The sequence below is a fragment of the Oncorhynchus nerka genome, linkage group LG27, assembly GCF_034236695.1.
Source record: "Oncorhynchus nerka isolate Pitt River linkage group LG27, Oner_Uvic_2.0, whole genome shotgun sequence".
In the NCBI taxonomy this organism is placed as follows: Eukaryota; Metazoa; Chordata; class Actinopteri; order Salmoniformes; family Salmonidae; genus Oncorhynchus; species Oncorhynchus nerka.
The window spans coordinates 107277733-107401527 of record NC_088422.1 but is presented as its reverse complement, the minus strand read 5'-3'; the positions used below and the strand labels follow the sequence as shown (position 1 = coordinate 107401527).

General features: G+C 45.3%; 7 protein-coding genes and 1 long non-coding RNA gene across 8 annotated transcripts in view; 1 reads left to right on the top strand and 7 right to left on the bottom strand.

Moving 5' to 3' along the window:
* Nucleotides 1-38174: 38174 nt before the first annotated feature.
* On the bottom strand, nt 38175-38834 carry LOC135565237 (uncharacterized). The gene is made up of 2 exons (XR_010461406.1): nt 38792-38834; nt 38175-38632 (listed from the first exon to the last, which is right to left on the bottom strand). It is a non-coding gene; the product is annotated as an uncharacterized LOC135565237 (long non-coding RNA).
* Nucleotides 38835-39711: 877 nt separating this feature from the next.
* LOC135565173 (pyruvate dehydrogenase phosphatase regulatory subunit, mitochondrial-like) lies at nt 39712-40249 on the bottom strand (the record flags this gene model as incomplete). Its single annotated transcript, XM_065011236.1, has 1 exon — nt 39712-40249. A coding segment is annotated over one exon (276 nt), but the record flags the coding sequence as incomplete, so codon positions are not given.
* A 1160-nt stretch (nt 40250-41409) lies between these two features.
* On the bottom strand, nt 41410-57182 carry LOC135565172 (pyruvate dehydrogenase phosphatase regulatory subunit, mitochondrial-like). The gene is made up of 6 exons (XM_065011235.1): nt 57097-57182; nt 54624-54736; nt 54436-54530; nt 54255-54344; nt 42613-42795; nt 41410-41436 (listed from the first exon to the last, which is right to left on the bottom strand). The coding sequence occupies exons 1-6, from the start codon at nt 57180-57182 to the stop codon at nt 41410-41412; spliced, it is 594 nt and encodes a 197-aa protein (XP_064867307.1).
* A 1154-nt stretch (nt 57183-58336) lies between these two features.
* On the bottom strand, nt 58337-59032 carry LOC135559529 (pyruvate dehydrogenase phosphatase regulatory subunit, mitochondrial-like). Its single transcript, XM_065012514.1, has 2 exons — nt 58960-59032; nt 58337-58695 (listed from the first exon to the last, which is right to left on the bottom strand). Exons 1-2 carry the CDS (start codon nt 59009-59011, stop codon nt 58490-58492), a joined length of 258 nt encoding a protein of 85 aa, XP_064868586.1. The 5' UTR covers nt 59012-59032; the 3' UTR covers nt 58337-58489.
* Nucleotides 59033-60116: 1084 nt separating this feature from the next.
* Nucleotides 60117-62640, bottom strand: LOC135565454 (pyruvate dehydrogenase phosphatase regulatory subunit, mitochondrial-like). Its single transcript, XM_065012513.1, has 2 exons — nt 62453-62640; nt 60117-60258 (listed from the first exon to the last, which is right to left on the bottom strand). Exons 1-2 carry the CDS (start codon nt 62638-62640, stop codon nt 60132-60134), a joined length of 315 nt encoding a protein of 104 aa, XP_064868585.1. The 3' UTR covers nt 60117-60131.
* Nucleotides 62641-64805: 2165 nt separating this feature from the next.
* LOC135565170 (pyruvate dehydrogenase phosphatase regulatory subunit, mitochondrial-like) lies at nt 64806-96551 on the bottom strand. The gene is made up of 9 exons (XM_065011234.1): nt 96416-96551; nt 94683-94970; nt 93320-93453; nt 90748-90829; nt 90029-90192; nt 87289-87410; nt 84384-84501; nt 65065-65214; nt 64806-64849 (listed from the first exon to the last, which is right to left on the bottom strand). Exons 2-9 carry the CDS (start codon nt 94955-94957, stop codon nt 64806-64808), a joined length of 1089 nt encoding a protein of 362 aa, XP_064867306.1. The 5' UTR covers nt 94958-94970; nt 96416-96551.
* Nucleotides 96552-104617: 8066 nt separating this feature from the next.
* Nucleotides 104618-117064, top strand: LOC135565169 (proline-rich protein HaeIII subfamily 1-like). The gene is made up of 2 exons (XM_065011233.1): nt 104618-105427; nt 116921-117064. Exons 1-2 carry the CDS (start codon nt 104618-104620, stop codon nt 117062-117064), a joined length of 954 nt encoding a protein of 317 aa, XP_064867305.1.
* A 4196-nt stretch (nt 117065-121260) lies between these two features.
* The window catches only part of LOC135565168 (Golgi apparatus protein 1-like), a 7282-nt gene continuing 4747 nt past the window's right edge, over nt 121261-123795 (bottom strand). Inside the window, exon 4 of the mRNA XM_065011232.1 lies at nt 121261-122219. Coding sequence (XP_064867304.1) covers nt 122052-122219 — 168 coding nt within the window. The 3' untranslated portion in view covers nt 121261-122051. The remainder of the gene's footprint in view (nt 122220-123795) is intronic.

Genomic DNA, 123795 nt, shown 5'->3' with positions numbered 1-123795 from the left:
CTGTGTTAACCAGCAGCAGACCACCCTGTATCCCACTATGTTAACCAGCAGCAGACCACCCTGTATCCCACTGTGTTAACCAGCAGCAGACCACCCTGTATCCCACTGCTGGCTTTAACCAGCAGCAGACCACCCTGTATCCCACTGTGTTAACCAGCAGCAGACCACCCTGTATCCCACTGTGTTAACCAGCAGCAGACCACCCTGTATCCCACTGTGTTAACCAGCAGCAGACCACCCTGTATCCCACTGTGTTAACCAGCAGCAGACCACCTGTATCCCATTGTTAGGCAGCAGCAGACCACCCTGTATCCCACTATGTTAACCAGCAGCAGACCACCCTGTATCCCACTGTGTTAACCAGCAGCAGACCACCCTGTATCCCACTGTGCAGCAGACCACCCTAACCAGCAGCAGACCACCCTGTATCCCACTATGTTAACCAGCAGCAGACCACCCTGTATCCCACTGTGTTAACCAGCAGCAGACCACCCTGTATCCCACTGTGTTAACCAGCAGCAGACCACCCTGTATCCCACTATGTTAACCAGCAGCAGACCACCCTGTATCCCACTGTGTTAACCAGCAGCAGACACCCTGCCCAGACCAGCAGCCTGTATCCCACTGTGTTAACCAGCAGCAGACCACCCTGTATCCCACTGTGTTAACCAGCAGCAGACCACCCTGTATCCCACTGTGTTAACCAGCAGCAGACCACCCTGTATCCCACTGTGTTAACCAGCAGCAGACCACCCTGTATCCCACTGTGTTAACCAGCAGCAGACCACCCTGTATCCCACTGTGTTAACCAGCAGCAGACCACCCTGTATCCCACTGTGTTAACCAGCAGCAGACCACCCTGTATCCCACTGTGTTAACCAGCAGCAGACCACCCTGTATCCCACTGTGTTAACCAGACAGTATCCCACTGTGTTAACCACCCTGTATCCTGTGTTAACCAGCAGCAGACCACCCTGTATCCCACTATGTTAACAGCAGCAGACCACCCTGTATCCCACTGTGTTAACCAGCAGCAGACCACCCTGTATCCCACTGTGTTAACCAGCAGCAGACCACCCTGTATCCCACTGTGTTAACCAGCAGCAGACCACCCTGTATCCCACTGTGTTAACCAGCAGCAGACCACCCTGCATCCCATCCCAGCAGACCACCCTGTGTTAACAGCAGCAGTATCCCAGACCAGCAGCAGACCACCCTGTATCCCACTGTGTTAACCAGCAGCAGACCACCCTGTATCCCACTTTAACCAGCAGCAGACCACCCTGTATCCCACTATGTTAGGCAGCAGCAGACCACCCTGTATCCCACTGCTGGCTTAAGCAGCAGGGTTGGTCCTGACCACCTGGATCCCACTGTGTTAACCAGCAGCAGACCACCTCTGGTCTATCCCAATACCCCAGGTCATTGCTTTAAACTTGAATGTGTTCTCAGTCAATTTACCATCTGGTTTTGAATCTGTCAGAATCTTGTAGAGATGAGGAAAAGACGTTTGACCCTGATGCATCCCACTGTGTGCAGTCCAGCAGCAAGGGTCTGACCATGGGAGGATTGGAGGTTGTGTCCATCACAGACCACCCTGTATCCCACAATGGTTGTCCAGCAGCAGACCAATATGAATCCCGTACTATGTTAACCAGCAGCAGACCACCCTGTAACCCACTTAATGTTGTTATATGAAGACATTTTTTTACTGGTATCCCAAGCATTTTGAAAATACAGCATGAAGAAATGTATCCCACTTGTTAACCAGACACAGATTCATCCCTGTGAAAAACATCCAATGTTAATCCAGCAGTCTGGGGAACTGGCCCTGAATGCATGTATCAGCACATCTAGTAACAGATAGAACATGATTCATCGATGTTTATTAAATCCATACACCCAAACCCCTGTACAACATGTGTTATAAATACTAGGCTTCCATCGGGAGAGAACCTGGTCAGATCAGTCCATCGGGAGAGAACCTGGTCAGATCAGTCCATCGGGAGAGAACCTGGTCAGATCAGTCCATCAGACCACCCTGAGAACCTGGTCAGAGACCAGTCCATCGGGAGAGAACCTGGTCAGATCAGTCCATCGGGAGAGAACCTGGTCAGATCAGTCCATCGGGAGAGAACCTGGTCAGATCAGTCCATCGGGGAGAACCTGGTCAGATCAGTCCATCGGGAGAGAACCTGGTCAGATCAGTCCAGGGAGAGAACCTGGTCAGATCAGTCCATCTGGTCTAGAAACCTGGTCAGATCAGTCCATCGGGAGAGAACCTGGTCAGATCATTCCATTAAAACCTGGTCAGATCAGTTCATCAGAGAACCTGGTCAGATCAGTCCATCTGGTTAGAACCTGGTCAGATCAGTCTGGGGAGAGAATCTGTCAGATCAGTCTTGTAGAGAACCTGAGATCAGTCCAGCGGAAGAACCTGGTCAGATCAGTCCATCGGGTGAGAACCTGGTCAGATCAGTCCATCAGAGGGTCAGATCAGTCCATCGGGAGAGAACCTGGTCAGATCAGTCCATCGGGAGAGAACCTGGTCAGATCAGTCCATCGGGAGAGAACCTGGTCAGATCAGTCCATCGGGAGAGAACCTGGTCAGATCAGTCCATCGGGGAGAGAACCTGGTCAGATCAGTCCATCGGAGAGAACCTGGTCAGATCAGTCCATCGGTCCTGGTCAGATCAGTCCATCGGGAGAGAACCTGGTCAGATCAGTCCATCGGGAAGAACCTGGTCAGATCAGTCCATGGAGAGAACCTGGTCAGATCAGTCCATCGGGAGAGAACCTGGTCAGATCAGTCCATCAAGTTTGTCACTATAACTAACATGAGGTGACCAACCAAAACATGCAGTTTTACAGAAACTCTGTTCATCAACTAGTCAAACGTTGCTAACCTGGTTCCTTCAAGGTGTACTGATAGGAGGGTCAAACGGGAACCTGGTTCCATCAATGCACTGTAGGTGTCAGCGTTGAACCTGGTTTCATCAAGGTAACAGATAGAAAACGTGACCATGCTCTTCCTGGTTCCATCAAGGTGTATGATAGGAGGGGTTAAACGTTACAGACCATGACTTCCTGGTTCCATCAAGGTGTACTGAGGAGGGGTCAAACGAGAACCTGGTTCAGATCAGTCCATCGGGAGGGGTCAAACGTTACAGACCATGCTGACTTCCTGGTTCCATCAAGGTGTACTGATGGGGTCAAACGTTACAGACCATGCTGACTTCCTGGTTCCATCAAGGTGTACTGAACCTGGTCAGACCATGTTCCATCAAGGTGTCCTGATAGGAGGGGTCAAACGTTACAGACCATGCTGACTTCCTGGTTCCATCAAGGTGTACTGATAGGAGGGGTCAAACGTTCAGACCATGTCTTCCATCAAGGTGTACTGATAGGAGGGGTCAAACGTCAGACCATGCTGACTTCCTGGTTCCATCAAGACTGAAGGAGGGGTCCTGGTCAGACCATGCTGAGGTTCCATCAAGGTGTAGAGAACCTGGTTCCATCAGTCCATCGGAGGGGTCAAACGTTAAGACCATGCTGACTTCCATCAGTGTCCTGATAGGAGGGAAACGTTACTGGACCATGCTGACTTCCTGGTTCCATCAAGGTGTACTGAGAAGGGGGTCAGACCATGCAGGTTCCATCAAGGTGACTGATAAGGGGTCAAATCAGACCATGCTGACTTCCTGAGAACCATCAAGGTGTAGATCAGGGGTCCAACATTACAGACCATGCTGACTTCCTGGTTTCATCAGGTGTACTGATAGGAGGGGTCAAACGGTCAGACCATGCTGACTTCCTGGTTCCATCAAGGTGTACTGATAGGAGGGGTCAACCGTTACAGACCATGCTGACTTCCATCAAGGTGTAGATAGGGGGTCAAACGTTACAGACCATGCTGACTTCCTGGTTCCATCAAGGTGTACATAGGAGGGGTCAAAGACAGACCATGCTGACTTCAGATCAAGGTGTACTGATAGGAGGGGTCAGAACCTGGTTCAGATCAAGGTGTACCATAGGAGGGGTCAAACGAACCATGCTGACTTCCTGGTTCCATCAAGGTGTACTGATAGGCGGGGTGAAACGTTGGACCATGCTGACTTCCTGGTTCCATCAAGGTGTTCTGATAGGAGAACGTTCAGACCATGCTGACTTCCATCAAGGTGTCCTGATAGGAGGGGTCAAACGTTACAGAACCATGCTGACTTCCTGGTTCCATCAAGGTGTACTGATAGGAGGGAAACGGTACAGACCATGCTGAGGTTCCATCAAGGTGTACTGATAACCTGGTCAGATCAGACCATGCTGACTTCCTGGTTGCATCAAGGTGTACTGATAGGAGGGGTCAACCTGGTCAGACCATGCTGACTTCCTGGTTCCATCAAGGTGAGAGAAGGGGTCAAACGTTACAGACCATGCTGACTTCCTGGTTCCATCAAGGTGTACTGATAGGAGGGAGAAGACCATGGTCAGATCAGTTCCATCAAGGTGTACTGAGAGGGGTCAACCGGTCAGACCATGCTGACCATCAAGGTGTACTGATAGGGGGTCAAACGTCTGACTTCCTGGTTCCATCAAGGTAACTGATAGGAGGGTCAACCAACAGACCATGCACTTCCTGGTTCCATCAAGGTGTACTGATAGAGGGTCAACGATCTGTCCATCAGACCTGGTCAGATCAGACTTCCTGGTTCCATCAAGGTGTACTGATAGGAGGGGTCAAACGTTGCTAACCTGATTCCATCAAGGTGTACCGATAGGAGGGGTCAAACGTTACAGACCATGCTGACTTCCTGGTTCCATCAAGGTGTACTGATAGGCGGGGTGAAACGTTACAGACCATGCTGACTTCCTGGTTCCATCAAGGTGTTCTGATAGGAGGGGTCAAACGTTACAGACCATGCTGACTTCCATCAAGGTGTCCTGATAGGAGGGGTCAAACGTTACAGACCATGCTGACTTCCTGGTTCCATCAAGGTGTACTGATAGGAGGGGTCAAACGTTACAGACCATGCTGACTTCCTGGTTCCATCAAGGTGTACTGATAGGAGGGGTCAAACGTTACAGACCATGCTGACTTCCTGGTTGCATCAAGGTGTACTGATAGGAGGGGTCAAACGTTACAGACCATGCTGACTTCCTGGTTCCATCAAGGTGTTCTGATAGGAGGGGTCAAACGTTACAGACCATGCTGACTTCCTGGTTCCATCAAGGTGTACTGATAGGAGGGGTCGAACATTACAGACCATGCTGACTTCCTGGTTCCATCAAGGTGTACTGATAGGAGGGGTCAAACGTTACAGACCATGCTGACTTCCTGGTTGCATCAAGGTGTACTGATAGGAGGGGTCAAACGTTACAGACCATGCTGACTTCCTGGTTCCATCAAGGTGTTCTGATAGGAGGGGTCAAACGTTACAGACCATGCTGACTTCCATCAAGGTGTCCTGATAGGAGGGGTCAAACGTTACAGACCATGCTGACTTCCTGGTTCCATCAAGGTGTACTGATAGGAGGGGTCAAACGTTACAGACCATGCTGACTTCCTGGTTCCATCAAGGTGTACTGATAGGAGGGGTCAAACGTTACAGACCATGCTGACTTCCATCAAGGTGTACTGATAGGGGGGGTCAAACGTTACAGACCATGCTGACTTCCTGGTTCCATCAAGGTGTACTGATAGGAGGGGTCAAACGTTACCTGGTTCCAGACCATGCTGACTTCCCTGGTTCCATCAAGGTGTACTGATAGGCGGGGTGAAACGTTACAGACCATGCTGACTTCCTGGTTCCATCAAGGTGTACTGATAGGAGGGGTCAAACGTTACAGACCATGCTGACTTCCTGGTTCCATCAAGGTGTTCTGATAGGAGGGGTCAAACGTTACAGACCATGCTGACTTCCATCAAGGTGTCCTGATAGGAGGGGTCAAACGTTACAGACCATGCTGACTTCCTGGTTCCATCAAGGTGTACTGATAGGAGGGGTCAAACGTTACAGACCATGCTGACTTCCTGGTTCCATCAAGGTGTTCTGATAGGAGGGGTCAAACGTTACAGACCATGCTGACTTCCTGGTTCCATCAAGGTGTGCTGATAGGAGGGGTCGAACATTACAGACCATGCTGACTTCCTGGTTCCATCAAGGTGTACTGATAGGAGGGGTCAAACGTTACAGACCATGCTGACTTCCTGGTTCCATCAAGGTGTACTGATAGGAGGGGTCAAACGTTACAGACCATGCTGACTTCCTGGTTGCATCAAGGTGTACTGATAGGAGGGGTCAAACGTTACAGACCATGCTGACTTCCTGGTTCCATCAAGGTGTTCTGATAGGAGGGGTCAAACGTTACAGACCATGCTGACTTCCATCAAGGTGTCCTGATAGGAGGGGTCAAACGTTACAGACCATGCTGACTTCCTGGTTCCATCAAGGTGTACTGATAGGAGGGGTCAAACGTTACAGACCATGCTGACTTCCTGGTTCCATCAAGGTGTACTGATAGGAGGGGTCAAACGTTACAGACCATGCTGACTTCCTGGTTGCATCAAGGTGTACTGATAGGAGGGGTCAAACGTTACAGACCATGCTGACTTCCTGGTTCCATCAAGGTGTACTGATAGGAGGGGTCAAACGTACAGACCATGCTGACTTCCTGGTTCCATCAAGGTGTACTGATAGGAGGGGTCAAACGTTACAGACCATGCTGACTTCCTGGTTCCATCAAGGTGTACTGATAGGAGGGGTCAAACGTTACAGACCATGCTGACTTCCTGGTTCCATCAAGGTGTACTGATAGGAGGGGTCAAACGTTATAGACCATGCTGACTTCCATCAAGGTGTCCTGATAGGAGGGGTCAAACGTTACAGACCATGCTGACTTCCTGGTTCCATCAAGGTGTACTGATAGGGGTCAAACGGGTCAAATCAAGGTGTACAGACCATGCTGACTTCCTGGTTCCATCAAGGTGTACTGATAGGAGGGGTCAAACGTTACAGACCATGCTGACTTCCATCAAGGTGTACTGATAGGAGGGGTCAAACGTTACAGACCATGCTGACTTCCTGGTTCCATCAAGGTGTACTGATAGGAGGGGTCAAACGTTACAGACCATGCTGACTTCCTGGTTCCATCAAGGTGTACTGATAGGAGGGGTCAAACGTTGCTAACCTGGTTCCATCAAGGTGTACTGATAGGAGGGGTCAAACGTTACAGACCATGCTGACTTCCTGGTTCCATCAAGGTGTACTGATAGGAGGGGTCAAACGTTACAGACCATGCTGACTTCCTGGTTCCATCAAGGTGTACTGATAGGAGGGGTCAAACGTTACAGACCATGCTGACTTCCTGGTTCCATCAAGGTGTACTGATAGGAGGGGTCAAACGTTACAGACCATGCTGACTTCCATCAAGGTGTCCTGATAGGAGGGGTCAAACGTTACAGACCATGCTGACTTCCTGGTTCCATCAAGGTGTACTGATAGGAGGGGTCAAACGTTACAGACCATGCTGACTTCCTGGTTCCATCAAGGTGTACTGATAGGAGGGGTCAAACGTTACAGACCATGCTGACTTCCATCAAGGTGTACTGATAGGAGGGGTCAAACGTTACAGACCATGCTGACTTCCTGGTTCCATCAAGGTGTACTGATAGGAGGGGTCAAACGTTACAGACCATGCTGACTTCCTGGTTCCATCAAGGTGTACTGATAGGTGTTATAGACCATGACTTCCATCAAGGTGTCCTGATAGGGGGGTCAAACGTTACAGACCATGCTGACTTCCTGGTTCCATCAAGGTGTACTGATAGGAGGGGTCAAACGTTACAGACCATGCTGACTTCCTGGTTCCATCAAGGTGTACTGATGAGGTGTCAAACGTGATGGTTCCATCAAGGTGTGACTTCCAGATAGGAGGGGTCAAACGTTACAGACCATGCTGACTTCCTGGTTCCATCAAGGTGTACTGATAGGAGGGGTCAAACGTTACAGACCATGCTGACTTCCTGGTTCCATCAAGGTGTACTGATAGGAGGGGTCAAACGTTACAGACCATGCTGACTTCCTGGTTCCATCAAGGTGTTCTGATAGGAGGGGTCAAACGTTACAGACCATGCTGACTTCCATCAAGGTGTCCTGATAGGAGGGGTCAAACGTTACAGACCATGCTGACTTCCTGGTTCCATCAAGGTGTACTGATAGGAGGGGTCAAACGTTACAGACCATGCTGACTTCCTGGTTCCATCAAGGTGTACTGATAGGAGGGGTCAAACGTTACAGACCATGCTGACTTCCTGGTTCCATCAAGGTGTACTGATAGGAGGGGTCGAACATTACAGACCATGCTGACTTCCTGGTTCCATCAAGGTGTACTGATAGGAGGGGTCAAACGTTACAGACCATGCTGACTTCCTGGTTCCATCAAGGTGTACTGATAGGAGGGGTCAAACGTTACAGACCATGCTGACTTCCTGGTTCCATCAAGGTGTACTGATAGGAGGGGTCAAACGTTACAGACCATGCTGACTTCCTGGTTCCATCAAGGTGTTCTGATAGGAGGGGTCAAACGTTACAGACCATGCTGACTTCCATCAAGGTGTCCTGATAGGAGGGGTCAAACGTTACAGACCATGCTGACTTCCTGGTTCCATCAAGGTGTACTGATAGGAGGGGTCAAACGTTACAGACCATGCTGACTTCCTGGTTCCATCAAGGTGTACTGATAGGAGGGGTCAAACGTTACAGACCATGCTGACTTCCTGGTTCCATCAAGGTGTACTGATAGGAGGGGTCAAACGTTACAGACCATGCTGACTTCCTGGTTCCATCAAGGTGTACTGATAGGAGGGGTCAAACGTTACAGACCATGCTGACTTCCTGGTTCCATCAAGGTGTACTGATAGGAGGGGTCAAACGTTACAGACCATGCTGACTTCCTGGTTCCATCAAGGTGTACTGATAGGAGGGGTCAAACGTTACAGACCATGCTGACTTCCTGGTTCCATCAAGGTGTACTGATAGGAGGGGTCAAACGTTACAGACCATGCTGACTTCCATCAAGGTGTCCTGATAGGAGGGGTCAAACGTTACAGACCATGCTGACTTCCTGGTTCCATCAAGGTGTACTGATAGGAGGGGTCAAACGTTACAGACCATGCTGACTTCCTGGTTCCATCAAGGTGTACTGATAGGAGGGGTCAAACGTTACAGACCATGCTGACTTCCATCAAGGTGTACTGATAGGAGGGGTCAAACGTTACAGACCATGCTGACTTCCATCAAGGTGTACTGATAGGAGGGGTCAAACGTTACAGACCATGCTGACTTCCTGGTTCCATCAAGGTGTACTGATAGGAGGGGTCAAACGTTACAGACCATGCTGACTTCCTGGTTCCATCAAGGTGTACTGATAGGAGGGGTCAAACGTTATAGACCATGGACTTCCATCAAGGTGTACTGATAGGAGGGGTCAAACGTTACAGACCATGCTGACTTCCTGGTTCCATCAAGGTGTTCTGATAGGAGGGGTCAAACGTTACAGACCATGCTGACTTCCATCAAGGTGTCCTGATAGGAGGGGTCAAACGTTACAGACCATGCTGACTTCCTGGTTCCATCAAGGTGTACTGATAGGAGGGGTCAAACGTTACAGACCATGCTGACTTCCATCAAGGTGTACTGATAGGAGGGGTCAAACGTTACAGACCATGCTGACTTCCTGGTTGCATCAAGGTGTACTGATAGGAGGGGTCAAATGTTACAGATCATGCTGACTTCCTGGTTCCATCAAGGTGTACTGATAGGAGGGGTCAAACGTTATAGACCATGCTGACTTCCATCAAGGTGTCCTGATAGGAGGGGTCAAACGTTACAGACCATGCTGACTTCCTGGTTCCATCAAGGTGTACTGATAGGAGGGGTCAAACGTTACAGATCATGCTGACTTCCTGGTTCCATCAAGGTGTACTGATGAGGTGTCAAACGTTGCTAACCTGGTTCCATCAAGGTGTACCGATAGGAGGGGTTAAACGTTACAGACCATGCTGACTTCCTGGTTCCATCAAGGTGTACTGATAGGAGGGGTCAAACGTTATAGACCATGCTGACTTCCTGGTTCCATCAAGGTGTTCTGATAGGAGGGGTCAAACATTACAGTCCATGCTGACTTCCTGGTTCCATCAAGGTGTACTGATAGGAGGGGTCAAACGTTACAGACCATGCTGACTTCCTGGTTCCATCAAGGTGTACTGATAGGAGGGGTCGAACATTACAGACCATGCTGACTTCCTGGTTCCATCAAGGTGTACTGATAGGAGGGGTCAAACGTTACAGACCATGCTGACTTCCTGGTTCCATCAAGTTGTACTGATAGGAGGGGTCAAACGTTACAGACCATGCTGACTTCCTGGTTCCATCAAGGTGTACTGATAGGAGGGGTCAAACGTTACAGACCATGCTGACTTCCTGGTTCCATCAAGGTGTTCTGCTATGAGGAGTCAAACAGAACATCTCTCCTACTGTACAGTAGGTAACAGAACATCTCTGCTACTGTAGTCTAGTGTCTGTACAGTAGGTAACATCTCTGCTACTGTAGTCTAGTGTCTGTACAGTAGGTAACATCTCTGCTACTGTAGCCTAGTGTCTGTACAGTAGGTAACAGAACATCTCTGCTACTGTAGCCTAGTGTCTGTACAGTAGGTAACAGAACATCTCTGCTACTGTAGTCTAGTGTCTGTAAAGTAGGTAACATCTCTGCTACTGTAGTCTAGTGTCTGTACAGTAAGTAACAGAACATCTCTGCTACTGTAGTCTAGTGTCTGTACAGTAGGTAACATCTCTGCTACTGTAGTCTGGTGTCTGTACAGTAGGTAACATCTCTGCTACTGTAGCCTAGTGTCTGTACAGTAGGTAACATCTCTGCTACTGTAGTCTAGTGTCTGTACAGTAGGTAACATCTCTGCTACTGTAGCCTAGTGTCTGTGAGCTGCAGGTAACAGAACATCTCTACTACTGTAGCCTAGTGTCTACAGTAGGTAACATCTCTGCTACTGTAGTCTGGTGTCTGTGAGCTGCAGGTAACAGAACATCTCTGCTACTGTAGTCTAGTGTCTGAGCTGCGGGTAACAGAACATCTCTGCTACTGTAGCCTAGTGTCTGTACAGTAGGTAACATCTCTGCTACTGTAGTCTAGTGTCTGTACAGTAGGTAACATCTCTGCTACTGTAGTCTAGTGTCTGTACAGTAGGTAACATCTCTGCTACTGTAGCCTAGTGTCTGAGCTGCAGGTAAGAATGTTGAGGAGGAGGAGTGGTCCTAATGAAACTAGATGACATCATCAATCATCTGAAAGTCAAACCAGCCAGCACATTCAACGTAGTGATTATAGTGGGGGCTGATATTATATTCAACGTAGTGATTATAGTGGGGGCTGATATTATATTCAACATAGTGGTTATAGTGGGGGCTGATATTATATTCAACATAGTGGTTATAGTGGGGGCTGATATTATATTCAACATAGTGGGGGCTGATATTATATTCAACATAGTGATTATAGTGGGGGCTGATATTATATTCAACATAGTGGGGGCTGATATTATATTCAACATAGTGATTATAGTGGGGGCTGATATTATATTCAACATAGTGGTTATAGTGGGGGCTGATATTATATTCAACATAGTGGGGGCTGATATTATATTCAACAGTACTTCCGGGTTGGAGCGAGCGGTCGCATCTGCACTCGGTCCGCAGGTAGTATTACATTTCATTATAGTACAACGGTTTGATTTGTCTAATCTTATCAATTTCTTCTTAGCTAGCTACACAGCCGTCTTTGTATCATAGATAATTGCGTAATTATCGTATTTCGTCGTCCTAACGCAGTCTACACTGCCCTGCAGCTAGCCAGCTAGCTAACGTCCACCGTTAGCTAGTCCACCGTCTACCGATTAGCAGCACAACTATTACACTCAACTGAACGACTTGATTAGTGTAGTGTTAGCTAGCTACATAGTTGTCTTTGCAGTCTTCGTACCCAAGATAATTGTGTAGTTTAGAGTGTGTAGTTTTATGTCGTCCTTAACATAGGAGACTCTGCTAGCTAGCCAACAGCTAGCCAACGTCTACCGAACAGAACTTCTGCACTCAACAATCCGGTCGCATTTCGCTTCGCTCCACAGGTAGTATCACATTTTTCATTTCATTTCATTACAGTACAACGGCTTGATTTGTTTGATCGTAGCTAGCTACATAGCTAGCTACACAGCCGTCTTTGTATCAAAGATAATTGTGTAGTCTAGAGCGATTTCCTAGGTTAGTTAGCCAGCTATTGTCGTTCTTTTAACGCAACGTAACGTAATCAACACTGCTAGCTAGCCAGCTAGCCCCGAATAGCAGCACAGTAGAAACTATTACACTCAACGGAACGACTTGATTAGTGTAGTGTCAACAACGCAGCCAATGCCAACTAGCCTACTTAGTCAACAACGCAGCCTCTGCCAGCTAGCCTACTTCAGCAGTACTGTATCATTTTAATCATTTTAGTCAATAAGATTCTTGCTACGTAAGCTTAACTCTCTGAACACTCGTGACGTGTAGTCCACTTGTCATTCCAATCTCCTTTGCATTAGCGTAGCCTCTGTGTAGCCTGTCAACTATGTGTCTGTCTATCCCTGTTCTCTCCTCTCTGCACAGACCATACAAACGCTCCACACCGCGTGGCCGCGGCCACCCTAATCTGGTGGTCCCAGCGCGCACGACCCACGTGGAGTTCCAGGTCTCCGGTAGCCTCTGGAACTGCCGATCTGCGGCCAACAAGGCAGAGTTCATCTCCGCCTATGTCTCCCTCCAGTCCCTCGACTTCTTGGCACTGACGGAAACATGGATCACCACAGACAACACTGCTACTCCTACTGCTCTCTCTTCGTCTGCCCACGTGTTCTCGCACACCCCGAGAGCTTCTGGTCAGCGGGGTGGTGGCACCGGGATCCTCATCTCTCCCAAGTGGTCATTCTCTCTTTCTCCCCTTACCCATCTGTCTATCGCCTCCTTTGAATTCCATGCTGTCACAGTTACCAGCCCTTTCAAGCTTAACATCCTTATCATTTATCGCCCTCCAGGTTCCTCGGAGAGTTCATCAATGAGCTTGATGCCTTGATAAGCTCCTTTCCTGAGGACGGCTCACCTCTCACAGTTCTGGGCGACTTTAACCTCCCCACGCCTACCTTTGACTCATTCCTCTCTGCCTCCTTCTTTCCACTCCTCTCCTCTTTGATCTCACCCTCTCACCTTCCCCCTACTCACAAGGCAGGAAATACGCTCGACCTCATCTTTACTAGATGCTGTTCTTCCACTAACCTCGTTGCAACTCCCCTCCAAGTCTCCGACCACTACCTTGTATCCTTTTCCCTCTCGCTCTCATCCAACACTTCCCACACTGCCCCTACTGGATGGTATCGCGCCGTCCCAACCTTCGCTCTCTCTCCCCGCTACTCTCTCCTCTTCCATCCTATCATCTCTTCCCTCTGCTCAAACCTTCTCCAACCTATCTCCTGATTCTGCCTCCTCAACCCTCCTCTCCTCCCTTTCTGCATCCTTTGACTCTCTATGTCCCCTATCCTCCAGGCCGGCTCGGTCCTCCCTCCCGCTCCGTGGCTCGACGACTCATTGCGAGCTCACAGAACAGGGCTCCGGGCAGCCGAGCGGAAATGGAGGAAAACTCGCCTCCCTGCGGACCTGACATCCTTTCACTCCCTCCTCTCTACATTTTCCTCTTCTCTCTCTGCTGCTAAAGCCACTTTCTACCACTCTAAATTCCAAGCATCTGCCTCTAACCCTAGGAAGCTCTTTGCAACCTTCTCCTCCCTCCTGAATCCTCCTCCCCCTCCCCCTCCTCCCTCTCTGCAGATGACTTCGTCAACCATTTTGAAAAGAAGGTCGACGACATCCGATCCTCGTTTGCTAAGTCAAACGACACCGCTGGTTCTGCTCACACTGCCCTACCCTGTGCTCTGACCTCTTTCTCCCCTCTCTCTCCAGATGAAATCTCGCGTCTTGTGACGGCCGGCCGCCCTACAACCTGCCCGCTTGACCCTATCCCCTCCTCTCTTCTCCAGACCATTTCCGGAGACCTCCTCCCTTACCTCACCTCGCTCATCAACTCATCCCTGACCGCTGGCTACGTCCCTTCCGTCTTCAAGAGAGCGAGAGTTGCACCCCTTCTGAAAAAACCTACACTCGATCCCTCCGATGTCAACAACTACAGACCAGTATCCCTTCTTTCTTTTCTCTCCAAAACTCTTGAACGTGCCGTCCTTGGTCAGCTCTCCCGCTATCTCTCTCAGAATGACCTTCTTGATCCAAATCAGTCAGGTTTCAAGACTAGTCATTCAACTGAGACTGCTCTTCTCTGTATCACGGAGGCGCTCCGCACTGCTAAAGCTAACTCTCTCTCCTCTGCTCTCATCCTTCTAGACCTATCGGCTGCCTTCGATACTGTGAACCATCAGATCCTCCTCTCCACCCTCTCCGAGTTGGGCATCTCCGGCGCGGCCCACGCTGGATTGCGTCCTACCTGACAGGTCGCTCCTACCAGGTGGCGTGGCGAGAATCCGTCTCCACACCACGTGCTCTCACCACTGGTGTCCCCCAGGGCTCTGTTCTAGGCCCTCTCCTATTCTCGCTATACACCAAGTCACTTGGCTCTGTCATAACCTCACATGGTCTCTCCTATCATTGCTATGCAGACGACACACAATTAATCTTCTCCTTTCCCCCTTCTGATGACCAGGTGGCGAATCGCATCTCTGCATGTCTGGCAGACATATCCGTGTGGGTGACGGATCACCACCTCAAGCTGAACCTCGGCAAGACGGAACTGCTCTTCCTCCCGGGGAAGGACTGCCCGTTCCATGATCTCGCCATCACGGTTGACAACTCCATTGTGTCCTCCTCCCAGAGCGCTAAGAACCTTGGCGTGATCCTGGACAACACCCTGTCGTTCTCAACTAACATCAAGGCGGTGGCCCGTTCCTGTAGGTTCATGCTCTACAACATCCGCAGAGTACGACCCTGCCTCACACAGGAAGCGGCGCAGGTCCTAATCCAGGCACTTGTCATCTCCCGTCTGGATTACTGCAACTCGCTGTTGGCTGGGCTCCCTGCCTGTGCCATTAAACCCCTACAACTCATCCAGAACGCCGCAGCCCGTCTGGTGTTCAACCTTCCCAAGTTCTCTCACGTCACCCCGCTCCTCCGCTCCCTCCACTGGCTTCCAGTTGAAGCTCGCATCCGCTACAAGACCATGGTGCTTGCCTACGGAGCTGTGAGGGGAACGGCACCTCAGTACCTCCAGGCTCTGATCAGGCCCTACACCCAAACAAGGGCACTGCGTTCATCCACCTCTGGCCTGCTCGCCTCCCTACCACTGAGGAAGTACAGTTCCCGCTCAGCCCAGTCAAAACTGTTCGCTGCTCTGGCCCCCCAATGGTGGAACAAACTCCCTCACGACGCCAGGACAGCGGAGTCAATCACCACCTTCCGGAGACACCTGAAACCCCACCTCTTTAAGGAATACCTAGGATAGGATAAAGTAATCCCTCTCACCCCCCCTCCCCCTGAAAAGATTTAGATGCACTACTGTTCCACTGGAGGTCATAAGGTGAATGCACCAATTTGTAAGTCGCTCTGGATAAGAGCGTCTGCTAAATGACTTAAATGTAACATAGTGATTATAGTGGGGGCTGATATTATATTCAACATAGTGGTTATAGTGGGGGCTGATATTATATTCAACATAGTGATTATAGTGGGGGCTGATATTATATTCAACATAGTGGGGGCTGATATTATATTCAACATAGTGATTATAGTGGGGCTGATATTATATTCAACATAGTGGTTATAGTGGGGCTGATATTATATTCAACATAGTGGGGGCTGATATTATATTCAACATAGTGGTTATAGTGGGGGCTGATATTATATTCAACATAGTGGTTATAGTGGGGGCTGATATTATATTCAACATAGTGATTATAGTGGGGGCTGATATTATATTCAACATAGTGGTTATAGTGGGGGCTGATATTATATTCAACATAGTGGTTATAGTGGGGGCTGATATTATATTCAACATAGTGGTTATAGTGGGGGCTGATATTATATTCAACATAGTGGTTATAGTGGGGGCTGATATTATATTCAACATAGTGATTATAGTGGGGGCTGATATTATATTCAACATAGTGGTTATAGTGGGGGCTGATATTATATTCAACATAGTGGGGCTGATATTATATTCAACATAGTGGGGGCTGATATTATATTCAACATAGTGGGGGCTGATATTATATTCAACATAGTGGTTATAGTGGGGCTGATATTATATTCAACATAGTGATTATAGTGGGGGCTGATATTATATTCAACATAGTGGGGCTGATATTATATTCAACATAGTGGTTATAGTGGGGGCTGATATTATATTCAACATAGTGATTATAGTGGGGCTGATATTATATTCAACATAGTGGTTATAGTGGGGGCTGATATTATATTCAACATAGTGGTTATAGTGGGGGCTGATATTATATTCAACATAGTGATTATAGTGGGGGCTGATATTATATTCAACATAGTGGTTATAGTGGGGGCTGATATTATATTCAACATAGTGATTATAGTGGGGGCTGATATTATATTCAACATAGTGATTATAGTGGGGGCTGATATTATATTCAACATAGTGATTATAGTGGGGGCTGATATTATATTCAACATAGTGATTATAGTGGGGGATAGAGCTCTATTATCATGTTATCCAACTGGTCTGACTGGCCATAGAGCTCTATTATCATGTTATCCAACTGGTCTGACTGGCCATAGAGCTCTATTACCATGTTATCCAACTGGTCTGCCTGGCCAAAGAGCTCTATTATCATGTTATCCAACTGGTCTGCCTGGCCATAGAGCTCTATTATCATGTTATCCAACTGGTCTGCCTGGCCAAAGAGCTCTATTACCATGTTATCCAACTGGTCTGACTGGCCATAGAGCTCTATTATCATGTTATCCAACTGGTCTGGCTGGCCATAGAGCTCTATTATCATGTTATCCAACTGGTCTGACTGGCCATAGAGCTCTTATAGGGGGCACTATATGGATAGCTGCCTGGCCATAGAGCTCTTATAGGGGGCCACTATACGGATAGCTGCCTGGCCATAGAGCTCTTATAGGGGGGCACTATACGGATAGCTTCTTAGTCAGATGTTTTATATCTGCTCGAAGGACAACTTGTCATCAATCCAGACTCCCAGGTACTTATATTGAGAAACAAGCTCAGTGTGGGCTCACACTTGTCATCAAGCCAGACTCCCAGGTACTGATATTGAGAAACAAGCTCAGTGTGGGCTCACACTTGTCATCAATCCAGACTCCCAGGTACTGATATTGAGAAACAAGCTCAGTGTGGGCTCAGAGTGGCAGCACATATGCAGATTTCCTTGCTTTTGGAAAACTTCCTGTTAACAACGTTAAATTAAAAATGTGGGCTACTGAGACAGCAATAAGAGGTGATGCACACTTCAGCACGACCAGGCTCCAAATCAAATCAAATTTTATTTGTCACATACACATGGTTAGCAGATGTTAATGCGAGGGTAGCGAAATGCTTGTGCTTCTAGTTCCGACAATGCAGTGATAACCAACAAGTAATCTAACTAACAATTCCAAAACTACTGTCTTATACACAGTGTAAGGGGATTAAGGATATATGAATGAGTGATGGTACAGAGCGGCATAGGCAAGATACAGTAGATGGTATCGAGTACAGTATATACATATGAGATGAGTATGTAAACAAAGTGGCATAGTTAAAGTGGCTAGTGATACATGTATTACATAAGGATGCAGTCGATGATCTAGAGTACAGTATATACGTATGCATATGAGATGAATAATGTAGGGTAAGTAACATTATATAAGGTAGCATTGTTTAAAGTGGCTAGTGATATATTTACATCATTTCCCATCAATTCCCATTATTAAAGTGGCTGGAGTTGAGTCAGTGTCAGTGTCAGTGTGTTGGCAGCAGCCACTCAATGTTAGTGGTGGCTGTTTAACAGTCTGATGGCCTTGAGATAGAAGCTGTTTTTCAGTCTCTCGGTCCCAGCTTTGATGCACCTGTACTGACCTCGCCTTCTGGATGATAGCGGGGTGAACAGGCAGTGGCTCGGGTGGTTGATGTCCTTGATGATCTTTATGGCCTTCCTGTAACATCGGGTGGTGTAGGTGTCCTGGAGGGCAGGTAGTTTGCCCCCGGTGATGCGTTGTGCAGACCTCACTACCCTCTGGAGAGCCTTACGGTTGAGGGCGGAGCAGTTGCCGTACCAGGCGGTGATACAGCCCGCCAGGATGCTCTCGATTGTGCATCTGTAGAAGTTTGTGAGTGCTTTTGGTGACAAGCCAAATTTCTTCAGCCTCCTGAGGTTGAAGAGGCGCTGCTGCGCCTTCTTCACAATGCTGTCTGTGTGAGTGGACCAATTCAGTTTGTCTGTGATGTGTATGCCGAGGAACTTAAAACTTGCTACCCTCTCCACTACTGTTCCATCGATGTGAATAGGGGGGTGTTCCCTCTGCTGTTTCCTGAAGTCCACAATCATCTCCTTAGTTTTGTTGACGTTGAGTGTGAGGTTATTTTCCTGACACCACACTCCGAGGGCCCTCACCTCCTCCCTGTAGGCCGTCTCGTCGTTGTTGGTAATCAAGCCTACCACTGTTGTGTCGTCCGCAAACTTGATGATTGAGTTGGAGGCGTGCGTGGCCACGCAGTCGTGGGTGAACAGGGAGTACAGGAGAGGGCTCAGAACGCACCCTTGTGGGGTCCCAGTGTTGGGGATCAGCGGGGAGGAGATGTTGTTGCCTACCCTCACCACCTGGGAGCGGCCCGTCAGGAAGTCCAGTACCCAGTTGCACAGGGCGGGGTCGAGACCCAGGGTCTCGAGCTTGATGATGAGTTTGGAGGGTACTATGGTGTTGAATGCCGAGCTGTAGTCGATGAACAGCATTCTCACATAGGTATTCCTCTTGTCCAGATGGGTTAGGGCAGTGTGCAGTGTGGTTGAGATTGCATCGTCTGTGGACCTATTTGGGCGGTAAGCAAATTGGAGTGGGTCTAGGGTGTCAGGTAGGGTGGAGATGATATGGTCCTTGACTAGTCTCTCAAAGCACTTCATGATGACGGAAGTGAGTGCTACGGGGCGGTAGTCATTTAGCTCAGTTACCTTAGCTTTCTTGGGAACAGGAACAATGGTGGCCCTCTTGAAGCATGTGGGAACAGCAGACTGGTATAGGGATTGATTGAATATGTCCGTAAACACACCGGCCAGCTGGTCTGCGCATGCTCTGAGGGCGCGGCTGGGGATGCCGTCTGGGCCTGTAGCCTTGCGAGGGTTAACACGTTTAAATGTCTCACTCACCTCGGCTGCAGTGAAGGAGAGACCGCATGTTTTCGTTGCAGGTCGTGTAAGTGGCACTGTATTGTCCTCAAAGCGGGCAAAAATGTTATTTAGTCTGCCTGGGAGCAAGACATCCTGGTCCGTGACTGGGCTGGATTTCTTCTTGTAGTCCGTGATTGACTGTAGACCCTGCCACATGCCTCTTGTGTCTGAGCCGTTGAATTGAGATTCTACTTTGTCTCTGTACTGACGCTTAGCTTGTTTGATAGCCTTGCGGAGGGAATAGCTGCACTGTTTGTATTCGGTCATGTTACCAGACACCTTGCCCTGATTAAAAGCAGTGGTTCGCGCTTTCAGTTTCACGCGAATGCTGCCATCAATCCACGGTTTCTGGTTAGGGAATGTTTTAATCGTTGCTATGGGAACTACATCTTCAACGCACGTTCTAATGAACTCGCACACCGAATCAGCGTATTCGTCAATATTGTTATCTGACGCAATACGAAACATATCCCAGTCCACGTGATGGAAGCAGTCTTGGAGTGTAGAGTCAGCTTGGTCGGACCAGCGTTGGACAGACCTCAGCGTGGGAGCCTCTTGTTTTAGTTTCTGTCTGTAGGCAGGGATCAACAAAATGGAGTCGTGGTCAGCTTTTCCGAAAGGGGGGCGGGGCAGGGCCTTATATGCGTCGCAGAAGTTAGAGTAACAATGATCCAAGGTTTTTCCACCCCTGGTTGCGCAATCGATATGCTGATAAAATTTAGGGAGTCTTGTTTTCAGATTAGCCTTGTTAAAATCCCCAGCTACAATGAATGCAGCCTCCGGATAAATGGTTTCCAGTTTGCAAAGAGTTAAATAAAGTTTGTTCAGAGCCATCGATGGGTCTGCTTGGGGGGGGATATATACGGCTGTGATTATAATCGAAGAGAATTCTCTTGGTAGATAATGCGGTCTACATTTGATTGTGAGGAATTCTCAATCAGGTGAACAGAAGGATTTGAGTTCCTGTATGTTTCTTTCATCACACCATGTCTCGTTAGCCATAAGGCATACGCCCCCACCCCTCTTCTTACCAGAAAGGTGTTTGTTTCTGTCGGCGCGATGCGTGGAGAAACCCGTTGGCTGCACCGCCTCGGATAGCGTCTCTCCAGTGAGCCATGTTTCCGTGAAGCAAAGAACGTTACAGTCTCTGATGTCCCTCTGGAATGCTACCCTTGCTCGGATTTCATCAACCTTGTTGTCAAGAGACTGGACATTGGCAAGAAGAATGCTAGGGAGTGGTGCACGGTGTGCCCGTCTCCGGAGTCTGACCAGAAGACCGCCTCGTTTCCCTCTTTTTCGGAGTCGTTTTTCTGGGTCACCCCTGGGGATTTTATCATGTCTAACGTTAACAAAGCATCCAGGACTTCTTTATCAGTGAATTTCAAAAAAAGGAAAACTCCTGAGCAGCATTTTCACTATCATTCAATAGATTTCTACCAAGCTGCCTTTGAAATACATTCTGATATAAAGGCTGCAGAGATAATGGTGATTTAAACCCATTAATGATATCCATGTTGTCAGTAATAGGGCCAGGGAATCTAAATTAATTAATTTATTGAGGGAGAGAAGAGATACATCCCTTCAGGGATGTAACAGCTTCCCAAAATGTAGCTGAGTTCCCTGTACATTCAGATAGTGTATTAGCATAATAATATAATGTTTTTTACACGGATTTCTCAACTGCCTGAAAGACTGCCAGTCTGGGAATCTAGCTTTGGCCCAGGCAGCATCTCTATTGTGCATGACTTCAGGTAGCTCTGGACTGAACCAAGGGCAAGACCTACTTTTAATTCTATTAATTCTAAGGGAACATGTTTATCTACAAAACAATGTAAAACATGAGACGTGGTTCAGAGCCCACTGTGGGTCAGGTACAGAAGCAATACAATCAAAGTCACCAAAATAAAGGTCACAAATAAAAGGCCAGTTCATTTAAATGTTTAAAATGTCTCTCGTTGATAAAATGAGGCTTGGATCGAGGCATCTGGATATCCCTGACACATACAATGGGACAGCGGTCACTAATATCCAAAGCAAATACCCCAGAATATTTCTCTGGAGTATTTGTAAATATGAGGTCAATCAAAGTCGATTTCATAGAGTCCTTTAAGTTTGGACAAGTGGGCTTTGTAAACAGCTGGGTCAAATGTAGATTAGTACGACAGTCATGTAGACAGTCAGCTTCCAGCATCCATGCAAGATTAAAATCTCCAGCGATCAACACCTCTGGGGTAATAAAAATGGCAATTAAATCAGGGAGTTTGTTTAGTACACACTTCTTGGCGGAAGGTGGACGGTAAGATTCCTATAACTGTTATTCTTGACTTTGAACACAACTGAAGACTTAAAGCCAACAATTATAATAGTTTAGGACTGGAGGTGGCCTTTAACAGAGACACAGAAAGAAGATTCCTTGTGTAAATAGCAACACCACCACCGTTGCCTTTCCTACCAACCCTAAACACATTATAACCATCCATAGAAACACCACCACCGTTGCTACCAGCTCTAAACACATTGTAACCATCCATAGAAACACCACCACCATTGCCTTTCCTACCAGCCCTAAACACATTGTAACCATCCATAGAAACACCACCACCATTGCCTTTCCTACCAGCCCTAAACACATTGTAACCATCCATAGAAACAGCACCACCGTTGCCTTTCCTACCAGCCCTAAACACATTGTAACCATCCATAGAAACACCACCACCGTTACCTTTCCTACCAGCCCTAAACACATTGTAACCATCCATAGAAACACCACCACTGTTGCCTTTCCTACCAGCCCTAAACACATTCTAACCATCCATAGCAACATCAGAGTCCAGGGTTTTATCAGTTCACTCGGTCTCAGATACAATACAAAATATCAGAAGCCCAGATCTTGACATTTTTTAGGTAAACTACAAATATTAAGATGTAAAAATGTCAAACCATTTCTGCATTTAAAATCATAGAGTTTCAATACTTTGAGATTTCAGAACAACAGATCATATCTGTTAGGAAAATAAAACAAAGTAGAAATAGCAAAAACGTTTCTCTGGTTAGCACCATTATGTCACCACCTTCAGATACAACATGTAGAACTCTCATAGAGACTAAAGAACGTTTCTCTGGTTAGCACCATTATATCACCACCTTCAGATACAACATGTAGAACTCTCATAGAGACTAAAGAACGTTTCTCTGGTTAGCACCATTATGTCACCACCTTCAGATACAACATGTAGAACTCTCATAGAGACTAAAGAACGTTTCTCTGGTTAGCACCATTATGTCACCACCTTCAGATACATGTAGAACTCTCATAGAGACTAAAGAACGTTTCTCTGGTTAGCACCATTATGTCACCACCTTCAGATACATGTAGAACTCTCATAGAGACTAAAGAACGTTTCTCTGGTTAGCACCATTATGTCACCACCTTCAGATACATGTAGAACTCTCATAGAGACTAAAGAACGTTTCTCTGGTTAGCACCATTATGTCACCACCTTCAGATACAACATGTAGAACTCTCATAGAGACTAAAGAACGTTTCTCTGGTTAGCACCATTATGTCACCACCTTCAGATACATGTAGAACTCTCATAGAGACTAAAGAACGTTTCTCTGGTTAGCACCATTATGTCACCACCTTCAGATACATGTAGAACTCTCATAGAGACTAAAGAACGTTTCTCTGGTTAGCACCATTATGTCACCACCTTCAGATACATGTAGAACTCTCATAGAGACTAAAGAACGTTTCTCTGGTTAGCACCATTATGTCACCACCTTCAGATACATGTAGAACTCTCATAGAGACTAAAGAACGTTTCTCTGGTTAGCACCATTATGTCACCACCTTCAGATACATGTAGAACTCTCATAGAGACTAAAGAACGTTTCTCTGGTTAGCACCATTATGTCACCACCTTCAGATACAACATGTACAACTCTCATAGAGACTAAAGAACGTTTCTCTGGTTAGCACCATTATGTCACCACCTTCAGATACATGTACAACTCTCATAGAGACTAAAGAACGTTTCTCCTGTTAGCACCATTATGTCACCACCTTCAGATACATGTAGAACTCTCATAGAGACTAAAGAACGTTTCTCTGGTTAGCACCATTATGTCACCACCTTCAGATACATGTACAACTCTCATAGAGACTAAAGAACGTTTCTCTGGTTAGCACCATTATATCACCACCTTCAGATACAACATGTACAACTCTCATAGAGACTAAAGAACGTTTCTCTGGTTAGCACCATTATGTCACCACCTTCAGATACAACATGTACAACTCTCATAGAGACTAAAGAACGTTTCTCTGGTTAGCACCATTATGTCACCACCTTCAGATACATGTAGAACTCTCATAGAGACTAAAGAACGTTTCTCTGGTTAGCACCATTATGTCACCACCTTCAGATACAACATGTAGAACTCTCATAGAGACTAAAGAACGTTTCTCTGGTTAGCACCATTATATCACCACCTTCAGATACAACATGTACAACTCTCATAGAGACTAAAGAACGTTTCTCTGGTTAGCACCATTATATCACCACCTTCAGATACAACATGTACAACTCTCATAGAGACTAAAGAACGTTTCTCTGGTTAGCACCATTATATCACCACCTTCAGATACAACATGTACAACTCTCATAGAGACTAAAGAACGTTTCTCTGGTTAGCACCATTATATCACCACCTTCAGATACAACATGTACAACTCTCATAGAGACTAAAGAACGTTTCTCTGGTTAGCACCATTATATCACCACCTTCAGATACAACATGTACAACTCTCATAGAGACTAAAGAACGTTTCTCTGGTTAGCACCATTATATCACCACCTTCAGATACAACATGTAGAACTCTCATAGAGACTAAAGAACGTTTCTCTGGTTAGCACCATTATATCACCACCTTCAGATACAACATGTAGAACTCTCATAGAGACTAAAGAACGTTTCTCTGGTTAGCACCATTATGTCACCACCTTCAGATACAACATGTAGAACTCTCATAGAGACTAAAGAACGTTTCTCTGGTTAGCACCACCTTCAGATACAACATGTAGAACTCTCATAGAGACTAAAGAACGTTTCTCTGGTTAGCACCATTATATCACCACCTTCAGATACATGTAGAACTCTCATAGAGACTAAAGAACATTTCTCTGGTTAGCACCACCTTCAGATACAACATGTAGAACTCTCATAGAGACTAAAGAACGTTTCTCTGGTTAGCACCACCTTCAGATACAACATGTAGAACTCTCATAGAGACTAAAGAACGTTTCTCTGGTTAGCACCATTATGTCACCACCTTCAGATACAACATGTAGAACTCTCATAGAGACTAAAGAACGTTTCTCTGGTTAGCACCACCTTCAGATACAACATGTACAACTCTCATAGAGACTAAAGAACGTTTCTCTGGTTAGCACCATTATGTCACCACCTTCAGATACAACATGTAGAACTCTCATAGAGACTAAAGAACGTTTCTCTGGTTAGCACCATTATATCACCACCTTCAGATACAACATGTAGAACTCTCATAGAGACTAAAGAACGTTTCTCTGGTTAGCACCATTATATCACCACCTTCAGATACAACATGTACAACTCTCATAGAGACTAAAGAACGTTTCTCTGGTTAGCACCACCTTCAGATACAACATGTAGAACTCTCATAGAGACTAAACAACGTTTCTCTGGTTAGCACCACCTTCAGATACAACATGTAGAACTCTCATAGAGACTAAAGAACGTTTCTCTGGTTAGCACCATTATATTACCACCTTCAGATACAACATGTAGAACTCTCATAGAGACTAAAGAACGTTTCTCTGGTTAGCACCATTATAGCACCACCTTCAGATACAACATGTACAACTCTCATAGAGACTAAAGAACGTTTCTCTGGTTAGCACCATTATATCACCACCTTCAGATACAACATGTAGAACTCTCATAGAGACTAAAGAACGTTTCTCTGGTTAGCACCACCTTCAGATACAACATGTACAACTCTCATAGAGACTAAAGAACATTTCTCTGGTTAGCACCATTATATCACCACCTTCAGATACAACATGTAGAACTCTCATAGAGACTAAAGAACGTTTCTCTGGTTAGCACCATTATATCACCACCTTCAGATACAACATGTACAACTCTCATAGAGACTAAAGAACGTTTCTCTGGTTAACACCATTATATCACCACCTTCAGATACAACATGTAGAACTCTCATAGAGACTAAAGAACATTTCTCTGGTTAGCACCATTATATCACCACCTTCAGATACAACATGTAGAACTCTCATAGAGACTAAAGAACGTTTCTCTGGTTAGCACCACCTTCAGATACATGTAGAACTCTCATAGAGACTAAAGAACGTTTCTCTGGTTAGCACCACCTTCAGATACAACATGTAGAACTCTCATAGAGACTAAAGAACGTTTCTCTGGTTAACACCACCTTCAGATACAACATGTACAACTCTCATAGAGACTAAAGAACGTTTCTCTGGTTAGCACCACCTTCAGATACAACATGTAGAACTCTCATAGAGACTAAAGAATGTTTCTCTGGTTAGCACCACCTTCAGATACAACATGTAGAACTCTCATAGAGACTAAAGAACGTTTCTCTGGTTAGCACCATTATATCACCACCTTCAGATACAACATGTAGAACTCTCATAGAGACTAAAGAACGTTTCTCTGGTTAGCACCATTATATCACCACCTTCAGATACAACATGTACAACTCTCATAGAGACTAAAGAACGTTTCTCTGGTTAGCACCACCTTCAGATACAACATGTAGAACTCTCATAGAGACTAAAGAACGTTTCTCTGGTTAGCACCATTATATCACCACCTTCAGATACATGTAGAACTCTCATAGAGACTAAAGAACGTTTCTCTGGTTAGCACCACCTTCAGATACAACATGTAGAACTCTCATAGAGACTAAAGAACGTTTCTCTGGTTAACACCACCTTCAGATACAACATGTAGAACTCTCATAGAGACTAAAGAACGTTTCTCTGGTTAGCACCACCTTCAGATACAACATGTAGAACTCTCATAGAGACTAAAGAACGTTTCTCTGGTTAGCACCATTATATCACCACCTTCAGATACAACATGTAGAACTCTCACAGTGACCAATGAGGAGATGGTAAACATGACATCCATGTCCTGATAATATTGTCCTCGCATCAGTTCAGTTGACCAAGAACCTTTCCAGTGTTTGATGACAACAGCCGGGAGCCATTTTCACCCAGGTGAATTCCGTCTTCCAGAACGTAGCCTATTCCAGAAGGAGTCAGACTTGTCGACGAAGGACAGACGCATTAACCACTGGGGAAGAGACCAAAAGACGGCTAAAACACTCAGTCCCCACAACGACGAGGAGATGGAATTGGGGCCAGAGACAATGAAACGTCCTGCTAACTTCTGTGCATTCTCCAAGAGTCTCTTAGCTTTACAGAGTTCACACACATAATATCATTAGACCCAATATGCAACACAACTGTTTTCAGAGCAGGAATCTGTTTCTTGATGGTGGGCATGAATTCTGATAACTTCGGGTTAGGGTGTAATACCTCCAGGAAAACAAAGGTACGGGTATTTATGACTTCCACCAATCTAACCACGGAGCTTCCCGTAATAATGGTTGATGGCTGCTGTCCACATCGAGCCGGAGCCCTCAACACAACCTGGCTGCTGTCCACATCGAGCCGGAGCCCTCAACACAACCTGGCTGCTGTCCATATCGAGCCAGAGCCCTCAACACAACCTGGCTGCTGTCCATATCGAGCCCTCAACACAACCTGGCTGCTGTCCATATCGAGCCCTCAACACAACCTGGCTGCTGTCCATATCGAGCCCTCAACACAACCTGGCTGCTGTCCATATCGAGCCCTCAACACAACCTGGCTGCTGTCCATATCGAGCCGGAGCCCTCAACACAACCTCAGTAACGTCTTAAATCTAAATTACGGATTGCCTCTTATTGTCGTCCCCTTATGCCATAGTTTGGCAGTGGTAGGTGTTGGGACTCTGCTGATAACCAGGTGTAACAGTGGTAAGGTGTTGGGACTCTGCTGATAACCAGGTGTAACAGTGGTAAGGTGTTGGGACTCTGCTGATAGCCAGGTGTAACAGTGGTAAGGTGTTGGGACTCTGCTGATAGCCAGGTGTAACAGTGGTAAGGTGTTGGGACTCTGCTGATAACCAGGTGTAACAGTGGTAAGGTGTTGGGACTCTGCTGATAACCAGGTGTAACAGTGGTAAGGTGTTGGGACTCTGCTGATAGCCAGGTGTAACAGTGGTAAGGTGTTGGGACTCTGCTGATAACCAGGTGTAACAGTGGTAAGGTGTTGGGACTCTGCTGATAGCCAGGTGTAACAGTGGTAAGGTCTTGGGACTCTGCTGATAACCAGGTGTAACAGTGGTAAGGTGTTGGGACTCTGCTGATAACCAGGTGTAACAGTGGTAAGGTGTTGGGACTCTGCTGTTGGGACTCTGCTGATAACCAGGTGTAACAGTGGTAAGGTGTTGGGACTCTGCTGATAGCCAGGTGTAACAGTGGTAAGGTGTTGGGACTCTGCTGATAGCCAGGTGTAACAGTGGTAAGGTGTTGGGACTCTGCTGATAACCAGGTGTAACAGTGGTGTTAAGGTGTTGAGGTGTTGGGACTCTGCTGTTAACCAGGTGTAACAGTGGTAAGGTGTTGGGACTCGACAGGTGAAATGTTACCGTAATACAGTGGGGCAAAAAAGTATTTAGTCAGCCACCAATTGTGCAAGTTCTCCCACTTAAAAAGATGAGGCCTGTAATTTTCATCATAGATACACTTCAATTATGACAGACAAAATGAGAAGAAAAATCCAGAAAATCACATTGTAGGGTTTTTAATGAATTTATTTGCAAATTATGATGGAAAATAAGTATTTGGTCACCTACAAACAGGCAAGATTTCTGGCTCTCACAGACCTGTAACTTCTTCAAGAGGCTCCTCTGTCCTCCACTCGTTACCTGTATTAATGGCACCTGTTTGAACTTGTTATCAGTATAAAAGACACCTCTCCACAACCTCCAACAGTCACACTCCAAACTCCACTATGGCCAAGACCAAAGAGCTGTCAAAGGACACCAGAAACAAAATTGTAGACCTGCACCAGGCTGGTAAGACTGAATCTGCAATAGGTAAGCAGCTTGGTTTGAAGAAATCAACTGTGGGAGCAATTATTAGGAAATGGAAGACATACAAGACTACTGATAATCTCCCTCGATCTGGGGCTCCACGCAAGATCTCACCCAGTGGGGTCAAAATGATCACAAGAACGGTGAGCAAAAATCCCAGAACCACACGGGGGGACCTAGTGAATGACCTGCAGAGAGCTGGGACCAAAGTAACAAAGCCTACCATCAGTAACACACTACGCCGCCAGGGCCTCAAATCCTGCAGTGCCAGACGTGTCCCCCTGCTTAAGCCAGTACATGTCCAGGCCCGTCTGAAATTTGCTAGAGAGCATTTGGATGATCCAGAAGAAGACTGGGAGAATGTCATATGGTCAGATGAAACCAAAATATAACTTTTTGGTAAAAACTCAACTCGTCGTGTTTGGAGGACAAAGAATGCTGAGTTGCATCCAAAGAACACCATACCTACTGTGAAGCATGGGGGTGGAAACATCATGCTTTGGGGCTGTTTTTCTGCAAAGGGACCAGGATGACTGATGCATGTAAAGGAAAGAATGAATGGGGCCATGTATCGTGAGATTTTGAGTGAAAACCTCCTTCAATCAGCAAGGGCATTGAAGATGAAACATGGCTGGGTCTTTCAGCATGACAATGATCCCAAACATACCGCCCGGGCAATGAAGGAGTGGCTTTGTAAGAATCATTTCAAGGTCCTGGAGTGGCCTAGCCAGTCTCCAGATCTCAAACCCATAGAAAATCTTTGGAGGGAGTTGAAAGTCTGTGTTGCCCAGCAACAGCCCCAAAACATCACTGCTCTAGAGGAGATCTGCATGTGTCTCATTTACATTACATTTAAGTCATTTAGCAGACGCTCTTATCCAGAGCGACTTACAAATTGGTGCATTCACCTTATGACATCCGGTGGAACAGTAGTGCATCTAAATCTTTTAAGGGGGGTGAGAGGGATTACTTTATCCTATCCTAGGTATTCCTTAAAGAGGTGGGGTTTCAGGTGTCTCCGGAAGGTGGTGATTGACTCAGCCACCTGTTTGTGTCTCAGCCACCAGGTCTCAACCCAGAGGGGTTTAAAGGGGGTTTGTGTCTCAGCCGCCAGATTACAACCCAGAGGGGGCTTAAAGGGGGTTTGTCTCAGCCACCAGATCTCAACCCAGAGGGGGCTTAAAGGGGGTTTGTGTCTCAGTCACCAGATCTCAACCCAGAGGGGGTTTAAAGGGGGTTTGTGTCTCAGTAACCAGATCTCAACCCAGAGGGGGTTTGTGTCTCAGCCACCAGATCTCAACCTAGAGGGGGTTTAAAGGGGGTTTGTGTCTCAGTCACCAGATCTCAACCCAAAGGGGTTTGTGTCTCAGTCACCAGATCTCAACCCAGAGGGGGTTTGTGTCTCAGTCACCAGATCTCAACCCAGAGGGGGTTTAAAGGGGGTTTGTGTCTCAGTCACCAGATCTCAACCCAGAGGGGGTTTAAAGGGGGTTGGTGTCTCAGCCACCAGATCTCAACCCAGAGGGGGTTTGTGTCTCAGCCACCAGATCTCAACCCAGAGGGGGCTTAAAGGGGGTTTGTGTCTCAGCCACCAGATCTCAACCCAGAGGGGGTTTGTGTCTCAGCCACCAGATCTCAACCCAGAGGGGGCTTAAAGGGGGTTTGTCTCAGCCACCAGATCTCATCCCAGAGGGGGTTTAAAGGGGGTTTGTGTCTCAGTCACCAGATCTCAACCCAGAGGGGGTTTAAAGGGGGTTTGTGTCTCAGCCACCAGATCTCAACCCAGAGGGGGTTTAAAGGGGGTTTGTGTCTCAGCCACCAGATCTCAACCCAGAGGGGGTTTAAAGGGGGTTTGTGTCTCAGTCACCAGATCTCAACCCAGAGGGGTTTAAAGGGGTTTGTGTCTCAGCCACCAGATCTCAACCCAGAGGGGGTTTAAAGGGGTTGGTGTCTCAGTCACCAGATCTCAACCCAGAGGGGGTTTAAAGGGGTTTGTGTCTCAGCCACCAGATCTCAACCCAGAGGGGGTTTAAAGGGGGTTGGTGTCTCAGTCACCAGATCTCAACCCAGAGGGGGTTTAAAGGGGGTTTGTGTCTCAGCCACCAGATCTCAACCCAGAGGGGGTTTAAAGGGGGTTTGTGTCTCAGTCACCAGATCTCAACCCAGAGGGGGTTTAAAGGGGGTTTGTGTCTCAGTCACCAGATCTCAACCCAGAGGGGGTTTAAAGGGGGTTTGTGTCTCAGTCACCAGATCTCAACCCAGAGGGGTTTAAAGGGGTTTGTGTCTCAGTCACCAGATCTCAACCCAGAGGGGGTTTAAAGGGGTTTGTGTCTCAGCCACCAGATCTCAACCCAGAGGGGGTTTAAAGGGGTTTGTGTCTCAGTCACCAGATCTCAACCCAGAGGGGGTTTAAAGGGGGTTTGTGTCTCAGTCACCAGATCTCAACCCAGAGGGGGTTTAAAGGGGGTTTGTGTCTCAGTCACCAGATCTCAACCCAGAGGGGGTTTAAAGGGGGTTTGTGTCTCAGTCACCAGATCTCAACCCAGAGGGGGTTTAAAGGGGGTTGGTATCTCAGCCACCAGATCTCAACCCACAGGGGGTTTAAAGGGGGTTGGTATCTCAGCCACCAGATCTTAAGCCATATGAACTTTTATGGTAAATTCTGGAGCGGCGTCTCCTATATTGTGTTTTAGTTACTTGTATCGCTCTCTACTCAGAGCAGGTGAGTCTCCTGTATTGTGTTAGTTACCGGTATCTCTCTCCCCTCCTCAGAGCAGGTGAGTCTCCTGTATTGTGTCAGTTACCTGTATGTCTCTCCCCTCCTCAGAGCAGGTGAGTCTCCTGTATTGTGTCAGTTACCTGTATCTCTCTCCCCTCCTCAGAGCAGGTGAGTCTCCTGTATTGTGTTTTAGTTACTGGTATCTCCTCACTCCTCAGAGCAGGTGAGTCTCCTGTATTGTGTCAGTTACCTGTGTCTCTCTCCACTCCTCAGAGCAGGTGAGTCTCCTGTATTGTGTTAGTTACCTGTATCTCTCTCCCCTCAGAGCAGGTGAGTCTCCTGTATTGTGTCAGTTACCTGTATCTCTCTCCCCTCCTCAGAGCAGGTGAGTCTCCTGTATTGTGTCAGTTACCTGTATCTCTCTCCCCTCCTCAGAGCAGGTGAGTCTCCTGTATTGTGTCAGTTACCTGTATCTCTCTCCCCTCCTCAGAGCAGGTGAGTCTCCTGTATTGTGTGTCAGTTACCTGTATCTCTCTCCCCTCCTCAGAGCAGGTGAGTCTCCTGTATTGTGTGTCAGTTACCTGTATCTCTCTCCCCTCCTCAGAGCAGGTGAGTCTCCTGTATTGTGTCAGTTACCTGTATCTCTCTCTCCCCTCCTCAGAGCAGGTGAGTCTCCAGTATTGTGTGTCAGTTACTGGTATCTCTCTCCCCTCCTCAGAGCAGGTGAGTCTCCTGTATTGTGTTAGTTACCTGTATCTCTCTTCCCTCCTCAGAGCAGGTGAGTCTCCTGTATTGTGTTAGTTACCTGTATCTCTCTCCCCTCCTCAGAGCAGGTGAGTCTCCTGTATTGTGTCAGTTACCTGTATCGCTCTCTACTCAGAGCAGGTGAGTCTCCTGTATTGTGTTAGTTACCTGTATCTCTCTCCCCTCCTCAGAGCAGGTGAGTCTCCTGTATTGTGTCAGTTACCTGTATCTCTCTCCCCTCCTCAGAGCAGGTGAGTCTCCTGTATTGTGTCAGTTACCTGTATCTCTCTCTCCTCAGAGCAGGTGAGTCTCCTGTATTGTGTCAGTTACCTGTATCTCTCTCCCTCCTCAGAGCAGGTGAGTCTCCTGTATTGTGTCAGTTACCTGTATCTCTCTCCCCCTCAGAGCAGGTGAGTCTCCTGTATTGTGTCAGTTACCTGTATCTCTCTCCCCTCCTCAGAGCAGGTGAGTCTCCTGTATTGTGTCAGTTACTGGTATCTCTCTCCCCTCAGAGCAGGTGAGTCTCCTGTATTGTGTTAGTTACCTGTATCTCTCTCCCCTCAGAGCAGGTGAGTCTCCTGTATTGTGTGTCAGTTACCTGTATCTCTCTCCCCTCCTCAGAGCAGGTGAGTCTCCTGTATTGTGTTAGTTACCTGTATCTCTCTCCCCTCCTCAGAGCAGGTGAGTCTCCTGTATTGTGTTAGTTACCTGTATCTCTCTCCCCTCCTCAGAGCAGGTGAGTCTCCTGTATTGTGTGTCAGTTACCTGTATCTCTCTCCCCTCCTCAGAGCAGGTGAGTCTCCTGTATTGTGTGTCAGTTACCTGTATCTCTCTCCCCTCCTCAGAGCAGGTGAGTCTCCTGTATTGTGTCAGTTACCTGTATCTCTCTCCCCTCCTCAGAGCAGGTGAGTCTCCTGTATTGTGTCAGTTACTGGTATCTCTCTCCCCTCAGAGCAGGTGAGTCTCCTGTATTGTGTTAGTTACCTGTATCTCTCTCCCTCCTCAGAGCAGGTGAGTCTCCTGTATTGTGTTAGTTACCTGTATCTCTCTCCCCTCCTCAGAGCAGGTGAGTCTCCTGTATTGTGTGTCAGTTACCTGTATCTCTCTCCCCTCCTCAGAGCAGGTGAGTCTCCTGTATTGTGTTAGTTACCTGTATCTCTCTCCCCTCCTCAGAGCAGGTGAGTCTCCTGTATTGTGTTAGTTACCTGTATCTCTCTCCCCTCCTCAGAGCAGGTGAGTCTCCTGTATTGTGTGTCAGTTACCTGTATCTCTCTCCACTCCTCAGAGCAGGTGAGTCTCCTGTATTGTGTCAGTTACCTGTATCTCTCTCCCCTCCTCAGAGCAGGTGAGTCTCCTGTATTGTGTTAGTTACCTGTATCTCTCTCCCCTCCTCAGAGCAGGTGAGTCTCCTGTATTGTGTTAGTTACCTGTATCTCTCTCCCCTCCTCAGAGCAGGTGAGTCTCCTGTATTGTGATCAAACAGACGTCTGACCTCAGGGAGCCCATCCAACCATTTAAATATGACCCAGGAGGATAACGAGGCTATAAACCATTTAAATATGACCCAGGAGGATAACGAGGGTTTAAACCATTTAAATATGACCCAGAAGGATAACGAGGCTATAAACCATTTAAATATGACCCAGGAGGATAACGAGGCTATAAACCATTTAAATATGACCCAGAAGGATAACGAGGCTATAAACCGTTTAAATATGACCCAGAAGGATAACGAGGCTATAAACCGTTTAAATATGACCCAGAAGGATAACGAGGCTATAAACCATTTAAATATGACCCAGAAGGATAACGAGGCTATAAACCATTTAAATATGACCCAGAAGGATAACGGGGGAATAAACCATTTAAATATGACCCAGAAGGATAACGAGGGTTTAAACCATTTAAATATGACCCAGAAGGATAACGAGGCTATAAACCGTTTAAATATGACCCAGAAGGATAACGAGGCTATAAACCATTTAAATATGACCCAGAAGGATAACGGGGGAATAAACCATTTAAATATGACCCAGAAGGATAATGAGGGTATAAACATAACCCAGAAGGATAACGAGGCTATAAACCATTTAAATATGACCCAGAAGGATAACGAGGGTATAAACCATTTAAATATGACCGAGAAGGATAACGAGGGTTTAAACCGTTTAAATATGACCCAGAAGGATAACGAGGCTATAAACCATTTAAATATGACCCAGAAGGATAACGAGGGTTTAAACCATTTAAATATGACCCAGAAGGATAACGAGGCTATAAACCATTTAAATATGACCCAGAAGGATAAAGAGGGTTTAAACCATTTAAATAAGACCCAGAAGGATAACGAGGGTTTAAACTATTTAAATAAGACCCAGAAGTTTAAAATATGACCCAGAAGGATAACGAGGGTTTAAACCATTTAAATGACCCAGAAGGATAACGAGGGTTTAAACCATTTAAATAAGACCCAGAAGTTTAAAATATGACCCAGAAGGATAACGAGGGTTTAAACCATTTAAATGACCCAGAAGGATAACGAGGGTTTAAACCATTTAAATGACCCAGAAGGATAACGAGGGTTTAAACCGTTTAAATATGACCCAGAAGGATAACGAGGGTTTAAACCGTTTAAATATGACCCAGAAGGATAACGAGGCTATAAACCATTTAAATATGACCCAGAAGGATAACGAGGGTATAAACCATTTAAATATGACCGAGAAGGATAACGAGGGTTTAAACCGTTTAAATATGACCCAGAAGGATAACGAGGCTATAAACCATTTAAATATGACCCAGAAGGGTAACGAGGGTTTAAAATATGACCCAGAAGGATAACGAGGGTTTAAACCATTTAAATAAGACCCAGAAGTTTAAAATATGACCCAGAAGGATAACGAGGTTTTAAACCATTTAAATATGACCCAGAAGGATAACGAGGGTTTAAATATGACCCAGAAGGATAACGAGGGTTTAAACCATTTAAATATGACCCAGAAGGATAACGAGGCTATAAACCATTTAAATATGACCCAGAAGGATAACGAGGGTTTAAACCATTTAAATATGACCCAGAAGGATAACGAGGGTTTAAACCATTTAAATATGACCCAGAAGGATAACGAGGCTATAAACCATTTAAATATGACCAGAAGGATAACGAGGCTATAAACCATTTACATATGACCCAGAAGGATAACGAGGCTATAAACCATTTAAATATGACCAGAAGGATAACGAGGCTATAAACCATTTAAATATGACCAGAAGGATAACGAGGCTATAAACCATTTACATATGACCCAGAAGGATAACGAGGCTATAAACCATTTAAATATGACCCAGAAGGATAACGAGGGTTTAAACCATTTAAATAAGACCCAGAAGGATAACGAGGGTTTAAACCATTTAAATAAGACCCAGAAGGAAACCATTTAAATAAGACCCAGAAGGATAACGAGGCTTTAAACCATTTAAATAAGACCCAGATGTTTAAAATATGACCCAGAAGGATAACGAGGGTTTAAACCAGAAGTTTAAATAAGACCCAGAAGGATTTAAATATGACCCAGAAGGATAACGAGGGTATAAACCATTTAAATATGACCCAGAAGGATAACGAGGGTTTAAACCATTTAAATAAGACCCAGAAGGATAACGAGGGTTTAAACCATTTAAATAAGACCCAGAAGGATAACGGGGGAATAAACCATTTAAATATGACCCAGAAGGATAACGAGGGTTTAAACCATTTAAATATGGCGCAGGGGAGGGGGGCGCAGTGGGGGAAGGGGCGCAGGGGAGAAGGGGCGCAGGGGGAGAAGGGGCGCAGGGGGATAAGGGCGCAGGGGGGAAGGGCGCAGGGGGAAGGGGCGCAGGGGGAAGGGGCGCAGGGGGGAAGGGCGCAGGGGGAAGGGCGCAGGGGAGGGGGGGCCAGGGGGGAAGGGGCGCAGGGGAGGGGGGCGCAGTGGGGGAAGGGGCGCGCAGGGGGAAGGGGCGCAGGGGGGGGAAGGGGCGCAGGGGGAAGGGCGCAGGGGGAATGGCGAAGGGGGAAGGGGACGCAGGGGGAAGGGGCGCAGGGGGAGGACCAGGCTAGAGGATGAAGACAGGACAAAACAGATGTGGGACCAGGCTAGAGGATGAAGACAGGACAAAACAGATGTGGGACCAGGCTAGAGGATGAAGACAGGACAAAACAGATGTGGGACCAGGCTAGAGGATGAAGACAGGACAAAACAGATGTGGGACCAGGCTAGAGGATGAAGACAGGACAAAACAGATGTGGGACCAGGCTAGAGGATGAAGACAGGACAAACAGATGTGGGACCAGGCTAGAGGATGAAGACAGGACAAAACAGATGTGGGACCAGGCTAGAGGATGAAGACAGGACAAACAGATGTGGGACCAGGCTAGAGGATGAAGACAGGACAAACAGATGTGGGACCAGGCTAGAGGATGAAGACAGGACAAAACAGATGTGGGACCAGGCTAGAGGATGAAGACAGGACAAACAGATGTGGGACCAGGCTAGAGGATGAAGACAGGACAAACAGATGTGGGACCAGGCTAGAGGATGAAGACAGGACAAAACAGATGTGGGACCAGGCTAGAGGATGAAGACAGGACAAAACAGATGTGGGACCAGGCTAGAGGATGAAGACAGGACAAACAGATGTGGGACCAGGCTAGAGGATGAAGACAGGACAAACAGATGTGGGACCAGGCTAGAGGATGAAGACAGGACAAAACAGATGTGGGACCAGGCTAGAGGATGAAGACAGGACAAAACAGATGTGGGACCAGGCTAGAGGATGAAGACAGGACAAAACAGATGTGGGACCAGGCTAGAGGATGAAGACAGGACAAAACAGATGTGGGACCAGGCTAGAGGATGAAGACAGGACAAAACAGATGTGGGACCAGGCTAGAGGATGAAGACAGGACAAAACAGATGTGGGACCAGGCTAGAGGATGAAGACAGGACAAAACAGATGTGGGACCAGGCTAGAGGATGAAGACAGGACAAAACAGATGTGGGACCAGGCTAGAGGATGAAGACAGGACAAAACAGATGTGGGACCAGGCTAGAGGATGAAGACAGGACAAAACAGATGTGGGACCAGGCTAGAGGATGAAGACAGGACAAAACAGATGTGGGACCAGGCTAGAGGATGAAGACAGGACAAAACAGATGTGGGACCAGGCTAGAGGATGAAGACAGGACAAAACAGATGTGGGACCAGGCTAGAGGATGAAGACAGGACAAAACAGATGTGGGACCAGGCTAGAGGATGAAGACAGGACAAAACAGATGTGGGACCAGGCTAGAGGATGAAGACAGGACAAAACAGATGTGGACCAGGCTAGAGGATGAAGACAGGACAAAACAGATGTGGGACCAGGCTAGAGGATGAAGACAGGACAAAACAGATGTGGGACCAGGCTAGAGGATGAAGACAGGACAAACAGATGTGGGACCAGGCTAGAGGATGAAGACAGGACAAAACAGATGTGGGACCAGGCTAGAGGATGAAGACAGGACAAAACAGATGTGGGACCAGGCTAGAGGATGAAGACAGGACAAAACAGATGTGGGACCAGGCTAGAGGATGAAGACAGGACAAACAGATGTGGGACCAGGCTAGAGGATGAAGACAGGACAAAACAGATGTGGGACCAGGCTAGAGGATGAAGACAGGACAAACAGATGTGGGACCAGGCTAGAGGATGAAGACAGGACAAAACAGATGTGGGACCAGGCTAGAGGATGAAGACAGGACAAAACAGATGTGGGACCAGGCTAGAGGATGAAGACAGGACAAAACAGATGTGGGACCAGGCTAGAGGATGAAGACAGGACAAAACAGATGTGGGACCAGGCTAGAGGATGAAGACAGGACAAAACAGATGTGGGACCAGGCTAGAGGATGAAGACAGGACAAAACAGATGTGGGACCATATCATAGCAGGATAGTTTTATTCTGTACAAAGTGTTTCAGTCTGATAAACATGGTACAACTCATCAAATCTGTGCTACTTATTTACACCTTCACTCGTATACAAAAATACCTTTATTTGGAACATTTCTACTTTCTCTACACAGACACCCATCCAGAGGGAGATCGATAGGAAATCACCCACCAACCACGAGGCCTCCCATTGGACAGCGCGTTTCCACCAATAAGAGGGAATTTAACATGGCTGTTCCCTTCTCCATCACGGCCACCCCCCCTCATATAACCACTACTGTCCTCCCCACCGTACTCACTCAGACCGCACGACTTTAAGAGGTTCAGATATACAGTTAATATATGGTTATCACGTGATATGTAGAGGGAGGGACGCACTGAGAGGCAGTCCTGACAGACAGACAACTCTGGACCAGGGGGGGGGCCAGTCCAGACAGACAACTCTGGACCTGGGGGCAGTCCTGACAGACAACTCTGGACCTGGGGGCAGTCCTGACAGACAACTCTGGACCTGGGGGGGCCAGTCCAGACAGACAACTCTGGACCTGGGGGGCAGTCCAGACAGACAACTCTGGACCTGGGGGCAGTCCAGACAGACAACTCTGGACCTGGGGGGGGCAGTCCTGACAGACAACTCTGGACCTGGGGGGCCAGTCCAGACAGACAACTCTGGACCTGGGGGCCAGTCCAGACAGACAACTCTGGACCTGGGGGCAGTCCTGACAGACAACTCTGGACCTGGGGGGGGCAGTCCAGACAGACAACTCTGGACCTGGGGGGCAGTCCAGACAGACAACTCTGGACCTGGGGGGCAGTCCTGACAGACAACTCTGGACCTGGGGGCCAGTCCAGACAGACAGACAACTCTGGACCTGGGGGCCACTCTGGACCTGGGGGCAGTCCAGACAGACAACTCTGGACCTGGGGGGGCAGTCCAGACAGACAACTCTGGACCTGGGGGGCAGTCCTGACAGACAGACAACTCTGGACCTGGGGGGGCAGTCCTGACAGACAGACAACTCTGGACCTGGGGGAGGGGGGGCAGTCCTGACAGACAACTCTGGACCTGGGGGCCAGTCCTGACAGACAGACAACTCTGGACCTGGGGGCCAGTCCTGACAGACAGACAACTCTGACCTGGGGGCCAGTCCTGACAGACAGACAACTCTGGACCTGGGGGCCAGTCCTGACAGACAGACAACTCTGGACCTGGGGGTCAGTCCTGACAGACAACTCTGGACCTGGGGGGCAGTCCTGACAGACAGACAACTCTGGACCTGGGGGTCCTGACAGACAGACAACTCTGGACCTGGGGGCAGTCCTGACTGACAGACAACTCTGGACCTGGGGGCAGTCCTGACTGACAGACAACTCTGGACCTGGGGGGGGGCAGTCCTGACTGACAGACAACTCTGGACCTGGGGGCCAGTCCTGACAGACAGACAACTCTGGACCTGGGGGCAGTCCTGACAGACAGACAACTCTGGACCTGGGGGCCAGTCCTGACAGACAGACAACTCTGGACCTGGGGGAGGCAGTCCTGACAGACAGACAACTCTGGAGTTTTTGGTATCTTGTAGATATTGCACTATGAAAGAGAAGGGGAGAGAGGGATGGGGGCAGGGGATTGATTGTGCGTTAAATGGTACTCCCTTCAGCGTGGGAGCGAGAGGCAGAGAACAGATCGGCACCAGAAGGGTGGAGCGAGAGAAAGGTTAAAGGGTCATGTCTGGAGGAGTTCACCCTTCACTCAGACCCCTCTTCTTAGATCCTACATTCCTTCCTCCTCCTCATTTGCCCTGAAAGTTACTGAGCTCCATCTCATCTTTGCGTCGTCTCTGCTGGGCGAACAGAGAGCTGAAGGGGTACAGCTTGGCCTTGGCTGGGTATCTCTGTCCTGCTATATCCACCTCGTAATCTCCCCTGTTGATGAAGTCTGGGGTCACCGCGGCAGGGGAGCCGTCCAGGGAGGGCGGCGAGACAAAGCCCAGACACACGTGTCTCTCCAGGGTGTAGGAGTAGGCAGAGGAGGTGGTGGTACCACACAGCTCCCCATTCCTGAAGAGACAGAGAGAAAGAGAAGAGAGAGAGACAGAGAGACAGAGAAAGAGAGACAGAGACAGAGAGAGAGAGAGAGAGAGAGAGAGACAGAGACAGAGAGACAGAAAGAGAGAGAGAGAAAGAGAGAGACAGAGAGAAAGACAGAGCGACAGAGAAAGAGACAGAGAAAGAGAGATAGACGAGATGACAGAGAGAGAGAAAGAGAGAGAGAGACAGAGACAGAGAGAGAGAGACAGAGACAGAGAGACAGAGACAGAGAAAGAGAAAGAGAGAGAAAGAGAGAGAAGAAAGACAGAGGTGAAAATAAAATAGAGAAAGAGACAGAGAAAGAGAGATAGACGAGATGACAGAGAGGCAGAAAGAGAGAGGCGACAGAGGGTTCAGAGAGACAGAGAGAAAGAGGGCAGTTTAGGGGTTCAGAGAGAGTTTAGACAGAGGCTAGGGCAGTTTAGACAGAGAGGGCAGTTTAGGGGTTCAGAGGCTAGAGGCAGAGGGAGAGAGAAGAGAGAGGAGACAGAGAGCATTAGATGGTGAAAATAAAATTTATGGATCCTGTAACTAGGGCAGTTTGGGGTAGCCTCTTTATCCAGACTGGCAGTTTAGTAAGGCAGTTTAGGGGTTCAGAGGCTAGGCTTTAGGGGTTCAGTTTTAGGGGTTCAGAGGCTAGGGCAGTTTAGGGGTTCAGAGGCTAGGGCAGTTTAGGGGTTCAGAGGCTAGGCAGTTTAGGGGTTCAGAGGCTAGGGCAGTTTAGGGGTTCAGAGGCTAGGGCAGTTTAGGGGTTCAGAGGCTAGGGCAGTTTAGGGGTTCAGAGGCTAGGGCAGTTTAGGGGTTCAGAGGCTAGGGCAGTTTAGGGGTTCAGAGGCTAGGGCAGTTTAGGGGTTCAGAGGCTAGGCAGTTTAGGGGTTCAGAGGCTAGGGCAGTTTAGGGGTTCAGAGGCTAACCTGGGCAGTTTAGGGGTTCAAGGCCCAGCTTATGTTCAGTCATGTTTAGGGGTTCAGAGGCTTGTCTAACCTAGGGCAGTTGGGTTCAGAGGCTACCAGTTTAGGGGTTCCTAGGGCAGTTTAGTCCAGCTCTGGGCAGTTTAGGGGTCCTCCAGGACCAACATGATGAAGGGGTTCAGAGGCTAGGCTCACCCTCCTGACGCTGATTTAGGGGTTCAGAGACGCTAACCTGACTCCAGGAAGTCTATGTCCTGGAGGAGGGGACAGAGACGAGGAGGAGGGGACAGGTCCAGCTCTGTGTCAGATCCTCCAGGACCAACATGAGAGGAGGAGGAGGAGGGACAGAGAGGAGGAGGAGGAGGGGACAGAGAGAGGAGGAGGGGACAGAGAGAGGAGGAGGAGACAGAGAGAGGAGGAGGAGGGGACAGAGAGAGGAGGAGGAGGGGACAGAGAGGAGGAGGAGGGGACAGAGAGAGGAGGAGGGGGGACAGAGAGAGGAGGAGGAGGGGACAGAGAGAGGAGGAGGAGGGGACAGAGAGAGGAGGAGGAGGGGACAGAGAGAGGAGGAGGAGGGGACAGAGAGAGGAGGAGGGGGGACAGAGAGAGGAGGAGGAGGGGACAGAGAGAGGAGGAGGAGGGGACAGAGAGAGGATGAGGGGGGACAGAGAGAGGAGGAGGAGGGGACAGAGAGAGGAGGAGGGGGTACAGAGAGAGGAGGAGGGGGTACAGAGAGAGGAGGAGGAGGGGACAGAGAGAGGAGGGGACAGAGAGAGGAGGGGACAGAGAGAGGAGGAGGGGACAGAGAGAGGAGGATGGGGTACAGAGAGAGGAGGAGGGGACAGAGAGAGGAGGGGGTACAGAGAGAGGAGGAGGGGACAGAGAGAGGAGGGGGTACAGAGAGAGGAGGGGGTACAGAGAGAGGAGGAGGAGGAGGGGACAGAGAGAGGAGGAGGGGACAGAGAGAGTAGGAGGGGTACAGAGAGAGTAGGAGGGGTACAGAGAGAGGAGGAGGAGGGGACAGAGAGGAGGATGGGGTACAGAGAGAGGAGGAGGAGGGGACAGAGAGAGGAGGAGGAGGGGACAGAGAGAGGAGGAGGAGGGGACAGAGAGAGGAGGATGGGGTATAGAGAGAGGAGGAGGGGACAGAGAGAGGAGAATGGGGTATAGAGAGAGAGGAGGAGGGGACAGAGAGAGGAGGAGGGGGTACAGAGAGAGGAGGAGGAGGGGACAGAGAGAGGAGGAGGGGGTACAGAGAGAGGAGGAGGAGGGGACAGAGAGAGGAGGAGGGGGTACAGAGAGAGGAGGAGGGGACAGAGAGAGGAGGAGGAGGGGATAAGACCAAACATCAACCAGACCTCATCAGTAACACAGTACAGGACTAAGGACCTGTTCAGACCCAACTAAATATTGGGGTCCGTGGGTCGTACCGTGTCAAACTTGACCCTGAACTCCCGTCCACACTCCAGGGGAGTGGTGAAAGGATCCAGGTCCTGACCCCAGAAGGCAAAGAACTTCTCTATTCGGAGAGAACGCAGGGCGTAGTACCCAGCGTTACGGATCCCATACTTCTGGCCCACTGACATCACCTCGTTGTAGACATGGAGCGCATACTGGAGGAGACGAGGAGAGAGAGAGAGGGGAGAGGGGGAGAGAGGGAGAGAGAGAGAGGGGAGAGGGGGAGAGAGGGAGAGAGAGAGAGAGGGGGGGAGAGGGGGAGGGGGCGGGGGGAGAGGGGGAGGGAGAGAGACACAGAGAGACAGAGACACAGAGAGACAGAGACACAGAGACACAGAGAGACAGAGACACAGAGAGACACAGAGAGACAGAGAGAGAGAGAGAGAGAGAGAGACACAGAGACACAGAGAGACAGAGACACAGAGAGACAGAGACACAGAGAGACAGAGAGACAGAGGGGGGAGAGAGAGAGGGGGGAGAGAGAGAGGAGGGGGAGAGAGAGAGAAAGAGACAGAGAGAGAGAGGGCGTATCAATAACACTGTGTGATAACAAAATGTCCCATCAAACACACATCTTATTTTACTGATGAAGCACATACAGTATGTGATTGTGTTCAGACAAACCAGTAGTGTATATAGACTAGTATTATATAACTAGTAGTATATAACTAGTAGTATATAACTAGTAGTATATAACCAGTAGTATATATAACTAGTAGTATATAACTAGTAGTATATAACTAGTAGTATATAACCAGTAGTATATATAGACTAGTAGTATATAACCAGTAGTATATAACCAGTAGTATATATAGACTAGTATTATATAACTAGTAGTATATAACTAGTAGTATATAACCAGTAGTATATATAGACTAGTAGTATATAACCAGTAGTATATATAGACTAGTAGTATATAACTAGTAGTATATAACCAGTAGTATATATAGACTAGTATTATATAACTAGTAGTATATATAGACTAGTAGTATATAACTAGTAGTATATAACCAGTAGTATATATAGACTAGTAGTATATAGACTAGTAGTATATAACTAGTAGTATATAACTAGTAGTATATAACCAGTAGTGTATATAGACTAGTAGTATATAACCAGTAGTATATAACCAGTAGTATATATAGACTAGTATTATATAACTAGTAGTATATAACCAGTAGTATATATAGACTAGTATTATATAACTAGTAGTATATAACCAGTAGTATATATAGACTAGTATTATATAACTAGTAGTATATATAGACTAGTAGTATATAACCAGTAGTATATAACTAGTAGTGTATATAGACTAGTAGTATATAACCAGTAGTATATAACTAGTAGTATATATATATATAGACTAGTAGTAGTATAGATAACTAGTAGTATATAACCAGTAGTATATAACTAGTAGTATATAACCAGTAGTGTATATAGACTAGTATTATATAACTAGTAGTATATAACTAGTAGTATATATAGACTAGTAGTATATAACTAGTAGTATATAACTAGTAGTATATATAGACTAGTAGTATATAACCAGTAGTATATAACTAGTAGTGTATATAGACTAGTAGTATATAACCAGTAGTATATAACTAGTAGTATATAACCTAGTAGTGTATATAGACTAGTAGTATATAACCAGTAGTATATATAGACTAGTATTATATAACTAGTAGTATATAACCAGTAGTATATATAGACTAGTATTATATAACTAGTAGTATATAACTAGTAGTATATATAACTAGTAGTATATAACTAGTAGTATATATAGACTAGTAGTATATAACTAGTAGTATATAACTAGTAGTATATAACCAGTAGTATATAACTAGTAGTGTAACCAGTATATATAGACTAGTAGTATATAACCAGTAGTATATAACTAGTAGTATATATAGACTAGTAGTTATATAACTAGTAGTATATAACTAGTAGTATATAACTAGTATATATAACTAGTAGTATATAACTAGTAGTATATAACCAGTAGTATATAACTAGTAGTATATATAGACTAGTAGTATATAACCAGTAGTATATAACTAGTAGTATATATAACTAGTAGTATATATAGACTAGTAGTATATAACCAGTAGTATATAACTAGTAGTATATATAGACTAGTATATATAACCAGTAGTATATAACTAGTAGTATATAACTAGTAGTTATATAACCAGTAGTATATAACTAGTAGTATATATAGACTAGTAGTATATATAGACTAGTAGTATATAACCAGTAGTATATATAGACTAGTATTATATAACCAGTAGTATATAACCAGTAGTATATAGACTAGTATTATATAACCAGTAGTATATAGACTAGTAGTATATAACCAGTAGTATATATAGACTAGTATTATATAACTAGTAGTATATAACCAGTAGTATATATAGACTAGTATTATATAACTAGTAGTATATAACTAGTAGTATATATAGACTAGTAGTATATAACCAGTAGTATATAACTAGTAGTATATATAGACTAGTAGTATATAACCAGTAGTATATAACTAGTAGTATATATAGACTAGTAGTATATAACTAGTAGTATATAACTAGTAGTATATAGACTAGTAGTATATATAGACTAGTAGTATATATAACTAGTATATAACTAGTAGTATATATACTAGTAGTATATAACTAGTAGTATATAACTAGTAGTATATAACTAGTAGTATATATAGACTACTAGTATATATAGACTAGTAGTACATAACTAGTAGTATATAACCAGTAGTATATAGACTAGTAGTATATAACCAGTAGTATATAACCAGTAGTATATATAGACTAGTATTATATAACTAGTAGTATATAACCAGTAGTATATATAGACTAGTATTATATAACTAGTAGTATATAACTAGTAGTATATATAGACTAGTAGTATATAACCAGTAGTATATAACTAGTAGTGTATATAGACTAGTAGACTAACCAGTAGTATATAACCAGTAGTATATAACTAGTAGTATATATAGATATAACTAGTAGTATATATAGACTAGTAGTATATAACTAGTAGTATATAACTAGTAGTATATATAGACTAGTAGTATATAACTAGTAGTATATAACTAGTAGTATATATAGACTAGTAGTATATAACCAGTAGTATATAACTAGTAGTATATAACCAGTAGTATATAACCAGTAGTATATATAGACTAGTAGTATATAACCAGTAGTATATAACCAGTAGTATATATAGACTAGTAGTATATAACCAGTAGTATATAACCAGTAGTATATATAGACTAGTATTATATAACCAGTAGTATATAACCAGTAGTATATAACCAGTAGTATATAGACTAGTATTATATAACCAGTAGTATATAACCAGTAGTATATAGACTAGTAGTATATAACCAGTAGTGTATATAGACTAGTATTATATAACCAGTAGTATATAACCAGTAGTATATATAGACTAGTATTATATAACCAGTAGTATATAACCAGTAGTATATAACCAGTAGTATATAGACTAGTATTATATAACTAGTAGTATATAACCAGTAGTATATAGACTAGTATTATATAACTAGTAGTATATAACCAGTAGTATATATAGACTAGTAGTATATAACTAGTAGTATATAACCAGTAGTGTATAACCAGTAGTATATATAGACTAGTAGTATATAACCAGTAGTATATATATACTAGTAGTATATAGACTAGTAGTATATAACTAGTAGTATATAACCAGTAGTATATAACTAGTAGTATATATATATAGACTAGTATTATATAACTAGTAGTATATAACCAGTAGTGTATAACCAGTAGTGTATATAGACTAGTAGTGTATAACCAGTAGTGTATAACCAGTAGTGTATAACCAGTAGTATATATAGACTAGTAGTATATAACCAGTAGTATATAACCAGTAGTATATAACTAGTAGTATATAACCAGTAGTATATATAGACCAGTAGTATATAACCAGTAGTGTATAACTAGTAGTATATAACCAGTAGTATATAGACTAGTAGAATATAGACTAGTAGTATATAACCAGTAGTATATATAGACTAGTAGTATATAACCAGTAGTATATATAGACTAGTAGTATATAGACTAGTAGTATATAACCAGTAGTATATAACCAGTAGTGTATAACCAGTAGTGTATATAGACTAGTATTATATAACTAGTAGTATATAACCAGTAGTATATAACCAGTAGTGTATATAGACTAGTAGTATATAACTAGTAGTATATAACCAGTAGTGTATAACCAGTAGTATATATAGACTAGTAGTATATAACCAGTAGTATATAGACTAGTAGTATATAACTAGTAGTATATAACCAGTAGTGTATAACCAGTAGTATATATAGACTAGTAGTATATAACCAGTAGTATATATAGACTAGTAGTATATAGACTAGTAGTATATAACTAGTAGTATATAACCAGTAGTATATAGACTAGTATTATATAACCAGTAGTATATAACCAGTACTAGTAGTATATATAACTAGTAGTATATAACCAGTAGTGTATAACCAGTAGTATATATAGACTAGTAGTATATAGACTAGTAGTATATAACCTAGTAGTATATAACCAGTAGTATATAACTAGTAGTATATAACCAGTAGTATATAACCAGTAGTATATAACTAGTAGTATATATAGACTAGTATTATATAACTAGTAGTATATAACCAGTAGTGTATAACCAGTAGTGTATATAGACTAGTAGTATATAACCAGTAGTATAACCAGTAGTGTATAACCAGTAGTGTATATAACTAGTAGTATATAACCAGTAGTATATAACCAGTAGTATATAACCAGTAGTATATAGACTAGTAGTATATAACCAGTAGTATATAACCAGTAGTATATATAGACTAGTATTATATAACTAGTAGTATATAACCAGTAGTATATATAGACTAGTATTATATAACTAGTAGTATATAACCAGTAGACTAGTAGTATATAACCAGTAGTATATAACCAGTAGTGTATATACCACTAGTATATATAACTAGTAGTATATAACCAGTAGTATATATAGACTAGTAGTATATATAGACTAGTAGTATATAACTAGTAGTATATAACCAGTAGTAGTATATAACTAGTAGTATATAACTAGTAGTATATATAGACTAGTAGTATATATAGACTAGTAGTATATAACTAGTAGTATATAACCAGTAGTATATAACCAGTAGTATATAAGACTAGTAGTATATATACTAGTAGTATATAACCAGTAGTATATAACCAGTAGTATATATAGACTAGTAGTATATAACCAGTAGTATATAACCAGTAGTATATATAGACTAGTAGTATATAACCAGTAGTATATATATAGACCAGTAGTATATAACCAGTAGTATATAACTAGTAGTAGTATAACCAGTAGTATATAGACTAGTAGTATATAACCAGTAGTATATAACTAGTAGTATATAACCAGTAGTATATATAGACTAGTAGTATATATAGACTATAACCAGTATTATATAACCAGTAGTATATAACTAGTAGTATATATAACTAGTAGTATATAACCAGTAGTATATAACCAGTAGTGTATATAGACTAGTAGTATATAACCAGTAGTATATAACTAGTAGTATATAACTAGTAGTATATAACCAGTATATATAACCAGTAGTATATAACTAGTAGTATATAACTAGTAGTATATAGACTAGTAGTATATAACTAGTAGTATATAACTAGTAGTGTATAACCACTAGTATATATAACTAGTAGTATATAACTAGTAGTATATATAGACTAGTAGTATATATAGACTAGTAGTATATAACTAGTAGTATATAACCAGTAGTATATAGACTAGTAGTATATAACTAGTAGTATATAACCAGTAGTATATATAGACTAGTATTATATAACTAGTAGTATATAACCAGTAGTATATATAGACTAGTAGTATATAACTAGTAGTATATAACTAGTAGTATATAACCAGTAGTATATATAGACTAGTAGTATATAACCAGTAGTATATATAGACTAGTAGTATATAGACTAGTAGTATATAACTAGTAGTATATAACCAGTAGTATATAGTAGTATATAACTAGTAGTATATAGTAGTATATAACTAGTAGTATATAACCAGTAGACTAGTAGTATATATAGACTAGTAGTATATAACCAGTAGTATATAACCAGTAGTGTATAACCAGTAGTATAGACTAGTAGTATATAACCAGTAGTATATAACTATATATATAACCAGTAGTATATAACCAGTAGTATAACCAGTAGTATATATAGACTAGTAGTATATAACCAGTAGTATATATAGACCAGTAGTATATAACCAGACTAGTAGTATATAACCAGTAGTATATAGACTAGTAGATATATAGACTAGTAGTATATAACCAGTAGTATATAAGACTAGTAGTATATAACCAGTAGTATATAACCAGTAGTATATATAGACTAGTAGTATATAACCAGTAGTATATAACCAGTAGTGTATAACCAGTAGTGTATATAGACTAGTATTATATAACTAGTAGAATATAACCAGTAGTGTATATAGACTAGTAGTATATAACCAGTAGTATATAACCTAGTAGTATATAACCAGTAGTGTATAACTAGTAGTATATATAACTAGTAGTATATAACCAGTAGTATATAGACTAGTATTATATAACTAGTAGTATATAACCAGTAGTGTATATAGACTAGTAGTATATAACCAGTAGTGTATAACCAGTAGTATATATAGACTAGTAGTATATAGACTAGTAGTATATAACCAGTAGTATATAACCAGTAGTGTATAACCAGTAGTATATAACTAGTAGTATATAACCAGTAGTATATAACCAGTAGTGTATATAGACTAGTAGTATATAACCAGTAGTATATATAGACTAGTAGTATATAACCAGTAGTATATATAGACTAGTAGTATATAACTAGTAGTATATAACTAGTAGTATATAACCAGTAGTATATAGAACTAGTAGTATATAACCAGTAGTATATAGACTAGTAGTATATAACCAGTAGTATATAACCAGTAGTATATATAGACTAGTATTATATAACTAGTAGTATATAACCAGTAGTATATATAGACTAGTATTATATAACTAGTAGTATATATAGACTAGTAGTATATAACCAGTAGTATATAACTAGTAGTGTATATAGACTAGTAGTATATAACCAGTAGTATATAACTAGTAGTATATATAGACTAGTAGTATATATAGACTAGTAGTATATAACTAGTAGTATATAACTAGTAGTATATATAGACTAGTAGTATATAACTAGTAGTATATAACTAGTAGTATATATAGACTAGTAGTATATAACCAGTAGTATATAACTAGTAGTATATAACCAGTAGTATATATATAGACTAGTAGTATATAACCAGTAGTATATATAGACTAGTAGTATATATAGACTAGTAGTATATAACCAGTAGTATATAACCAGTAGTATATATAGACTAGTATTATATAACCAGTAGTATATAACCAGTAGTATATAGACTAGTATTATATAACCAGTAGTATATAACTAGTAGTATATAACCAGTAGTATATATAGACTAGTATTATATAACTAGTAGTATATATAGACTAGTAGTATATAACCAGTAGTATATAACTAGTAGTATATAGACTAGTAGTATATAACCAGTAGTATATAGACTAGTAGTATATAACCAGTAGTATATAGACTAGTAGTATATAACCAGTAGTATATATAGACTAGTAGTATATAACCAGTAGTATATAACCAGTAGTGTATAACCAGTAGTATATATAGACTAGTAGTATATAACCAGTAGTATATATAGACTAGTAGTATATAGACTAGTAGGATATAACCAGTAGTATATAACTAGTAGTATATAACCAGTACTATATAACCAGTAGTATATAGACTAGTAGTATATAACCAGTAGTATATAGACTAGTAGTATATAGACTAGTAGTATATAACCAGTAGTATATAACCAGTAGTATATAGACTAGTAGTATATAACCAGTAGTATATAGACTAGTAGTATATAACCAGTAGTATATAGACTAGTAGTGTATATATAGACTAGTAGTATATAACCAGTAGTGTATATAGACTAGTAGTATATAACTAGTAGTATATAACCAGTAGTATATAGACTAGTAGTAGTAGTAGTATATAGACTAGTAGTATATAACCAGTAGTATATAGACTAGTAGTATATAACCAGTAGTATATAACTAGTAGTATATAACCAGTAGTATATAGACTAGTAGTATATAACCAGTAGTTTATAGACTAGTAGTATATAACCAGTAGTATATATATAGACTAGTAGTATATAACCAGTAGTATATAGACTAGTAGTATATAACCAGTAGTGTATATAGACTAGTAGTATATAACCAGTAGTATATAGACTAGTAGTATATAACTAGTAGTATATAACCAGTAGTGTATATAGACTAGTAGTATATAACCAGTAGTATATAACCAGTAGTTTATAACCAGTAGTATATAACTAGTAGTATATAACCAGTAGTATATAACCAGTAGTATATAACCAGTAGTATATAACCAGTAGTATATAACCAGTAGTATATAGACTAGTAGTATATAACCAGTAGTATATAGACTAGTAGTATATAACCAGTAGTTTATAGACCAGTAGTATATAACCAGTAGTATATAGACTAGTAGTATATAACCAGTAGTATATAACCAGTAGTATATAGACTAGTAGTATATAACTAGTAGTATATAACTAGTAGTATATAACCAGTAGTATATAGACTAGTAGTATATAACCAGTAGTATATATAGACTAGTAGTATATAACTAGTAGTATATAACCAGTAGTATATAGACTAGTAGTATATAACCAGTAGTGTATATAGACTAGTAGTATATAACCAGTAGTATATAGACTAGTAGTATATAACCAGTAGTATATAACTAGTAGTATATAACCAGTAGTATATAGACTAGTAGTATATAACTAGTAGTATATATAGACTAGTAGTATATAACTAGTAGTATATAACTAGTAGTATATAACCAGTAGTTTATAGACTAGTAGTATATAACAAGTAGTATATAACCAGTAGTATATAGACTAGTAGTATATAACCAGTAGTATATATAGTAGTATATAACCAGTAGTATATAACTAGTAGTATATAACCAGTAGTATATAGACTAGTAGTATATAACCAGTAGTATATAGACTAGTAGTATATAACCAGTAGTGTATATAGACTAGTAGTATATAACCAGTAGTATATATAGACTAGTAGTATATAACCAGTAGTATATAACCAGTAGTATATAACCAGTAGTATATAGACTAGTAGTATATAACCAGTAATATATAACCAGTAGTGTATATAGACTAGTAGTATATAACTAGTAGTATATAACCAGTAGTATATAACCAGTAGTATATAACCAGTAGTGTATATAGTATATAACTAGTAGTATATAACCAGTAGTATATAACCAGTAGTATATATAGACTAGTAGTATATAACCAGTAGTATATAGACTAGTCATAGTATATATAACCAGTAGTATATATAACTAGCCATATATAACCAGTAGTATATAACTAGTAGTATATATATAAACTAGTAGTATATAACCAGTAGTATATAGACTAGTAGTATATAACCAGTAGTGTATAGTAGACTAGTAGTATATAACTAGTAGTATATAACCAGTAGTATATAACCAGTAGTATATAACCAGTAGTATAGACTAGTAGTATATAACCAGTAGTATATAGTAGACTAGTAGTATATAACCAGTAGGATATAACCAGTAGTGTATAACTAGTAGTATATAACCAGTAGTATATAACCAGTAGTGTATATAGACTAGTAGTATATAACTAGTAGTATATAACCAGTAGTATATAACTAGTAGTATATAGACTAGTAGTATATAACCAGTAGTATATAACTAGTAGTATATAACCAGTAGTATATAGTATAGTGTGTATAACCTCTATAGGTATGTAAATATGAAGCTCTCCTGTATAGTACATAACCAGTAGTGTATATAGTCTAGTAGTATATAGTACTAGTAGTATATAACCAGTAGTATATAGTAGTGTGTATCTCACCTCTAGGTATGTATATGAACCAGTAGTATATAACTAGTAGTATATAGTACTAGTAGTATATAACCAGTAGTATATAACCAGTAGTATATAACCAGTAGTATATAACCAGTAGTATATACTAGTAGTATATAACCAGTAGTATATAACTAGTAGTATATAACCAGTTGTATATAACTAGTAGTGTATAACTAGTAGTATATAACTAGTAGTATATAACCAGTAGTATAGAGTATATAACTAGTAGTATATAGTATAGTAGTATATCACCTCTATAGGTATGTAAAAAGCATGAAGCCCGGCTCTCCTGTATAGTATATAACCAGTAGTATATAGTAGTATATAACTAGTAGTATATAACCAGTAGTATATAACCAGTAGTATATAGTAGTATATAACTAGTAGTATATAACCAGTAGTATATAACCAGTAGTATATAACCAGTAGTATATAACCAGATAGTATATATAGTCTATGTAGTATATAACCAGTAGTGTATAGTATATAACCAGTTGTATATAACTAGTAGTATATAACTAGTAGTATATAGACTAGTAGTATATAACCAGTAGTATATAGTAGTATATAACTAGTAGTATATAGTATAGTGTGTATCTCACCTCTATAGGTATGTAAAGCATGAAGCCCGGCTCTCCTGTATAGTACATAACCAGTAGTGTATAGTAGTCTAGTAGTATATAACCAGTAGTATATAGACTAGTAGTATATAACCAGTAGTATATAGTAGTATATAACCAGTAGTATATAGTATAGTGTGTATCTCACCTCTATAGGTATGTAAAGCATGAAGCCCGGCTCTCCTGTATAGTATATAACCAGTAGTATATAACTAGTAGTGTATAGTAGTCTAGTAGTATATAACTAGTAGTATATAGTATAGTGTGTATCTCACCTCTATAGGTATGTAAAGCATGAAGCCCGGCTCTCCTGTATAGTACATAACCAGTAGTATATAGTAGTATATAACTAGTAGTATATAGCCAGTAGTATATAACTAGTGTGTATATAACCAGTATATATAGTAGTATATAACCAGTATAGTATATAACTAGTATATATATAAACAGTAGTATATAGCCAGTAGTCTAGTAGTATATAACCAGTAGTATATAGTAGTATATAACTAGTAGTATATAACTAGTAGTATATAGTATAGTGTATATCTCACCTCTATAGGTATGTAAAGCATGAAGCCCGGCTCTCCTGTATAGTACATAACCAGTAGTATATAGTAGTATATAACTAGTAGTATATAGCCAGTAGTATATAACTAGTAGTATATAACCAGTAGTATATAGTAGTATATAACCAGTAGTATATAACTAGTAGTATATAACCAGTAGTATATAGTAGTCTAGTAGTATATAACCAGTAGTATATAGTAGTATATAACTAGTAGTATATAACCAGTAGTATATAGTATAGTGTATATCTCACCTCTATAGGTATGTAAAGCATGAAGCCCGGCTCTCCTGTATGGGTCATACTCATTACTCGGATCCCATTGGCGTAGCCCACACTCATTTCCTGTTGACACACACCACAGGTCAGGACAACCTTCGGCCTTGTGATGAGCCACTTCACGGTAAACATGACCGGGCGAAAGCCGGTTCCTCACCTTACAGAAGAGGGACGGGAAGTGTTCGGGAGTCATGGAGACATACGATAGTTCCCCTAGGACGTCCATCGCCCGCGGACCAATAAGATTCAGCGCTGTAGAAGGGAGGCCGGGGGTGAGGGTTCAGAACAGAAATGCATTGTGGGGAACTGAGGGGGAAGATCAGGTTCTGCAGCGATAGTTCTCACCAGTGTACTTCCAGCTGACGTCCTCTAGGTGGAGCTGTGGGCCGTCAGGCATGTGCTTCTTCAACCACGACCAGCAGTGGACCTGCTGATCTGTAGGAGAGATGATGAAGAAGCTACAGAGACAGAGAGAGATGGAGAGAAAGGGAGAGAGAGAGAGAGAGGGAGAAAGAGACAGACAGAGAGAGAGAGAAAGATGGAGAGAAAGGGAGAGATGGCAGAGAGAGAGAGAAAGATGGAGAGAAAAAGATGGAGAGAAAGGAGAGATGGCGAGAGAGAGAGAGAAGAGAGCCAGACAGAGAGAGAGAGAAAAGAGAGAGATGGAGAGAAAGAGAAAGAGACAGAGATGGAGAGAGAGAGAAAGGGAGAGAGGAAAACATTTAGATGAGGAACTAACCCGGCGCTCCTATGTGACGCTCGTCCCTCAACAGACAGTGGAGACGAATGTGGAGCTGTCTGACATAAGACAAGGTGGTTCAGTCTCTATCCTGTTCATTTAGAGGACATTCACACGAGTTAGCCCCCAGGTGGAGTTATCCCCCAGGTGGAGTTAGCCCCCAGGTGGAGTTAGGCCCCCAGGTGGAGTTAGCCCCCAGGTGGAGTTAGCCCCCAGGTGGAGTTAGGTGGAGTTAGCCCCCAGGTGGAGTTAGCCCCCAGGTGGAGTTTGCCCCCAGGTGGAGTTTGCCCCCAGGTGGAGTTAGCCCCCAGGTGGAGTTAGCCCCCAGGTGGAGTTATCCCCAGGTGGAGTTAGCCCCCAGGTGGAGTTAGCCCCCAGGTGGAGTTAGCCCCCAGGTGGAGTTAGCCCCCAGGTGGAGTTAGCCCCCAGGTGGAGTTTGCCCCCAGGTGGAGTTATGAACAGCTGGCTAAGCTCTCACCTGTTCTTCTGGACTCTGACCACGCTGCAGTGGTTCTTCTTAATGGCTAAACTCTCACCTGTTCTTCTTAATGGCTAAACTCTCACCTGTTCTTCTTAATGGCTAAACTCTCACCTGTTCTTCTTAATGGCTAAACTCTCACCTGGTGGAGTTTGCTTCTTATTGGCTAAACTCTCACCCCTTAATGGCTAAACTCTCACCTGTTCTTCTTAATGGCTTACTCCCCTGTTCTTCTTAATGCTACCCCACCTGTTCTTCTTAATGGCTAAACTCTCACCTGTTAGCCCCTTAATGGCTAAACTCTCCCAGTTCTTCTTAATGGCTAAACTCTCACCTGTTCTTCTTATTGGCTAAACTCTCACCTGTTCTTCTTAATGGCTAAACTCTCACCTGTTCTTCTTAATGGCTAAACTCTCACCTGTTCTTCTTAATGGCTACCTCTCACCTGTTCTTCTTAATGGCTACACTCTCACCTGTTCTTCTTAATGGCTACCTCTCACCTGTTCTTCTTAATGGCTAACTCTCACCTGTTCTTCTAATGGCTAAACTCTCACCTGTTCTTCTTAATGGCTAAACTCTCACCTGTTCTTCTAATGGCTAAACTCTCACCTGTTCTTCTAATGGTTAAACTCTCTCCTGTTCTTATTAATGGTTAAACTCTCACCTGTTCTTCTAATGGCTAAATCTCACCTGTTCTTCTAATGGCTAAACTCTCACCTGTTCTTCTAATGGCTAAACTCTCACCTGTTCTTCTTAATGGCTAAACTCTCACCTGTTCTTCTAATGGCTAAACTCTCACCTGTTCTTCTTAATGGCTAAACTCTCACCTGTTCTTCTTAATGGCTAAACTCTCACCTGTTCTTCTTAATGGCTAAACTCTCACCTGTTCTTCTTATTGGCTAAACTCTCACCTGTTCTTCTTAATGGCTAAACTCTCACCTGTTCTTCTTAATGGCTAAACTCTCACCTGTTCTTCTTAATGGCTAAACTCTCACCTGTTCTTCTTATTGGCTAAACTCTCACCTGTTCTTCTTAATGGCTAAACTCTCACCTGTTCTTCTTAATGGCTAAACTCTCACCTGTTCTTCTTAATGGCTAAACTCTCACCTGTTCTTCTTAATGGCTACACTCTCACCTGTTCTTCTTAATGGCTACACTCTCACCTGTTCTTCTTAATGGCTACACTCTCACCTGTTCTTCTTAATGGCTACACTCTCACCTGTTCTTCTAATGGCTAAACTCTCACCTGTTCTTCTTAATGGCTAAACTCTCACCTGTTCTTCTAATGGCTAAACTCTCACCTGTTCTTCTAATGGTTAAACTCTCTCCTGTTCTTATTAATGGTTAAACTCTCACCTGTTCTTCTAATGGCCAAACTCTCACCTGTTCTTCTAATGGCTAAACTCTCACCTGTTCTTCTAATGGCTAAACTCTCACCTGTTCTTCTTAATGGCTAAACTCTCACCTGTTCTTCTAATGGCTAAGCTCACCTGTTCTTCTTAATGGCTAAACTCTCACCTGTTCTTCTTAATGGCTAAGCTCTCACCTGTTCTTCTAATGGCTAAACTCTCACCTGTTCTTCTTAATGGCTAAGCTCTCACCTGTTCTTCTTGACTCTGACCACGCTGCAGTGGTTCTCATATCCGCCCCTCTCGTTCAGCATTATAGCTGTGACCCACTGGCACATCGAGGTCATTGGCACACAGGTGCTGCAGCAACGCCAACGCCTGGTCATCTGGAGATAATGGCACAGAAAGAAAGCTGTGACCGAGGTGGTCTAACCATGGAGATAATGTCATTCACATTATAGCTGTGACCGAGGTGGTCTAACCATGGAGATAATGTCATTCACATTATAGCTGTGACCGAGGGTGGTCTAGTCAGAGATAATGTCATTCACATTATAGCTGTGACCTAGGGTGGTCTAGTCAGAGATAATGTCATTCACATTATAGCTGTGACCTAGGGTGGTCTAGTCAGAGATAATGTCATTCACATTATAGCTGTGACCTAGGGTGGTCTAACCATGGAGATAATGTCATTCACATTATAGCTGTGACCGAGGTGGTCTAGTCAGAGATAATGTCATTCACATTATAGCTGTGACCGAGGTGGTCTAACCATGGAGATAATGTCATTCACATTATAGCTGTGACCGAGGTGGTCTAACCATGGAGATAATGTCATTCACATTATAGCTGTGACCTAGGGTGGTCTAACCATGGAGATAATGTCATTCACATTATAGCTGTGACCGAGGTGGTCTAACCATGGAGATAATGTCATTCACATTATAGCTGTGACCTAGGGTGGTCTAACCATGGAGATAATGTCATTCACATTATAGCTGTGACCGAGGGTGGTCTAACCATGGAGATAATGTCATTCACATTATAGCTGTGACCGAGGGTGGTCTAACCATGGAGATAATGTCATTCACATTATAGCTGTGACCTAGGTGGTCTAGTCAGAGATAATGTCATTCACATTATAGCTGTGACCTAGGGTGGTCCAGCCAGAGATAATTCATTCACATTATAGCTGTGACCGAGGGGGTCTAGTCAGAGATAATGTCATTCACCTTATAGCTTCCCTCTCCTTTCCAGCCATAGAGATAACATTCCTTTTTCTATTTCATCTGTAGGAGGGGTCAGATGATATCTCACTTCCCCTCCTCTCCCTTCCCTCTCCTTTCCAGGGGTCAGCCACCTACAGCTTCCATCATAAGAGGAAGTTGATACCTCACTTCCCCTCCTCTCCCTCTCCTTTCCAGGGGTCAGCCACCTACAGCTTCCATCATAGGAGGAAGTTGATACCTCACTTCCCCCTCCTCTCCTCTCCTTTCCAGGGTCAGCCACCTACAGCTTCCATCATAGGAGGAAGTTGATACCTCACTTCCCCTCCTCTACCTCTCCTCTCCAGGGGTCAGCCACCTACAGCTTCCATCATAGGAGGAAGTTGATACCTCACTTCCCCTCCTCTCCTTTCCAGGGGTCAGCCACCTACAGCTTCCATCATAGGAGGAAGTTGATACCTCACTTCCTCTCCCTCTCCTTTCTCACTCACAGTGAGCTCAAACTTGGTGAAGGAGGACATGTCGATGACACAGACGGCCTCCTTGCAGCATTTCACCTCCGCCCCCACGATGTCAAACCAGTCAGGCTTATAGAACGTCTTACTGGCATCCAGGGACAGCAGGTCTGAGAACAGATGATAGAACTGGTTAACTAAACAGACAGACACAGAGCTAAGAGACAGCAGGTCTGAGAACAGATGATAGAACTGTTTAACTAAACAGACAGACACAGAGCTAAGAGACAGCAGGTCTGAGAACAGAGGAACATGGTTTAGCTCTGATAGACAGAAGCATTGGGAAATTGTGGTGTGTGTGTGTGTGTGTGTGGTGTGGGGTGGGGTGTGTGTGGGGTGTGTGTGTGGTGTGGGGTGTGTGTGGTCTGCCTCACCCTTCCCTGCAGGGATGAAGTACTTGGCCCTCTCAAAGCCGTGTTTCTCCATCCATCTGGCTCCCTGTGGTGTCGTGTGGTGGTGTGGTGGGTGTGGTCTGCCTCACCTTCCCTGCAGGGATGAAGTACGGCCCTCTCAAAGCCGTGTTTCCCATCCATCTGGCTCCCTGGGTGTCGAGGGTCGTACAGGGGGTGAGAAGTCCTCAGCTGCCGGCCCGTCTGGAGAGAGGGAACCTTTAGGTTATACAGCAGGGCTGGTGAGGGCGACACCGAGAGAGAGAGAGAGACAGAGACAACCGAGAGAGACAGACAGACAGAAACCGAGAGAGAAGACAGAAAGAAAGAAACCGAGAGAGAGGACAGACAGAAGACACAGAGAGGGGACAGACAGACAGACACAGAGAGAGAGACAGTCGGGCAGACACAGAGAGGGGACAGTCGGGCAGACACAGAGAGAGAGGGACAGTCGGGCAGACACAGAGAGAGGGGACAGTCGGGCAGAGAGAGGGACAGTCGGGCAGAGAGAGAGGGACAGTCGGGCAGAGAGGGGGACAGTCGGGCAGAGGGGGACAGTCGGGCAGAGAGAGGGACAGTCGGGCAGAGAGGGGGACAGTCGGGCAGAGAGAGAGGGACAGTCGGGCAGAGAGAGGGGGACAGTCGGGCAGAGAGAGAGGACAGTCGGGCAGAGAGAGAGGGACAGTCGGGCAGAGAGAGGGACAGTCGGGCAGAGAGAGGGACAGTCGGGCAGAGAGAGAGGGGGACAGTCGGGCAGAGAGAGGGGACAGTCAGGCAGAGAGAGAGGGACAGTCAGGCAGAGAGAGGGGACAGTCAGGCAGAGAGAGGGACAGTCAGGCAGAGAGAGGGGACAGTCAGGCAGAGAGAGAGGGACAGTCAGGCAGAGAGAGGGACAGTCAGGCAGAGAGAGGGACAGTCAGGCAGAGAGAGGGGACAGTCAGGCAGAGAGAGGGGACAGTCAGGCAGAGAGAGGGACAGTCAGGCAGAGAGAGGGACAGTCAGGCAGAGAGAGAGGGACAGTCAGGCAGAGAGAGGGACAGTCAGGCAGAGAGAGAGGGGACAGTCAGGCAGAGAGAGAGGGACAGTCAGGCAGAGAGAGGGACAGTCAGGCAGACATTACTAACAGGGAGTGTGATTGTGTTTGCTCTGGTCAGGACTCACGCATGACCTCCATGACCCTGTGTCGGAGGAAGGTTCGGCTGCTCTGAAGGTTGCCGGCGTTTTATGTCCAGGGGCCAGGCGTTAGCCGTGGGGTAACCATGCGTCATCCACTCTGCCAGGTACCTGACGACAGAACACACTGCTTTAACCTGACCTCTAACCTCTAACCCTGACAGACAGGACAGGACCGTGGGGGTAACCTCGTCAACCTGACAGGTACCTGGACAGTGGTTTAACCTCCTCTAACCTGACAGACAGGACAGTGTAACCTCTAACCCTGACAGACAGGACAGTGGTAACCTCTAACCTGACAGACAGGACAGTGGTAACCTCTAACCTCTAACCTCTGACAGACAGGACAGTGGTAACCTCTAACCTGACTAGACCTGACAGTGGTAACCTCAGGGACAGTGTTAACCTCTAACCTCTATACGACGTGAAGTGGAACCTGACCACCCGACAACCCTGACCACCCGAGACAGGACAGTGTGACCACCCGACGTGAAGTGGAGACCTGACCACCCGACACCGGGAGACCTGACCACCCTCAGTCTACCATACTACTCCCAGTCTACCATACTACACCTCAGTCTGACCACCCCCGACTACTCCTTCTACCATACTACTCAGACTGACCACCACTACTCAGTCTACCATACTACTCAGTCTACCGTACTACTCAGTCTACCGTACTACTCAGTCTACCATACTCAATCTACCATACTACTCAGTCTACCATACTACTCAGTCTACCATACTACTCCTTCTACCATACTACTCAGTCTACCATACTACTCAGTCTACCATACTACTCCTTCTACCATACTACTCAGTCTACCATACTACTCAGTCTACCATACTACTCCTTCTACCATACTACTCAGTCTACCATACTACTCAGTCTACCATACTACTCAGTCTACCATACTCAGTCTACCATACTACTCCGTCTACCATACTCAGTCTCCATACTAGTCTACCATACTACTCCGTCTACCATACTCAATCTACCATACTACTCCGTCTACCATACTACTCCGTCTACCATACTACTCAGTCTACCATACTACTCAGTCTACCATACATACTACTCAGTCTACCATACTCAGTCTACCAGTCTACCACCATACTCAGTCTACCATACTACTCCGTCTACCATACTACTCCTTCTACCATACTCCTTCTACCATACTACTCCGTCTACCATACTACTCCGTCTACCATACTACTCCGTCTACCATACTCAGTCTACCATACTCAGTCTACCATACTCAGTCTACCATACTCAGTCTACCATACTCAGTCTACCATACTCAGTCTACCATACTCAGTCTACCATACTACTCCTTCTACCATACTACTCCTTCTACCACACCTCAGTCTACCATACTACTGTATGTACTGGAAATGTCCTGTCGTTCTCACTCTCAACCCTAAAGTAGATGTACTGGAAATGTCTACCATACTACTCTCAACCCTAAACTAGATGTACCAAACGTCAGTCTTCTCATCTCAGTCTAAAGTCATGTCTGGAAATGTCCTGTCGTTCTCCTTCTACCATACTACTAGATGTACTGGAAATGTCCTGTCTTCTCACACACTCAACCCAAAGTAGATGTACTGGAAATGTCCTGTCGTTCTCACTCTCAACCCTAAAGTAGATGTACTGGAAACGTCCTGTCGTTCTCACTCTCAACCCTAAAGTAGATGTACTGGAAATGTCCTGTCGTTCTCACTCTCAACCCTAAAGTAGATGTACTGGAAATGTCCTGTCGTTCTCACTCTCAACCCTAAAGTCTGGATAAGACGTCTGCTAAATGTTCTCACTCTCAACCCTAAAGTAGATGTACTGGAAATGTCCTGTCGTTCTCACTCTCAACCCTAAAGTAGATGTACTGGAAATGTCCTGTCGTTCTCACTCTCAACCCTAAAGTAGATGTACTGGAAATGTCCTGTCGTTCTCACGTTCAACCCTAAAGTAGATGTACTGGAAATGTCCTGTCGTTCTCACTCTCAACCCTAAAGTAGATGTACTGGAAACGTCCTGTCGTTCTCACTCTCAACCCTAAAGTAGATGTACTGGAAATGTCCTGTCGTTCTCACTCTCAACCCTAAAGTAGATGTACTGGAAATGTCCTGTCGTTCTCACTCTCAACCCTAAAGCTCTGGATAAGAGCGTCTGCTAAATGACTTAAATGTAAATGTAAATGTACTGGAAATGTCCTGTCGTTCTCACTCTCAACCCTAAAGTAGATGTACTGGAAATGTCCTGTCGTTCAACCCTAAAGTAGACGTCCTGGAAATGTCCTCTCCTTACTTTCCTGCTCCGCCAGCGAAGGCCAGGCCAGAGGCGTTCATTCCAGCCAGGACGAAGTAGCCGTGCACCCCCGGTGTCTCCCCCATCAGACAGCGCATGTCTGGGGTGAACGACTCAGGACAGTTGACCAGCTGCTGAATCTCACACACCTCTAGTTCTGGCATCCTCCTCAACAGGGCTGACAGCATGGGCTCTGGGGGGGGGGAGGGTTAGAGGGGGGGTTAGGTAGAGAAACACCTCTAACTACACCATCCTCCTCAACAAGGCTGACAGCATGGGTTCTACAGGGGGGAGGGAGAGAGGGGGTAAGAGAGGGGGTTAGGTAGAGACACTATGGACCGGTCAGTTACTATGGTATATAACCACCTCACATAAACACAGTATATAACCAGTATGGGTTCGATTCCCACTGGGGACAACCCATACTGTCTCAGTTGGTAAGAGTGTGGCATCAACATCATGGGTTCAATTCCCACTGGGGCCAACCCATACTGTCTCAGTTGGTAAGAGTGTGCGCCAACATCATGGGTTCGATTCCCACTGGGGCCAACCCATACTGTCTCAGTTGGTAAGAGTGTGGCGCCAACATCATGGGTTCAAATCCCACTGGGGACAACCCATACTGTCTCAGTTGGTGAGAGTGTGCGCCAACATCATGGGTTCAATTCCCACTGGGGACAACCCATACTGTCTCAGTTGGTAAGAGTGTGGTGCCAACATCATGGGTTCGATTCCCACCGGGGACAACCCATACTGTCTCAGTTGGTAAGAGTGTGGCATCAACATCATGGGTTTGATTCCCACTGGGGCCAACCCATACTGTCTCAGTTGGTAATAGTGGGACACCAACATCATGGGTTCGATTCCCACTGGGGCCAACCCATACTGTCTCAGTTGGTAATAGTGGGACACCAACATCATGGGTTCGATTCCCACTGGGGACAACCCATACTGTCTCAGTTGGTAAGAGTGTGTGCCAACATCATGGGTTCGATTCCCACTGGGGCCAACCCATACTGTCTCAGTTGGTAAGAGTGTGTGCCAACATCATGGGTTCGATTCCCACTGGGGCCAACCCATACTGTCTCAGTTGGTAAGAGTGTGTGCCAACATCATGGGTTCGATTCCCACTGGGGCCAACCCATACTGTCTCAGTTGGTAAGAGTGTGTGCCAACATCATGGGTTCGATTCCCACTGGGGACAACCCATACTGTCTCAGTTGGTAAGAGTGTGCGCCAACATCATGGGTTCAATTCCCACTGGGGACAACCCATACTGTCTCAGTTGGTAAGAGTGTGGCGCCAACATCATGGGTTCAAATCCCACTGGGGCCAACCCATACTGTCTCAGTTGGTAATAGTGGGACACCAACATCATGGGTTCGATTCCCACTGGGGCCAACCCATACTGTCTCAGTTGGTAATAGTGGGACACCAACATCATGGGTTCGATTCCCACTGGGGACAACCCATACTGTCTCAGTTGGTAAGAGTGTGTGCCAACATCATGGGTTCGATTCCCACTGGGGCCAACCCATACTGTCTCAGTTGGTAAGAGTGTGCGCCAACATCATGGGTTCAATTCCCACTGGGGACAACCCATACTGTCTCAGTTGGTAAGAGTGTGCGCCAACATCATGGGTTCGATTCCCACTGGGGCCAACCCATACTGTCTCAGTTGGTAATAGTGGGACACCAACATCATGGGTTCGATTCCCACTGGGGCCAACCCATACTGTCTCAGTTGGTAAGAGTGTGACACCAACATCATGGGTTCAATTCCCACTGGGGACAACCCATACTGTCTCAGTTGGTGAGAGTGTGTGCCAACATCATGGGTTCGATTCCCACTGGGGCCAACCCATACTGTCTCAGTTGGTGAGAGTGTGGCATCAACATCATGGGTTTGATTCCCACTGGGGACAACCCATACTGTCTCAGTTGGTAATAGTGTGCGCCAACATCATGGGTTCAATTCCCACTGGGGACAACCCATACTGTCTCAGTTGGTAATAGTGTGGCCAACATCATGGGTTCGATTCCCACTGGGGACAACCCATACTGTCTCAGTTGGTAAGAGTGTGCGCCAACATCATGGGTTCAATTCCCACTGGGGACAACCCATACTGTCTCAGTTGGTGAGAGTGTGGCATCAACATCATGGGTTTGATTCCCACTGGGGACAACCCATTTTAAAATGTCTGCACTCACAGCACAAAGTAAATGGAAAACAACATCATGGGTTCAATTCCCAACTGGGGACAACCCATACTGTCTCAGTTGGTAATAGTGTGGCGCCAGTCATCATGGGTTCTGATTCTCCAGCTGGTTGACGTCCCTCGGTGATACTGTCTCAAATTGGTAAGGTGTGCCTCAACATCATGGGTTTGATTCCCACTGGGGACACACCCATACTGTCTCAGTTGGTGAGAGTGTGCCTCCAACATCATGGGTTCAATTCCCACTGGGGAACCAACCCATTTACAAAATGTATGCACTCACAGCACAAAGTAAATGGAAAACTAAACAGACTCCATGTTTTACAGTAGCCGTGGCAACATAAACAGAATAGGGTCCATTATAGAAAAATCACCCCCTGTCTCTTACCTCACATGGTCCCAGTCCTCCTGCATGGTCTGAACACAGCTGGTTACAACACAGTCCCTCGGTGAAGATGGGTTTAGGGTTCTTCTCAAATCCTCCAGACAGGACCCCTCCCTGCCATGCTCTCACATAGATCCTCCCGTCCATATCGATCACCACTAGAGAACACACAGAGATACACAGTTACAACACAGTCTAACCCCTGACCTCACATAGATCCTCCCGTCCATATCCATCACCACTAGAGAGAACACACAGAGATACACAGTTACAACACAGTCTAACCTCTGACCTCACATAGATCCTCCCGTCCATATCCATCACCACTAGAGAGAACACACAGAGATACACAGTTACAACACAGTCTAACCCTGACCCCACATAGATCCTCCCGTCCATATCCATCACCACTAGAGAGAACACACAGAGATACACAGTTACAACACAGTCTAACCCTGACCCGACCTCACATAGATCCTCCCGTCCATATCCATCATCACTAGAGAGAACACACAGTTACAACACAGTCTAACCCCTGACCTCACATAGATCCTCCCGTCCATATCCATCACCACTAGAGAGAACACACAGAGATACACAGTTACAACACAGTCTAACCCTGACCCCTGACCCTAACCACCAGACAGGACAGAGTTCAGGCCAGCGGAGGCTCCTCAGAGGAGGAAGGGGAGGACCATTCCTCCTCAGTGAATTTCATAAAAATTTAAATAGTAAAACATTAAAAAGGTTATCCCATTTAGATAAAACTACACAAAAAAATATTTGCCTGTTACCAAATCATTGATTAAAACACACAGTTTTGGAATGAAGGTCACGGTAGCCTCAGCAGCACCATAGTGTAGCCGGAGGACAGCTAGTTCCCGTCCTCCTCTGGGCACATCGACTTCAAAACAAAACCTAGGAGGCTCATGGTTCTCACCCCCCTTCCATAGACTTACACAGTAATTACGACAACTTCCGGAGGACGTTCTCCAACCTATGGATGTTACATTGAACTGGGTGAATGACAGTAACCTAAACCTGTCACTGTTACATTGAACTGGGTGAATATGAATGACAGTAACCTAAACCTGTCACTGTTACATTGAACTGGGTGAATGACAGTAACCTAAACCTGTCACTGTTACATTGAACTGGGTGAATATGAATGACAGTAACCTAAACCTGTCACTGTTACATTGAACTGGGTGAATGACAGTAACCTAAACCTGTCACTGTTACATTGAACTGGGTGAATGACAGTAACCTAAACCTGTCACTGTTACATTGAACTGGGTGAATATGAATGACAGTAACCTAAACCTGTCACTGTTACATTGAACTGGGTGAATGACAGTAACCTAAACCTGTCACTGTCACATTGAACTGGGTGAATGACAGTAACCTAAACCTGTCACTGTTACATTGAACTGGGTGAATGACAGTAACCTAAACCTGTCACTGTTACATTGAACTGGGTGAATGACAGTAACCTAAACCTGTCACTGTTACATTGAACTGGGTGAATATGAATGACAGTAACCTAAACCTATCACTGTTACATTGAACTGGGTGAATGACAGTAACCTAAACCTGTCACTGTTACATTGAACTGGGTGAATGACAGTAACCTAAACCTGTCACTGTTACATTGAACTGGGTGAATGACAGTAACCTAAACCTGTCACTGTTACATTGAACTGGGAATATGAATGACAGTAACCTAAACCTGTCACTGTTACATTGAACTGGGTGAATGACAGTAACCTAAACCTGTCACTGTTACATTGAACTGGGTGAATATGAATGACAGTAACCTAAACCTGTCACTGTTACATTGAACTGGGTGAATATGAATGACAGTAACCTAAACCTGTCACTGTTACATTGAACTGGGTGAATGACAGTAACCTAAACCTGTCACTGTTACATTGAACTGGGTGAATGACAGTAACCTAAACCTGTCACTGTTACATTGAACTGGGTGAATATGAATGACAGTAACCTAAACCTGTCACTGTTACATTGAACTGGGTGAATGACAGTAACCTAAACCTGTCACTGTTACATTGAACTGGGTGAATATGAATGACAGTAACCTAAACCTGTCACTGTTACATTGAACTGGGTGAATATGAATGACAGTAACCTAAACCTGTCACTGTTACATTGAACTGGGTGAATGACAGTAACCTAAACCTGTCACTGTTACATTGAACTGGGTGAATGACAGTAACCTAAACCTGTCACTGTTACATTGAACTGGGTGAATGACAGTAACCTAAACCTGTCACTGTTACATTGAACTGGGTGAATGACAGTAACCTAAACCTGTCACTGTTACATTGAACTGGGTGAATGACAGTAACCTAAACCTGTCACTGTTACATTGAACTGGGTGAATGACAGTAACCTAAACCTGTCACTGTTACATTGAACTGGGTGAATGACAGTAACCTAAACCTGTCACTGTTACATTGAACTGGGTGAATGACAGTAACCTAAACCTGTCACTGTTACATTGAACTGGGTGAATGACAGTAACCTAAACCTGTCACTGTTACATTGAACTGGGTGAATGACAGTAACCTAAACCTGTCACTGTTACATTGAACTGGGTGAATGACAGTAACCTAAACCTGTCACTGTTACATTGAACTGGGTGAATGACAGTAACCTAAACCTGTCACTGTTACATTGAACTGGGTGAATGACAGTAACCTAAACCTGTCACTGTTACATTGAACTGGGTGAATGACAGTAACCTAAACCTGTCACTGTTACATTGAACTGGGTGAATATGAATGACAGTAACCTAAACCTGTCACTGTTACATTGAACTGGGTGAATGACAGTAACCTAAACCTGTCACTGTTACATTGAACTGGGTGAATATGAATGACAGTAACCTAAACCTGTCACTGTTACATTGAACTGGGTGAATGACAGTAACCTAAACCTGTCACTGTTACATTGAACTGGGTGAATATGAATGACAGTAACCTAAACCTGTCACTGTTACATTGAACTGGGTGAATATGAATGACAGTAACCTAAACCTGTCACTGTTACATTGAACTGGGTGAATGACAGTAACCTAAACCTGTCACTGTTACATTGAACTGGGTGAATATGAATGACAGTAACCTAAACCTGTCATGTTACATTGAACTGGGTGAATATGAATGACAGTAACCTAAACCTGTCACTGTTACATTGAACTGGGTGAATGACAGTAACCTAAACCTGTCACTGTTACATTGAACTGGGTGAATGACAGTAACCTAAACCTGTCACTGTTACATTGAGCTGGGTGAATATGAATGACAGTAACCTAAACCTGTCACTGTTACATTGAACTGGGTGAATGACAGTAACCTAAACCTGTCACTGTTACATTGAACTGGGTGAATGACAGTAACCTAAACCTGTCACTGTTACATTGAACTGGGTGAATGACAGTAACCTAAACCTGTCACTGTTACATTGAACTGGGTGAATATGAATGACAGTAACCTAAACCTGTCACTGTTACATTGAACTGGGTGAATGACAGTAACCTAAACCTGTCACTGTTACATTGAACTGGGTGAATATGAATGACAGTAACCTAAACCTGTCACTGTTACATTGAACTGGGTGAATATGAATGACAGTAACCTAAACCTGTCACTGTTACATTGAACTGGGTGAATGACAGTAACCTAAACCTGTCACTGTTACATTGAACTGGGTGAATGACAGTAACCTAAACCTGTCACTGTTACATTGAACTGGGTGAATATGAATGACAGTAACCTAAACCTGTCACTGTTACATTGAACTGGGTGAATGACAGTAACCTAAACCTGTCACTGTTACATTGAACTGGGTGAATATGAATGACAGTAACCTAAACCTATCACTGTTACATTGAACTGGGTGAATATGAATGACAGTAACCTAAACCTGTCACTGTTACATTGAACTGGGTGAATGACAGTAACCTAAACCTGTCACTGTTACATTGAACTGGGTGAATGACAGTAACCTAAACCTGTCACTGTTACATTGAACTGGGTGAATGACAGTAACCTAAACCTGTCACTGTTACATTGAACTGGGTGAATGAATGACAGTAACCTAAACCTGTCACTGTTACATTGAACTGGGTGAATGACAGTAACCTAAACCTGTCACTGTTACATTGAACTGGGTGAATGACAGTAACCTAAACCTGTCACTGTTACATTGAACTGGGTGAATATGAATGACAGTAACCTAAACCTGTCACTGTTACATTGAACTGGGTGAATGACAGTAACCTAAACCTGTCACTGTTACATTGAACTGGGTGAATGACAGTAACCTAAACCTGTCACTGTTACATTGAACTGGGTGAATGACAGTAACCTAAACCTGTCACTGTTACATTGAACTGGGTGAATGACAGTAACCTAAACCTGTCACTGTTACATTGAACTGGGTGAATGACAGTAACCTAAACCTGTCACTGTTACATTGAACTGGGTGAATATGAATGACAGTAACCTAAACCTGTCACTGTTACATTGAACTGGGTGAATGACAGTAACCTAAACCTGTCACTGTTACATTGAACTGGGTGAATATGAATGACAGTAACCTAAACCTGTCACTGTTACATTGAACTGGTGAATATGAATGACAGTAACCTAAACCTGTCACTGTTACATTGAACTGGGTGAATGAATGACAGTAACCTAAACCTGTCACTGTTACATTGAACTGGGTGAATATGAATGACAGTAACCTAAACCTGTCACTGTTACATTGAACTGGGTGAATATGAATGACAGTAACCTAAACCTGTCACTGTTACATTGAACTGGGTGAATGACAGTAACCTAAACCTGTCACTGTTACATTGAACTGGGTGAATGACAGTAACCTAAACCTGTCACTGTTACATTGAACTGGGTGAATGACAGTAACCTAAACCTGTCACTGTTACATTGAACTGGGTGAATATGAATGACAGTAACCTAAACCTGTCACTGTTACATTGAACTGGGTGAATGACAGTAACCTAAACCTGTCACTGTTACATTGAACTGGGTGAATATGAATGACAGTAACCTAAACCTGTCACTGTTACATTGAACTGGGTGAATATGAATGACAGTAACCTAAACCTGTCACTGTTACATTGAACTGGGTGAATGACAGTAACCTAAACCTGTCACTGTTACATTGAACTGGGTGAATGACAGTAACCTAAACCTGTCACTGTTACATTGAACTGGGTGAATGACAGTAACCTAAACCTGTCACTGTTACATTGAACTGGGTGAATATGAATGACAGTAACCTAAACCTGTCACTGTTACATTGAACTGGGTGAATGTGAATGACAGTAACCTAAACCTGTCACTGTTACATTGAACTGGGTGAATGAATGACAGTAACCTAAACCTGTCACTGTTACATTGAACTGGGTGAATGACAGTAACCTAAACCTGTCACTGTTACATTGAACTGGGTGAATGACAGTAACCTAAACCTGTCACTGTTACATTGAACTGGGTGAATATGAATGACAGTAACCTAAACCTGTCACTGTTACATTGAACTGGGTGAATGACAGTAACCTAAACCTGTCACTGTTACATTGAACTGGGTGAATGACAGTAACCTAAACCTGTCACTGTTACATTGAACTGGGTGAATATGAATGACAGTAACCTAAACCTGTCACTGTTACATTGAACTGGGTGAATGACAGTAACCTAAACCTGTCACTGTTACATTGAACTGGGTGAATATGAATGACAGTAACCTAAACCTGTCACTGTTACATTGAACTGGGTGAATATGAATGACAGTAACCTAAACCTGTCACTGTTACATTGAACTGGGTGAATGACAGTAACCTAAACCTGTCACTGTTACATTGAACTGGGTGAATATGAATGACAGTAACCTAAACCTGTCACTGTTACATTGAACTGGGTGAATATGAATGACAGTAACCTAAACCTGTCACTGTTACATTGAACTGGGTGAATATGAATGACAGTAACCTAAACCTGTCACTGTTACATTGAACTGGGTGAATATGAATGACAGTAACCTAAACCTGTCACTGTTACATTGAACTGGGTGAATGACAGTAACCTAAACCTGTCACTGTTACATTGAACTGGGTGAATGACAGTAACCTAAACCTGTCACTGTTACATTGAACTGGGTGAATATGAATGACAGTAACCTAAACCTGTCACTGTTACATTGAACTGGGTGAATATGAATGACAGTAACCTAAACCTGTCACTGTTACATTGAACTGGGTGAATGACAGTAACCTAAACCTGTCACTGTTACATTGAACTGGGTGAATGACAGTAACCTAAACCTGTCACTGTTACATTGAACTGGGTGAATATGAATGACAGTAACCTAAACCTGTCACTGTTACATTGAACTGGGTGAATGACAGTAACCTAAACCTGTCACTGTTACATTGAACTGGGTGAATGACAGTAACCTAAACCTGTCACTGTTACATTGAACTGGGTGAATGACAGTAACCTAAACCTGTCACTGTTACATTGAACTGGGTGAATGACAGTAACCTAAACCTGTCACTGTTACATTGAACTGGGTGAATATGAATGACAGTAACCTAAACCTGTCACTGTTACATTGAACTGGGTGAATATGAATGACAGTAACCTAAACCTGTCACTGTTACATTGAACTGGGTGAATGACAGTAACCTAAACCTGTCACTGTTACATTGAACTGGGTGAATATGAATGACAGTAACCTAAACCTGTCACTGTTACATTGAACTGGGTGAATGACAGTAACCTAAACCTGTCACTGTTACATTGAACTGGGTGAATGAATGACAGTAACCTAAACCTGTCACTGTTACATTGAACTGGGTGAATGACAGTAACCTAAACCTGTCACTGTTACATTGAACTGGGTGAATATGAATGACAGTAACCTAAACCTGTCACTGTTACATTGAACTGGGTGAATATGAATGACAGTAACCTAAACCTGTTACATTGAACTGGGTGAATGACAGTAACTGTCACTGTTACATTGAACTGGGTGAATATGAATGACAGTAACCTAAACCTGTCACTGTTACATTGAACTGGGTGAATATGAATGACAGTAACCTAAACCTGTCACTGTTACATTGAACTGGGTGAATGACAGTAACCTAAACCTGTCACTGTTACATTGAACTGGGTGAATATGAATGACAGTAACCTAAACCTGTCACTGTTACATTGAACTGGGTGAATATGTAACCTAAACCTGTCACTGTTACATTGAACTGGGTGAATGAATGACAGTAACCTAAACCTGTCACTGTTACATTGAACTGGGTGAATGACAGTAACCTAAACCTGTCACTGTTACATTGAACTGGGTGAATATGAATGACAGTAACCTAAACCTGTCACTGTTACATTGAACTGGGTGAATGACAGTAACCTAAACCTATCACTGTTACATTGAACTGGGTGAATATGAATGACAGTAACCTAAACCTGTCACTGTTACATTGAACTGGGTGAATGACAGTAACCTAAACCTGTCACTGTTACATTGAACTGGGTGAATGACAGTAACCTAAACCTGTCACTGTTACATTGAACTGGGTGAATATGAATGACAGTAACCTAAACCTGTCACTGTTACATTGAACTGGGTGAATGACAGTAACCTAAACCTGTCACTGTTACATTGAACTGGGTGAATGACAGTAACCTAAACCTGTCACTGTTACATTGAACTGGGTGAATGACAGTAACCTAAACCTGTCACTGTTACATTGAACTGGGTGAATATGAATGACAGTAACCTAAACCTGTCACTGTTACATTGAACTGGGTGAATGACAGTAACCTAAACCTGTCACTGTTACATTGAACTGGGTGAATATGAATGACAGTAACCTAAACCTGTCACTGTTACATTGAACTGGGTGAATGACAGTAACCTAAACCTGTCACTGTTACATTGAACTGGGTGAATATGAATGACAGTAACCTAAACCTGTCACTGTTACATTGAACTGGGTGAATATGAATGACAGTAACCTAAACCTGTCACTGTTACATTGAACTGGGTGAATATGAATGACAGTAACCTAAACCTGTCACTGTTACATTGAACTGGGTGAATGACAGTAACCTAAACCTGTCACTGTTACATTGAACTGGGTGAATATGAATGACAGTAACCTAAACCTGTCACTGTTACATTGAACTGGGTGAATATGAATGACAGTAACCTAAACCTGTCACTGTTACATTGAACTGGGTGAATGACAGTAACCTAAACCTGTCACTGTTACATTGAACTGGGTGAATGACAGTAACCTAAACCTGTCACTGTTACATTGAACTGGGTGAATGACAGTAACCTAAACCTGTCACTGTTACATTGAACTGGGTGAATGACAGTAACCTAAACCTGTCACTGTTACATTGAACTGGGTGAATATGAATGACAGTAACCTAAACCTGTCACTGTTACATTGAACTGGGTGAATATGAATGACAGTAACCTAAACCTGTCACTGTTACATTGAACTGGGTGAATGACAGTAACCTAAACCTGTCACTGTTACATTGAACTGGGTGAATATGAATGACAGTAACCTAAACCTGTCACTGTTACATTGAACTGGGTGAATGACAGTAACCTAAACCTGTCACTGTTACATTGAACTGGGTGAATGACAGTAACCTAAACCTGTCACTGTTACATTGAACTGGGTGAATGACAGTAACCTAAACCTGTCACTGTTACATTGAACTGGGTGAATATGAATGACAGTAACCTAAACCTGTCACTGTTACATTGAACTGGGTGAATATGAATGACAGTAACCTAAACCTGTCACTGTTACATTGAACTGGGTGAATGACAGTAACCTAAACCTGTCACTGTTACATTGAACTGGGTGAATATGAATGACAGTAACCTAAACCTGTCACTGTTACATTGAACTGGGTGAATATGAATGACAGTAACCTAAACCTGTCACTGTTACATTGAACTGGGTGAATGACAGTAACCTAAACCTGTCACTGTTACATTGAACTGGGTGAATGACAGTAACCTAAACCTGTCACTGTTACATTGAACTGGGTGAATGACAGTAACCTAAACCTGTCACTGTTACATTGAACTGGGTGAATGACAGTAACCTAAACCTGTCACTGTTACATTGAACTGGGTGAATGACAGTAACCTAAACCTGTCACTGTTACATTGAACTGGGTGGATATGAATGACAGTCACCTAAACCTGTCACTGTTACATTGAACTGGGTGAATGACAGTAACCTAAACCTGTTACATTGAACTGGGTGAATGACAGTAACCTAAACCTGTCATTGTTACATTGAACTGGGTGAATATGAATGACAGTAACCTAAACCTGTCACTGTTACATTGAACTGGGTGAATGACAGTAACCTAAACCTGTCACTGTTACATTGAACTGGGTGAATGACAGTAACCTAAACCTGTCACTGTTACATTGAACTGGGTGAATATGAATGACAGTAACCTAAACCTGTCACTGTTACATTGAACTGGGTGAATGACAGTAACCTAAACCTGTCACTGTTACATTGAACTGGGTGAATGACAGTAACCTAAACCTGTCACTGTTACATTGAACTGGGTGAATGACAGTAACCTAAACCTGTCACTGTTACATTGAACTGGGTGAATATGAATGACAGTAACCTAAACCTGTCACTGTTACATTGAACTGGGTGAATGACAGTAACCTAAACCTGTCACTGTTACATTGAACTGGGTGAATATGAATGACAGTAACCTAAACCTGTCACTGTTACATTGAACTGGGTGAATGACAGTAACCTAAACCTGTCACTGTTACATTGAACTGGGTGAATGACAGTAACCTAAACCTGTCACTGTTACATTGAACTGGGTGAATGACAGTAACCTAAACCTGTCACTGTTACATTGAACTGGGTGAATGACAGTAACCTAAACCTGTCACTGTTACATTGAACTGGGTGAATGACAGTAACCTAAACCTGTCACTGTTACATTGAACTGGGTGAATGACAGTAACCTAAACCTGTCACTGTTACATTGAACTGGGTGAATGACAGTAACCTAAACCTGTCACTGTTACATTGAACTGGGTGAATGACAGTAACCTAAACCTGTCACTGTTACATTGAACTGGGTGAATGACAGTAACCTAAACCTGTCACTGTTACATTGAACTGGGTGAATGACAGTAACCTAAACCTGTCACTGTTACATTGAACTGGGTGAATGACAGTAACCTAAACCTGTCACTGTTACATTGAACTGGGTGAATGACAGTAACCTAAACCTGTCACTGTTACATTGAACTGGGTGAATGACAGTAACCTAAACCTGTCACTGTTACATTGAACTGGGTGAATGACAGTAACCTAAACCTGTCACTGTTACATTGAACTGGGTGAATGACAGTAACCTAAACCTGTCACTGTTACATTGAACTGGGTGAATGAATGACAGTAACCTAAACCTGTCACTGTTACATTGAACTGGGTGAATGACAGTAACCTAAACCTGTCACTGTTACATTGAACTGGGTGAATATGAATGACAGTAACCTAAACCTGTCACTGTTACATTGAACTGGGTGAATGACAGTAACCTAAACCTGTCACTGTTACATTGAACTGGGTGAATGACAGTAACCTAAACCTGTCACTGTTACATTGAGCTGGGTGAATATGAATGACAGTAACCTAAACCTGTCACTGTTACATTGGACTGGGTGAATGACATTAACCTAAACCTGTCACTGTTACATTGAGCTGGGTGAATATGAATGACAGTAACCTAAACCTGTCACTGTTACATTGAACTGGGTGAATATGAATGACAGTAACCTAAACCTGTCACTGTTACATTGAACTGGGTGAATGACAGTAACCTAAACCTGTCACTGTTACATTGAACTGGGTGAATATGAATGACAGTAACCTAAACCTGTCACTGTTACATTGAACTGGGTGAATATGAATGACAGTAACCTAAACCTGTCACTGTTACATTGAACTGGGTGAATATGAATGACAGTAACCTAAACCTGTCACTGTTACATTGAACTGGGTGAATGACAGTAACCTAAACCTGTCACTGTTACATTGAACTGGGTGAATGACAGTAACCTAAACCTGTCACTGTTACATTGAACTGGGTGAATGACAGTAACCTAAACCTGTCACTGTTACATTGAACTGGGTGAATATGAATGACAGTAACCTAAACCTGTCACTGTTACATTGAACTGGGTGAATGACAGTAACCTAAACCTGTCACTGTTACATTGAACTGGGTGAATGACAGTAACCTAAACCTGTCACTGTTACATTGAACTGGGTGAATATGAATGACAGTAACCTAAACCTGTCACTGTTACATTGAACTGGGTGAATGACAGTAACCTAAACCTGTCACTGTTACATTGAACTGGGTGAATGACAGTAACCTAAACCTGTCACTGTTACATTGAACTGGGTGAATGACAGTAACCTAAACCTGTCACTGTTACATTGAACTGGGTGAATGACAGTAACCTAAACCTGTCACTGTTACATTGAACTGGGTGAATATGAATGACAGTAACCTAAACCTGTCACTGTTACATTGAACTGGGTGAATGACAGTAACCTAAACCTGTCATTGTTACATTGAACTGGGTGAATATGAATGACAGTAACCTAAACCTGTCACTGTTACATTGAACTGGGTGAATATGAATGACAGTAACCTAAACCTGTCACTGTTACATTGAACTGGGTGAATGACAGTAACCTAAACCTGTCACTGTTACATTGAACTGGGTGAATATGAATGACAGTAACCTAAACCTGTCACTGTTACATTGAACTGGGTGAATGACAGTAACCTAAACCTGTCACTGTTACATTGAACTGGGTGAATATGAATGACAGTAACCTAAACCTGTCACTGTTACATTGAACTGGGTGAATGACAGTAACCTAAACCTGTCACTGTTACATTGAACTGGGTGAATGACAGTAACCTAAACCTGTCACATTGAACTGGGTGAATGACAGTAACCTAAACCTGTCACTGTTACATTGAACTGGGTGAATATGAATGACAGTAACCTAAACCTGTCACTGTTACATTGAACTGGGTGAATATGAATGACAGTAACCTAAACCTGTCACTGTTACATTGAACTGGGAATATGAATGACAGTAACCTAAACCTGTCACTGTTACATTGAACTGGGTGAATATGAATGACAGTAACCTAAACCTGTCACTGTTACATTGAACTGGGTGAATATGAATGACAGTAACCTAAACCTGTCACTGTTACATTGAACTGGGTGAATGACAGTAACCTAAACCTGTCACTGTTACATTGAACTGGGTGAATATGAATGACAGTAACCTAAACCTGTCACTGTTACATTGAACTGGGTGAATATGAATGACAGTAACCTAAACCTGTCACTGTTACATTGAACTGGGTGAATGACAGTAACCTAAACCTGTCACTGTTACATTGAACTGGGTGAATGACAGTAACCTAAACCTGTCACTGTTACATTGAACTGGGTGAATGACAGTAACCTAAACCTGTCACTGTTACATTGAACTGGGTGAATGACAGTAACCTAAACCTGTCACTGTTACATTGAACTGGGTGGATATGAATGACAGTCACCTAAACCTGTCACTGTTACATTGAACTGGGTGAATGACAGTAACCTAAACCTGTTTACATTGAACTGGGTGAATGACAGTAACCTAAACCTATCACTGTTACATTGAACTGGGTGAATATGAATGACAGTAACCTAAACCTATCACTGTTACATTGAACTGGGTGAATGACAGTAACCTAAACCTGTCACTGTTACATTGAACTGGGTGAATGACAGTAACCTAAACCTGTCACTGTTACATTGAACTGGGTGAATGACAGTAACCTAAACCTGTCACTGTTACATTGAACTGGGTGAATATGAATGACAGTAACCTAAACCTGTCACTGTTACATTGAACTGGGTGAATGACAGTAACCTAAACCTGTCACTGTTACATTGAACTGGGTGAATGACAGTAACCTAAACCTGTCACTGTTACATTGAACTGGGTGAATGACAGTAACCTAAACCCATCACTGTTACATTGAACTGGGTGAATATGAATGACAGTAACCTAAACCTGTCACTGTTACATTGAACTGGGTGAATGACAGTAACCTAAACCTGTCACTGTTACATTGAACTGGGTGAATATGAATGACAGTAACCTAAACCTGTCACTGTTACATTGAACTGGGTGAATGACAGTAACCTAAACCTGTCACTGTTACATTGAACTGGGTGAATGACAGTAACCTAAACCTGTCACTGTTACATTGAACTGGGTGAATGACAGTAACCTAAACCTGTCACTGTTACATTGAACTGGGTGAATGACAGTAACCTAAACCTGTCACTGTTACATTGAACTGGGTGAATGACAGTAACCTAAACCTGTCACTGTTACATTGAACTGGGTGAATGAATGACAGTAACCTAAACCTGTCACTGTTACATTGAACTGGGTGAATGAATGACAGTAACCTAAACCTGTCACTGTTACATTGAACTGGGTGAATGACAGTAACCTAAACCTGTCACTGTTACATTGAACTGGGTGAATGACAGTAACCTAAACCTGTCACTGTTACATTGAACTGGGTGAATGACAGTAACCTAAACCTGTCACTGTTACATTGAACTGGGTGAATATGAATGACAGTAACCTAAACCTGTCACTGTTACATTGAACTGGGTGAATGACAGTAACCTAAACCTGTCACTGTTACATTGAACTGGGTGAATGACAGTAACCTAAACCTGTCACTGTTACATTGAACTGGGTGAATATGAATGACAGTAACCTAAACCTGTCACTGTTACATTGGACTGGGTGAATGACATTAACCTAAACCTGTCACTGTTACATTGAGCTGGGTGAATATGAATGACAGTAACCTAAACCTGTCACTGTTACATTGAACTGGGTGAATATGAATGACAGTAACCTAAACCTGTCACTGTTACATTGAGCTGGGTGAATGACAGTAACCTAAACCTGTCACTGTTACATTGAACTGGGTGAATATGAATGACAGTAACCTAAACCTGTCACTGTTACATTGAACTGGGTGAATATGAATGACAGTAACCTAAACCTGTCACTGTTACATTGAACTGGGTGAATATGAATGACAGTAACCTAAACCTGTCACTGTTACATTGAACTGGGTGAATGACAGTAACCTAAACCTGTCACTGTTACATTGAACTGGGTGAATGACAGTAACCTAAACCTGTCACTGTTACATTGAACTGGGTGAATGACAGTAACCTAAACCTGTCACTGTTACATTGAACTGGGTGAATATGAATGACAGTAACCTAAACCCATCACTGTTACATTGAACTGGGTGAATGACAGTAACCTAAACCTGTCACTGTTACATTGAACTGGGTGAATGACAGTAACCTAAACCTGTCACTGTTACATTGAACTGGGTGAATATGAATGACAGTAACCTAAACCTGTCACTGTTACATTGAACTGGGTGAATGACAGTAACCTAAACCTGTCACTGTTACATTGAACTGGGTGAATGACAGTAACCTAAACCTGTCACTGTTACATTGAACTGGGTGAATGACAGTAACCTAAACCTGTCACTGTTACATTGAACTGGGTGAATGACAGTAACCTAAACCTGTCACTGTTACATTGAACTGGGTGAATATGAATGACAGTAACCTAAACCTGTCACTGTTACATTGAACTGGGTGAATGACAGTAACCTAAACCTGTCATTGTTACATTGAACTGGGTGAATATGAATGACAGTAACCTAAACCTGTCACTGTTACATTGAACTGGGTGAATATGAATGACAGTAACCTAAACCTGTCACTGTTACATTGAACTGGGTGAATGACAGTAACCTAAACCTGTCACTGTTACATTGAACTGGGTGAATATGAATGACAGTAACCTAAACCTGTCACTGTTACATTGAACTGGGTGAATGACAGTAACCTAAACCTGTCATTGTTACATTGAACTGGGTGAATATGAATGACAGTAACCTAAACCTGTCACTGTTACATTGAACTGGGTGAATGACAGTAACCTAAACCTGTCACTGTTACATTGAACTGGGTGAATGACAGTAACCTAAACCTGTCACTGTTACATTGAACTGGGTGAATATGAATGACAGTAACCTAAACCCATCACTGTTACATTGAACTGGGTGAATATGAATGACAGTAACCTAAACCTGTCACTGTTACATTGAACTGGGTGAATATGAATGACAGTAACCTAAACCTGTCACTGTTACATTGAACTGGGTGAATGACAGTAACCTAAACCTGTCACTGTTACATTGAACTGGGTGAATATGAATGACAGTAACCTAAACCTGTCACTGTTACATTGAACTGGGTGAATATGAATGACAGTAACCTAAACCTGTCACTGTTACATTGAACTGGGTGAATGACAGTAACCTAAACCTGTCACTGTTACATTGAACTGGGTGAATGACAGTAACCTAAACCTGTCACTGTTACATTGAACTGGGTGAATGACAGTAACCTAAACCTGTCACTGTTACATTGAACTGGGTGAATGACAGTAACCTAAACCTGTCACTGTTACATTGAACTGGGTGAATGACAGTAACCTAAACCTGTCACTGTTACATTGAACTGGGTGAATATGAATGACAGTAACCTAAACCTGTCACTGTTACATTGAACTGGGTGAATGACAGTAACCTAAACCTGACACTGTTACATTGAACTGGGTGAATGACAGTAACCTAAACCTGTCACTGTTACATTGAACTGGGTGAATGACAGTAACCTAAACCTGTCACTGTTACATTGAACTGGGTGAATATGAATGACAGTAACCTAAACCTATCACTGTTACATTGAACTGGGTGAATGACAGTAACCTAAACCTGTCACTGTTACATTGAACTGGGTGAATGACAGTAACCTAAACCTGTCACTGTTACATTGAACTGGGTGAATATGAATGACAGTAACCTAAACCTGTCACTGTTACATTGAACTGGGTGAATGACTGTCACTGTTACATTGAACTGGGTGAATGACAGTAACCTAAACCTGTCACTGTTACATTGAACTGGGTGAATGACAGTAACCTAAACCTGTCACTGTTACATTGAACTGGGTGAATATGAATGACAGTAACCTAAACCTGTCACTGTTACATTGAACTGGGTGAATGACAGTAACCTAAACCTGTCACTGTTACATTGAACTGGGTGAATGACAGTAACCTAAACCTGTCACTGTTACATTGAACTGGGTGAATGACAGTAACCTAAACCTGTCACTGTTACATTGAACTGTGTGAATGACAGTAACCTAAACCCATCACTGTTACATTGAACTGGGTGAATATGAATGACAGTAACCTAAACCTGTCACTGTTACATTGAACTGGGTGAATGACAGTAACCTAAACCTGTCACTGTTACATTGAACTGGGTGAATATGAATGACAGTAACCTAAACCTGTCACTGTTACATTGAACTGGGTGAATGACAGTAACCTAAACCTGTCACTGTTACATTGAACTGGGTGAATGACAGTAACCTAAACCTGTCACTGTTACATTGAACTGGGTGAATATGAATGACAGTAACCTAAACCTGTCACTGTTACATTGAACTGGGTGAATGACAGTAACCTAAACCTGTCACTGTTACATTGAACTGGGTGAATGACAGTAACCTAAACCCATCACTGTTACATTGAACTGGGTGAATATGAATGACAGTAACCTAAACCTGTCACTGTTACATTGAACTGGGTGAATGACAGTAACCTAAACCTGTCACTGTTACATTGAACTGGGTGAATGACAGTAACCTAAACCTGTCACTGTTACATTGAACTGGGTGAATGACAGTAACCTAAACCTATTGATGTCACATTGAACTGGGTGAATGACAGTAACCTAAACCTGTCACTGTTACATTGAACTGGGTGAATGTGAATGACAGTAACCTAAACCTGTCACTGTTACATTGAACTGGGTGAATGACAGTAACCTAAACCTGTCACTGTTACATTGAACTGGGTGAATGACAGTAACCTAAACCTGTCACTGTTACATTGAACTGGGTGAATGACAGTAATCTAAACCTGTCACTGTTACATTGAACTGGGTGAATATGAATGACAGTAACCTAAACCTGTCACTGTTACATTGAACTGGGTGAATGACAGTAACCTAAACCTGTCACTGTTACATTGAACTGGGTGAATATGAATGACAGTAACCTAAACCTGTCAATGTTACATTGAACTGGGTGAATATGAATGACAGTAACTTAAACCTGTCACCTGGGGTTCAGGGCTGTAGAGGAGGTTTTCTCACCTGGGGTTCTGGGCTGTAGAGGAGGTGGACTCACCTGGGGTTCTGGGCTGTAGAGGAGGTGGACTCACCTGGGGTTCTGGGCTGTAGAGGCTCTGAGAGGAGGTGGACTCACCTGGGGTTCTGGGCTGTAGAGGCTCTGAGAGGAGGTGGACTCACCTGGGGTTCTGGGCTGTAGAGGAGGTGGACTCACCTGGGGTTCTGGGCTGTAGAGGAGGTGGACTCACCTGGGGTTCTGGGCTGTAGAGGAGGTTGACTCACCTGGGGTTCTGGGCTGTAGAGGAGGTTGACTCACCTGGGGTTCTGGGCTGTAGAGAGGTTTTCTCACCTGGGGTTCTGGGCTGTAGAGGAGGTTTTCTCACCTGGGGTTCTGGGCTGTAGAGGAGGTTTTCTCACCTGGGGTTCTGGGCTGTAGAGGAGGTAGACTCACCTGGGGTTCTGGGCTGTAGAGGAGGTTTTCTCACCTGGGGTTCTGGGCTGTAGAGGAGGTTTTCTCACCTGGGGTACTGGGCTGTAGAGGAGGTGGACTCACCTGGGGTTCTGGGCTGTATAGGAGGTGGACTCACCTGGGGTTCAGGGCTGTAGAGGAGGTGGACTCACCTGGGGTTCTGGGCTGTAGAGGAGGTGGACTCACCTGGGGTTCAGGGCTGTAGAGGAGGTGGACTCACCTGGGGTTCTTGGCTGTAGAGGAGGTGGACTCACCTGGGGTTCTGGGCTGTAGAGGAGGTGGACTCACCTGGGGTTCAGGGCTGTAGAGGAGGTGGACTCACCTGGGGTTCAGGGCTGTAGAGGAGGTGGACTCACCTGGGGTTCTGGGCTGTAGAGGCTCTGAGAGGAGGTGGACTCACCTGGGGTGCTGGGCTGTAGAGGAGGTGGACTCACCTGGGGTTCTGGGCTGTAGAGGCTCTGAGAGGAGGGAGTCTCACCTGGGGTTCTGGGCTGTAGAGGCTCTGAGAGGAGGTAGTCTCACCTGGGGTTCTGGACTGTAGAGGAGGTGAACTCACCTGGGGTTCTGGGCTGTAGAGGCTCTGAGAGGAGGTAGTCTCACCTGGGGTTCTGGACTGTAGAGGAGGTGAACTCACCTGGGGTTCTGGGCTGTAGAGGCTCTGAGAGGAGGTAGTCTCACCTGGGGTGCTGGGCTGTAGAGGCTCTGAGAGGAGGTGGACTCACCTGGGGTTCTGGGCTGTAGAGGAGGTAGGCTCACCTGGGGTTCTGGGCTGTAGAGGAGGTGGACTCACCTGGGGTGCTGGGCTGTAGAGGAGATGGACTCACCTGGGGTGCTGGGCTGTAGAGGAGGTAGTCTCACCTGGGGTGCTGGGCTGTAGAGGAGGTGGACTCACCTGGGGTTCTGGGCTGTAGAGGCTCTGAGAGGAGGTAGTCTCACCTGGGTTCTGGGCTGTAGAGGAGGTAGTCTCACCTGGGGTTCTGGGCTGTAGAGGTAGTCTCACCTGGGGTGCTGGGCTGTAGAGGCTCTGAGAGGAGGTGGTCTCACCTGGGGTTCTGGGCTGTAGAGGCTCTGAGAGGAGGTGGTCTCACCTGGGGTGCTGGGCTGTAGAGGCTCTGAGAGGAGGTGGTCTCACCTGGGGTGCTGGGCTGTAGAGGCTCTGAGAGGAGGTGGTCTCACCTGGGGTTCTGGGCTGTAGAGGTAGACTCACCTGGGGTGCTGGGCTGTAGAGGAGGTGAACTCATCTGGGGTTCTGGGCTGTAGAGGAGGTAGTCTCACCTGGGGTTCTGGGCTGTAGAGGCTCTGAGAGGAGGTAGTCTCACCTGGGGTGCTGGGCTGTAGAGGCTCTGAGAGGAGGTAGACTCACCTGGGGTGCTGGGCTGTAGAGGCTCTGGTAGAGGTTTGGAGAGCAGGTAGAAGTGTTCACATCCATGCAGAGGAACAGACACCTTGGTCTCACTGGCCTGGCCCAGCTCATACGCCCACTGTAGAACATACAGTTATAACATATCGTATAGCATTCATAACCCCCTATTATATGAAGACTTGTAGAGGAACAGACACCTTGGTCTCACTGGCCTGGCCCAGCTCATACGCCCACTGTAGAACATACAGTTATAACATATCATATAGCATTCATAACCCCCTATTATATGAAGACTTGTAGAGGAACAGACACCCTGGTCTCACTGGTCTGGCCCAGCTCCCTCAGAGACAGCTAGATACAACATTTCACTGGCCCAGCTCCCTCAGAGACAGCTAGATACAACACTTCACTGGCCCAGCTCCCTCAGAGACAGCTAGATACAACACTTCACTGGTCTGGCCCAGCTCCCTCAGAGACAGCTAGATACAACACTTCACTGGTCCAGCTCCCTCAGAGACAGCTAGATACAACACTTCACTGGCCCAGCTTCCTCAGAGACAGCTAGATACAACACTTCACTGGTCCAGCTCCCTCAGAGACAGCTAGATACAACACTGGCCTGGCCCAGCTCCCTCAGAGACAGCTAGATACAACACTTCACTGGTCTGGCCCAGCTCCCTCAGAGACAGCTAGATACAACACTTCACTGGCCTGGCCCAGCTCCCTCAGAGACAGCTAGATACAACACTTCACTGGTCCAGCTCCCTCAGAGACAGCTAGATACAACACTTCACTGGCCCAGCTCCCTCAGAGACAGCTAGATTACAACATTTCACTGGCCCAGCTCCCTCAGAGACAGCTAGATACAACACTTCACTGGCCCAGCTCCCTCAGAGACAGCTAGATACAACACTTCACTGGTCTGGCCCAGCTCCCTCAGAGACAGCTAGATACAACACTTCACTGGCCCAGCTCCCTCAGAGACAGCTAGATACAACACTTCACTGGTCTGGCCCAGCTCCCTCAGAGACAGCTAGATACAACACTTCACTGGTCTGCGTTCATCCACCTCTGGACTGCTCGCCTCCCTACCACTGAGGAAGTACAGTTCCCGCTCAGCCCAGTCAAAACTGTTCTCTGCTCTGGCCCCCCAATGGTGGAACAAACTCCCTCACGACGCCAGGACAGCGGAGTCAATCACCACCTTCCGGAGACACCTGAAACCCCACCTCTTTAAGGAATACCTAGGATAGGATAAAGTAATCCTTCCCCCCCCCCCCTTAAAAGATTTAGATGCACTATTGTAAAGTGGCTGTTCCACTGGATGTCATAAGGTGAACGCACCAATTTGTAAGTCGCTCTGGATAAGAGAGTCTGCTAAATGACTTAAATGTAAATGTAAATGTAATGTCTCGCCCAGCTCCCTCACAGACAGCTAGATACAACACTGGCCTGGTCCAGCTCCCTCAGAGACAGCTAGATACAACACTGGCCTGGCCCAGCTCCCTCAGAGACAGCTAGATTACAACACTTCACTGGTCCAACTCCCTCAGAGACAGCTAGATACAACACTTCACTGGTCTCGCCCAGCTCCCTCAGAGACAGCTAGATACAACACTTCACTGGTCTCGCCCAGCTCCCTCAGAGACAGCTAGATACAACACTTCACTGGTCTGGTCCAGCTCCCTCAGAGACAGCTAGATACAACACTGGCCTGGCCCAGCTCCCTCAGAGACAGCTAGATACAACACTGGCCTGGCCCAGCTCCCTCAGAGACAGCTAGATACAACACTTCACTGGCCCAGCTCCCTCAGAGACAGCTAGATACAACACTTCACTGGCCCAGCTCCCTCAGAGACAGCTAGATACAACACTTCACTGGCCCAGCTCCCTCAGAGACAGCTAGATACAACACTTCACTGGCCCAGCTCCCTCAGAGACAGCTAGATACAACACTTCACTGGCCCAGCTCCCTCAGAGACAGCTAGATACAACACTTCACTGGTCTGGCCCAGCTCCCTCAGAGACAGCTAGATACAACACTTCACTGGCCCAGCTCCCTCAGAGACAGCTAGATACAACACTTCACTGGTCTGGCCCAGCTCCCTCAGAGACAGCTAGATACAACACTTCACTGGTCTGGCCCAGCTCCCTCAGAGACAGCTAGATACAACACTTCACTGGCCCAGCTCCCTCAGAGACAGCTAGATACAACACTTCACTGGTCTGGCCCAGCTCCCTCAGAGACAGCTAGAAACAACACTGGCCTGGCCCAGCTCCCTCAGAGACAGCTAGATGACAACACTTCCCTGGCCCAGCTCCCTCAGAAGACAGCTAGATACAACACTTCCCTGGCCCAGCTCCCTCAGAAGACAGCTAGATTACAACACTTCACTGGCCCAGCTCCCTCAGAAGACAGCTAGATTACAACACTTCCCTGGTCCAGCTCCCTCAGAGACAGCTAGATACAACACTTCACTGGTCTGGTCCAGCTCCCTCAGAGACAGCTAGATACAACACTTCACTGGCCCAGCTCCCTCAGAGACAGCTAGATTACAACACTTCACTGGCCCAGCTCCCTCAGAGACAGCTAGATACAACACTTCCCTGGTCCAGCTCCCTGAGAGACAGCTAGATTACAACACTTCACTGGTCTGGTCCAGCTCCCTCAGAGACAGCTAGATACAACACTTCATGACTGTGTCCCAAATGGTTCCTTATTCTAGTGCACTAAATAGGACCCATGCTATCATTCATAACGCGTTATGAAACCTTACAGATCAGTTGGGCTGAAGAGAGCTGTCTAACTGTTACCCGTCTAAAGACTAGTAGAGGGAGAGACCCCATGTCATGTACAGTCACACACACACACACACACACACACACGTAATGGATAGAGGTTCACCTGTCCTGCACAGTTGACAAAGTATTCACACTCGATGGCTCCTCTGTCCGTCTCCACCGCTGTCACATGTCCCTTCTCCATCAGAACATGGTTAACTGTGGTGCGCTCGTGGATCTGGACTCCTGGAGATCAGAACATGGTTAACTGTGGTGAGCTCGTGGATCTGGACTCCTGGAGATCAGAACATGGTTAACTGTGGTGAGCTCGTGGATCTGGACTCCTGGAGATCAGAACATGGTTAACTGTGGTGAGCTCGTGGATCTGGACTCCTTGAGATCAGAACATGGTTAACAGTTGAAGTCAGAAGTTTACATTCACCGTAACCAAATGCATTTCAACCCCAGTTTTTCCACAATTCCTGACATTTGATCCTAGTATAAATTCCCAGTCTTAGGTCAGTTAGGATCACCACTTTGTTTTAAGAATGTGAAATGTCAGAATAATAGTAGCGAGAGTGATTTATTTCAACTTTTATTTCTTTCATCACATTCCCAGTGGGTCAGAAGTTTACATACACTCAATTAGTATTTGGTAGCATTGCCTTTAAATTGTTTAGCTTGGGTCAAACGTTTCAGGTAGCCTTCCACAAGCTTCCCACAATAAGTTGGGTGAATTCTGGCCCATTCCTCCAGACAGAGCTGGTGTAACTGAGTCAGGTTTGTAGGACTCCTTGCTCGCACAGACTTTTTCAGTTCTGCCCACAAATTTTCTATAGGATTGAGGTCAGGGCTTTGTGATGGCCACTCCAGTATCTTGACTTTGCTGTCCTTAAGCCATTTTGCCACAACTTTGGAAGTATGATTGGGATCATTGTCCATTTGGAAGACCCATTTGCGACCAAGATTTAACTTCCTGACTGATGTCTTGAGATGTGGCTTCAATATATCCACACCAGTCCCTCCTGCAGCAAAGCACTCCCACAACATGATGCTGTCACCCCCGTGCTTCACGGTTGGGATGGTGTTCTTCGGCTTGCAAACCTCCCCCTTTTTCCTCCAAACATAACGATGGTCATTATGGCCAAACAGTTCTATTTTTGTTTCATCAGACCAGAGGACATTTCTCCAGAAAGTACGATCTTTGTCCCCATGTGCAGTTACAAACCGTAGTCTGACTTTTTTATGGCAGTTTTGGAGCAGTGGCTTTTTCCTTGCTGAGCGGCCTTTCAGGTTATGTCGATATAGGATATATCCTCGCGTACTGTTGTTTGTAAAGATGAATGTGGTTCCTTCAGGCATTTGGAAATTGCTCCCAAGGATGAACCAGACTTGTGGAGGTCTACAATTATTTTATCTGAGGTCTTGGCTGATTTCTTTTGATTTTCCCATGATGTCAAGCAAAGAGGCACTGAGTTTGAAGGTAGGCCTTGAAATACATCCACAGGTAAACCTCCAATTGACTCAAATGATGTCAATTAGCCTATCAGAAGCTTCTAAAGCCATGACATCATTTTCTGGAATTTTCCAAGCTGTTTAAAGGCACAGTCAACTTAGTGTATGTAAACTTCTGACCCACTGGAACTGTGATATAATTCACTGTAAGTGAAATAATCTGTCTGAAAACAATTGTTGTCAAATTTACTTGTGTCATGCACCAAGTAGATGTCCTAACCGACTTGCCAAAACTATAGTTTGTTAACAAGACATTTGTGGAGTGGTTGAAAAACGAGTTTTAATGACTCCAACCTAAGTGTAACTTCAAACTTCAAAATGTACATGTATTCATGTAGAAAGGTACAATGTGATCAAACATGACAAACACTATCAATAGTTCATCGTTCGTTTGATTGGAGTAGCATGATGTCAAATTAGCCGACTAACTCACTCTGCTTGACATGCCACACCCTGGCCCCTTGGCAGGCCACACCTTGGCAGGCCACACCTTGGCAGGCCACACCTTGGCAGGCCACACCTTGGCAGGCCACACCTTGGCAGGCCACACCTGGGTCCTTGGCAGGCCGCCCCTTGGCAGGCCACACCTTGGCAGGCCACACCTTGGCAGGCCACACCTTGGCCCCTTGGCAGGCCACACCCTGGCCCCTTGGCAGGCCACATCTTGGCAGGCCACATCTTGGCAGGCCACACCTTGACAGGCCACACCTTGGCCCCTTGGCAGGCCACACCTTGGCAGGCCACACCTTGGCAGGCCACACCTTGGCAGGCCACACCTTGGCAGGCTACACCTGGGTCCTTGGCAGGCCACACCCTGGCCCCTTGGCAGGCCACACCTTGGCAGGCCACACCTTGGCAGGCCACACCCTGGCCCCTTGGCAGGCCACACCTTGGCAGGCCACACCTTGGCAGGCCACACCTTGGCAGGCCACACCTTGACCTTTGGCAGGCCACACCTTGGCAGGCCACACCTTGGACCTTGGCAGGCCACACCTTGGCAGGCCACACCTTGGACCTTGGCAGGCCACACCTTGGCAGGCCACACCTTGGACCTTGGCAGGCCACACCTTGGCAGGCCATACCTTGACCCTTCCCTCCAGCAGCCTTGCTTTCTGGCTTCATTACATTCTAACTGATGGCGAAACCACATGGTTGTAACTTTCTATTGAAACCTCCACTACAGATAGGTTTGTAGGATTTTTCCTAAAATTCAGTTTTTCCAGAAATCCCAGTTGGAAATTTTCCCCAAATCAGGAAATCTGGAATCATCCAATCAGGATTTCTGGAAAACCTGGGAATTTTTGGTTTGCAAGCCGAACAATAGTCCACCCTTGGTTTTACTGTCTCACCGTGTCCGGCTGCTGCTGTGGCGAGGGCGTGGTTGACGTCAGGCGGTGACACCACGGCATCCCCCGGCAGGTGGAGCGCCCCCACCAGGTCATGAATATTCACCAGGGGGTGGAGCTTGGACACCTCTTTGGGTTTGATCACGTTACAGGGGATCCCCATCACACTGAGGAATGAGGAGAGAGAGGAGGGAGGAGAGAGGAGAAGGAGAGAGGGGAGGAGGAGAGAGGGGAGAGAGGGGAGCGAGAGGGGAGGGAGGTTAGGGAGAGACTGGACCGGAGAGAATACTGAGCTATAATTCAGACCAGAGGAGAGGGTCAGGGAGAGACTGGACCAGAGAGAATACTGAGCTATAATTCAGACCAGAGGAGAGGGTCAGGGAGAGACTGGACCAGAGAGAATACTGAGCTATAATTCAGACCAGAGGAGAGGGTCAGGGAGAGACTGGACCAGAGAGAATACTGAGCTATAATTCAGACCAGAGGAGAGGGTCAGGGAGAGACTGGACCAGAGAGAATACTGAGCTATAATTCAGACCAGAGGAGAGGGTCAGGGAGAGACTGGACCAGAGACAGAGTACTGAGCTATAATTCAGACCAGAGGAGAGACCGGGTCAGGGAGAGACTGGACCAGAGAGAGAGTACTGAGCTATAATTCAGACCAGAGGAGAGACCGGGTCAGGGAGGGGAGGGAAGAGAAAAGCGGTTAGGGAGGGACTTACTTCAGCCTGGATGCCAGGCGCTTCAGGGAGAGGAAACGGTCCTGATTCTGGGCCAGACATAGAGAGCCTGTTTTCACGTAACCTGGAACAAACACACACACACATCAGGACCGCCAAGTCATGAGTCATCTTGTGTTAAACCACACAAGGCAACGCCCTGCCATACTCTCTGGATGTTGGCACAGGACTAAATACCACTGGTAAATCTGTTGTTCCACAAGACTAAATACCACTGGTAAATCTGTTGTTCCACAAGACTAAATACCACTGGTAAATCTGTTGTTCCACAAGACTAAATACCACTGGTAAATCTGTTGTTCCACAAGACTAAATACCACTGGTAAATCTGTGTTGAAACACAAACTGAAACAGCATGTGATAGGAGAGGGAAGCACTGGTTGGATACAGCCAGTCACATGACCTCATAGAGAATATATAATTGATTCAACAAACAAAACATCTGGCTAAAACGCAATCAGAAGACAGGCCACACAGCAAAGACATGTTCATAAACCCATTTAGGTACGTTGAAACAGAGTGGAACTGTACTGCAGAGAGCAGGAGAGGCAAACTAACCAGCTTCCAGAGACATTCACTGATAAGGAGTTAGTACAAACAGAGTGGAACTGTACTGCAGAGAGCAGGAGAGGCAAACTAACCAGCTTCCAGAGACATTCACTGATAAGGAGTTAGTACAAACAGAGTGGAACTGTACTGCAGAGAGCAGGAGAGGCAAACTAACCAGCTTCCAGAGACATTCACTGATAAGGAGTTAGTACAAACAGAGTGGAACTGTACTGCAGAGAGCAGGAGAGGCAAACTAACCAGCTTCCAGAGACATTCACTGATAAGGAGTTAGTACAAACAGAGTGGAACTGTACTGCAGAGAGCAGGAGAGGCAAACTAACCAGCTTCCAGAGACATTCACTGATAAGTTAGTACAAACAGAGTGGAACTGTACTGCAGAGAGCAGGAGAGGCAAACTAACCAGCTTCCAGAGACATTCACTGATAAGGAGTTAGTACAAACAGAGTGGAACTGTACTGCAGAGAGCAGGAGAGGCAAACTAACCAGCTTCCAGAGACATTCACTGATAAGGAGTTAGTACAAACAGAGTGGAACTGTACTGCAGAGAGCAGGAGAGGCAAACTAACCAGCTTCCAGAGACATTCACTGATAAGGAGTTAGTACAAATGGAGTGGAACTCAGGCTAGAGTCATACTGTAGGCATGTTAGTACAAATGGAGTGGAACTCAGGCTAGTCATACTGTAGGCATGTTAGTACAAATGGAGCAGAACTCAGGCTAGATTCATACTGTAGGCATGTTAGTACAAATGGAGTGGAACTCAGGCTAGAGTCATACTGTAGGCATGTTAGTACAAATGGAGTGGAACTCAGGCTAGAGTCATACTGTAGGCATGTTAGTACAAATGGAGCAGAACTCAGGCTAGAGTCATACTGTAGGCATGTTAGTACAAATGGAGTGGAACTCAGGCTAGAGTCATACTGTAGGCATGTTAGTACAAATGGAGTGGAACTCAGGCTAGTCATACTGTAGGCATGTTAGTACAAATGGAGTGGAACTCAGGCTAGAGTCATACTGTAGGCATGTTAGCACAAATGGAGTGGAACTCAGGCTAGAGTCATACTGTAGGCATGTTAGTACAAATGGAGCAGAACTCAGGCTAGATTCATACTGTAGGCATGTTAGTACAAATGGAGTGGAACTCAGGCTAGAGTCATACTGTAGGCATGTTAGTACAAATGGAGTGGAACTCAGGCTAGAGTCATACTGTAGGCATGTTAGTACAAATGGAGTGGAACTCAGGCTAGAGTCATACTGTAGGCATGTTAGTACAAATGGAGTGGAACTCAGGCTAGAGTCATACTGTAGGCATGTTAGTACAAATGGAGTGGAACTCAGGCTAGAGTCATACTGTAGGCATGTTAGTACAAATGGAGTGGAACTCAGGCTAGTCATACTGTAGGCATGTTAGTACAAATGGAGTGGAACTCAGGCTAGAGTCATACTGTAGGCATGTTAGTACAAATGGAGTGGAACTCAGGCTAGAGTCATACTGTAGGCATGTTAGTACAAATGGATTGGAACTCAGGCTAGAGTCATACTGTAGGCATGTTAGTACAAATGGATTGGAACTCAGGCTAGAGTCATACTGTAGGCATGTTAGTACAAATGGATTGGAACTCAGGCTAGAGTCACACTGTAGGCATGTTAGTACAAATGGATTGGAACTCAGGCTAGTCATACTGTAGGCATGTTAGTACAAATGGAGTGGAACTCAGGCTAGAGTCATACTGTAGGCATGTTAGTACAAATGGATTGGAACTCAGGCTAGAGTCACACTGTAGGCATGTTAGTACAAATGGATTGGAACTCAGGCTAGTCATACTGTAGGCATGTTAGTACAAATGGATTGGAACTCAGGCTAGAGTCATACTGTAGGCATGTTAGTACAAATGGAGTGGAACTCAGGCTAGAGTCATACTGTAGGCATGTTAGTACAAATGGATTGGAACTCAGGCTAGTCATAGTGTAGAAGTCCATCCCACCTGTCTTGACCCCAGTCTCCTCCTCCAGGTGTTCATACAGGGAGTTGGAGTAGTCAGCCATTTTACACTCAATAGAGATGGGCTTGGCCACGCTGACGATCCCAGCACACAGCCTGGTGGTGCCAGCACCTAGCCTAGCACACAGAGAGATGACAACAACATGGTTAGGTACAGCACCTAGCCTAGCACACAGAGAGATGACAACAACATGGTTAGGTACAGCACCTAGCCTAGCACACAGAGAGATGAGGACAACATGGTTAGGTACAGCACCTAGCCTAGCACACAGAGAGATGACAACAACATGGTTAGGTACAGCACCTAGCCTAGCACACAGAGAGATGACAACAACATGGTTAGGTACAGCACCTAGCCTAGCACACAGAGAGATGAGGACAACAACATGGTTAGGTACAGCACCTAGCCTAGCACACAGAGAGATGAGGACAACATGGTTAGGTACAGCACCTAGCCTAGCACACAGAGAGATGACAACAACATGGTTAGGTACAGCACCTAGCCTAGCACACAGAGAGATGAGGACAACAACATGGTTAGGTACAGCACCTAGCCTAGCACACAGAGAGATGAGGACAACAACATGGTTAGGTACAGCACCTAGCCTAGCACACAGAGAGATGAGGACAACATGGTTAGGTACAGCACCTAGCCTAGCACACAGAGAGATGAGGACAACATGGTTAGGTACAGCACCTAGCCTAGCACACAGAGAGATGAGGACAACATGGTTAGGTACAGCACCTAGCCTAGCACACAGAGAGATGAGGACAAACACATGGTTAGGTACAGCACCTAGCCTAGCACACAGAGAGATGAGGACAAACACATGGTTAGGTACAGCACCTAGCCTAGCACACAGAGAGATGAGGACAACATGGTTAGGTACAGCACCTAGCAGTCTAACACCCAGCCTAACACCCAGCCTGCTGGTACCAGCACCCAGCCTAACACCCAGCCTGGTGGTACCAGCACCCAGCCTAACACCCAGCCTGGTGGTACCTGCACCCAGTCTAACACCCAGCCTGGTGGTACCAGCACCCAGCCTGGTGGTACCTGCACCCAGTCTAACACCCAGCCTGGTGGTACCTGCACCCAGCCTAACACCCAGCCTAACACCCATAAGACCATGGTTCCTTGTGATTTCTAGATGTTATCATTGATTACAGAAGGTCTCGTAGGCTAGTCCATGTTTTCACTGTGTTAGTCTCCCATCCCCTGACAAGCCCAGTAAAACAATGAACTCATGAAATCATGATATATTGTCCACCTACCCACAGATAAAGTGTTCTGGAAACATGCACCCCCCTCTTGTAAACAGACCACATAATTTAGCCTCTCCTACCTTCCCTGCTCCAATAGTACTATCTCAGTCCAGCCCAGCTTGGCCAGGTGATAGGCCACAGACGTCCCAACGATGCCCCCTCCACAGATCACCACCCGGGCCTGGCTGGGCAGGGGGATGGGCTGCGTGGTCTCTACAGCAGAGGCCAGTCTCCGAGGGGAGCTCCAGATACCCCTAGGCCTGGTCCCCGGAGCCCAGCATCCTGCATGGGACAGCAGCCTAGGGAGCAGGGCAGGGGACAGAGCCTTGGAGCTCCATACACAGCTGCAGTGCATGGCTTGGAGGAACCTGGCGAATCAGAACACAACGGGCCTGGAGAATCAGAACACAACAGGCCTGGAGAATCAGAACACAACAGGCCTGGAGAATCAGAACACAACAGGCCTGGAGAATCAGAACACAACACAACAGGCCCGGAGAATCAGAACACAACAGGCCCGGAGAATCAGAACACAACAGGCCCGGAGGATCAGAACACAACAGGCCCGGAGAATCAGAACACAACAGGCCCGGAGAATCAGAACACAACAGGCCAGGAGGATCAGAACACAACAGGCCTGGAGGATCAGAACACAACAGGCCTGGAGAATCAGAACACAACACAACAGGCCTGGAGAATCAGAACACAACAGGCCTGGAGAATCAGAACACAACAGGCCTGGAGAATCAGAACACAACAGGCCTGGAGAATCAGAACACAACAGGCCTGGAGAATCAGAACACAACAGGCCTGGAGAATCAGAACACAACAGGCCTGGAGAATCAGAACACAACAGGCCTGGAGGATCAGAACACAACAGGCCTGGAGGATCAGAACACAACAGGCCTGGAGGATCAGAACACAACAGGCCTGGAGAATCAGAACACAACAGGCCTGGAGGATCAGAACACAACAGGCCTGGAGAATCAGAACACAACAGGCCTGGAGGATCAGAACACAACAGGCCTGGAGAATCAGAACACAACAGGCCTGGAGAATCAGAACACAACAGGCCTGGAGAATCAGAACACAACAGGCCTGGAGAATCAGAACACAACAGGCCTGGAGGATCAGAACACAACAGGCCTGGAGGATCAGAACACAACAGGCCTGGAGAATCAGAACACAACAGGCCTGGAGGATCAGAACACAACAGGCCAGGAGAATCAGAACACAACAGGCCTGGAGAATCAGAACACAACAGGCCAGGAGGATCAGAACACAACAGGCCAGGAGAATCAGAACACAACAGGCCTGGAGAATCAGAACACAACACAACAGGCCTGGAGAATCAGAACACAACACAACAGGCCTGGAGGATCAGAACACAACAGGCCTGGAGGATCAGAACACAACAGGCCTGGAGAATCAGAACACAACAGGCCTGGAGAATCAGAACACAACAGGCCTGGAGGATCAGAACACAACAGGCCTGGAGGATCAGAATGCATGCAGACTTAGGTACTAGGTACCACAGTTAACTTTCGTACTGTCTTTCAAACAAGCTACAGTTAGCTAGCGAACTTTAGCTAACGTTAGTTGATCAGCTGGCTCAATGAGAACTTTAACTCCTATCACTTCTTGCTAATGCCAAGAGTAAATCTGAAGTTTGCTTGTACTCGACCTTCGCTCCAAGGAGAACAACACCCCGATCCAAACGTCTTTCCATTGGTAATACGCTAGCGGCCTTCTGACATTCGTCTAGCTAATGATAATACTAGTTAGCATAATCATTATCATGTAGCAAACTCACCGACTCACTCCACTCCAAAAGTAATAAAATCTCTATTCGGCTTGAAGCAGATTTCAGTCCTGCGCCTCGATGACAGCAGAATGTTTCAGTCAGACCCTCTTCGGCCAAACAAACTGCATTGTTTATTTACACCGCCGTGAAATAGGCAACAAAAACGAACTACTTCCGGGTCGCGGATTTTTTTGGAATCCGTCAGAATAAAAGTTCCATCCTGTATACTTGGTAAATTAATAATTATTAAAATTTGTACAATTATTTACAAAAATATAAACGCAACAATTTAAACCAATTTACTGAGTTACAGTTCATATAAAGAAATCAGTCAATTGAAATAAATTAATTCGACCCTAATCTATGGATTTCACATGAAAACAGATATGCATCTATTGGTCACATATACTCAGTGGTGGCCTGTCATTCAGGGCAGGTGAGCACCACCTGTTTTGAGACCCACCCATTTAGCAAAATTGTTTTATGTTTTTCATGTTATTTTTTTACATTTTTTACATAAATATGTGACGACCCTCCCACTCTGTCTGCCGTATTCTCTCTGTTATTTCCTTATTAGGATGCTGGTGGGCGGAGTTGGGAGGGTCGTCAGATACATGGGAAACACCTGGGCCCGGTGTCTCCCAGGATAAATACACCACTTCCCCATTCATGGAGGAGACTCTCTCCATGCAGACACCCTCTGTAGATTGTGTTGTGGTTCTTGGTGGCCGTTTGTTTGTTTGTTTGTTTGTTTGCTTTGGCACCTTTCATCACCCTGCATTATCACATTCATGCATGCAAAACACTCACTTACACTACTGATTACTGATTACACACACCATTGTCTATTATACTTAGTTGCTTTAGGTAATAAATACATATTTTGCTACTCATTATCTCCACGTTGTCTCCCTTTGTTACGGGCTTTGAGCCGGTTCGTGACACATATCAGTTTGCAAACAATGTAAAAAAAATATTTGAGTTAATAAAGCCGCATACAAACATGGCATCTCCAAAATGCAGGTGTTTCAGCCTAGCTTAGTGCTTTCTGTGGTAGTGGGGCAGCCAGCAGTGTGGGGGTTAGTAATGTACTCTAGTTGCGCCGTGATTGGCTCACTTCTGTCACTCATGGGGACACTTTGTCAGCGCAAAATCTACAGAGAGAGCTTGAAAATTCAAGCCCCTTTGGGTGCTGCCATAGACTTATATTAGAAGTGCCCATCCAAGAAGGCTCAAAGTCATTGGCCGCAAATAAAATGACATCAAATCACGTTATATCTACAGCAGCTAGACATTCAAAATCTTAGCTAGCAAGCTAGACAAGCGGCCGTCGTCACGAATCAACAATCTACTGGCAAATCCTTTTCAAACCTTGTCGAGAAATTATAAGATAAAAAAAACATATGGGTGCTCATCGGCCATTGGACATTAACATTACACATGAATTTGGAAATCGCAAATATAACAATGGGTGATTTGGAAGGAACCTTTTACTGCTGCTCTTTAATTAATACATTTTTTAATGGTCTATTTTTTACTTAATACTTATTTTTCTTAAAACTGCATTGTTGGTTAGGGGCTTGTAAGTAAGCATTTCACTGTAAGGTCTACTACACCTGTTGTATTCGGCGCATGTGACAAATACAATTTGATTTGATCAGTGGCTAACTGCAAGTGTTGCAAAGCAATCACTAGCTTGCTACTCTGCTGTTGGGTGTGTGGTCCAAATCTGGGTTTAAGGGTTTCTTTTTCAAGCTTAAAAGGATAAACAGTCACATGTAACTGTGGGCCAGAAAAGGTTGAATACACTGGCCTGTCAACCTAGTACAACTTCTGCCGCGTTCAAAACAAGTGTAAACTTGGAACTGATTTCAGTGAGTTCAAGACAACTGGGGAAAAAACGAGCTCAGACTGGGAAAATACGCTTTTCAATCAATCCAACTCGGGGAACTCAGGCCTCTTTCTAGAGCTCCGACCTGAAGATCACTGACGTCATGATTCAACCTTTTATTTAAAAAAAACAAAATGTTCCCAGTTATCTTGAAAGCACCATAAATCTAGAGAATGCCAGACTTTGATGACTAAATTTGCCCACAAGAAGAACCGCTGTGCCACCTTCCTGTTCAAGTGAGCACAGCGCAACAATGTGAGTCCAAAATGTCATTATATGCTGCTGTAAACAGTATGTAATATGCCAGGGAGACATGTCCCTTCCCCCTCATAAGTTAGCCTACTGTTCTGTATGTAATATGCCAGGGAGACATGTCCCTTCCCCCTCATAAGTTAGCCTACTGTTCTGTATGTAATATGCCAGGGAGACATGTCCCTTCCCCCTCATAAGTTAGCCTACTGTTCTGTATGTAATATGCCAGGGAGACATGTCCCTTCCCCTCATAAGTTAGCCTACTGTTCTGTATGTAATATGCCAGGGAGACATGTCCTTCCCCCTCATAAGTTAGCCTACTGTTCTGTATGTAATATGCCAGGGAGACATGTCCCTTCCCCCTCATAAGTTAGCCTACTGTTCTGTATGTAATATGCCAGGGAGACATGTCCCTTCCCCCTCATAAGTTAGCCTACTGTTCTGTATGTAATATGCCAGGGAGACATGTCCCTTCCCCCTCATAAGTTAGCCTACTGTTCTGTATGTAATATGCCAGGGAGACATGTCCCTTCCCCCTCATAAGTTAGCCTACTGTTCTGTATGTAATATGCCAGGGAGACATGTCCCTTCCCCTCATAAGTTAGCCTACTGTTCTGTATGTAATATGCCAGGGAGACATGTCCCTTCCCCCTCATAAGTTAGCCTACTGTTCTGTATGTAATATGCCAGGGAGACATGTCCTTCCCCCTCATAAGTTAGCCTACTGTTCTGTATGTAATATGCCAGGGAGACATGTCCCTTCCCCCTCATAAGTTAGCCTACTGTTCTGTATGTAATATGCCAGGGAGACATGTCCCTTCCCCCTCATAAGTTAGCCTACTGTTCTGTATGTAATATGCCAGGAGACATGTCCCTTCCCCTCATAAGTTAGCCTACTGTTCTGTATGTAATATGCCAGGGAGACATGTCCCTTCCCCTCATAAGTTAGCCTACTGTTCTGTATGTAATATGCCAGGGAGACATGTCCCTTCCCCTCATAAGTTAGCCTACTGTTCTGTATGTAATATGCCAGGGAGACATGTCCCTTCCCCCTCATAAGTTAGCCTACTGTTCTGTATGTAATATGCCAGGGAGACATGTCCCTTCCCCTCATAAGTTAGCCTACTGTTCTGTATGTAATATGCCAGGGAGACATGTCCCTTCCCCTCATAAGTTAGCCTACTGTTCTGTATGTAATATGCCAGGGAGACATGTCCCTTCCCCTCATAAGTTAGCCTACTGTTCTGTATGTAATATGCCAGGGAGACATGTCCCTTCCCCTCATAAGTTAGCCTACTGTTCTGTATGTAATATGCCAGGGAGACATGTCCCTTCCCCTCATAAGTTAGCCTACTGTTCTGTATGTAATATGCCAGGGAGACATGTCCCTTCCCCCTCATAAGTTAGCCTACTGTTCTGTATGTAATATGCCAGGGAGACATGTCCCTTCCCCCTCATAAGTTAGCCTACTGTTCTGACTTGGTGGTGCACATGTAGCCTATAGTCTGTTTAGAGAAATGCCATCATCGAGAATTGTAAGAGCTTTCATTGTCTACTCATATGCCCCCTTCATTTTTATCCTACGGTTCTGACTTGGTGTACATGGAGAATACTGTAAGAACGGGCCATGTTTTGAATTCAGTCGCTGTACATTTCAAACGTGCTGAACAAATACTTATACTGACTACGTCCGTCTTAGCTCTGTCATTGTCTTAAACAAAATTACAGATTGCCTCTTATCCGGATGTGAAATGGCTAGCTAGTTAGCGATGGTGCGCGCTAATAGCGTTTCAATCGGTGACATCACTTGCTCTGAGACCTTGAAGTAGTGGTTCCCCTTACTCTGCAAGGGCCGCGGCTTTTGTGGAGCGATAGGTAATGATGCTTCAAGGGGTGACTGTTGATATGTGCAGAGGGTACCTGGTTCGCGCCCGGGTCGGGGCGAGGGGACGGACTAAAGTTATACTATTACATCCGCTCATCGTTCCCTTGTACATCTCAATTGTCAGTATTAACCACATTTTGTTTAAGCGAAGCAGCCATATCAGATTTTTGGGGGAAATGGCGGTAAATGAGGCTGAATGAACTGTTTCCCTGCCAGACAAGGCTCTACTGATAGCCAGATGTAGCGGTGGTAAGGATCCCCTCCACGGTGCTGAAAACAAGGCTCCACTGATACCCAGGTGTAGCGGTGGTAAGGTGTTGGGACTCTGCTGATACCCAGGTGTAGAGGTGGTAAGGATCCCCTCCATGGTGCTGAAAACAAGGCTCTGCTGATAGCCAGGTGTAGCGGTGGTAAGGATCCCCTCCACTGATACCCAGGTGTAGCGGTGGTAAGGTGTTGGGACTCTGCTGATAGCCAGGTGTAGCAGTGGTAAGGATCCCCTCCACTGATAGCCAGGTGTAGAGGTGGTAAGGATCCCCTCCATGGTGCTGAAAACAAGGCTCCACTGATAGCCAGGTGTAGTGGTGGTAAGGATCCCCTCCATGGTGCTGAAAACAAGGCTCCACTGATAGCCAGGTGTAGAGGTGGTAAGGATCCCCTCCACTGATAGCCAGGTGTAGCGGTGGTAAGGATCCCCTCCATGGTGCTGAAAACAAGGCTCCACTGATAGCCAGGTGTAGCGGTGGTAAGGATCCCCTCCACGGTGCTGAAAACAAGGCTCCGCTGATAGCCAGGTGTAGCGGTGGTAAGGATCCCCTCCATGGTGCTGAAAACAAGGCTCCGCTGATAGCCAGGTGTAGCGGTGGTAAGGACCCCCTCCACTGATAGCCAGGTGTAGCGGTGGTAAGGATCCCCTCCACGGTGCTGAAAACAAGGCTCCGCTGATAGCCAGGTGTAGCGGTGGTAAGGATCCCCTCCACGGTGCTGAAAACAAGGCTCCACTGATAGCCAGGTGTAGCGGTGGTAAGGACCCCCTCCACGGTGCTGAAAACAAGGCTCCGCTGATAGCCAGGTGTAGCGGTGGTAAGGATCCCCTCCACTGATAGCCAGGTGTAGCGGTGGTAAGGATCCCCTCCACTGATAGCCAGGTGTAGCGGTGGTAAGGATCCCCTCCACGGTGCTGAAAATAAATCTCTGCTGTTGGGACAGCTTTATGTCGGCCCTAACAGTTAGTGGGCACCGTTTGTTATTGTGTAATTAATGTATTGTTTAGTGTTGTGGCTTTGCTGGCATGCATCAAAAAAAAAAATGTTGAGTTTGACCCACCCAGATTTACATGCTAAAACCACCACTGCATAAAACCAGTCAGTATCTGGTGTGAGGGCTGATGTGATGGGGTTGAGGAGGGCTGATGTGAGGGCTGGTGTGAGGGCTGATGTGAGGGCTGGTGTGAGGGCTGGTGTGAGGGCTGATGTGAGGGCTGGTGTGATGGGGGTTGAGGAGGGCTGGTGTGATGGGGGTTGAGGAGGGCTGATGTGATGGGGGTTGAGGAGGGCTGATGTGATGGGGTTGAGGAGGGCTGATGTGAGGGCTGATGTGAGGGCTGATGTGAGGGCTGATGTGAGGGCTGATGGGGTTGAGGAGGGCTGATGGGGTTGAGGAGGGCTGATGGGGTTGAGGAGGGCTGATGGGGTTGAGGAGGGCTGATGTGAGGTGGTTGAGGTGATGTGATGGGGGTTGAGGAGGGCTGATGTGAGGTGGTTGAGGAGGGCTGATGTGAGGTGGTTGAGGAGGGCTGATGTGAGGTGGTTGAGGAGGGCTGATGTGAGGTGGTTGAGGAGGGCTGATGGGGTTGAGGAGGGCTGATGGGGTTGAGGTGATGGGGTTGAGGAGGGCTGATGTGAGGTGGTTGAGGAGGGCTGATGTGATGGGGTTGAGGAGGGCTGATGTGAGGTGGTTGAGGAGGGCTGATGTGATGGGGTTGAGGAGGGCTGATGTGATGGGGTTGAGGAGGGCTGATGGGAGGTGGTTGGTGTGAGGGCTGATGGGGTTGAGGAGGGCTGATGTGAGGTGGTTGAGGAGGGCTGATGGGGTTGAGGAGGGCTGATGGGGTTGAGGAGGGCTGATGTGAGGTGGTTGAGGAGGGCTGATGGGGTTGAGGAGGGCTGATGTGAGGTGGTTGAGGAGGGCTGATGGGGTTGAGGAGGGCTGATGGGGTTGAGGAGGGCTGATGTGAGGTGGTTGAGGAGGGCTGATGTGATGGGGTTGAGGAGGGCTGATGTGAGGTGGTTGAGGTGATGTGATGGGGTTGAGGAGGGCTGATGTGATGGGGTTGAGGTGATGTGATGGGGTTGAGGAGGGCTGATGTGAGGTGGTTGAGGTGATGTGATGGGGTTGAGGAGGGCTGATGTGATGGGGTTGAGGAGGGCTGATGTGAGGTGGTTGAGGAGGGCTGATGTGAGGTGGTTGAGGTGATGGGGTTGAGGAGGGCTGATGTGATGGGGTTGAGGTGATGTGATGGGGGTTGAGGAGGGCTGATGGGGTTGAGGAGGGCTGATGTGAGGTGGTTGAGGAGGGCTGATGTGATGGGGGTTGAGGTGATGTGATGGGGGTTGAGGAGGGCTGATGGGGTTGAGGAGGGCTGATGTGAGGTGGTTGAGGAGGGCTGATGTGACCACCGTGCAGCGTGGTCTGGTGTGAGGGCTGATGTGAGGTGGTTGAGGTGATGTGATGGGGTTGAGGAGGGCTGATGTGAGGTGGTTGAGGTGATGTGATGGGGTTGAGGAGGGCTGATGTGAGGTGGTTGAGGTGATGTGATGGGGTTGAGGAGGGCTGATGTGAGGTGGTTGAGGAGGGCTGATGTGAGGTGGTTGAGGTGATGTGATGGGGTTGAGGAGGGCTGATGTGAGGTGGTTGAGGAGGGCTGATGGGGTTGAGGAGGGCTGATGGGGTTGAGGAGGGCTGATGTGAGGGGGTTGAGGAGGGCTGATGGGGTTGAGGAGGGCTGATGTGAGGTGGTTGAGGTGATGTGATGGGGTTGAGGAGGGCTGATGTGGGTGGTTGAGGTGATGGGGTTGAGGAGGGCTGATGTGAGGTGGTTGAGGTGATGGGGTTGAGGAGGGCTGATGTGAGGTGGTTGAGGTGATGGGGTTGAGGAGGGCTGATGTGAGGTGGTTGAGGTGATGGGGTTGAGGAGGGCTGATGTGAGGTGGTTGAGGTGATGGGGTTGAGGAGGGCTGATGTGAGGTGGTTGAGGTGATGGGGTTGAGGAGGGCTGATGTGAGGTGGTTGAGGTGATGGGGTTGAGGAGGGCTGATGTGTGGTGGTTGAGGTGATGGGGTTGAGGAGGGCTGATGTGAGGTGGTTGAGGTGATGTGATGGGGTTGAGGAGGGCTGATGTGAGGTGGTTGAGGTGATGTGATGGGGTTGAGGAGGGCTGATGTGAGGTGGTTGAGGTGATGTGATGGGGTTGAGGAGGGCTGATGTGAGGTGGTTGAGGTGATGTGATGGGGTTGAGGAGGGCTGATGTGAGGTGGTTGAGGTGATGTGATGGGGTTGAGGAGGGCTGATGTGAGGTGGTTGAGGAGGGCTGATGGGGTTGAGGAGAGTGGTTGAGGTGATGTGATGGGGGTTGAGGAGGGCTGATGTGAGGTGGTTGAGGTGATGTGATGGGGTTGAGGAGGGCTGATGTGAGGTGGTTGAGGTGATGTGATGGGGGTTGAGGAGAGGTGATGTGAGGGGGTTGAGGAGAGGTGGTGTGGTGTGATGGGGTTGAGGAGAGGTGATGTGATGGGGGTTGAGGAGAGGTGATGTGAGGGGGTTGAGGAGAGGTGGTGTGATGGGGGTTGAGGAGAGGTGATGTGATGGGGGTTGAGGAGAGGTGGTGTGATGGGGGTTGAGGAGAGGTGGTGTGATGGGGGTTGAGGAGGGTGGTGTGATGGGGGTTGAGGAGAGGTGGTGTGAGGTGGTTGAGGAGAGGTGGTGTGATGGGGGTTGAGGAGAGGTGATGTGATGGGGGTTGAGGAGAGGTGGTGTGATGGGGGTTGAGGAGAGGTGATGTGATGGGGGTTGAGGAGAGGTGGTGTGACCACCGTGCAGCGTGACTCCTTCGCATGGAGTTGATCAGGCTGTTGATTGTGGAATGTTGTGCCAGTCCTCTTCAATGGCTGTGCGGAGTTGCTGGATGTTGGCGGGAACTGGAACACGCCGATCCAACAGAGGAGGACCCTCAGAGGAGGACCCTCAGAGGAGGACCATCAGAGGAGGCCCCTCAGAGGAGGACCATCAGAGGAGGACCATCAGAGGAGGACCATCAGAGGAGGACCATCAGAGGAGGACCATCAGAGGAGGCCCATCAGAGGAGGACCATCAGAGGAGGACCCTCAGAGGAGGACCATCAGAGGAGGACCCTCAGAGGAGGCCCATCAGAGGAGGCCCATCAGAGGAGGACCATCAGAGGAGGACCCTCAGAGGAGGACCCTCAGAGGAGGACCATCAGAGGAGGACCCTCAGAGGAGGCCCCTCAGAGGAGGACCATCAGAGGAGGACCCTCAGAGGAGGCCCATCAGAGGAGGCCCATCAGAGGAGGCCCATCAGAGGAGGACCATCAGAGGCGGCCCCTCAGAGGAGGACCCTCAGAGGAGGACCCTCAGAGGAGGACCCTCAGAGGAGGACCATCAGAGGAGGACCATCAGAGGAGGACCATCAGAGGAGGACCCTCAGAGGAGTACCCTCAGAGGAGGACCATCAGAGGAGGCCCATCAGAGGAGGCCCATCAGAGGAGGACCCTCAGAGGAGGACCATCAGAGGAGGACCCTCAGAGGAGGACCCTCAGAGGAGGACCATCAGAGGAGGACCCTCAGAGGAGGCCCATCAGAGGAGGACCATCAGAGGAGGACCCTCAGAGGAGGCCCCTCAGAGGAGGACCATCAGAGGAGGACCATCAGAGGAGGACCATCAGAGGAGGACCCTCAGAGGAGGACCCTCCTTCTCAGTGAATTTATAAAACAGTTAAAAAGTGATCCTTTTTAGATAAAACTACACTAAATATATTCACGTCACCAAATAATTGATTCAAACAAACTGTTTTGCGATGTTGTGGTTTGGCCGTCATTGTAAATAAGATTTTGTTCTTTAACTGACTTGTCTGGTTAAATAAAGGTTAAATAAAAATAACATTATCCAATATGAAAAACGTGTAATGCAAATGGAATAATTAACAATGGGATTTTTAAAGTGTTTTCTAATCAAATCAAATTTCAAATCAAATTTATTTATATAGCCCTTCGTACATCAGCTGATATCTCAAAGTGCTGTACAGAAACCCAGCCTAAAACCCCAAACAGCAAACAATGCAGGTGTAAAAGCACGGTGGCTAGGAAAAACTCCCTAGAAAGGCCAAAACCTAGGAAGAAACCTAGAGAGGAACCAGGCTATGTGGGGTGGCCAGTCCCCTTCTGGCTGTGCCGGGTAGAGATTATAACAGAACATGACCAAGATGTTCAAATGTTCATAAATGACCAGCATGGTCGAATAATAATAAGGCAGAACAGTTGAAACTGGAGCAGCAGCACAGTCAGGTGGACTGGGGACAGCAAGGAGTCATCATGTCAGGTAGTCCTGGGGCACGGTCCTAGGGCTCAGGTCCTCCGAGAGAGAGAGAAAGAAAGAGAGAATTAGAGAGAGCATATGTGGGGTGGCCAGTCCTCTTCTGGCTGTGCCGGGTGGAGATTATAACAGAACGTGGCCAAGATGTTCAAATGTTCATAAATGACCAGCATGGTTGAATAATAGTAAGGCAGAACAGTTGAAACTGGAGCAGCAGCATGGCCAGGTGGACTGGGGACAGCAAGGAGTCATCATGTCAGGTAGTCCTGGGACATGGTCCTAGGGCTCAGGTCCTCCGAGAGAGAAAGAAAGAGAGAAGGAGAGAATTAGAGAACGCACACTTAGATTCACACAGGACACCGAATAGGACAGGAGAAGTACTCCAGATATAACAAACTGACCCTAGCCCCGACACATAAACTAATGCAGCATAAATACTGGAGGCTGAGACAGGAGGGGTCAGGAGACACTGTGGCCCCATCCGAGGAAACCCCGGACAGGGCCAAACAGGAAGGATATAACCCCACCCACTTTGCCAAAGCACAGCCCCCACACCACTAGAGGGATATCTTCAACCACCAACTTACCATCCTGAGACAAGGCCGAGTATAGCCCACAAAGATCTCCGCCACGGCACAACCCAAGGGGGGCCAACCCAGACAGGCCGACCACAACAGTGAATCAACCCACCCAGGTGACGCACCCCCCCAGGGACGGCATGAGAGAGCCCCAGTAAGCCAGTGACTCAGCCCCGTAACAGGGTAGAGGCAGAGAATCCCAGTGGAAAGAGGGGAATCGGCCAGGCAGAGACAGCAAGGGCGGTTCGTTGCTCCAGAGCCTTTCCGTTCACCTTCCCACTCCTGGGCCAGACTACACTCAATCATATGACCCACTGAAGAGATGAGTCTTCAGTAAAGACTTAAAGGTTGAGACCGAGTTTGCGTCTCTGACATGGGTAGGCAGACCGTTCCATAAAAATGGAGCTCTATAGGAGAAAGCCCTGCCTCCAGCTGTTTGCTTAGAAATTCTAGGGACAATTAGGAGGCCTGCGTCTTGTGACCGTAGCATACGTGTAGGTATGTACGGCAGGACCAAATCAGAGAGATAGGTAGGAGCAAGCCCATGTAATGCTTTGTAGGTTAGCAGTAAAACCTTGAAATCAGCCCTTGCTTTGACAGGAAGCCAGTGTAGAGAGGCTAGCACTGGAGTAATATGATCAAATTTTTGGTTCTAGTCAGGATTCTAGCAGCCGTATTCAGCACTAACTGAAGTTTATTTAGTGCTTTATCCGGGTAGCCGGAAAATAGAGCATTGCAGTAGTCTAACCTAGAAGTGACAAAAGCATGGATTAATTTTTCTGCATCATTTTTGGACAGAAAGTTTCTGATTTTTGCAATGTTACGAAGATGGAAAAAAGCTGTCCTCGAAATGGTCTTGATATGTTCTTCAAAAGAGAGATCAGGGTCCAGAGTAACGCCGAGGTCCTTCACAGTTTTATTTGAGACGACTGTACAACCATTAAGATTAATTGTCAGATTCAACAGAAGATCTCTTTGTTTCTTGGGACCTAGAACAAGCATCTCTGTTTTGTCCGAGTTTAATAGTAGAAAGTTTGCAGCCATCCACTTCCTTATGTCTGAAACACATGCTTCTAGCGAGGGCAATTTTGGGGCTTCACCATGTTTCATTGAAATGTACAGCTGTGTGTCATCCGCATAGCAGTGAAAGTTTACATTATGTTTTCGAATAACATCCCCAAGAGGTAAAATATATAGTGAAAACAATAGTGGTCCTAAAACAGAACCTTGAGGAACACCGAAATTTACAGTTGATTTGTCAGAGGACAAACCATTCACAGAGACAAACTGATATCTTTCCGACAGATAAGATCTAAACCAGGCCAGAACATGTCCGTGTAGACCAATTTGGGTTTCCAGTCTCTCCAAAAGAATGTGGTGATCGATGGTATCAAAAGCAGCACTAAGGTCTAGGAGCACGAGGACAGATGCAGAGCCTCGGTCCGTTGCCATTAAAATGTAATTTACCACCTTCACAAGTGCCGTCTCAGTGCTATGATGGGGTCTAAAACCAGACTGAAGCATTTCGTATACATTGTTTGTCTTCAGGAAGGCAGTGAGTTGCTGCGCAACAGCCTTCTCTAAAATTTTTGAGAGGAATGGAAGATTCGATATAGGCCGATAGTTTTTTATATTTTCTGGGTCAAGGTTTGGCTTTTTCAAGAGAGGCTTTATTACTGCCACTTTTAGTGAGTTTGGTAGACATCCAGTGGATAGAGAGCCGTTTATTATGTTCAACATAGGAGGGCCAAGCACAGGAAGCAGCTCTTTCAGTAGTTTAGTTGGAATAGGGTCCAGTATGCAGCTTGAAGGTTTAGAGGCCATGATTATTTTCATCATTGTGTCAAGAGATATAGTACTAAAAGACTTGAGCGTCTCTCTTGATCCTAGGTCCTGGCAGAGTTGTGCAGACTCAGGACAACTGAGGTTTGGAGGAATACGCAGGTTTAAAGAGGAGTCCGTAATTTGCTTTCTAATAATCATAATCTTTTCCTCAAAGAAGTTCATGAATTTATCACTGCTAAAGTGAAAGTCATCCTCTCTTGGGGAATGCTGCTTTTTAGTTAGCTTTGCGACAGTATCAAAAAGGAATTTCGGATTGTTCTTATTTTCCTCAATTAAGTTAGAAAAATAGGATGATCGAGCAGCAGTAAGGGCTCTTCGGTACTGCACGGTACCGTCCTTCCAAGCTAGTCGGAAGACTTCCAGTTTGGTGTGGCGCCATTTCCGTTCCAATTTTCTGGAAGCTTGCTTCAGAGCTCGGGTATTTTCTGTGTACCAGGGAGCTAGTTTCTTATGAGACATTTTTTTAGTTTTCAGGGGTGCAACTGCATCTAGGGTATTGCGCAAGGTTAAATTGAGATACTCAGTTAGGTGGTTAACGGATTTTTGTCCTCTGGCGTCCTTGGGTAGGCAGAGGGAGTCTGGAAGGGCATCAAGGAATCTTTGTGTTGTCTGTGAATTTATAGCACGACTTTTGATGTTCCTTGGTTGGGGTCTGAGCAGATTATTTGTTGCAATTGCAAACGTAATAAAATGGTGGTCCGATAGTCCAGGATTATGAGGAAAAACATTAAGATCCACAACATTTATTCCATGGGACAAAACTAGGTCCAGCGTATGACTGTGACAGTGAGTGGGTCCAGAGACATGTTGGACAAAACCCACTGAGTCGATGATGGCTCCGAAAGCCTTTTGGAGTGGGTCTGTGGACTTTTCCATGTGAATATTAAAGTCACCAAAGATTAGAATATTATCTGCAATGACTACAAGGTCCGATAGGAATTCAGGAACTCAGTGAGAAACGCTGTATATGGCCCAGGAGGCCTGTAAACAGTAGCTATAAAAAGTGATTGAGTAGGCTGCATAGATTTCATGACTAGAAGCTCAAAAGACGAAAACGTCATTTTTTTTTTTGTAAATTGAAATTTGCTATCGTAAATGTTAGCAACACCTCCGCCTTTGCGGGATGCACGGGGATATGGTCACTAGTGTAGCCAGGAGGTGAGGCCTCATTTAACACAGTAAATTCATCAGGCTTAAGCCATGTTTCAGTCAGGCCAATCACATCAAGATTATGATCAGTGATTAGTTCATTGACTATAATTGCCTTTGAAGTAAGGGATCTAACATTAAGTAGCCCTATTTTGAGAAGTGAGGTATCATGATCTCTTTCAGTAATGACAGGAATGGAGGTGGTCTTTATCCTAGTGAGATTGCTAAGGCGAACACCGCCATGTTTAGTTTTGCCCAACCTAGGTCGAGGCACAGACACGGTCTCAATGGTGATAGCTGAGCTGACTACACTGACTATGCTAGTGGCAGACTCCACTATGCTGGCAGGCTGGCTAATAGCCTGCTGCCTGGCCTGCACCCTATTTCATTGTGGAGCTAGAGGAGTTAGAGCCCTGTCTATGTTGGTAGATAAGATGAGAGCACCCCTCCAGCTAGGATGGTGTCCGTCACTCCTCAGCAGGTCAGGCTTGGTCCTGTTTGTGGGTGAGTCCCAGAAAGAGGGCCAATTATCTACAAATTCTATCTTTTGGGAGGGGCAGAAAACAGTTTTCAACCAGCGATTGAGTTGTGAGACTCTGCTGTAGAGCTCATCACTCCCCCTAACTGGGAGGGGGCCAGAGACAATTACTCGATGCCGACACATCTTTCTAGCTGATATGCACGCAGAAGCTATGTTGCGCTTGGTGATCTCTGACTGTTTCATCCTAACATCGTTGGTGCCGACGTGGAAAACAATATCTCATTTTTTCTAATGTTGATTACAATTATACCAATAATATTATGAATATTATTACTAAATGTAGCATTCAAAATTGGTTGTTTTACTGTTACCATAACTATCTAGTATCATTTATTTTTTAATGCTGCTAACAATAATGTCAATGCTATATTAGTTTTGTCTTTTATCTTCTTTTTTTTAAAAATATTGTTAAACAAAATTCAAAATTTGCTAACTTTTCCCCATAAAAAGTAACTCATATCGACTTTTTTAAAATTATTTTTCACCATCTTCATTGCCGGACTTTTATTTTGAAGGAAAACTGCCAAGGTCAGGGCATTATTCTTGCTGGCGGAACGGAGGTAATGTTTACGATCCCATCGCCGCTGCGTGAACAGCATCTTCACGAAACGTTATTGGTCATTAATCTACTAGTAAAATGTTTAAAAATGTCCACATATGTCATTGTTTCGATACATTAATATTGTTCCATTGATGAGGAAAGGAGAGACTGCTCTTATCCAGTTGTCTTCAATACAAACATCTGTTAGAAATACATTATTTTTTTCTATCGCATGACACCAACAGTCATTCTGAAATACCCAACATGTGGACACCATGATGTAAAAATCTGCAGACAATTTTATTAAATTGACAAAATGTTCATCTGTACAGCAACAAAAAAAAATAGCACAATGTAAAATCTCAATATTACATCGTGGCATAACCTGAACAAAAAAATATAACAGCAGATCCGTAACGTTGTACAGAAAGAAAAGGACAAAACTGGTTATCATCATCAGTCTGTTTCAAAGAAGTCTCACTTCAAACCAACGAAAACAGACAGGAAGAAGGACAAACTTTTGTTTAAAATGAATAGAGCGTCCAGGTGTTGCTGAAGCAGGAGAGAGGTCCAGCTCCTGGAGAGCAGAGGAGCTTTGTGACCTGTAGTCCAAACGGTCTCACGTTGGGCCTCGGTGTCCAGACTCTCCCCTCGTTTCTGTTTCCAGGGTTGAGATGTGGAGGATGGTGGTGCCAGATTTATAACAGGGCCAGTTCTGGCCCAAGATGACCTCTAAAGGGGCCTAATGTTACTCCAAGGCCCTTCTGTTATTTTCAGAGGGAGACTGGAAGCCAAAACAGACACTCCATCTAAACATGAATCAGATTCTCAACTGCGATACATTTCTAGAAACAAAACCCTTGTCACTTTCATATCACATCGAAATAATTTCACAAATGTAAAATACACATTTACTGAAGTGGTGTGAAGTCCTTCAGTGAAACGTTTTTTGGGGTATCTGTACTTTATTTATATTTTTACTTCACTACATTCCTAAATACAATGTACTTTTTACTCCATACATTTTCCCTGACACCCAAAAAGTACATTTTGAATGCCTAGCAGGACAGGAAAATGGTCTAACTTATACCCTTATCAATAGAACATGGTCATCCCTACTGCCTTTGATCTGGAGGACTCACTAAACACACGTGCTTAGTTTGTAAATTGTGGTGCCATCTGCTTTGCTTAATATAAAGAACTTTAAATGATTTATACTTTTACTTTTGATCCGTAAGTATATTTTAGCAATTGTGTTTACTTTTTATACTGATGTATATTTAAAACCAAAGACTTTTCCTCAAGTAGTATTTTACTGGGTGACTCACTTTCACTTGAGTCATTATCTATTAAAGTATCTTTACTTTTATTCAAGTATGAGAATGTATTTCTACACTGCTGCTGTACACCGTGTTGACCAGCTGTATCACAGTTTCAGCCGACAGTATAGTTCAGTGACAACACGTTGCTGTATCACAGTTTCAGCCGACAGTATAGTTCAGTGACAACACGTTGCTGTATCACAGTTTCAGCCGACAGTATAGTTCAGTGACAACACGTTGCTATATCACAGTTTCAGCCGACAGTATAGTTCAGTGACAACACGTTGCTATATCACAGTTTCAGCCGACAGTATAGTTCAGTGACAACACGTTGCTATATCACAGTTTCAGCCGACAGTATAGTTCAGTGACAACACGTTGCTATATCACAGTTTCAGCCGACAGTATAGTTCAGTGACAACACGTTGCTGTATCACAGTTTCAGCCGACAGTATAGTTCAGTGACAACACGTTTTCTGGCGGTCTGCTTCCATTACACACAGGTGTCAGGCGCATGCTAGATATCTAATGCTGCTGTACACCGTGTTGACCAGCTGTATCACAGTTTCAGCCGACAGTATAGTTCAGTGACAACACGTTTTCTGGCGGTCTGCTTCCATTACACACAGGTGTCAGGTGCATGCTAGATATCTAATTAGCACAGGTGTCAGGCGCATGCTAGATATCTAATTAGCACAGGTGTCAGGTGCATGCTAGATATCTAATTAGCGCAGGTGTCAGGTGCATGCTAGATATCTAATGCTGCTGTACACCGTGTTGACCAGCTGTATCACAGTTTCAGCCGACAGTATAGTTCAGTGACAACACGTTTTCTGGCGGTCTGCTTCCATTACACACAGGTGTCAGGTGCATGCTAGATATCTAATTAGCACAGGTGTCAGGCGCATGCTAGATATCTAATTAGCACAGGTGTCAGGTGCATGCTAGATATCTAATTAGCACAGGTGTCAGGTGCATGCTAGATATCTAATGCTGCTGTACACCGTGTTGACCAGCTATATCACAGTTTCAGCCGACAGTATAGTTCAGTGACAACACGTTTTCTGGCGGTCTGCTTCCATTACACACAGGTGTCAGGTGCATGCTAGATATCTAATTAGCACAGGTGTCAGGCGCATGCTAGATATCTAATTAGCGCAGGTGTCAGGCGCATGCTAGATATCTAATTAGCACAGGTGTCAGGTGCATGCTAGATATCTAATTAGCACAGGTGTCAGGCGCATGCTAGATATCTAATTAGCACAGGTGTCAGGTGCATGCTAGATATCTAATTAGCACAGGTGTCAGATGCATGCTAGATATCTAATTAGCGCAGGTGTCAGGCGCATGCTAGATATCTAATTAGCACAGGTGTCAGGTGCATGCTAGATATCTAATTAGCGCAGGTGTCAGGCGCATGCTAGATATCTAATTAGCACAGGTGTCAGGTGCATGCTAGATATCTAATTAGCGCAGGTGTCAGGCGCATGCTAGATATCTAATTAGCACAGGTGTCAGGCGCATGCTAGATATCTAATTAGCGCAGGTGTCAGGTGCATGCTAGATATCTAATTAGCGCAGGTGTCAGGCGCATGCTAGATATCTAATTAGCACAGGTGTCAGGTGCATGCTAGATATCTAATTAGCGCAGGTGTCAGGCGCATGCTAGATATCTAATGCTGCTGTACACCGTGTTGACCAGCTATATCACAGTTTCAGCCGACAGTATAGTTCAGTGACAACACGTTTTCTGGCGGTCTGCTTCCATTACACACAGGTGTCAGGTGCATGCTAGATATCTAATTAGCACAGGTGTCAGGTGCATGCTAGATATCTAATTAGCACAGGTGTCAGGTGCATGCTAGATATCTAATTAGCACAGGTGTCAGATGCATGCTAGATATCTAATTAGCGCAGTTGTCAGGTGCATGCTAGATATCTAATTAGCGCAGGTGTCAGGTGCATGCTAGATATCTAATTAGCACAGGTGTCAGGCGCATGCTAGATATCTAATTGGCACAGGTGTCAGGCGCATGCTAGATATCTAATTAGCGCAGGTGTCAGGCGCATGCTAGATATCTAATTAGCACAGGTGTCAGGCGCATGCTAGATATCTAATTAGCACAGGTGCATGCTAGATATCTAATTAGCACAGGTGTATGCTAGATATCTAATTAGCACAGGTGTCAGGCGCATGCTAGATATCTAATTAGCACAGGTGTCAGGCGCATGCTAGATATCTAATTAGCACAGGTGTCAGGCGCATGCTAGATATCTAATTAGCACAGGTGTCAGGTGCCTGCTAGATATCTAATTAGCACAGGTGTCAGGCGCATGCTAGATATCTAATTAGCACAGGTGTCAGGCGCATGCTAGATATCTAATTAGCACAGGTGTCAGGTGCATGCTAGATATCTAATTAGCACAGGTGTCAGGTGCATGCTAGATATCTAATTAGCACAGGTGTCAGGCGCATGCTAGATATCTAATTGGCACAGGTGTCAGGCGCATGCTAGATATCTAATTAGCACAGGTGTCAGGCGCATGCTAGATATCTAATTAGCACAGGTGTCAGATGCATGCTAGATATCTAATTAGCACAGGTGTCAGGTGCATGCTAGATATCTAATTAGCACAGGTGTCAGGTGCATGCTAGATATCTAATTAGCACAGGTGTCAGGCGCATGCTAGATATCTAATTAGCACAGGTGTCAGGTGCATGCTAGATATCTAATTAGCACAGGTGTCAGGTGCATGCTAGATATCTAATTAGCACAGGTGTCAGGTGCATGCTAGATATCTAATTAGCACAGGTGTCAGGTGCATGCTAGATATCTAATTAGCGCAGGTGTCAGGTGCATGCTAGATATCTAATTAGCACAGGTGTATGCTAGATATCTAATTAGCACAGGTGTCAGGCGCATGCTAGATATCTAATTAGCACAGGTGTCAGGTGCATGCTAGATATCTAATTAGCACAGGTGTCAGGTGCATGCTAGATATCTAATTAGCACAGGTGTCAGGTGCATGCTAGATATCTAATTAGCACAGGTGTCAGGTGCATGCTAGATATCTAATTAGCACAGGTGTCAGGTGCATGCTAGATATCTAATTAGCACAGGTGTCAGGTGCATGCTAGATATCTAATTAGCACAGGTGTCAGGCGCATGCTAGATATCTAATTAGCACAGGTGTCAGATGCATGCTAGATATCTAATTAGCACAGGTGTATGCTAGATATCTAATTGGCACAGGTGTCAGGCGCATGCTAGATATCTAATTAGCACAGGTGTCAGGTGCATGCTAGATATCTAATTAGCACAGGTGTCAGGTGCATGCTAGATATCTAATTAGCACAGGTGTCAGGTGCATGCTAGATATCTAATTAGCACAGATGTCAGGTGCATGCTAGATATCTAATTAGCACAGGTGTCAGGCGCATGCTAGATATCTAATTAGCACAGGTGTCAGGTGCATGCTAGCTATCTAATTGGCACAGGTGTCAGGCGCATGCTAGATATCTAATTAGCACAGGTGTCAGGTGCATGCTAGATATCTAATTAGCACAGGTGGCGTCTCGGTGGTCCGTCGACACTAACATGGATTCATTTCTTCGATATAGGGGGCGCTCTTAATTTTTGGATAAAAAAACGTTCCCGTTTTAAACAAGATATTTTGTCACGAAAAGATGCTCGACTATGCATATAATTGACAGCTTTGGAAAGAAAACACTCTGACGTTTCCAAAACTGCAAAGATATTGTCTGTGAGTGCCCCAGATCTAATGCTACAGGCGAAACCAAGATGAAATTTCATACAGGAAATGCCCCAGATTTTGAATGCGCTGTGTTCCAATGTCTCCTTATATGGCTGTGAATGCGCAAGGAATGAGCCTACACTTTCTGTCGTTTCCCCAAGGTGTCTGCAGCGTTGTGACGTATTTGTAGGCATATCATTGGAAGATTGACCATAAGAGACTACATTTACCAGTTGCCCGCTTGGTGTCCTCCATCGAAATTATTGCGTAATCTCCAGCTGCAGTATTTTTCCATTTTGAACAGAGGAGAAACCAAACTGCAACGAATGATTTATCATCGAATAGATATGTGAAAAACACCTTGAGGATTCTAAACAACGTTTGCCATGTTTCAGTCGATATTATGGAGTTAATTTGGAAAAAAGTTAGTCGTTGTAATGACTGAATTTTCGGGGTTTTTTCTTAGCCAAACGTGATGAACAAAACGGAGCGATTTCTCCTACACAAATAATATTTTTGGAAAAACGGAACATTTGCTATCTAACGGAGAGTCTCCTCATTGAAAACATCCGAACTTCTTCAAAGGTAAATGATTTTATTTGAATGCTTTTCTTGTTTTTGTGAAAATGTTGCATGCTGAATGCTAGGCTTAATGCTATATGCTAGCTATCAATACTCTTACACAAATGCTTGTGTAGCTATGGTTGAAAAGCATATTTTTGAAAATCTGAGATGACAGTGTTGTTAACAAAAGGCTAAGCTTGTGAGCCAATATATTTATTTCATTTCATTTGCGATTTTCATGAATAGTTAACGTTGCGTTATGCTAATGAGCTTGAGGCTATGATTGCGCTCCCGGATACGGGATTCCTCGACGCTAGAGGTTAAACTGGACACATCATCTAGATGACAGCGTCAACAGAGAAAAACCTTTCTGAAAACTCGCCCCCCCAGAGACTCTAACATCATCTGATTCCTAATTAAAACGGAAAAAAAACCTTTCTGAAATAAATAGCTTCTCATTTTCAGTTTATTGAGAAATAATTGTAATTATATTGAATTAGAATTTCAGTTTATTTCCTGAATTGACCAACTTCTATTGGAATGGATCCCAACAGGCCTCTGACCTCTGACCTCTGTGGAGCAGGACAGATTGAGGATGCATCCCAACAGGCCCCTGACCTCTGAGGAGCAGGACAGATTGAGGATGCATCCCAACAGGCCCCTGACCTCTGACCTCTGTGGAGCAGGACAGATTGAGGATGCATCCCAACAGGCCCCTGACCTCTGACCTCTGTGGAGCAGGACAGATTGAGGATGCATCCCAACAGGCCTCTGACCTCTGTGGAGAAGGACATATTGAGGATGCATCCCCAACAGGCCTCTGACCTCTGTGGAGCAGGACAGATTGAGGATGCATCCCAACAGGCCTCTGACCTCTGTGGAGCAGGACAGATTGAGGATGCATCCCAACAGGCCCCTGACCTCTGTGGAGCAGGACAGATTGAGGATGCATCCCAACAGGCCCCTGACCTCTGTGGAGCAGGACAGATTGAGGATGCATCCCAACAGGCCTCTGACCTCTGTGGAGCAGGACAGATTGAGGATGCATCCCAACAGGCCTCTGACCTCTGACCTCTGTGGAGCAGGACAGATTGAGGATGCATCCCAACAGGCCTCTGACCTCTGACCTCTGTGGAGCAGGACAGATTGAGGATGCATCCCAACAGGCCCCTGACCTCTGAGGAGCAGGACAGATTGAGGATGCATCCCAACAGGCCCCTGACCTCTGACCTCTGTGGAGCAGGACAGATTGAGGATGCATCCCAACAGGCCCCTGACCTCTGACCTCTGTGGAGCAGGACAGATTGAGGATGCATCCCAACAGGCCTCTGACCTCTGTGGAGAAGGACATATTGAGGATGCATCCCCAACAGGCCTCTGACCTCTGTGGAGCAGGACAGATTGAGGATGCATCCCAACAGGCCCCTGACCTCTGACCTCTGTGGAGCAGGACAGATTGAGGATGCATCCCAACAGGCCCCTGACCTCTGACCTCTGTGGAGCAGGACAGATTGAGGATGCATCCCAACAGGCCCCTGACCTCTGTGGAGCAGGACATATTGAGGATGAATCCCAACAGGCCCTTGACCTCTGACCTCTGTGGAGCAGGACAGATTGAGGATGCATCCCAACAGGCCTCTGACCTCTGTGGAGCAGGACAGATTGAGGGATGCCTCTGACCTCTGTGGAGCAGGACAGATTGAGGGATGCCTCCCAAAATGCACCTTATTCCCTACATAGTGCACTACTTTTGACCACGACCCATAGGGCCCTGGTCCAAAGTAGTGCAGTTAATAGGGAATAGGGAGGCATTTGTTACAGAGACGCAGAACGACTTCCCTATTCAATGCTACCTGCTAGCAGCTATAACAGGAGCCATGTACTGTAGTAGGGACACAGTGGACGTAAACACAATAGAAAAACAACCTGACAACACACCATCATCATCATCATCACAGTCAAAACAACCAGCTCAGGTAGCAAGAATAAACACATTTACAATCAACATGAATTGTTGTTCTTGTACAATATGACGTTTTTTTAACTTTAGCATTTACTAAAGGAGGCACATACATAAAGGGGACACTACTGTTGACCGGGGCCCATAGGATAAAGGGGACACTACTGTTGACCGGGGCCCATAGGGTAAAGGGGACACTACTGTTGACCGGGGCCCATAGGATAAAGGGGACACTACTGTTGACCGGGGCCCATAGGATAAAGGGGACACTACTGTTGACCAGGGCCCATAGGATAAAGGGGACACTACTATTGACCAGGGCCCATAGGATAAAGGGGACACTACTGTTGACCAGGGCCCATAGGATAAAGGGGGGACACTACTACTTGACCAGGGCCCATAGGGTAAAGGGGGACACTAAAGGGCCCATAGGCAAAGGGGACACTACTGTTGACCAGGGCCCATAGGGTAAAGGGGACACTACTGTTGACCAGGGCCCATAGGGTAAAGGGGACACTACTGTTGACCAGGGCCCATAGGGTAAAGGGGACACTACTGTTGACCAGGGCCCATAGGATAACCAGGGCCCATAGGGGGGGACACTACTAAAGGGGACACTACTGTTAACCAGGGCTCATAGGGTAAAGGGGACACTACTGTTGACCGGGGCCCATAGGGTAAAGGGGACACTACTGTTGACCAGGGCCCATAGGGTAAAGGGGACACTACTGTTGACCAGGGCCCATAGGATAAAGGGGACACTACTGTTAACCAGGGCCCATAGGGTAAAGGGGACACTACTGTTGACCGGGGCCCATAGGGTAAAGGGGACACTACTGTTGACCGGGGCCCATAGGATAAAGGGGACACTACTGTTGACCAGGGCCCATAGGATAAAGAGGACACTACTGTTGACCAGGGCCCATAGGGTAAAGGGGACACTACTGTTGACCAGGGCCCATAGGGTAAAGGGGACACTACTGTTGACCAGGGCCCATAGGGTAAAGGGGACACTACTGTTGACCAGGGCTCATAGGATAAAGAGGACACTACTGTTGACCAGGGCCCATAGGGTAAAGGGGACACCACCCCCCCCATCCATAGAGACTGGTAAAAATCCACCATCATGTCTTCAAGGCGCCCCCCCTCCTTATTGGACTAGACCAGGTTATCCAGATATGAGACACTTCATAAAAACTCAGGTTCAGGGACAGTTTTAGGTCCAACAGCTTTCTTCAGGAGGAGGTTCAGGGCCAGTTTAGGTCCAACAGCTTTCTTCAGGAGGAGGTTCAGGGCCAGTTTAGGTCCAACAGCTTTCTTCAGGAGGAGGTTCAGGGCCAGTTTTAGGTCCAACAGTAGCCAGCTTCCAACAGCAGTTTCTTCAGGAGGAGGTTCAGGGCCAGGTTTAGGAACAGGTATCCTGCTTCAGGAGGTTCAGGGTTTTAGGTCCAACAGTTTTAGGTCCAACAGCTTTCTTCAGGAGTTTTAGAGGTTCAGGGGAGGTTCCAGTTTAGGTCCAACAGCTTTTCTTTTAGGAGGAGGTTCAGGGCCAGTTTTAGGTCCAACAGTAGCCAGCTTCAGGAGGAGGTTCAGGACCAGTTTTAGGTCCAACAGTATCCTGCTTCAGGAGGAGGTTCAGGGCCAGGTTTAGGACCAGTAGGATCAACAGCCTGCTTCAGGAGGAGGTTCAGGACCAGTTTTAGGACCAGTCCAACAGCCTGCTTCAGGAGGAGGTTCAGGACCAGTTTTAGGTCCAACAGTATCCTGCTTCAGGAGGAGGTTCAGGACCAGTTTAGGTCCAGTTTTAGGACAGTATCCTGCTTCAGGAGGAGGTTCAGGACCAGTTTTAGGTCCAACAGTATCCTGCTTCAGGAGGAGGTTCAGGCCACCAGTTTTTCAGGTCAACAGTATCCTGCTTCAGGAGGAGGTTCAGGACCAGTTTTAGGTCCAACAGTATCCTGCTTCAGGAGGAGGTTCCAGTAGACCAACAGTTTTTCAGGGCCAGTTTAGGACCAGTAGGACCAACAGCCTTTTTTAGGTCCAACAGTATCCTGCTTCAGGAGGAGGTTCAGGACCAGTTTTAGGTCCAACAGTATCCTGCTTCAGGAGGAGGGCCAGTTCAGGCTTCAGGAGGAGGTTCCAGTTTTAGGACCAGTCCAACAGTATCCTGCTTCAGGAGGAGGTTCAGGTCAGTTTTAGGACAGGGCCAACAGTTTGCTTCAGGAGGAGGTTCAGGACCAGTTTTAGGATTAGTAGGACCAACAGTAGCCTGCTTCAGGAGGTGGTTCAGGGCCAGTTTTAGGACCAGTTGGACCAACAGCCTGCTTCAGGAGGAGGTTCAGGGCCAGTTTTAGGACTAGTAGGACCAACAGTAGCCTGCTTCAGGAGGAGGTTCAGGCCAGTTTTAGGGACCAGTCCAACAGTATCCTGCTTCAGTGCCAGTTTTAGGACAGGACCAGTTTTAGAGGAGGTTCAGGGACAGTTTTATCCAACAGTAGCCAGCTTCAAGAGGAGGAGGTTCAGAGGAGGTTCAGGGCCAGTTTTAGGTAGGACCAACAGTATCCTGCTTCAGGAGGAGGTTCAGTAGGACCAGTTTTAGGTTCCAGGACCAGTAGGACCAACAGCCTGCTTCAGGAGGTGGTTCAGGGCCAGTTTTAGGACCAGTATGCTGCTTCAGGAGGAGGTTCAGGGCCACAGTATCCTGCTTCAAGGAGGAGGTTCAGGGCCAGTTTTAGCCAGTATCCTTTAGGACCAGTTTTAGGACCAACAGTATCCTGCTTCAGGAGGAGGTTCAGGGCCAGTTTTAGGACCAACAGTATCCTGGGAGGAGGTTCAGAGCCAGTTTTAGGACCAGTTCAAGGAGGTTCAGGTTTTTAGGACCAGGGACCAACAGTATTTAGGTCCAACAGTATCCTGCTTCAGGAGGAGGTTCAGGGTCAGTTTTAGGACCAGTAGGGGTCAGTTTTAGGACCAGTAGGGCCAACAGTATCCTGCTTCAGGAGGAGGTTCAGGGTCAGTTTTAGGACCAGTAGGGCCAACAGTATCCTGCTTCAGGAGGAGGTTCAGGGTCAGTTTTAGGACCAGTAGGACCAACAGTATCCTGTTTCAGGAGGTGGTTCAGGGCACCTTCTCAGTAGTAGTGGAGTGGATCAGGTTCTGGTGGGGGGGTGGGGGGGGGGTGTCTTAACATGGCTCCTCTGGCTCTGTGGAGCTTGGCTGGTTACGGGTGGACCCCCAGACTGGGGCTCTGGGTGGTGATAGGGGGGCTGGAGAGGGGCGGAGGTGGCTGGGTCAAGCCCGGGCTGTTTTTTTTAGTTGGGCCTTTGGAAGAGACAGTCTGTTTCTGCCTACCAGGTGGAACCCAGTTCCCTACATAGTGCAGTACTTCTGACCAGAGACCCATAGAGTTAGTTCTCACACAAAGCCAGTTGATGAAGTGAACCAAGGAGATGACAACATTGACATTGTTCTGTGATGTCAGGTCCAGGTGTGAAGGACCCCCACAGGGCTCTGGTCACAAGTAGTGCACTATATCGGCAATAGTACCATTTGGGAGTCCGTCTGTCCCAGGGAGGTCCGTCTGTCCCAGGGAGGTCCGTCTGTCCCAGGGAGGTCCGTCTGTCCCAGGGAGGTCCGTCTGTCCCAGGGAGGTCCGTCTGTCCGTCTGTCCCAGGGAGGTCCGTCTGTCCCAGGGAGGTCCGTCTGTCCCAGGGAGGTCCGTCTGTCCCAGGGAGGTCCGTTCATCCCCCCCTCTCTACCTGTCCTTCAGTTCCCTGGTGACTCTCTTGGTGATGCGTCCACACAGCAGGCCGACCAGGAAGAGGACAATCACCCCCAGGGAGATTATAAACAGGATGTAGTTCTTAGAGGGGGAGATCATCACCTGCATGGCAAGGTCTGAAAAACCCTCTGCTGGAGCGACCTGTGTGGGAGAGGGGGAATTATTAGAGGGGGGTCATCACCTGGGGGAGAGAGGGAATTATTAGAGGGAGAGGGAATTATTAGAGGGGGCATCACCACCTGGGGGAGAGAGGGGAATTATTAGAGGGAGAGGGAATTATTAGAGGGGGGTCATCACCTGGGGGGAGAGGGAATTATTAGGGGGGGGTCATCACCTGGGGAGAGAGAGGGATTTATTAGAGGGGGAGGTCACCACCTGGGGGGAATTATTAGAGGGGGGGTCATTACCTGGGGGGAGAGGGAATATTATCATACCTAGGAGGAGAGGGAATATTAGAGGGGGAGGTCCCCACCTGGGGGGAGAGAGGGAATTATTAGAGGGGGAGGTCATCACCTGGGGGCAGAGGGAATTATTAGAGGGGGAGGTCCCCACCTGGGGGAGAGAGAGGGAATTATTAGAGGGGGAGGTCATCACCAGGGGGGGGGGGCTGCAGGTGTCAGGTTATTAAAGGGGAAACCACTGCAGGTGTCAGGTTATTAAAGGGGAAACACTGCAGGTGCCAGGTTATTAAAGGGGAAACACTGCAGGTTATTAAAGGGGAAACACTGCAGGTGTCTGGTTATTAAAGGGGAAACACTGCAGGTGCCAGGTTATTAAAGGGGAACCCACTGCAGGTGTCAGGTTATTAAAGGGGAACACACTGCAGGTGTTAGGTTATTAAAGGGGAAACACTGCAGGTGTCAGGTTATTAAAGGGGAAACACTGCAGGTGTCAGGTTATTAAAGGGGAAACACTGCAGGTGTCAGGTTATTAAAGGGGAACCCACTGCAGGTGTCAGGTTATTAAAGGGGAAACACTGCAGGTGTCAGGTTATTAAAGGGGAAACCACTGCAGGTTATTAAAGGGGAAACCACTGCAGGTGTCAGGTTATTAAAGGGGAAACACTGCAGGTGTCAGGTTATTAAAGGGGAAACCACTGCAGGTGTCAGGTTATTAAAGGGGAACCCACTGCAGGTGTCAGGTTATTAAAGGGGAAACACTGCAGGTGTCAGGTTATTAAAGGGGAACCACTGCAGGTGTCAGGTTATTAAAGGGGAACCACTGCAGGTGTCAGGTTATTAAAGGGGAAACCACTGCAGGTGTCAGGTTATTAAAGGGGAACCACTGCAGGTGTCAGGTTATTAAAGGGGAACCACTGCAGGTGTCAGGTTATTAAAGGGGAACCACTGCAGGTGTCAGGTTATTAAAGGGGAAACCACTGCAGGTGTCAGGTTATTAAAGGGGAACCACTGCAGGTGTCAGGTTATTAAAGGGGAACCACTGCAGGTGTCAGGTTATTAAAGGGGAAACCACTGCAGGTGTCAGGTTATTAAAGGGGAAACCACTGCAGGTGTCAGGTTATTAAAGGGGAAACCACTGCAGGTGTCAGGTTATTAAAGGGGAAACCACTGCAGGTGTCAGGTTATTAAAGGGGAACCACTGCAGGTGTCAGGTTATTAAAGGGGAAACACTGCAGGTGTCAGGTTATTAAAGGGGAAACCACTGCAGGTTATTAAAGGGGAACCACTGCAGGTGTCAGGTTATTAAAGGGAAACCA

Coding starts and splice junctions, on each gene's coding strand:
- LOC135565172 (XM_065011235.1), bottom strand. CDS start 57,182: ATGTGCCAGTGGGTCACAGCTATAATGCTGAACGAGAGGGGCGGATAT. Junction 54,345..54,435: donor TCCCGTCCCTCTTCTGTAAG/GTGAGGAACCGG, acceptor GTGTGTCAACAG/GAAATGAGTGTGGGCTACGC. Junction 41,437..42,612: donor TCAGGGTCAAGTTTGACACG/GTACGACCCACG, acceptor CCCCTCCTCCAG/GACATAGACTTCCTGGAGTC.
- LOC135559529 (XM_065012514.1), bottom strand. CDS start 59,011: ATGGAGAAACACGGCTTTGAGAGGGCCAAGTACTTCATCCCTGCAGGG. Junction 58,696..58,959: donor CTTCATCCCTGCAGGGAAGG/GTGAGGCAGACC, acceptor ATCTGTTCTCAG/ACCTGCTGTCCCTGGATGCC.
- LOC135565454 (XM_065012513.1), bottom strand. CDS start 62,640: ATGCTGTCAGCCCTGTTGAGGAGGATGCCAGAACTAGAGGTGTGTGAG. Junction 60,259..62,452: donor TTCGCTGGCGGAGCAGGAAA/GTAAGGAGAGGA, acceptor TTCTGTCGTCAG/GTACCTGGCAGAGTGGATGA.
- LOC135565170 (XM_065011234.1), bottom strand. CDS start 94,957: ATGCACTGCAGCTGTGTATGGAGCTCCAAGGCTCTGTCCCCTGCCCTG. Junction 65,215..84,383: donor TCTACAGCCCAGCACCCCAG/GTGAGTCTACCT, acceptor TGTGTTCTCTAG/TGGTGATCGATATGGACGGG. Junction 64,850..65,064: donor TGCAGGAGGACTGGGACCAT/GTGAGGTAAGAG, acceptor GTGTGTCCCCAG/TGGGAATCAAACCCATGATG.
- LOC135565169 (XM_065011233.1), top strand. CDS start 104,618: ATGTTGGCGGGAACTGGAACACGCCGATCCAACAGAGGAGGACCCTCA. Junction 105,428..116,920: donor GAGGAGGACCCTCCTTCTCA/GTGAATTTATAA, acceptor TCTGTGGAGCAG/GACAGATTGAGGATGCATCC.